The sequence below is a fragment of the Rhea pennata genome, chromosome 16, assembly GCF_028389875.1.
Source record: "Rhea pennata isolate bPtePen1 chromosome 16, bPtePen1.pri, whole genome shotgun sequence".
Taxonomy (NCBI): Eukaryota; Metazoa; Chordata; class Aves; order Rheiformes; family Rheidae; genus Rhea; species Rhea pennata.
The window spans coordinates 732617-874380 of NC_084678.1; the positions used below are offsets into that span (position 1 = coordinate 732617).

Sequence of the window (141764 nt, forward strand, 5' to 3'; positions counted from 1 at the left end):
CATGAAATCAGCAGGATCTTGCCTTGACTTTGGGGTTCCCAGACTTTTGCCTTGCAGTAGTTAGCTTTGAGAACCGTAAGAGGAGAGACGCAGAGAACACCAAGCAAAAACAGCTGTGAGCAGGTGGTCCAGTCCCCCAGTAGCCCTGGTGGCAAATACCAGGCAGTTACATAGATGGATCTGGATCACCTGCCAAGGAGGGTTCATTGGACCAATATTTTTTCTAACAGATGGCTGCAAGGAGTCCTGAATGCAGGTCACGCTTTATAGGACCGAACAGTGAAATCCTGGCATGCAGCGATCTTGAAAGCAGCTTAGGAGTTAAGGAAAAAGAAACATTGAATACAAGTTCCCAGTGAGGCCACTCCTGAGAGAGTAAAGTCAACCTGCAGATTGCAAGGGTGCCAGAATTGTTTAGATTGCTGAAAGAAAGGAGATGCAACAGCTGTCTATTGATGCATTACTAGGTAAACAATAGAGTAGTGAAAAGAGAGTTCAGCTAAAGGGGGAAAGAAATGGTTTAAGATTTGGAGCCGTCTAAGCTGAAAATTCAGACAAAATCACAAATCAGCAGTGCAGGGACATGCCTTGTAGAGGGAGCAGAGCTGTTATACCCAGGTACTCCTGTATATCTCTTCCCCAGTGATGTGTAACAGGAATAGAGATACGGCTCTCTGCCAATGCCAGACCTCCTAAAATCATTACTAAAGAGGCTGCTTTTCTGTCTGGGCTCCATGTTTCAGAAAGGACACTAAGAAATTGGAGACTATTCAGTGAAGAATGATTTGTGATAGAAGTTACTTTCCAGAGAGAGAATTAAAGCACTTGATTTATTTATTATATCTTAGGCAGTACAAAGGGTGTCATGATCACAAATTACAAATATCTATCCACAGTCAATGTACTTGATCCAGATAAGCTGAGAGCATTGCTGAGGACTGGCAGCATATGGAGGTTGGGAAGTGAAGCTAGACATGGTCATAGCTAGGGATATAATGGGTTCTCCAGATGTTATCCTGACCCAGCCCAGGCTGTGGACTTGCTGCAGATGCACGTGGATAATGTTCTCAAGTCCAGGTCTGGCAAGATCAGTTGTGAGAACAGAAATTATCCAACTGCTCCTTTCAGGTGTTCAGACCCTGTGAGGCTGAAAAGAACTTGTGGAGCTCATTGATACTGCTTATGCTGGACAACCATTGTGCCTTGTTTATTGAGGAGCAAACAGGTATACAACAAATAGCCACAGCTGCACTTATACTCATTCAGGTTAATTCTAAGGACTACTGATCTCTGGCCTAAGGAAGCAAGATGAACACACTGACTGCCCTGGAGAGAAATTTCTCTGCTTGTCAAACATGAAGTCAGGCAGCAAGATAACAGTGAATGTGTGAAAGCACCTTGGGATGTGCACGGGTCACCCCTGAGGGTGGAGAGCATGGGATGAGCTGGCCTACTGCCCTCAGGAGGGGCTGCAGAGATCTGAGCACATGAAACATCCCATTGAACACTGAGGCCACAGTGTATTTTTGCTTCATGATCTTACACTGTCAGGGTGATTGTGCTCCAGCAGTAATAAATTGCAGTGATAAGGAGAGGTAACTACGGTTACAACTATTGTGCTATAATTAGGATGTTTGTTTGAAAATGGTAAAAGAGGCAGTGCTGACTGCAGGAGCAGATTGACTCTTGAAGCCATGCATGACATATGGGAGTAGAAGGACTAGGAGATTGTCCCAAGGATTCATCATCAGGCATAGCAAGATCTTGAGGATTTAGCCAGCTCCCCAAAACATGCCCAAAACCAACAGACCATAGATACTGGAGAGACCCAGCCCTTGTTTCCTGTCCTGTCATTCACTGGTGACTCTGTTTCCCCTTTCCAGCCCTTACTGATAGCTTCAGGAATGGATGCTGCATTTGTTTGTCTCAGCCCAAAGACCCAATGCCAGCCCATGGACTTGCAAGGGCTGTGGAGCTACATGTGACCCAGAATTTGCCAGCCAAGGTTCCTATTCCCATCCACCAGCTCCAGAAAAAGGCAGCAACTTCTGCAACATTTGATCACGAGCTCTGCCAAGCTGCATTGGCAAGAGATGGCTGCCTGTTCCCTTGCTAGCAATGCGCTGAAGGACCAAAGCACAGGAATGGGCTTCCCTTTCCTTGGCTGTGGCAGGCCTGGATGCCACCTGTGGATGGATTGCTGTCAGCTACCTAGCTTCTCTCTGCTGGGACTCATGTCATCTCTGCAGAACACAACCCAGGGTGGCTACAACTCAGTGCAGAGGGAGTGGGGCTGGTTTTCTCTCACCTCTCTCTGATGATGCCCCAATACTACACAGCTCCCTTAGGAGACCTTACCACTGGTTCAAAATAGGGATCATCCATATTGAACCAGTGGCAAGGCCCCTTGGGAACATGCATAGTGCAAGTCCTTCAGCGTGTCTTTGGGTAAGAACCACTAGCTCATGGCAGCACTGAGGCACTGATTCTTTGTTGGCATGGGCAGTTGTTGGGGTGCTTCAGTGTGCCCCATACATGCCCTGTAGGCATTGCTAGCCTGAGGTCTCTCAGCTGTGTAGGTTGTGGTGGTGAGATGTCTGTTCTACACAAAGACTTTGCTATGACCATATCATTCAGACAGGGACTGAAGGATGCCTCCTTGTTGCACAAGGCAGAAGAGCTGTCAGAAGAAGCAGAACAAAGTGGAATTTTTCAGCTAAAATCTTTTTAAAGATGAAAAAACTCACATTTTGATTCTATTTTGATGAGGTCAGAGTATCTGAGAAACTTACGTGGAGCTGCCAAATTGAATAGGTCAAAACTCACTTTTTTTTTTCAATATATTCCTCCAGGATACTTCAGCAGTGTTGCCAGAATTTCCTTCCATGTTAGTCTAATTTTGTGATATTTATAAATTTTCCTCAAAGCTGGAAATGAAAACTCTTGCTTGATCCCCTCCAGATTGCTTTCTGACTTCCAGGTTGCTGGGAAATATGTTATTTTTAATGCTGCTCAGCTCAAAATTATATTTTCACGGTTTCTGGATTCCCCCCACATGGTTCCCCCCACAACCTACCCCACTTCAGGGAGAGCTACTGGAGGTGCCAGACTTCCCTGGGGCCTGATCCCAGGGTAAGGGCATCTTCCCAGCAAACAGCCCAGAAAGACCCTGCAACCGCTGTCATACAGCGCTGTCCTAGTACTTTTCAGCAGATATCAGCATCTATCTGTTTTGATAGTGTATTTTCCCAGGAGAGGGCAGAAGTCATTGGAGATGAATAACTCTTCAAGCCAGGCAGTAGAGAGTGAGGAAGAAGGATCTTTTGGTGACAAGGAATCAACATGTAGTGTCTGTCAGAGATCGCTGGCTCACCACTGTACCCCTTTTCCACAGGGCAAGTCTCAGGATGACACATTGTAGTTAGCAGAAACCACATGCTCCTGCAGGTCCCTTCTCACCTTTCTCCTCTCTTTTCTCCTAGGGAGGCTGTTGAGCTCCCCATCTTCCAGAATTCAACTGTAAGGTAGACTATCTGTCTGTCCTGTCCAGATGACAGGGCCAGTCCTTCTTCTTCCTCTTCTGCTCTGTATTTGCTGTATGTCATGCGCTCTTCTGGTCTGCTCTCCACTCCAGTTCCTCTGTTCCCTGTCCACTCTCCAAAGCATGTGCTCATCAGCTAATTGCCTAAGACACATCCACTGAATCACGAACTCTGCATTATTAAGCAGGAAGAGTCAAGTAACTGGCATGAACTGACTCCTTTGCCTGTCTGGTATCTCTTGGCCCATCTATACTTCATGTTTATAAGGCATCTAAAATAAAAGTCATGCTAATATGTCTCTTCCTCTCAAGAGTGTTGGAAAGATTAATTAGTTAATATTTGTGCAGTGCTTTGAAAATTAAGTGCCAAGCAGGGTGATGGTAGGAGTGGAAATGGATTCTTTCATCTTGTCTCCTTTCTTTTTTTCTCTTGGGCTAATGCTAACAACTAATGTGCTCTTCCACTGCTAAGTTGCATAGTAGGGATAGTGTTGCCTCATGTCGCAAACCATGGTGAGAGTATAGTGTGTGAGCAGAAATCGGCAATGGAGAGTGAACAAAAAAGGTGGAGAGGAGATGGTCAGCTGGAGAGGGCACCAGAGTTCAGCTCCCCTTCATTCCTGCTGCACTCACCACCAGACACAGACACTGAGCAGTGAGCAGAAGGTTTGAGTGCTTATGGCAGAGTGTGAGGTACTTGAAGCAGGGTGATGTGGCACTGGATTCAATCTTCACTTGCTTCACAAGGCCCCATGCCCTTCACATTCATGATGAGAACCTGTACCTTGAAGGGGTATTTCCAAAGATCACTGGCACCCTATTTAGCACTCGAAGACCCAAATGCCAGGCAAAGGAGACACAATGGCACAAGGGTAGGTATACCCTGAGCACACTGCTTCCAAGGTTGTCAGCATCTGTGAACACCTCACTAACTGAAGCTTCATCTCTTTCTGCCCCAGTTTACTGTCTGGACTTGCATTGCAAAGGGCTACAGGCAGGTCCTGGTGGGGTCTGAGTGGCAAGCTGTCTGCCACAGCTCTGGGAGTTGGCAGTGGTTTGGGCTAGCTCAGTGGGCTATGAATTGTGCCCAGAACCTCTCTGGCTCAGGCTGGCAGGCGTACTGCAGTGCTTCTAGCTGATACAGAGCTCAGCTCATTGACTGCTGACAAATTTGCTATCAGCCAGCTCAGTGGAGATATCTACCCTTTGGACACAGAAGAAGTGAACCTGGTCATTGCTGGTCTCACTAGCCAGGCTGGATTTTCCACATCCCAGCCTCCCTGCTTCACAGGTCTCCTGACTTGGCTCCATCCCTCAAGAAGATTTGTTTTCTTCTAAATGTATTCTTTTCATAAAACCCATGTAGCTGTTCTGCATAAGGTAAAAAACAAGAAACTGAGGGATAGGCATAACTGAAGGACGGAGCAAGCCATTTTTTTTCCCCCCTGAAGAGGCAACAGTTGGGCAAGTTTTGGAAACAGCTGCTCAGAGCTAAGTAGTCCTGATGAGAGAACACTTCTGGTTGCTGAAAATTTCTCCTCTGGCTAATGACCCACACTTTTTGCCCAGCCCATAAGGAGAACTTATCTAAGGTATTTCTGCCAAGCAGGTTACATCCTAGGAGCTAGAGATAATGCCCAAAACTCTAGAGAAACACTGATCTCTGGTCACTCCTAAGGGGGTATTTTGGGTCTGATACAGTGTCAAGGAGAGCTGGAGTAAGAATGGAGCTAAATCCATGGAGCTCTGGCATTGTACTGGAACAGATTTTTAATCTAGTCTATTTACAGGAACAACATTATGTTTCTCCACAGGAAAACTTTCCAGTCAGTGGAGGTTTAGCTGTAGCTGGGACATACATTTACTGAGTGGAGTATAGGGCAGGAGAGCACAGAGGTCATACTTGCCTTGTGATTTCTCACCAGAGACTGCAGGGCAGCACTGCAGCTGAATCCCACTGCATCTGAGTGGCTAGGGCAAACTCCCAGTTTTATTCCTTCTCCTACCTCAGCTTCCCCTATGGCCTGAGCTATCCCCAAAAGAGGACCAACACTTGGTTTTCTGAACAGCATATAGGTCCATGTGCAGAGGAGAGGGAGTCTCCTGATACCCTGTGCCCATGCAACTGGCTAGCTATAAGCCCAGTCCTGGTGCTGGTCAGACCAGGTTTGCACTGGGCAGTTGACATCCACCACAAACCTGAACTGCTGTGACAGATCATCCTCCACATGAGTGAAAGGGAGGCCCAAGGTACCTGCAGGCTGCAGCATCAGGACCTCAGCGCCCACATGCTGCAATTCGGCCTTGCTGGCCAATATTCATGAGGCACTGAGGTTTTAGTAGAGTTGAGATTTGGTAGCCAGGACTTGTAAAACCGGTGTGCTCTGGAAGGAAATGGTAATTTTCCATGACAATTTCAGGATGTTTTTACCAAAAACTCTCTTTGGAATAACCAACACTCTTCACTTACCGAAACCTATACTTTCTTAAGGAAAACCAAGCATGATTTTTACTTGGAAATATTGAAATTTTGTGCTGAGTAGTAGTGCAGGAAACTGTTTTGCCCACATAGCCCTGTTTTCTTTTTTATTCTATACCATGCAACAGGAAAACAAACTCAATTTTTTTCACCAAATTTCATTCCATCAGCCCTATCCTTCCTCGAAATTCAGCCAGCTCTGGGGTGGAACATAGCAGCTGTCCTCATTTCGGTGCAATTCAAAGCAAGCTAAAGCAGAACTTTCCTGCCTGAGCTGGAGAAAGTCCAGCGTGTTGGGGAGCAGAACTGAAATTCCAGGTTAGAGACTTTGCAGGAGCCGTGTCCCAGCTCCAGCTCTGTCTGGTTGTACACCAGTAGTGGAAGAGCTTTAGCTTTGTCTGGGCTAGGGAACACATGTTATTGTTAGTGATGTTAATTAAGCGGTAACCAGATTGATGGAGGGTTTTTTTCAGTCTGCTTGCTAGAAACTAGTTATACATGGCTGGGAAATTGAAAATTGACCTCCTGCTAATTTCCTCTCTTCTCCGAAGCAGCGGTTAATTACTGCAGGAGCTGCAGAATAGACTTCTCCATGCACTGTACTGACTCAGGGCCACCTAGTCATACCTGGCAGTAAGCATTTCCTCAGCACAGCTCTGGAGGCTGTTCCTTGTCTCCTTCCAGCCCAGCTCCTGATCTGGGAGTGATCAGCCATATAGCTGACTAGGAGTGGCCTGGAGTGGTCTCCCAATGTCCTTTCCTTGTCTTCTTCTGGCTCTTGAGCATACTCATCCCCAAGCAGAGGGAGACTGCTTACTGGCATAAAGCTCTCACAGGCTGCAAAAGAGGGGGAAATGGTCAGCACAAGGGAAGATAGGGCAGCTCTGGGCTCAGCTTTGCACTTGGACCGTGCAATGCTACATCCCTTGCAGCAGTTTCTGCAGTGGAGAACAGAGGAGCAGGCACTGGGCAGGGCTCAGAAGCCCGAGGGTCTCTCCCTCTCTCTATAACTGACTTTCTCATGCCTCAGTTTCCCTTGAAGCTGAGTGTGATATTTTTTGTGCTACGGGGTTCAATCTCTCATTATAAAAGAGGTCATCAGGACTCATACCAGAACCAGTGGCTCCAGTTGGTACAGATTGCCCTGTTGTTCCAAACCTGTTCAACATGAACTGCTTCTTGACGTGTTTTTCTCCATCTGGCTTTTCATACAATTTTTCTTTCAAGCCATGCTTTGTCCAGCAGGCTGGAGCATGAAGCTACTGGAGTCTTGAGACCTGTTTGCCCATGCAGAGCTAAATGAGTTCTGGGCCATCCTGGGAATCTCCCCTTTCTCCTCTGATGGATGGGCTGACAGTCCCTGGGGTGGGGATCAGCCCCGTGCCCTGCATGCATTTCTGCAAGAAGGCGGACCATGCCAATGGGTCCAGGCATGGGGAGAAGCAGCAGCTGCTTAGAACAGGACCAAAGGGCTTTATAGCATGTCTGGATTACCACTGGGGGCTCTCTGCTCCATCTGCTCCCCGACTCAGCTAGCAACCTTGGCCAGCATCAGAGGGGAGGGGAGGAGGAGGAAGGGAGAGAGGCATAGGAACAAGTGTCACTTTGACTTTTAGGTACTCCTAATCTTTGAGGTTCAGGTGACCTGCAAATAAAACCTGCAGTGCACAGAATCTCCTGGCTCACGCCGAAAACTGGCACAGCAGTCACCCATAATGCTTTTATAATCTGCTTTAATATGACTGTTCCCACAAGAAAGGGAGGAGGAGGCATGATTAATTTTCATTAGTCTTCTAAATAATAAGCTTGTTTCCGCTGGTCTTGCCCTGTAATTAGCGCTGTGGTTCCAGGGCCATGCAGAAGGAAGTGGAGATTTGCTGGTGACTCACCAAAAGCTGGGACAGCTTGGTCATAGCTGGAAAACTATGTCCAGCCCTGTACCCAGCTGGGAAGCTGGGACAGCACTGGAAAGCGGCTTTATCCATCTCTGGAGGGGAGAGGAAGGGAGCAAAGGATAAAAGTCCTCTGAGGGAAGAGGAAAAAGCCAGTGTAGACTATGGTTTGTGCATTGTTATTATTTAAATCAAGAATGAAAGCAGGACTTCTCGTTCAGGGCTGGCAGATTTGCCTCAAAGAGCTGTAGCTGGGTGTTGAATATGGATGTAGTATGATCGAGGGGGGAAGTTCAATGTGATGGAGGTGAGATGGGGAGGGTGAAACTGTATATTCACATTGTATCTGGATCTGAATAACCTACAGGTGTCAGCACCAAGCACACAACTTGTGTCTAAGTCAACAGAGATCCCACTCTTGAACTACAGAATAAACAAATCTCTAAAACTGAAGCCACCACTGTGTCTCCTTGAAAGAGACCACACAATAGAGATGTGTGAGTGAGTATGAGGTTTGGAGGGGCTCAAAACCTCAGATAAACAAGAGGGGAATTTTTGGAGCTTTTTTCCTATTTTGATGTTTGTTAAACAGAAATATCTCAATTTTTAATCTGAGAATGCTAGTTTGATATATTTTAAAGAAAGAGAAATATTTAACAACAAAAAGAGTTAACTTTTAAAGAAATCCAATTGAACAAAAGAAAATATTTTGTTATAGACCAGACAAAATGATGCCATTCATCAGCAAACCCTTTTCTTATGCCAATTCCCCCAAAAAACAAAGATGTAATTTCAGGATAACTTGAAAGAAGTACTGTTTTTTTTTCACAGTTCAGCCAGAAAACAAAAACAATCTATTTATGCATCTCCCTCTGCCCCATTCTCCAGGACCTTTACCACCTGTGGATTGACCTTCCCTGTTCACAGTGGGTGAGGGTCGAGCTGGCTACCTCATCTCCAGCTTTATCATAGTGTTGCTGTGCCATGATCATAGTGCATGATCATGACCAAGCACATCAGGCCCCAGCTTCCAGACTTGTTGTCTGCTAGAGACACTTCTTGTCCTTCAAGGATGTCCCCTAAGGGTTAGGTCATTAAGGGGCTGGTTTCACATGCCTTACTGAAGCCAAGGTAGAAATCATCCACTTCTCTTTCCAGCCAGTCATTCCATTGTAGACGGTTCCCCAGTTGGTTAAGTATGAATTCCCCTTTGTGAATCCATGCTGACTACTCCTGATCACTTTGTCCTTCACATGCTTGGAAATGGCAACCAGGACTGGGGTTGCTCCATCATCTTTCCAGAGATAGAGGCGAGGCTGACTGGCCTGTGGTCCTCCTTCTTGCTCTTTTTGAAGAATGGAGTGACGTTTGCTTTCTTCCAGTCCTCAGGCACCTCTCCTAATCTCCATGTCTTTTCAAAGATGATTGACAGTAGCCTTGCAATGATATTGGCCAGCTCCCTCAGCACTCATGAGTGCATCCCATCAGAGTCCCTGGACTTGGAAATTCACATGGAAAAAGAATAGGGAAAAAGTACATGTCTGACTCCATGAAGAAACAGAGACCCATGGGGCTGAGATCTGGGAACCAGATCATGCCCCGAAGTAGGGAACTCCCCTGCTTTGATTACTCTTCTCACTAGTGCAAGACTTAAAGTGATCAAAGTGGAATTATTTTTTTTCACAAGCAGAATTCACCTGTGGAACTTGCTGCCACAAAATATGACAACCCCAAAGTTGAAGAAGTTTCAAAAGAATAAAAAAAGGCTGAAAGAGATGTGGATAAAGAAATTGTCTCTGCCTACATTAGGGGAAAGCCTGTCTTTGAGACCTATGGATAATGCAATTCCCTGGACATCACTGGCATGGGGGCACCTCCAGGACTGCCCTCATCCCAGAAATGTGCACCTTGAACATCAGCTATCAGGAAGGGTCACATAATCCCTCCTTGGACCTACAAGACTCTCTCCCACTCTGCAGCTCAGGATCATCTGAAAGCCTTATTGTCTACCAAGCACAGCCCAGGAGTGCAATTGTCTCTGGAGCACTGCAAGGCGAGGCAAGAGCCACATCAGAAGGGCAGACTTTCTCCAGTTTCCAGGCTCAAGGAAATGCCTTCAGCAGGAAACAGACTGTCTGTGAATAAACATTGCTTAAGTCAGGGAAATAGTCATCCTAGGTTGAGGTGACTTTCATATTTTGCAGGCACCCCAAAAGCCTGAAAATAGCAAATGGATTTTCTGCCAAGTGCTCATCCCTAGTATGGGTTAAAGTTCCTCTCAGCAGGATTTAGACCATGCTTCATATCTGAGCCTAGTCCTAGCATCACCACAGGAGGAATCTCCTGCTAAAAGACAGCCCTTCTGGGAACAATCTTTTCCCAAACTAGCAAATGTAGCAAAAAAAAACTCCTTGAAAGAGTTGTTCACTAAGGAAAAACAATTGGCACACTAGTTAAAAATGAGTGATTAATGGACTGGAAGGGAATTACTCATCTTGTTAAAAGCAAGCACCTGCAGAGCTCTTCTTGCTTCCAGAGAGGCAATATCCTCTGTAGCCCAACGAGGATACTGCTGCTCAGTAGTGGCAGACACATGGAGCAGTCTTGGTCAACATAGCATGTCTTGTCACCCAGCACAAATGCACATCCACTGTCCCAGTACATCCCAAGGAGCTACAGCAAATTGATCCAAAGCGAAGTAGGGCCAGTCGACGGCTGTCAGTATGACAGCAGGCAACACAACACAGCACAGTCTACACAATGCAAATGCAAAACAGCAAGAGTATTGGGCCAAGCTGACCAAACACAGTGCAATCAATTTCTAGCGATGTGACCTAAGCAGAGCACATGCAGAGTCATCAACAAGATGCCAGGAGGGTATGGAAGGGGGTTATCTGCAAACACACAGGCTCTCTGTCTTTCTGGGCTTGCTGTTCTCTTCTAGCACCAGAGCAGTCTGCTCTCACTGGGTTTTGTCATAGACAGCTTCTCCATGTGCCTCATCTCCTCCATACCTCGTAAAGATGCAGTTGGTGACCATGTCAGAACAGGGCTCAGATGCAAAGTAGAAAGCGTAGAGTTGCCCCCCCAAGCAGGCCCAAGTGCTTTCTTACTTCTTTGGCATCCTTATGGGAAGTGATGTGGATTGTCCCAGATACAATGCCAGGAGTTCTGCCAGCACTTCTAGGCCTGCTGTGGAACTCTCAATAGCACAGTGGAGTCCCAGGGCCAGCAAAGGGAGAGGACAAAGGGCTTCTCAGTGTAAATGGCTGCTTTGAGTCAAGCAAGTTTGGGGCTTTCTAACAGAAGTGGTTGCATGGCAGGCCTGGTTCAGAGTCTGTGTACCAGGAAATGACCTGGGATTTTGAGTAGTCACATCAGGTTGTCACTTACAGTCCAGCTCCAGAGAGAGATGCTGCTCTTTACCTCTCCTTAGCCTGAGCAGATAAGCAATAGCAGAGAGAGAGCAAGGAGCTATAGCAAGGACAGGAGAGCACTCAGGTCTTCTCTGCAGTAGGAGAGTAGAAGGTCTTCCTCCTGCGGGGATCAGGGGAGTGGAGACAGGACTTTGCAGCAGGAAACCCCATCAGACCCCAATCAAGACCAGGCTGCTTGGTTCCCTGTGTAAGGAAAGCAGAGACAACAGACATTGCAAAGCCACAGGCTGGGAGCAGGCTGGGCAGAAGAGGAGATGACTTGAGTCCAGCTCCTCTAGTCTTCTCTTTACTCTGTAGCCATATTTCAGCCCCAGCTGGCTAAACCACCTGTGCATTCAAATCCTGTCTCCTGCTTTCCCTTAACAGTTGAAGCTTAAAGTAGAAGTCATCAGAGACGGTGCAATAGCGAGCATTTGCCTATCCACAGTTGAATGTCAGTTGAGCCATAGGCACATGAGAATCTGCTCTAATTTATCTTTGGATCAATGCCAAGTGTTGTTGAATCACTGTTCCTGTGTTTCTGTCCTTCTCTGCAATTAAGCACAATCTTCTTGGAAAACTTCTTCCAGGTGTACAACCAGCACTGCAACCCATACCCTGCCTAGCCTTGAGCTATAGCCAGCAAGCCTGTGGTGTCCTATGGCTGCTCTGCAGCCCTGAGAGAGTTTCATCTCATCCTCTCACCCCTGTCTCAAGCTTGCTCCTGCTACACTGGTGTAGATCCCTTTCTTAGCCTTGTCCATCAGTGAGATACTGCAGGTAGCTGTTTATTTTCCCTCCATGCCTGATGATACAGCCAGCAGCATTCATACTTTCCTTCTAGGTAAGTTAGGTGGTGGCTGGGAAAGAACATGGAGATTCTTGGAAGTGATGATGTCTAGGTGCTAGAGCATCACTACTAATGTTCTCACATAGAGCCAAACACTCTCTTGTGCCTTGGCTTCCCCTCAGGATTTAGGAGAGGGAAAGAACCTTCAGAAAGGGCAGAAACTATCATGGGAAAGCCTTCACCAAATGAATGAATCACTGGCCTGTCTCTGGACAATGCCAGGTTCCTAAGGGAGAGCCTACAGACTGAGCAAGTGTAGCCTTGTTCTTCTTCTTCTCACCCCTTGAGCCAGGCTGTATCTGTATCCTTGTGGCCCTTAATAGATTACCTCCCATGCTCCTAGCATCTCAGGAAACGGGGGCCACCCCTGGCTCTAGACTTGTCTTACAGAGATTCACAGCTTTTGCAGCAGCTGAAAGGCAGGACATTCCCAAAGTCTAAAGCACCACTGGGATGAGCTGACCTCCCCCATAGACCCCAGGAATGAGGGACTGGAAGAGACTGAGACCAATGAGCAGGGGATGCCAACCCTCTTCAAAACACCATGCTGCAGTAAAAGCACTCCCCACTGCATTTCTTAAAAAAGGCTACAATCTGGCCCTTCTTCTCCATAGGACTGAGCAGTGCAGCAACGACTTGTCGATTTGATGATGTTCTTCATCTATGGTACTTGCAGTGGTATTTCAAAGAAAAAAAAAACCCACCACCAACAGCAAAAACATGCTTTCACAATGTCATAAATCTGGGCTGTCTCATGGAAGATGTACACATGAAAACAGAGGCTCTAAGCTTGTGTAAGTGTCCCATTTGTCATAATGTAGCAGAAGTACTGCTACTTTTGGAAATGTAGCAGCAAGTAGGGAAGAGATCCCTGGATTAATCTATCCTTCAGGTCCCAGAATTATAAACTAAACCACTCAGGAAAAATCTGCCAGAAGACTTGAGCTTTGGTCTATGATGGAGAATGCATTGCCATACCTGATGGAGCAGAGGTCCTTTTTATGGCTGATTCTTCTTGTCTGTTAAAAATAAAACCTTTGCTTTCCTGTAGTCTAGGCTGGTCCATTTTCAGCTTCCTGTCACTAGATACTGTTGCAGTTTTGGTTACAGCACTGAAGAGTCCTCTGTTGTCACTCTTTTAAGGACTTGTGATCTATAGTTAAGTCACTTTTGTTCCTGGTGTCCCTCAGATTGAACCACATTCTTCAGTCATTCTCATGGATCTTCTCTAAACTATCTCCAGTTTCTCAATGTCCTTCCAGATATTGAACTGTCAGAAATAGGCTTGCTCTTCCACTAAGATATCATCAGTGCCACAAGCAGACTCTGCTTCTGTTGCAATGTCCATCACTGATCAAGGCAGCTTATCATTTAGACCATCATTTTGCATAGAAATCTTGGGTCCAGCTGTTAAGCCATCACATCCCTCAAGTCCATCCTGGGCCTTGGGACTATGTACTGGTACATAGCTCTCAGCGCAAATCACTCCAGGCAAGTTCCTCAAAATAAGGCAGCCACTTTTTCATGCACATCACACAGATGCTTTCAGAGTAGGCTGGCAGGCTCACCAAGATGAGCTGGGCAGGTTGTTGAAGGCCTTTTACATTCTCTGTCTTATACTTTCTCTGCTAGGACACAGATCTGCAAGTATTCGTGATCATGTGCTTTAGAGGTGGATGTGACTCAGAAACCAGGCCTCACCCTTTTCAAGTGCCATGACATTCAATGTCCCTGTTTGTGTCCTCATTCCTCACTAAAAGTGTTGATGTTAACATTTACTGATTTTAACACTCCAATTATGCGACTCTCCTAGCCAGATTTCAGGAGTACAACTAGGTTGAATTCCTGTCCATATGTGAGCAGAGTTTATTATCCAGACTCCCTGGTGTCAGTGTGAAGGCAATTAAAGAATTTCTCCTCTTCAAGTCCCTTGCTGTCTGGAACAATCTTATTCTCAATATCTTGATGTCACATTAAATGAAAGCTACTCAATTCTCCCTACTTGCCCTTCTCTTTCACTGTTTCATATCCTTTTGGGTAATGTATCTGTCCTGCACCCTTCTTGCTCCCAACTCCCTAGGAGTGAAGCCTTTCCCTATGAACAGCATCTCCTTCTGGACTGCTGCATCATGTGAGCAGGTTCTACCTGCTCACATCCTCACTGTCAGGGTGACAGGCTCACAGCCACCTGTCAGGCATCAGTGCAGGAGCTTTCTTCCTGCGGAGGAATGAAGAATCCTCAGCATGGCTAGTAGAGTGTCCTGCCGCATCACTGCCCTTCTGCATTCCCTGTCATATCTCAGGAGCTGTTTTGTGCTAGGTGCATTGTTAGTGTGGATGTGCCAGTCATGGAGGGAATCCTTCTGCCCCAATTGCAGTTACCCAGTCTTGCAGACATATAATGTATCTATGCTCCAGAGAAGGAATGTGTCACCTCACTGTTCAGTAGAAACTCTCAGTAAAAGCATCCCTCTTCCTTGATGGGTGTTTCTGTGGGCTTGATTGTGCACATGCATCGAACAGGCCTGCTCAGTTCTCCTTTGTCTCCCAAACCACCACTGGGAACCTCAGAACTCCTGTTTCCATGCTAAGAACCTGGTAATTTCCAGATTCTGTACAGGGGAGTTCTTTCACTTCCTCTTCTCTCTGGTGCTGCCTTCCCACGCTCATCTCTATCCAGGCAGAGCAGACCCTAATCTTCTGTTGTAGGTGTTTATCTAGTAAATTAATGAAACTAAATTAAATGAAAGATCATACCAAAAGGGAGGGTGATATTCTTTCAGTGAAACAGATTTCGGTCACTCAAACACATTCTCTCCTAGATTTTCTCACTCATCTAATCACAAGCTGCAAGACATGTCCATGTGGTGTGGCCAGGATGAGTTGTGTACAATAAAATAAAATAAAATAAAGAAACACTGCTATTGAGACCTCCTGACATTTCTGGAGTTTCTCCTGACTGACCATGACATACTTTTTTGGGATAGGTCTTCTATACCCTTTAGGAGTCAGCTGTTACTGTGAGAGGTCCTTTTGCCTAAGCATCTTGCTTACTTCAGCTTCCATAAATCTTAGGCAAGGTTAGTGAGTGTTGTCTTTTTGTTCTTGTTCAGGGTATCTTCCTGGTGGGAGAGCAGGAAGAGGAATAACAGATGCAATGTTCTGTGACCTTGTTTCCCTGTGACCTTGTTTCCATGTTTGGTCATGACCTGAATACAGCTCTTCTGCTGACAAGTCAGTTGTGCTGGGCCTTAGCAGAGCACAGATCTAGACTCAATGTGAGGAACACATCTCTCACTGATTACCAGGCTGATTGCTCTCTCTCATACCCTTGGTTAACAATATTCACCATTCTTTCAACTCTTGTTCTATTGTTTCCTCTGGTATTTCCACATGCAGACATTTCCATTCATACTTCTTTCAAATTATTCTTAATATAGACTACAAATCTCTCCACTTATGAACAGCTGTGCTCTCCACAGTCTCATTTTTTCCTTTCTTGAATCTCAGGCTGTGATAGCTCTCAAATCAGGCCTCAAGCACCCTTCATACAAAATTTAATTCCTGATCAGAGACATGAAGCACCTCAATCTATTTGTTTTATCCAGAGAAATGGTTATGGGATTAGAGGTACAAGAACACAGAACACACATATATTTGTTTTCGTTATTTCCATTGCTGGAATTATACAGTGAGATGCCTGGTTTATGAAGGAGAGCAGCCCAGAGGTTTATAATGGTTGTATCTGAACTTACAGTCTATAAATCTAAGTATTAGGGAGAACCTGAGTTATGGATGATAGCAGGGAGAAGAGAATACTGCATTTTCAATAGCCCTTGCTGTCAGTGGAAGCTTGGCTGTTCACTCATTTCTGACTGTACATGTGTTGGAGCTGTTATTCTCCTCTCTTCCTACAGTACTGAGCTCCCAGGACCTTCCCTCAAAGAGTCACAGCCTTTTCTCACATATCAGAGGGTCTAGATAAGTTCATTCAGATGCTTCTTTCCATTTCTTTGCAGTACAATTGTATCCAGCATGGGGATAACTGGGAAATACAGATGCACAGGCAGGTCACTTTGCTGGTTCTGTGACACTAGGACTTCATTTCTTCTCAGGCTGAACAAGAAGCAGAGATGAGAAGTTTGCTGAGGCTCTTCTGAAGTTTGGAAGAGAAGCAGAATATCCTTGCAGCAGGAGGTGAAGGAACAGCCAGGAAGGGACTTCCCTTTTTCACACAGACCCAGGCTGAAAAGCTGCTTTTTGAGCCTTTAACATTTCATGGTATTTTCACTAGCTCAGTAGATTGCAACACTCTTTGCACCTTCCAGGAACTACTATGAGTGCTCTCCAAGCTTTGCTGTGCTTGCAATGTGGCCACAATAGTGCGGCCCCAGAATGATTGCCTGGAAGTGAAAGCCAGAGACAATGGCTTTCACAATTCCTTGCATTGTGCTGCCATGTGAGAAGGCTCTGCTTTCTGCTCTTCAGACATAATTGAAACACTCATCCCCAAGACTTCATCTAGCAATCCAAACAGACTATATGGGATCCCTTGTGTAAACAGAAGCGCCATCTTCTGTGACTTAGTTGCAGTCATCTCTGAGGTGGAAATACTACGGGTCATGAAGGCCAGCCATAAGGCCAGATCAGTTCCTCTTGAAGGACCTCTCCAGGTTATGTTTCCAGGCCATCAGAACTATATGAGCTACAGAATGGCAGATTGTGTCCATCCTCTCCTTCCAGAACAAGACTCAGAGGAGCAGCAATTGTGATTCTCTATATTTCCTTGTAAAATCTTGCAAGTGTAGTCATCCCATCAGTTTGTCACTCACAGCAGTTGGAATGATGAGGAAGGCTCTCTGGAGATGGCACTGTTGTCCCAGACCTGTGTCCTGTGGTGTGAAAAAGAAAATTTCCCCATCCTGACCCAGCTGGTTTAAAGCACTAGTCAAAGAGAAAGCTGCCTTGGATCTGGTAAAGTGCCAGCCTCAGACTGCAGAGGAATGAGGTAGGAGACTGTAGAGCAATCAGTCTTGATAGCCTGGGAGGACAGCGCTTTATAACTGGATCCCTTAGAACAGTGTTCCCCAAATGTCACACTGTAGCCCTTAGTCCAAGCAGACTAGTTCCTCTAGTCCAACTTTTTTTAGGGTAACTTGGTACTCTGGAACTGTACATCCAGACTCAGGAGGGCTGAGGGCTGATCTCAGGGCTCTGGATGAGCAGCAGTACTGCACTTATTAGCCCTATCTTGATGTCAGCACTGCGGAGAGGGGGATGAAGAAGTGGCAGCAGACCAGGGCCAAGAACCCCCAGAAAGTGACCAGGTTTCTTGAGTGAGATTTCACTGCAGAACATCTGAGGCTTTGAGTCAGTGAGAATGTCTTGAACAAAGAAAGGGAAGTGAGGTCTGTTCATCACCAGTACAGACTGGAGAGAACAACAGCACAGGAACTTACAGAGATGGACCACCCTGAGATGTCCCCTGGCAGCCTCCTGCAGCACCCACTATCTTCATTGCCTGGAAGTTCAGGGACCCTCAAGCTGCCCCCCTCAACCTAGTATCTATTTGGCTGAGGTTACACTGCCTCTTGTAGCAGTATGTATCCTTCCACACATCCCCTTCAATCCCACTCCCTCCATGCAGCAGCCATGACATCGCCAAGCTGCTCTTGAGAATGGGAGAAAGAGGGGGATGACGGAGGTAGATTGCTGGTAATTAACGTAATGTGATTGTGCTGGTGGTACAATTGCTCATTTGCATAACCATGGGGCATTGATGCTGATATTAATTAAACATAATTATAATACTGCTTTCCTGGTGCAACTATAGCATGCAAAGACAGAAGCAGCATTACAGACAAAAAGGTTCCTTCTTCCAGAGTCTCAGCGGAATCTTTTATTTTGAGAAAGCTGTAAGGTGAGTAGAAGCCTGAGCCCAGGCACTGCTCTTCCTGCCATCAGAGCCACACTGTGTCAAGGGGTCTCATGTTGGGTACCATTCCTAGAGGGCTTGTTGGGATATTCTGAGAGTGCTGGTGACAGATACTGAGGCTGTGGGTGATGGTAGTACTGGGAGCAGATCCTTCCAGTATTAGCAGCTACTGGAGGTGGTGAAGGAAGCTGGACACTGACAATAGATACTTGTGCATCCATGAAGGATGCTGAGAGCATTGCTAGCAGATACCTGATGGCTTTTGTGTTGGACTATAATGTCCGTTTCATCACAGTGCTGGTGGCACCAGTGCCAGGAGGCAACAGTTTTGCTGCTGGATTCTAGTCACACTGATGCTGATGCTGGATGGCTGTAGGAAGTACTAGTCAGGGATACTGGCTGGGCTAATTAATACTGAAAACTGTGCATGTATAGCTTACTGTCTCAATCCTAAACCAAGTCATTAGCAAACAGAAATCACTCGGCATATGGAGACAGCTGTGAAAAGTTTAGGTGGTGTCAGAACAATTACTGCTGGATGACTGTCTTCAGCATTCAGATCTATCATACCTAGTCTTAGCACATTCCCCTAGGCACTGGGAAATGCCTAGTCTTTCCCAGGGCATACACCTTTCCCTTTGTCTTTTCTTCTGCACTATTGAAGTTCAAACACTAAAAAACTAATGGGAAAGGGAAGAGTTTCTTTACTGGCTTTAGGAGTAGTCTTTTATTCTGCCCAGGCTTACCATTCTTCAGTCTATCGGGTTATCCATAGGAGTCTCTGAATGCCTCTTGAACACCAAGTCCTCTTATTTTGCCTGTACAGGATCTACCTGGCTTTCTAGCTAGTTTTTCCCTCCTTTTTAAAGGCTGTAAGGAGGAATGTTGAGCATGTTTGGAAGGAAATGTGGTCACTCTAGTATAACCCAAGCACACATTGCACCTGGGATGTCTGTAAAGGCCTCAAGAATGAGTTATCCTGGGGAGAAAACACCTCTTCCTGGTGGCTGACAAGGTGCATCTATAAGAGAGTAGGATCTCATGTGTACTGAAGTACCCAGCTCTTCTTTTGGGGGACAGAGTTCTTGTCCTCTTACTGCCACTATGACACTGGCTTGGTCTACCTCTCCTTGATCAAAGAGGGAGTCAAACACACTGCTCAGATGCAGCTCTGCTAGAAAATAGGTTGGTGTTTGTATGCTTGTTCCATTCTTTCACCAAGCATCTTGATCTGCATAAACTACACTACTGCATAAACCCCTTTCAGCTATGGGAAGGACTCCTTAAGATCTGGATAGCCTGTCTCACACTCAGCTAGGAAGCCAGAAAAACACCATACAAAGGGCCAAGTTCTCCATGTTGCCATGTTATTGTTACCACTTGCTTCTCAATAGTGGAAGGCTGAATGCCCCAGATTGTCCCAGCCCTGCATCCACATCTTCTTGGTACAGAAGAAAAAACACGTGCACACACAAGCCTACCTTGGAAATTAATTAACATATACCACAAATAATATTTAATCTCACTGATAAGAAATTCCAGGATGCTTTCTTGCTCTGAAGTATAGGCATCAGAGGACATTAAGAAACATTGGTATTTTTCCCATATTTATTTACTTTGCTTTCATACAGAGAGTGATTTTTTTCAGTTGGTTACAGTGTTGCTGGTGGTGAATGACAATGAGGCAAGCACCACAACATTTTCACTGCAACACAGTAGCACCTAGCGATCAGCCAGAAGAGATTTACAGTGTGAGCCACAAAAGCAAAAGTTTAATAAGGAGAATGGGTAGGTGAAAGTAAAATGCAGATTTTACCAGCTGCATAGCTGGAGCACACCAAAGGTAACTGACTGTCAATCTGCCACTCCTGAGAAGTGCTTTATCCCAAGATTGTCCTTCCTGCCTTTCAAAACTCTGTTCTCATAGGGCACAGAGTGAAGTGGTCAACTCAGAAGAAAAGGTACAAAGAGCTACACAACCATTCCTGCCCAGGACAGTAAGCTGCTGGCACAGCTGAGAAACAAAGCTACAACCTCAGGCAGCAAGGGAGGTTCTTTGTGGGATTACTTCATGACACAGAAGCAAGGGAAGGAAAGCCAAAGAACACAAAGGGCTCGCCCCTGTGCCCCTGAGCAGCTAGTCCTGGAATTTTGCATATTCTCCTCCTCACCTAGCTGATACACAGTCCATTCTTTTAATCCACATGCAAGGTAAAGAGACATGGGACCCACTTCCCCCATAAGCATTGCTCCTGCCTGCTTATATAGGATACTTTCTAGCATTTCCCCTGCGTATTAACCTGAGTGTAAATTAGACTTCCATGACTTTTAATCATCAGAATTTTGGCCTAGGATTTTTGGCAGGAAGACGCTACAATCATGTTTTTGATCTGAGAATGTTTTCTCCTTTCTCTTTGCCTGGCAGGTCTTCATGAGGGACAGCTCTGGAGCCCAGAGAGACCCAAGGTGCATGGGATGCTGAATCTGGCTTAGCCCTAAAACCCAGCAAGCTGTCAGAGGTACAGTATGGCCCAGGGCTGAATTGGAGGTTCTTCAGAAACAACTAAAGGCAGAAGGGGTGGGAGAAATAAGCCAGATGTGTGCATGTGGTATGAGGGATGGCAGAGATGGAGGAAGAGGGAGAGAGAGGGAGGCTGGGGAAATGGAAGCTGTATAGGGTATTTCAATGACAATCCTCCTTCCATCTAGTAGTGAATCCTGCAACACGCCTGTCGCGAAAATAAAGTTATGAAATCTAATACCAATTGCTATAGTAACATCACGCCTCCACGCTGACCTAGTTTGAGACAAAGGAAGTGTTCCTGCAATTTTGAGCATGCAGGAGGCTGCAGCTGAGTTTCACTCTCTCCTCTGGGAAGAATGGTAGAGGGACCTGGCAATTTTTCTCCATCTGCTTCCACTTGCCCCAGGACCATCAGGCAACATGAGCTGCTTTATCTCAGGCACTGAGCAAATCCACTGCAAGAGAGAGTCTCAGTCCTGCATCCCAAACACAAACACATTAACCCTTAGCTTGAGTTGAATGTTTGGGCAACAGGAGCATCTGCCTTTGCACTATGCAATATCCTTGCAAAGCTGGAGAGATCTGGTGGCACAACAGCAGTGGCCACTATCATTCAGAGCATCCTGTTTCTGCTGTGTGACAAACATTTAGGGCAAGAAACATGTCCTTGTCCTCTCAGCTATTCCCACCTTCCCCTTACCTGCTCTAGTCCCAGTACCATTGGTCCTGGGACTGCTTCTGCCTTTGGCAGCAGTGAGGGAGGAGGATCTGGCCAGCATTTTGAGGCAGGGTGTATAAGAGGTCACATAAGGCATCCTGTGTTTTTCGTGTCATGAATTTCTCAATGCATGTATGGAAAATCTCAATCCTTGAGAATCACAGTATTATATACAGCGTAGAGGACAGGTTCATGTTAGGTGCTTTTTGTTTTCTGCCTGCTTCATGGAGGGCTTTACCAATGCACTCGGCCCTCCAGGCTTCTTGAACAACACTGACCAAGACAAATTGTTCTTGCTCCCAAACAGTTTTATTAGCTACTCTTTCAGACAATGTGGAACATGTATCATGTTGTCATCAACATGTGGCTGGAGTGCCCTGCAGTAGAGCAGACACTGTAGTTATGGTTCCAAATCCAGTGATTTTCGCTCACTTTCCTGGTCCTTCCACTCCAGCTCATCAGCTCTCCTGCTTTCTTCCTGAAAACTCTTCCTTTCTTATCTCTCTCTCTCTTTTTTTTTTTTTTTTTTTTTTTTCTCATTTGACCTACTTAACGCCTTGCATTTCCTTCCTCAGAGTAGATCCATCTTCTGGAGAACTTTGAGAAACTTCTATTTAGGGACAATCAGATAAGTTGTATAGTTTCTGGGAGTTTGTTCCCTTGGAGTTGGTTATATTACCAGGGACATTTGTATGAAAATAAGTTCTCTCTTTCTCAAGAGTTCATCTGCTTCTCCAGCTTAATCAGTAACTGAAGGCAAAAGTCTTTGTCATATTGCAGCCACTGATTTTCACATAAAATGGTTAAGCTGATCCAAAAAAAAAAACAGAAAAAAAAGAAAAAGAAAAAGAAGAAAAAGGGAAAATAATGAAGTATCTAGATCATATAAGAAAGAATGTGATTCTTTTCCTCCTGATTGGCTCCAGCCCAGACCCTCCTCATCACCACAGGCATCTGGTGGTAGTCCTGGTGGATGTCCTTTTGATTGAAGGACAGGCAGAGACCCTCCATAGGCCTTCACTGAGGCTCACAGGACCACTGTGGCACTTTCTAGCTACCATGAGGGCTCTAGGAGCAGTGTGAAAATTATTTACAAGGCTTAAATCACATATTCAAATATGAAGTGAGATATGAGTAAGTCCTTCCAGCAATGATATAGGACCTGGCCACTTTCAGAAATGAGTGCTCTCTGATTTCTTGAGCTCATACACCAATGTAGCTGTTCTGGAACCTGTTTTATCTAGCATTGTCTGCCTAGAAGTTGAGCATACAGGCAGGCTGGCCTAGCCCTTTGGGACATCTTCAGGCAATGAAGATGGACTGGCCTTCATAAAGCAATTTGCCCATCTCCTAAGAAAGTATCTCAGGTAGATAGGGCAAATCACTCACTAGCAGGTCCTCTATCATTCCTTGCTGTATAGGGAGTGTGGGGGAAATGGCTGGTGCACCTTGGTCCTTCTGATAAGGCTATCACATGTCTCATGGGGAAGCCCAGGTGATGTTAACCCCAAAGGGGTTCCCTTGGGAGAATTTGGCCTAAGTTCTTCTCAGCATTCCAGGACAGGCAGCACTGTCTGTTGCTTGGACCTACAACTCACAGGCACCTGGGAGGAAGCTCCCCAGAAACAATGGAAAAAAAACCCCGGGGAGAAAATGTGCAGCAGAGTAAGGCTAGAGGAAGGCCTGTTTTATACTGAATTGTTCTAAGTAGAAGTCTGCTATTTTTATCTCCTGTGATTATATTCTGAACTCCTTGAATCATCATTAATGTAACACCCTGGAAGCCAGCTACACCCCTCCCAACTGAATGCTACATGAAGCGTTCCTGCTAATTCAGGGAACATTTGAAATCATGCGTGTAGGCAGGTCGGTGTCACATATACCACGGTATATAATTTTTTAAGCTTCTGGCAGCAGGGTATGGAGAGTCATTTTTCTAGTGCTGGTTGCAAATCATTTATTCCTTTTCTAGGTAGTTATTAGCACAGTACTTGCTTTCTATATATAAAAGCCACCCGTGTGTTTGCAGCCAGCTTGGATGGCTAGGCTGAGGTTACGTGGGAGGTTATGGTATGTGGATCCCTGGGAGTGCTGATCAGCAGAGAGCATGACTAGTCGACTCCAAAGGGTGCCTGCAGCCCAGTCAGGATGGGAGTTATTCCATGTGGAAGACTTGTGCCCAGAGCAGATCTGTGCTACAGGCTGCCTCTTCTGATGTTTCTATCTACCTCTTCCCTTGACCAATACCTGAAAGGCCCCCTGGCCCTTCATGGCCAGCCCTGTGGTGGTGATATACATACCTCCCCAACCAGTCCTGTACAGGTGGACCCCGCTTTGGAGGTTATATAAATGTCAGCAGAGAAGCCTAATTACGCAGTCTCTGGCTTCTTGCTAGTACTAGCACAAGGGCAGTGCATTTGTGGCACATTACGTTCTTCAGATGAGACATGACAGAGGTTAAGGTGAGAGAGTTGAGCTCCTACAAGCTACAGTGGTGGGTTCTTCTTTCCATTTAACAAGAATTAAGCCCACCAGGCTAGCATGCCAGATGGGGAACATCTTTAGCCATCCACAGGGAGTAAACTCAGAAGCTGTGAGAAAGCCCTGTTGCCATTTTTCGCTATGACTATAAACTAACCTGAGAGAGCAATGAGAACAGCAGGAAAACTACAGCTAAGCTGTGAGGGGGAGGCAGAAAGGCAGAGAAAAGACAGAAGCAAGGGAGGTGAGGAATAATGCTTTTAGCTGTGGTTCTAGGGAGAAAGAAAAGCTCTGCATGTGCCAGTTTCTGGATCAAGTCATCTCTCAGGGCATCCGAGGCTGTGTTTGCAGTGCAGATTGTTGAGGGAAAGGGTATGGACCTTTGGATAGAAGATGTGTGCCAAGTAACAGGGAAGGAGGCTGGTTGAGCCAGCACCCACTTGCTGGCAGAAAGGAGGTAAAGGACTTTGGGTTGAAACACTGCCACCAGTTGCAGCTTGCAGCTCACTGGTTTCAATAGGAGCTGAAGCACACTCAGCACTGAGTGGCCAGACTTGGGTCTCCACCATGCACACCGCCAGCAACAGCACACAAATACACACACAATCCACAGCCACATAGACAGAGCGTTTGTCTCATCCTGCAGTCCCTACAAGCACATAACTTCCTATCACAGTGCATCCAAACAGATATTACAAAGTCTCATGCTCCAAAGAGCACAAGTAAGACACACCATGTTTTTCTCTTCCTCATACATACACAAGTACATGCTTTGACAGTCCAGCTACACACCTCTCAACTCTGGCTGTCCCCCTCATCCCACATTTGCAGCCATTAACCTCCTTTCCCACACCAGTGCTTACAAACTCAGATGAACATCTGGAGCGCAGCAGATGAATGAAAGACTTTGTGCTCTCGTTGCCCTACTAGGTCTAATTGAAAAGGACTAGACCAGTCTGGGTGACTCCCAGCACCAGATCACCCTGCCAGACATTTTAAAAGTAAATACTGAGTAATTGCAAAGTGAAATTGGACCCTGAAAATGGACTGAAGCAGAAAGAAGCTCTGAGAGGCAAATTTTGCTATGTTCCTTGGGGCTTGAGCCTGTTCTTAATGGGCAAGTAGTAGACTCTGTGGAACAGTGGTCCTCTGGCAGGATAAGTACCTTTTGCTGCCCTCACCACATCAGGGCAACAGAGGAATTATTGTGGGATGTGGAGATGGATCCATGGCCAAAATAGCCTGGGCAGCTGTCTTATTGGGAACAAAGTGCAGAGCCTGGTGGGGGCACCTCCAAAATGTGGAGTTAGTCTCCAGAAGGAGAAAGGAGGAAGGAGATCTTCTGTTCCCCATATGTAGGATAAACAAGACAGGACATTACAACAGCCACCAGAGAAATTAAGGTTGGCTAGTAGGAACTTTAGAGATTTTTCAAGATTGCAAAGAGAGACAAATATCTCCAGGACACAGCTCACTAGAGTTCTGCCATGGCTGACTTTTTGGCAGAATCCTCCTTTGCTCCTAATGCCAGGAGCTACAAACCATTATTTTAAGGACCCGCCTAGCCACAACTCACCATAAAATGCATGGCTGCGTGGCTGGGCAACTGCCCAGATTGACCAACAGAAGTTGAGTGGGGACGTGAGAGTCAGGACAGAATAGATAGCTAGGAAAATACTGCTTGCAGACATCTACACTGTATCACAGCTGGCTTTTCTTCTCTGTCCAGCGCTTTTCATTTATCATCTCCTGCATCGTCCAGAGTACAGGCCAGTCTAATCCCTTTGGTATTAAAAAGAGACCAAGAACAAGTATTTGTTCTCAGTGAAGTAGCTCTTACAACAATGGAGGCTTTTCAGCTCACAGTGAAGATGTGATTCAGTCTTCCTGAAGTGGAGTGAACCATCTCCCTCTAGCTTCAGCAGCCCCCAAACTAGCCCCATCTCCCATTCACAATAGAGGAGTACAGCAGCTGTGGACACTGTAGGAGGGAGACGTTGGCAGCCCTCAGCAGGGGAAGGAGAGGATCCCCTGCTGAGCAGCAAGCTTCTTCAGGCAAGGGCTATCATCTGCTGCATTGTTTGAGTTTTCATATATACTATTCAGTCCTTGGAGCTGCAGATTTTTTTGCAGGATGTCCTGCCTGCAAGTCAGTTCAGTGCTGCCTCTCTAAATCTGAAAACAGGCAGCACCAGCACCTCTGCAGCTGCCCAGTGCTTGCTCACCTGTCAGAGAAGAAGCTGACTCCAGCTGTGGTTCACAATGGTTTGGGAGACACAAAACTGCCAGAAATCAGGGCCAGTCATCTGCTGTACCTCAGAAGCCTCTATCCATTAGTAAAACTGAGAAGAGAAAGGGGGACCTGGAAAAACCACAAGCTAAGGGGAAGGAAGGTCACAGAGCCATGCAGCAAAACCAGACCCTTCCTCTGGACTCAGGGATGCAGCCTCTCCTGAATGGTCTAGCAAGGCCCTATTATTGCAATTCCTCTCAGTGCCCTTCCCCATGGGAAGTAGTGATCAGAGGGTGGAGGGGAGGATTGTGCACCTCCTCTCTGTGCCAATGTGACTGGAAGTGGGGGCAGAGGGGGAACACAGCAAGCTGGGGCACTCAGCAGCTATCCTAGGAGACAGCCCTTGCTCAGGCTGTGAGCCGCAGGGGTCATGGACTTGGGAAATCTAATTTCAAGCTTTTTCATCCTTCCAAACTAAAAAAAAGCAGTGGAGAAGAGGCTTTGGGTTTTTTTTTTTTTCCTCATCTTCTCCAGCCCTACCTCTTGAGGAAGTGACAAGGATTGTAGAAAGGAATTGAAATGTAATGAAAAGTTTAATCTGTCTTAAAGTGAAAACAGCTCACAGAGGATACAGCAAGCTCAGTGCGGTGGATGACTGAGAGCTGGGGGAGCCCAAAGAGGGTTTTGACCTGCACTGAGCCCCATCAACACCCCAGGACCCTGTATCCTGCCTCACCAGCTCTGACTCCGCACATTTCCAGCAGCAATACCAGCAGCAGTAGCATGCTTCATGGTGCAGCTGGTCATCAAACACAGGAATGTCCATGGCAAGCAGAGCAGGCAGGAGGATGAGGGTCTGTTGGCAGCCTTGTGAGAGCCTGGAGGAGGAAAAGAGAGGAATAAATTCTCTGCCGCATAGAAGTAAGCGTCCACTGTTGGGAAGAGCACAACAGCCTGTGAGAGAGAGTGCTCTCTGGCCTCTGCAGCTCCCTAGATTCCCACCCCATTTGCTCGCAGCCCTCTAGCCTATGGCACAAGCTTTACTTTTCTTTCATTCTATCTTGTCCTCACAGCCATTTTCCCAGCCCTTCTACTTCTCCAAGCCATTCCAGCCCCTGGCCCCACTCCTCTTTCATTTCACTTTTCATTTACATTTCATTTCATTTTATTTTTAATCCTAAGGCAGTTTTACTTCATTCCAGAGTCCAGTGCCCAGAAAAGATGAAAGCAGTGATGCTGATGTGCTTTATGGCAAAGCCATCACTGGGCTGAAGTCTCTGAACTGCCTAAGAGATTTCTGCCTCAAATATTGTTTGTCTTTGGTAGGAAAAGACATATTTACTATCAATATCCAGAGACATCCCATTAGAATCAAGTCAAAGCTGCATTGTTTCCTTAGGGACTGTCTTGGTCCCTTAGCATAATGCGATGGGAGAAGCACAGTCATCAGCAGAGCTGAGATGGCTGACAGCAGCCATGCTGGAGCAGAAAGAACTTGCCAGGAGTTCAGAGCCAAGGCACTGAAGGCAAAGAGGAAGGAGACCATTGTGGGCAGAGTTTAGCCTGGGCAGAGCCTGCTAGGATCCAGGGAGGATCTGGGCTCTCCCAACTGCTGGGCTTCCCCTCTGAGTTGGGCAAGGCTGAGCTTATCCATTCATAGCAACCTGCAATTTAAAGGACAAAGTAGGTGAATCAGTTTGGACACCCTGTTCTCCTCTTGTGCCCAGAGATCAAATGCCTTTCTCCTCAGAAGCAACTGCAGGGCTGCCTGACACAAGTGTGACTCTCTCTTCTGGGGACACTTCTCCAGCTACAATGTGCAGGTGCCCCTCTGGTCCAGGTGAGTGCTGCCCCTGTCGAGGACAGGCTGATACTCTTATCTGCAGAAGAGCACAAAGGGAGAGGAAGAGGATAGTATATCCACAAGAATCATAAGCAGTATGCCAAGGCTGACACTGCAAGAAGGGCTACTTTGGTATCAAGGTTCCTCCAGTTCAGCCTTGAGTAACAGCCATGTTATGACCAAAACATGTAGAAACCATCCATGGAAATCCTTCCAGATGGTGGAGAGGCCTGAAGGCCGAGTCATGTCTCCCATACCACCAGGTGCCCAGGTGAGGTGGCTCGGCTCAGGACTGTGATTAAAGGCCTCTGGGCCAGCTGCACAGCCACTCACTTGTCCAGGGGTTCAGGGTGAAAATTTGTTCCACGGCAGCTCTTAGGTCAGCAGCAATTAAAAAGGATTCACTTCATGAAACCATACAGCTTCTCCATATGAGTTTCAGGAGAAGCGGGACAGGAGAAACCCAACCTTCCATATGGCCATGGATCCCTTGAGGGCAAGAGCAGTGCAGCACCACAGGTTTGCATTAGCCAGGGGATGGATGGCCAGGCTTGGAGGGTGTCACAACCCACTCAGGAGTGACACAACAAGGAAGAAAAGATCAACTGAGTAGCCAACAGCTTCTCAATTCACGCTCTGAGTGCTCAGAAACACTTCTCCCTCTCATCATAGGTCCTGGAATATATTCCTTTCGAGTAAAGCATGTCATAAAGCCAGATGCTTGTCAGAGGGGAGACATTTTGCCATCATATTGCATTAACACAGCTCTATGCAACACACAGAGCAGGGCTGCCAGTCACCTTCCGAGATCCAGTAACCACAGAAACATAAAATATAATGTAGAAGACCAGATGCCCAGCTCCTCATTTCCCTTGGCTCAGGCAAGGCCTGCACGCAGTTTTTGACAGCAGGTTTTTCTCCAGCCCCCTGAGCAAATGGGACAGGAGTGGTAATTTGCTGGCAGTATCCCTGCTAGCCTCATTATGCTGGCTGGGGAAGGGACTCTATAAAATAAACATGTGCAGAGGCCAGAAAAGTAGATGCAGCATCCTTATTTAAGCAGCTTGTGGTAGAGCACTGGAGCACACAAGTACTTAAGCTGCAACCAGAAAGAATGAATCCTTCCCCATCTCCTCTCCTTCTGTATCATCTGCTCACTGGTCTTCTCCAGTCGTTGGTTCTCATACCTCTTCTTCTCCCTTCCTGCTGTGTGATCTCTCTCCAATCTCTTAACCTTGGGGATATTTGCTTTTAGAGCTGAGACAGTCCTTGCAGGAGATCCTCTCCCAGTGAGGATTGGGCTCTCAGAGAGCATCAGTGACAGCTTTTTGGCATGCTCTGAGCATCTCTCCTCTTCCTCCAGGTGCGAAGCAGTCTCCTGGGGAGCAGAGTCAGCACTCTTGCAAAGGCTCTGCCACACCATCCCTGAGCAATGCTCTAGAAAACACCAGGATCATGAAGGGCTTAGGAGATAACAGAAGCCGCCACCTCTCTGATAACCTGGACTCCCCTCAGGACTCTCTTTACGCCCCTCAGGACAGGAATCCTTATCTCCTCAGCCCCACTGACTCCTACACCATGGATGCCCGATTCCCAGCCCAGAATACCCTCCACAGCGACTGCCTCCTTCCACTCAACAACCAGATCTCCAACAGCAGCACTTTCCCCCGCATACATTACAACTCCCACTTTGAGGTCCCAGATGAGAACCCTTTTCCAAGCCATGCACAAGCCACTAAGATCAACCGCCTGCCTGCAAATCTCCTTGACCAGTTTGAGAAGCAGCTGCCCATCCACAGAGATGGCTTCAGCACCCTCCAGTTTCAGAGGAGTGATGCAAAGCACCGGAGTGAGAGCCCAGGGCGGATCCGACACCTTGTCCACTCTGTCCAGAAGCTATTTGCCAAATCCCAGTCTCTGGAGGGCCCCACTAAAGGCAACGTGAATGGAAAGAAAGGGGCTGATGACCCCAAGCAGAACCGGAGGAGCAAGAGCAAAGATCGGGCAAAGACCTCTGAGCCCAAGCGCAGAACAAGATCCAATATATCAGGTTGGTGGAGTTCAGATGACAACTTAGACAGTGATACCTGCAGTTACCGCAACCCAATGGGCCTCATGACACTGGGCCGGCAGCCAGATCACAGCCAGCCGAAGTACTTCATGCATGCTTATAACACCATCAGTGAGCACATGCTGAAATCCTCCAAGAGCAATAACGACCTCAAGGTCACCCCTTGCACCAATATCCCCATCAACAATGAGTCCAACTACATTAAAAGGGGTTCCTGGTCTACACTGACACTCAGCCATGCCCGGGAAATGTGCCAGAAGGCCTCAGCCACGATCGACAAAGCCTTGCTGAAATCCAAGTCCTGCCATCAAGACTTGGCCTACCACTACCTGCAGGTGGGTGTAGTGGAGGGGTGGGGGGGGAGGGGGCACGACTTTCTCCATGTGGGGAGAATGTAGGCTGGGAGGAGGTAGGGGATACCCTTCTCATGGGCAGATGATAGGCCTTATGAAACAGCCCATGTGCTCCAGATGTTTCAGCTATTACCTCAAGTTATCCCTGTTCCAATGTGGCACAGCCCAAGCTGCCCCATAGCCCCCAGTGGCACATTACCAGGAAAAAGCTGGGGAGGATGGAGAGAGGTTAAATTCTGCCAAGGCTCCAGCTATGCAGAGGGACAGACTACCACACCTCCTGTGGGGACACTGGCATTAGTGCTGACAGCTCCCTCAGCTGCAGTGCTGCCCCAGGGTCTCCTCTCAGCCCTATGCTTGGCCATGGAAGTGTGAGGAGGAGCCACTGTGCCCATGGCCCTACATTCCCCATAGCATCATGGCCTCGGCATCTTTTGTGACACTCATTCCCTGTGCCCTGAGCACACACTCACCACCCACCCAGATCCTGCAGATGCCAAGGCCAAGGTGAACTCAGTTCTTAGGCAGCTTGACTCCTACCTGTGTGCAGCCATTTCTTCTCTCTGCTTGGGCAGCTACAAATACCAAGGGGCTGTAGCTCTTGTCCCACCCCAACAGGAAGGCTCCCTGGCCTCTGACCAGGCACTGCAGTGATCCCACCATCCAAAGGACACCAATAATAACTGATGCTTAACCCCTTATATCCGTGCATCTCAAGGATGTGTCAGCGTGCCCAGTAAGTCCTGCTCTGCACAGCTTCCCAGGAGTGCTGGTAGGAACAGCAGCTCAGCAGGGCATGGCTCCATTTGCTGGCTCACATCACATTCAGGAAAGCAGCTGTGGGGTGAGGAGAGCAACACCAGCCTCCTAGCTTGCATGGCAGAGGCCTGCATGGCTAATGCTGGGGGCCACAGAATTGAATCCCCTGTTCTGATAGCACCAGGTCACTTTGGAGCCTGGTGGTTTCAGAAAGCATTACTTGAAGAATAGAAATTTGGTTGTGCTCTAGAGAGAGGAATAAAGATAAATAAGCCAGGCCTGGGTGGGGTGAGGTAAGGGAATGAATAATCAGATGGACTATGTATGTAAATCTCAAACGTCTTTTTTAATGGAAAGGGGTCACTGGCTCCCCTGGCTGTGGCCAGCGGGCTTGAAGGCTTTAAAGAGCAATGAATTATTGAAGCACACTCTGCTTCCAATATCTTGTTGGCTCCTTCTGCAAATCAAATTATGGAGGGACTTATTGCATCAGGAAAGTCATCAGAAAAAGGTTCTTGGCCTGGTTTCTTTTTCTTTGCCCTCCTTTCAGTTAAGTGTTAGGAGATTAAAAAACTGGAGACAAACTCTCCACCAGTACCATTCCTGCTCTTTATGTGTTGGCAGACAGCCCAGCAAAGATGGCTCTGAGCACAGTGACCCCCTGCAGCCCCTTGCTCAGTGCTCACACACCTCTCGGGATTTGGCCAGACTCAGGGTTATCAGACTGCCCTGCTCATTTATTCCCAACCCATGTAATGAGCCTCCATTTCTTGACAGCCTGACCGTGGGCTGTGGGCACAGCTGGGTAGCGTGAGCCCGGCCAGCAGCTGGGCAGCCCCACCATTCGGCTGGGAGGAAACGGGTGCCGCCCTGCTGCAGCCGAGCGAGCTCCCGCCGAGGTGGGAACAGCCTCTCAGCCCTGGGCCAACCGACGCAGGCAGCGGCCAGGTAGGGATCTTATTTTGAGAGGAAGCTTTTGCCCAGTTACCTCCCCTCCCTGACCCTCCTGGAACCGTCAAGTGGGTTTGACAACCCTGTGCCACAAAACTCAGAGCAGAAACTGTCCAGGTAGGGATCAGCCCATAGCCTGCTCCCTGCATGGCTTGAGAAAAACCTGGGGGAGGCCAGAGAGTGTGATTAGTGTCTTCGGGATCTGGGCCAGCTCCCATGTCCAGGAGTGCATCACCAGCAAAACCAGACAAGACCAGGACTCTGAGTCCAGAAGATGCGATGTATGTTCCTCACAAAAGCTGATAGATCATATCTGCTCAGGCTGAACATGCCCCGAAATGCCTAGTGTGAACTCCTGAGGACAGAGCACAGGGCTTGGAGCACCTAGGGCCCTCAGGACAGAATGAGGCAGTTACATCCAGATACATCCTCAGCCTGGGAAAGAGCTTAAGCCAGTGATGGAAAAGTCACACAGAGCCTTGAGGGCTGTGCGGGGGAAAAGTCCTTTTGCAAGGCCGTATGTCCCTTGCCACTTGCTCTTCTGTCACCCCTTCTCTAGAGCAGGACAGCCCCCCTCCCAGCACCTGTTTGCACTGCGGCAAGAAACCACATGCCTCTGCGTGGCAGAAAAGCTGGATCCTTGGGAGCACAGAGTGCTCTGCCCTAGTACTACCGGGGACTGCTCCAAGGGAGAAATGCCCAGCTGGGCCCAGAGTTGGAAGAATGCCCACTGGACCTTAGGGTGAGTAGGAGAAGTGGATTGGAGACAGATTCCCCAAGCCTTCAGGCTGGGACAAGCCTATTCACTTCCCCTGCTCTATTTGCAGGCTCTGGCTAGGCTTGGCGCCTGTCAGGGACTGTTGGGAGTCTTTGTGTGTTTCCAGGCCCATTCCCAGACCCAAAGGTTGGAGCTGAGAGTGGGTGATCACCCAGATCTGCTCCAGGTACAGTTCCATCCCGTTTGTGTGCGGGGTTTCTCTGGAGCAGCCCTCAAGGCTATGCCACTGTCCTTAGAGAGAGGGCTGGAGAACAGCCCTCGAGGGATCGAGGCCTTGTTCCTTTTTGTCTCTCCTCTCCTCTGCTTCAGGCGGACCCTAGGTGTGGCTAGCAGTGAAAGGAAAGAAACTGAGAGGGCAGGCCCCCAGTATCCCAAAAGCTCCCTGGAGTGAGAAATGCCCAGAGCAGGACAAGTACCAAGCAAAGGTAAACAGGAGCTGGCAGGGACCAGCAGCATTTCTATGTTCTGCACTGACTTCAGACCCACTTTGTGTGGGTACTGAGATAACATTGAAGGAATGGACAATACTCACAGCTCTGGGTAGCCCCAGAGCTATTATTTATGAATATTGCATAGCAAGAGAGGGAAAACACCATGCTACCAAGACAGTGCTTCAGATGTACATGAAGAGACATGGTGGCGTAGTCTGACTTTGCCCATGCCCAGTGTTATTTCTCTCTCCTAAACACTTCCCAAAAGAAGCAGCAAGGCAGTTAGAATCCCAGCTGCTCTGGGCCATATGGCAGGAAGCTGAGTAGCCACAAAGAGCTCTGCCATTAGTGGGACAGCTGTGAATCCCCAGGTGATAGGGTCACACCATGAGCACCGTTAGCCTGCACCATCACCCAGATTAGCCTTCCAGACCGCCCTTACAGACAGAGGACACTGAAGCCTCCCTAACCTCCCAGTAGCTCCAAACATACATTCATAAGCCAAGGTGGGCAGCCCATTCCATACCAGCCACTTCATAGATCCTGGCTGCTCTCATACCAACCACACAGCTCCCAGGGGCAGGAAAGCTAGCCCAGCTCCTTCCCAGAGAGTCCCTTTCCAAAAGGACAGATGGGGCCAATAGGCATTCTGGGCTTCTGCTTTCTTCTTTGGGGACATGGGTGAGGCCACACATAGCTGTATATGGACACCCTATGAGATCCAGCCCCGAAGAGAGGGGCAGGGTACCCTCATTAAGCTCCTTCTCTTTGCATTGGAACCTGTCTGCATGGCCCATACATCCGTATGCATTGCATCTACTTCTGTGTGTGCCTTGACGCGTGCATTCATGTTTGGGTGCATGTTCATGTGTGTTGGGCCTGGGCTGCATGTTGGAGCTGGCACATGTGTAAATGAAGACTGTTCTGAAAGTCTCTCTTCTCCCCAAACTCCCCTAACAATGGGAACAACACAGCTCTTCCAACCTTGCCCACAACCCAGGAGGTGGATTTTTCCCCTTCACTGCTCTCTCCCTTCTGTTAAGGATCTGTTTGTGTGGGTGATTAGGGAATGCCCCAGGCAAGCTTAGGGTAGGAAGAACCCTCTGCAGGCACTTCTTTTCTTTCTTCTCCACATTTAGCTCATGATACTGAGGGCAAGAGCCAGAAAGCACCACTTCCCTGCAAAGTGCAGTATTACAGGAGGATGCTGCCAGTGAAGCCTAGTTACCAGGGATGGATACATGCTTGGATCCCACATGCCTTCACCAAGAGGCACCAAGTGGACAGAGACTAGGCAGGAAGCAGAGGGGTGGTCTGCACCCTGAAGTCTGGCAGCATCCCTCTGCTGTCCATGTCTAGCAGCCATCTGCAAGAGTTTTGCAGATAAGCCCAGGATCTGCTCAAACCCTTCATGAGAGTTCTATTCCTGGCATTCCTGTTGTTCCCACCCCTTTCACACCAACAAAACCACCAGAGTCAAGCCTAACTTTGGGAAAGCAATAGGAAGTGCAGCAACACTCCTATAGCCCATAAGGAACCTTCTGAGCTTCTCTGTGCAAGGCCGACATGCAACACCTGGCAAACATTTTGTCCTTTCTTTAATACATGGGCTGGGTTCAGTGCCCGGTCTCAGCTGCCATGAAAGGTATTGCCATCAATGTGCTGCCTTGGCCACTGCTGAGGTCTGTCTCTTGATAGCAGGGTGTGCTCTGAGGTCTTCACCTGCACTGCAGAGTTTTAGAGGCTTTGGGATAGATTTCTCAGGTTCTCAGGTGTCTGAAGGTACAAAGAAGTACTCTGCAGGATTCTGAAGAGCACCTGAGGAACCAGCACTGCTTTAGAAGTGCTTGTTTCTTCAGGTGCAGCACTTTTGAAATACTGGTCCTGTGCTCTGGGCCACAGGGAGCAAGAGGTTTGGGAGTCTGTGTGGGCTCTGTTTGCCAACTGGCAGCTCTACTCAGGATGCTGCTCCAAACTGGGGCACTGGATTTAACGAGTTTTTGGCCAGGGATCTTTTTTGCCCTTGATGCTGTTAAACTGGAATGTGGAACACCTTGAGGGTAACTTTGATTCTGGCACTAGCGTCGCTGCCCTTCTACAGTGCAAAGTGGAGGAGAGGTGAGAGAAAGGGGAAGTAAGGCAGTTCAAGTAGGATCAGAGGGCTGTCACAGTGTGACAGGAAACCTAGTGGAGGCTGTTCCTAGGAGAGAGCTTTGCACTGAGTCTGTATGGGATAGACAATGCCATGGGATGCTTGGTTCACACTGTTGTAGACAAGCTGCACTAGCAGAGATATACTGAAACCATCAGCTTTGGTGATGCTTTGCCCTGTGTCAAGAGCGCCCAAGGCCAGGGGGCAGATGCACAAGCTTAGATTTTGCTGAACTGATCGAGCCCCAGACCCTACCCTCAAGCAGTAGAATTAGAGTAGCCACAAAAGCCCAAGGTTTTTATGCCACATCTGTCTTCAGGCTCTCTAGGGGAATGGCAAATGCTGGGAGAGGTGATTTCAGCACTCCACTGCCCCATGAAATACAACATCTGCCCCTGAAGAGCAGATGGCTGTGTCCCTTTTATCCTTGTTTGGCATACCTGGCTGCTAGAAAGCTGATGGAAATGTCATTCTAACCTCATCAGCCAGGGGCTATGGACTCCAGCTCTGTTGCCTCCTCACCCTAGCCCGTTGCTGGCCCAGGAGCCTTGCTGGTGGGAGGCTGGTACTCATTCTGAGGAGAAGACAAGCAGCAAAGTCTCAAGTCAGACCTGACTCCAAGATAGCCAGTATAAAAACTGTTTCCAGAGGCTCCTGTCTTCTTATTTAGGAAAGGCCAGAACCAGCCACCCCAGGGACCCCTGGGTGATGGAAAGCGCTCTCCTGTGGCAAGGAATGCCCCAGAAAGTGGGCTCGGTTGGAGCCAGCATGGTCTCTTCTGTGTGGGTAGCTGGGCTGGGACACAGAAAGGGCTCACACAAACAAGAGAAAGGGCTCTCTACTCTTGCTTTACAGGAGCCCGCAAGATTATAACCAGTAGATCAAGAAATGAGCAGTGTTCCTATCTTGCAAGCACCCAGCCCCTTGGCAAACATGAAGCTGCAAGAGGTAGAAGGGGAAGAAGCTGGGAAAACCTGCAGTGGCAGGGCAAAGGAGGCCTGGCAAGGTTTGTGTCTCACATTCAGGACTCACTCCACACCAGCAACATGATGCCTCTGTCTCTCTGCTCTTTGCCCTCAGTATACTGCTCGTGGCCGAAGGATACGTGTCATGGTGGGAGCCCCATCACCAAAGCGATCTCACCAGGTTATGCAGTTCTGCTAAGCATAGCACTGGGGTCATGTTCTTCTGAAGAGACACAGCAAGCAGTAGTCTAGGGGAACATGGGGGAACACCTGGCTCTCCTGGGCAACAGAAAGCCCTCATAGTGAGCTAAACTGTTGTGCACGGATTGAGCATGCTTCTGGCACTCCCTAGCACCCTCCCTTCTCAGGGCAATGAGAAGCCACTACTTGCAGAGCCACAGGTCTGGGAAGATGCTGCACCCCTGCAGCAGTAGCATATTGGACCTTCTCCCACAAAATAGGCCTGCTGTAGACAAGGAGGAGGGGTAGGAAGTAAGCTATGCTTAATTGCTCTGGCTAATAACAGTTAGCTGCAACATGGCTCTTTGCATTCCCAAAGCACTGTATAAACACTGGCTGATTAATCCCATAGCTCCCCAGGGAACTGGGTAAATCCAACAGCTCCATCCAACAGAGTAGATATGGACACTCTTGACAGCATGAGCCGCTTTCAGCACAAGGCTTTTCACTATTCATAGTGATCCCCAGCCAGCCTGCTTCCCACAGCAGAGCTGAGGGCTTTGCAACTATCTTGGTCTGTGCACATTTGTAAGGTAGAGAAGAGATCAAAACTCAGTATCTGCAGCTTTCTATCATTATCTATTGGGTAGTGTGGTACCTGCAGTCAGTGCAGCAGCTGACAAGTGTTTTTCCAGACTGCTGTACATACCAGTAGCCACAGCAGCCCCTGTTTCATAGACTACTCTTGCCCATACAGAGACAGGACAGACAGAAGACAGCAGGGTCCAGGCTGGGAAGGGAGGCCCAGACACATGCAGTGGCTGTGCCAGGGCTGTGCAGCAGCTGGTGACCTGTTTGCCTGCCCTTGTCTCACAAAATGAGAGCATGCTGTTGCACATCTTGGATGTCAAAAGCAGCAGGACAAACCTTTGAGCAGGAAACCTCTTAGGAAACATTAAAAGGGATTGCTTTTGTCCTGACAAGTATCTCTCTGTTTCTCCTTCTTCACATTTCTTCATCTCAAGAGTTGGTTAAACACCAGCTACAAACTGAGTTAGCCACACAACCAGGACTTCCTCCTGGCCCATTTAGGTTACCTCATCTCTCTCCTGACCTATCCCATACCACACGTGGCTCTGGTGGTGATCAGTCCTGTGCAGATGTCTGGTTCTGCTTCTGGCCGACTGCCTTGGCTGTGCCCTTCTGTCAGCTATATAAACCCTTCACAGGTGGGGACAGACTGTAGAATGGTATTAGTCACTTGAATTGCTCTGTGCTTCACATCTCTAGTGGAAAATATCAGCTTGCCCATCTCTAGTAAGGGAACAGAGACCATTTCTGCTTTAAATTAATGGCAGGGCCACTGTATAAGTGAAATTAGCAATGCTATTCTTGTGTGAGATACTATTCAACTCTGTATAGAGATACCAGTGCAAGGTCTATGTACCCCAGCTGCTCCAGAGGGACTTGGTTGAAAGTGACTCTTGGCACCTCTAAGTCATTTTTTTAAGTCTAACTAGAGGACCTAGTTAGACTTAAAAAAATGACTTAGAGGTGCCAAGAGTCACTTTCAACTAAGACACCTTACAAAGAGATGGACCTAGTGGAGAGCTGGGTTCTGGCTAGCCATTCACAGGTCCTAGTCTATGACAGTTCTTGTCGGCCTTGGCCTGAATATCGTGTGCACTTCACATTAGTTGAGTATGGGATTTGCATTAAACAAGAGTGTGCCACTCTTGTCCCAATGCCCAGCACAAAACTAGTGAGGTTCTTCCCTTCTCACTATGTCTGGTATTGTTTGTCTTAAATCAACTATGTAAGCATGATCCATTTAAAGGTGGTCTGTAGTTGTGGTTGGATTAATGGTTATGAGTAGATGTGCTAAAATTGAGGCAAGCAAACATAAGGTTTCCTGGCATGAGCTGGCAAAGGAGGGTCAGAAAGGAATTGCTTTGCCCATTCCCATTACATACCAGCTGAGGATCAGCCTTATCACCAAACCCCCATGGTTCCCCTGATCTCAGAGGCGCCATTGCTCATACCTGCTCATGCTCCCCTTGCTCTTGCAGGTGCCTCAGGGGGAGTGGAACAACACGCTGTCTCGGGACAAAGACAGCGAGATCCCGTGCCGGCGCATGCGGAGCGGGAGTTACATCAAAGCCATGGGGGATGACGATAGTGAAGACTCAGAAACCAGCCCCAAACCATCCCCGAAAACTGCAGCTCGGAGGCAGAGTTACCTCAAGGCCACCCAACAGTCCCTGAGTGAGCAGAGCACCACCCAAAGGTAATGCTGGAGCTCCTCCGGGAGCTCTGCACAGGCTCCCCAGGGGTGGCCCCAGAAACAGTATATGGGGTTTGGCCAGAAGCACCCACACAGGACCCAGCCTGTGGATCAGAGCTCCTGCGCACCAGATAGGCTATGGGGCAGGACAGAAGATGATGTGGTGGAGGAATAGAGAGAGCACTCTGACGCTGGTGATTCCAAAATGGCCCTGGTGGTAAGGAGCCTGTTTCAGATTCCTTTCCCTTCAGTAATGGGGAGTAAAGCTGCAGGGCATTTCTTTGGTGATACTGTGTGGATTTTCTCTAGATAAGGATCTGCTCCTCCTAGGGAACAGAGACCTCAGCCCAGTAATGCTATTTAGACATGGAAGATGCTCAGCCAGCATAGCCAAATGCACTTGGTGCACAGACCACAGGCAGCTGGGACTTTGTGGTATGCTTTGCTCTTCTAGGGCCCCAAGAACTCTGGAACCAGTCAGGAAGTGCCTGATGGGGAAATAAGGCTAAATAGTGTCCTACAATCAGGAAAGACAATGTAAAATGCCCAGGACCAGGTGTTCCAGGAGGAAGACCCAAGCTAGTTTGGTGTAGATAGCAGAGTAAAGGGCATACAACAAGTTTGTGTGCAGGGCAAGTGGCTGAGTTCTCACAGCACAAGGTCAATATGAACTGCATGAATGGAGGTAATTCTATGCAATGTATATAGTAGGTGAACACACAACGTAGTCACCTCATCTCCTCACTGCCTCCCAGCTGCCCTGCTTCCTGGCAGAAGGTAGCAGGGGTCTATAATAGGCTATGACTGAAATAGGAATTGCTGAGGCTCAAGTGAGGGTGTGAAGGATAGCAGGAGGCAGGAGCAGCTGCAGGAAGTGAACTGCTCACAGTTCAGCAAATATATCCAGAAAGAAGTAAGGAAACAATAGGCAACATGGAGACCCCTCATGGTGGCATCAGATTGCAGATGAGATGTCTCTTTCTGATCAGAAACAAAATTAACCACAGGGAGCCCTGGAAGTGCCTGCTCTGAGTCCATCCCTATTTCTTGCCTTCACATACACTTGAGGGGGAGAAGAGTTGAGTCCAGGAGTCCCTGGTGTAAAATACTGTGAGCTTAGAGATGCCCGGGTTGGGAGAGTCAGAACATTCCTATGCTGAGCTAGTTGTCTATTCTGGTCATTTCCATCAGGATGTAGAATTTCTCCTACCTCTGGCCTGCTGTGGCATCCAGCTGGAGTTTACAGATATGCCGCTTTGAGGAAAGGGTTGGAGCAGTGTGGTTGAGTAGAGAGGACAAAGCCAGCTGGGCCCACGGATGCAGTTATGTGGGGAGAGCAATGATTCAGGGAAGCACTGAGGGCTGGCAACACTCATGTCTGAGAGTGTTTGGACCTTAGCAAGAGAAGATTTGCTGGAAGGAATGATCTTGTCCCAAGAAAGAGAGAGTTCTGCCAGCTCCTGGCACTGTAATTCTGTGAGTGAAGCCAAATGTCCTGGCTTATTTGTCCCCTGGGAATCAGCCCCAGACTGGTGAGGTCTTGCGCTGGGCATGTGCTGAGTGTTTTGAGTGTTGTGCCTTGCACAGGACTGATCCCAGTCAGTCCCATGCCAGAGCGTGTGCACGGCTGCCATCTGCTGACCACCCCCTCAGTTTTCTCACTCCCTCACATCCTTCTTTGGATACTGTGGCTGGTTTGGTTGCTGTGAGGCCTGATTGGGGTCCCCCATCAGGCACTCATACTGATGGCACAGGCAGCTGGAGACAGACTGGCCAGGAAGCATTGGCAGCACTATCTACAGCCCTTGCCCCAGCACAACTGCAGTGCCAGTGCTCACCAGAGCTCTGCACAAGGCCTAACTCATGAGACTGATTCTCTTCAGCAAGAGCTGCTGGCCCCATCTCCCAGTCTCTGTCAGCCAGGAGTCACCAGATCTGTAATTCAAGACGGGAGGGACTTCAAAGAAAAAGAGAGCTGCAGTCTTGGCTAGGACTGAAGCATAGAGGAGTGAGATAGGATTTCAGGTCACTGCAGGGTCCTAGCCTGGTGAGAGGATCTCTGCCCTTTGAAACAAATCTGTAACCTGTTTTATGACTCCATTTCCCCACAGCCAGGCTGTGAGGCTAAAACAGGGGATGAAGTTCAGCAAGCAAGTATATGAAAGCTACCAGGGACACTGCCTGCCCCCAGAACATGCCTGATTTGCACCACAGGTTCTCAGCAAGCTCACAGATGAGACCCTCTCAAGCTAAGGGAAATGACACACTAAAAGAATAGTCCAGGGCCTGGGGCATGAAGTGGCCCTTGATGAGTGGTCAAGTTTAGTACCAGGTTCCTTGGGGGCCAGGTGTCTCCTCCATCACCAGGCATGGAAGAAGCTCCTGCTCACTCTTGTTCACGCCCCAGAAGACCCAGGAAGTGCCACAGGATTTCCATGGGGTCTGCCCCACTGCACAGGGCTCCTGTCTTTCCCCAGACACATCCTGGACTTAACCCTTCCAGGGTAAGCTGGCTCACCATCCCTCAGAGTCCCAGTCCTGCTGTCTCTCCTACAGGCCATGGTGCTCCCAGCCCTCTGAAGATCTGCAGCTGTTGCTGTAAATAGTAGTGCTTTGGCTGTGCAGAGAGCAGCTGAGGGGGGCACGGCCCCACTCTTGGAGAACTGCTGCCATACTACCATACCACCCTGTGTGGCCAGTACCAATGACTAGATGGGCTGAGGGTGATTGCAGTAGCAAGAGAATCCCCCAGCACATAGGCCAGCCCATGCTGATGAAGGACAGGCCTTCTGCACTCCGTGGCACTTCTGGATGAGGGGGAACTGTTCACCCCAACAGTACTCTGTTAGGATCACAAGCAATTCAAAAGGGAGTTCCCCAGGAGCTAACCTAGGCTGGCATGGCTAAACGTGTCATCTACCATGCATGCAGCATGCCCTGCCACATGCCCAGGATAACAGGCTGTGCCTGCAGAGCCCATACCTTTCAGCATGTTCATAAAGGACAGCACAGGTCTAATGTGCAGGGTATGCACTCAAAGTGGCAGGTTTTAACATATCCAGCTTATCTGTGACAAAGGCTCCTTCAGCCACACACAGGATGTCATGGTGGTGTAGAAGAATGAGAGTCCCGTCCATCCCACATACCTCCCGTCCTTGCCGCATCACTCCCATCCTTCCTGCATCCCACCTCACCCCTGGGTGCCTGGCTCTCGGCAGAGGCTGTAGGTGGGCTGGGCTGAATATGAGGCTCTGCTGTTCTCTTCTCTGCTATAGAGGAACCCTAGCACAGTGGTTCCCCCAGAGCCTGCAGAGAAAGCTGTTCAGAATATACCGAACTCCTCTGCTCATGCAATGCTGCTATTCAGTTTGTTTTGACCTTCTTCCAGATAATCTTTGGGTTTTTTCTATTAAAAAATAAATAAATAAGAAGAAATCCTGCAGATTTTTCCAGCTTAAACATCCACAAAAAAATAATTGAAAAGCCTTTTGTCACCCCATGCCCCACACCCTTCCAGCCAGTCTGAGCAGGGAAGAGCTGGCTTGTTTAACACCCAACATCAGTCTCTGCTGGAAGTTAGTCTGTAACCAGGGCATGACTATGTGGGTTGGCACATGTCCTGTGTGCTCCCTGGGATTAGGCTAGACTAACCTGACACCTGTAGTGCATTCCTTGCAGGGGGCTGCAAGTTCCTGTCCTCTCTCCTCCTCTTGTTCTCCACAAAGCCTCCACCCATGTGCCAGACTAAAGAGTTCAAACCAGGGCTGGCAAGGCAGGAAAGTGCTTCCCTCTATTCTAGGAGCTGCCACCAGGGCCAAGCCATGGACTCAGTGCCCAACATTGGCTTTAGGCTGCCATGCACACCAATGCCTGGCAGATGTCTGTGCACCTGCCCCCTCACACCCTTCTCTCTCTCCTAACAGGAGCCTGGACCGCCTGGACTCTGTTGAGATCCTCCTACCTCCAAAGTTCCCAGCCTGGGAGGAAGAATATAACCAGATCTCTGACAGTGTCAATGAGTCCAGTTGCATCAGCCAGGTGAGATGCTGGAGAGCTGTACCCAGCTGCACACACACACACGATCCCAAAAGATGAAGGAGGCTGGCTAAGGGGAAAGAGGAACATCTCTCTTTCCCCTGCAGAATAAGGCTCAGACTGAACTCCAGTAATGGGCAACCTAGTCTCTGGCAGCTTTACCAAAGCCTCGGGGCCAGCTCCTTAATTCTGATTCATATTAGTATGATATTCATGATATTCATATTCATGATTCCCTCTTGCTGCAGCTTTCCCCTCCCCTCAGCTCCACTGGTGCAGCTGAAGTCAAACTAGCCATGGTTACAGGTATTGCAGCCCAGAGCTCTGCACAGACCTTCACAATGATGGGTAAAGCTCAGGGCTGCTCTGTGCACAAGCACAGGCACCATCCAGGAGCCTGCACACAGCCTTAGTGAGAGCTACCTGCAAGGCAGCTTCCTCCCACTGCAAGCTCCTTGCACATGCTAGGTGGGCACAGAGCAGGGACTGGCCCTGCTGACTTCATTCATCCAAAAGACAGTGTGTAGCCTGGGGCCAGCTGCCAGAAGCTCTACATAGCTAGAACTAGGGAAAGTAATCCCACTATTGCTTTACTCTGAAAATCTCATCCTTTGTGAAGTGGATTGGGCCTAGGAATGAGATGTCTGTAACTCATGAGATTGTTCTGGCAGTTAAATGGGAATGTCTTCAGTGGATATTCCTACTCCCCATGCATTAGTGAAGGTAAAACACTTAATTTAGATGGTCTCTAGGCAAAGCCAAAGATCCTAGTGGAGGCACTGTTGGTGGATGGCAGATTCCTCGCCACAAGCTGGGTTTTTGTGCTCTGACCCTGGTCTCTAGGAGGTCGTCAGTTCAAACAGGATATAACTCCCTGTCCTATCCTAAGCCTCACCTTGGGATTAAACTGTAGTGGTTAAGGGCTGGGTGGCTATAAACCAGCTGCTTTTCAGGCTCCATAATAACTTGTGCCAGGATATGGCTTTTGCATAGGTCCCATATGCTTAATCTCAGCTGTGGGACAGGGACTCTTCCTTTCAGTACATAGTTGAAAGTGTCCTGGGGCAGCAATGACTCCACAAACCTTGCCCAGCTGTTTCACTATCACTCTGGGCCTCTCTCATGTCAAGTTTCTGTTCACATGAGTATACATGGCAATGTGTGTGCACACGTGCCCCACTGAGCTGCTCCAGAATCTGTCATCCCCACACACTGCCAGCATCCAATGATCAAGGAAGGCAGCACAACACAATGGTTAAAGAAGTGGGCCGGATATCATGAACCAGACCATGGAGAAGCTGTGAGATTTGTGCCCTGTCACCCCCATACAGATCCATGGGGCTCAGAGTACACATTAATCTCAGCCTGGCCTCTCCAGCTCCACAGGTTGGTTTCTCTTGCTATTACTCCCAGTAGTGTGCTTGGAGCCGCTTGTGGAGAGCTTTGGGGAAGGGCACAGAGTATTGCTCACGGGGTGTACTTGTTCCTTGTGATCAGTCTCGTTCTTTGTACATCAGCAACAATGTGCTGGGTGTTTCATTGCACAGAGAAAGAGGTCAGACCATTGTACTCTTGTGCTTTGTATGTGAACCTGTGTCTGAAGCCAAGCCATCTTTAAGGAGGTGTGAGACAACATGCCCACTTAATTTTTGCTCTCCTCCAGCCAAAAGTTACCATCTAGCAGCTGATTCCAACACACCCATAAAAACACCAGGATGTTCTTGGAGATGAAGGGTCTGAGCTGATGTGCTAGGAGCTGCGTAGACAAATACTCCTTTCCAGACATGGAGCCTTAGCCCTGTGATGCAGGTGGTATCCTAGCTGCCCACAGTACTAGGATCAAGTGTGGGCTCATGTCATCATTTACACTTTGCCTGCCTTTCTACAGACCAAAGAGTCCAGTTGTAGCTGGACTGAGATTTAGAGGTCCCCTGCCCCTCCCCCAGATATTGTACCTCTGTTGATTCAGGATGGACCTAGTACATCTACTTTGTATGCTTACCCTGGCCTGATCTTTTGGAAGCTCTGCTGTTTCATACTATGAGTACCAGAGGCAGTTCCTCCTCTGCCCTCGCTTTTGTGTGACCTTCAACACCTTCTCTGTTTGTACAGCAAGACAGACCCTAGAGTCCTCCCAAAGAGGAGTATCGCCAGCTCTGCAAGAAAAGTTCACTCCACTTGGTTTTATGCCAGCCGAGCTCCACCTTGCAAATCTCCGGAAACCTGGAGTTCTTCTGATGTGCATGTCAGTATCGACCTTTCACAGCAAGGGAACCAGTGGTTTGACAGAGCCAACATTGTACATCCACACTTTGAGCTGCCCTTCTCTGTGGAGGGTCACGACCTAGGTCCCAGACCCAAGCCCCTTCATCTGGTGTACTTTTTGAACCTGGATTCTTCCCAAGATGGGTTATCTTGGGCAGTTCACATAGTGAAGACCTAATAGCGTGGACGTGATCTGCAGAACTTGGATGGAAGGAACTGCCTGGGGAGGAAGAAAAAGGATTTCTCCCCACAGGCAGCACAGTGTCTGTCAAGCATCTGTTGTTATGCCAAGTGTGTGCTGTGACTGCGCTATGGAGAGAAGGGAGTATCATTTCTAAGTGCCTTCTTCCTGGACTGGTGAAAGGGGAAATTGCAGTGAGCTGCCCAGCCAAACACCAAGAAGGCTTAGATGAAGGCCAAGCAAATTTCCCCTGCCGTGGAACACTCCAGCTGCCCATCCACTCAGGCTCTTCAAGTGTCAGATAAAGGCTGTGGGGGGCCATCACTTTCTCCTGGACATTCCACTGAACTCCTCCTGTAGCACAGAAAGGAGGGAGCTGAGGTGCTGGCCAGATCCATACTGGGAGCTTAGCTGAGGTGCTGACTGGGAGTCACACCAGCCCTTGTCCCACAGTCACAGACACCCTGCATGTGCTGACGGGTTTTGTAGCATTGTGTTCCCACTGTCAGAGTCCAAGTGTGCCCTGTGTATCTATATATTTATATATGGTGCATACAACAGGCTGAATGCATCGATACCTTCTCTCCAGTTTGGAGACATTCCATGGAGTTTTGCCATGCCATGTCTGTGCCACTGTCTGAGGAGCCTGAGTGGTGCCAGGCCACACCAGCATTTTGCTTGGTGTCTTACAAGTTCTGAAGTTTGTGCTGAACTGTCAGCAGTTGTGGTCCCAGAGAAAAGGCTATCTGCTCCCGTCGTCCTCAGTCCCTGTGCAGTGGCTGTGTGTGTGAGGGTCTCCCCCATTCTTAGCTTTTAACCTTCTCCAACTCTTTCTTCCAGATCTTTGGATCCCCCTCACTTATCCCTCAGATATTTACCCATGGAGATCAGGTACCGTCCCATTGGTGTTTCCCTCTTCCTTCCTCACAGAGTTTTCTTGAGTCACTCCTGGAATGCTGCCTGGAGTGCACAGGCAGGTTGTGGGGTCAGCCTTCACCCAGGAGCCAGCAGGAAGAGCAGAAGGAAGATCTTCTCAATCCAAAGCACTCTAGGGCAGCTGGAGAGCTTGGTTTTCCCTAGTCCTGGTGGGAGGGGTATTAGGGAGCATCACTTTTGTATGGAAACTAATGAGCTTTTTGAGCCAAACCTTGTGGAAACTGGAGAAAGGCTCCAGACACCAACACCAGCCATACTGTTCTTGAGGCCTAAGAAAGGGCCAGGAGAGACAGGAGCGGGCAACAGGTCCAATCTCAGCATCTCTCAGCATCTGTATTTCAAAACACATTGTTTTAGGCTGGCTGTGGTGTAATCCAGGTGAGCCTCTCCTGAGTTAAAGTTTCATCAGCTGCTGCTGACTGAGAACAGGGCAGGGCAGCGGGGGCATGGTGTGGGAGGGAGAAGCTGAGGTAGTAGCAAAAGCAGGGTACAGAGCTGCTTCTGCTCGGGGCACACCACGCCTTGGCCCAGCACTCAGCCATCTCCTGATCCCTCACCTTCAACAAGGCTGGGGTTGAATTCCTGACAGCAACACCACAGCACAGGTCCAGGCAATCTTGGGCTACTAATATCACCCCACCTAGTCCAAACTTTCCTATCTTCTCTTTCTGCACTGCACATTGACATAAGGCTGTGCAATCTCCCCCAGGGGAGGAAAACACCTGAGCTGATGGGGTCCTGTTGATGGGTTTTGGATTCTCCTGGCCATGCTAACAGGCACTAGGAGGCTTTTCAGAGGCTGAACAGGGATTTTAGCCTCACATGCTCTCAGCCTTTCCATCAAAGCCTGGGAAGTGTTTCGTAGGCACTGTGGTGGTAAGTCTCTCCTGCTCCACAAGCAAGGACTTTCTTGCCTTGGAGGAGGCCCTCATCCCCACTTTCTCATGGCAGAGAACTCAGGAGTCCTGCTCTGCAGTGAGCACTGACCACTAAACCTCACAGTCTTGCCTACAAATAATTGAAACCCACTTAAAAATAGCAGCAGCCCTGGAGGACAGAGATCTCCAGGAAGAGAGAGACTAATTTGCGAGGGGAAAGAGAAGGGGAAGAGGCTTGGCTCTGAGCAGGGGGTGACTGGCTCTGCCCCTCTTCCTGTGCAGGCAGGAGAGCCAGAGCTGGGGGAGCAGTACGAGGCAGTCTGCGACTCTACCTACAGCGAGGCCGAATCAGCTGCCGTGGAGGTGCTGGACCTGCCACTGCCCAGCTACTTCCGTTCCCGGAGCCACAGCTACCTCCGTGCCATCCAGGCGGGCTGCTCCCAGGAAGAGGATACAGGCTCTGTCCGCTCAATCTCCCCGCCACCGGCAGGCAGCCTCAGCGGCAGCAGGACCCTGCCCAGCAACAGCAGTGAGTGCCAGCGGTGGGCCGTGAGGGGAGGCAGAGGGGAAGTGAGCAAATCAGAAACCAAGGGGTACAGGGCTGGTGGAACATGGGCGAGGTCACCACTGAATTGCCTGGAAGGTGTTGAGTGTGCAAGGTGCTGCCCTCAGATATCTGCACGAGGTATCTCCAGCCACAGCTGTCCAGGAATTTTGTGGCCATCTAGGGAGAACCTGTGTCTCTGAGCTTGTTCTGTGCTGGTGAGGAAGTACAGCAGCCAGTGTATGTGGGCCAGGATGGATGGTTCTGTGTCTCTGGATGCAGGGGCTGAAATGGCAAAGGGGTTCTTACCTGCACAGTTAATACAGTGTGTGGAAGTCCAGGAGAGCTGTCTCTTGGCTCAGCCAAACCAAAAAACAGATCTGAGTACTGCAGCTGGGAGCATCTCAGGGGACATCCACCTTGCCCTGTTGCGGGTTCTAGGAGGATGGGCAGCAGCCTTTGTCTGCTGGGCTGGGAGTCCTGTGGGGCTGAGGATGCAGAGGGAATCTTGTACAGAAAAGCAGCCTTTCTTCTGCAAGCCTTGGTGCAGGGGCCAAGCAGCTGCTGAGACAGCTATTGAGAGCCTTCTTCTTCCTCTTGTTCTTCCTTCTCTCAGCAAAGCATCTAGGTGTTGTTCCTCCAATCTGGGCTACAGATGACAGGTTTAACCTCTCTCCAAAATCGTTGGGAAGAAAAATGTGTATCAGGGACTTTGCATCATTTTCCTGGGATCTGAGCATATCCTGATCTCTGCAGACCCTTCAGCCAAGAGGATATAAGGCCCCTGTCCCTCAGTGATGGAAGAGTCACAAGGCTTTGGGGTTCACCATGAACTTTATTGCAGGCTCCTCCAAAAGACAGAACTCCTGGAAGTAGATTGGGGGGGAGAGACTCATGGTGTGAGTTTGTCCCCTCTAGACTCTCAGGGATTGGAATTTCCTCCAGCAGTGTTACAGATAGGTCTGACCCTGCTGGACCCAGCAATCTGAGCAGCGTTTGGTGAGGCTTCCTCCTAGCTAAGGATGAGAGGAGCAGGCAGAACTCAGAGAAGAACTGGATCTGAGTAGGGGCTCACCAAGAGGACTCCTGTGCAGGCCCAGGCATTAACTAAGCTCCATGAGAGGCAATGCAGTGTCATGTGGCAGGCTCACAGTTCTCTGACTGCAGTCCCTTCCCTCTCCAGCTGCCAGGGCTGAAAAGGTAAGGGGCAGACAGTGTCACTGGCTGCACCCAGCCCTTGGGCTGCCACTTCGATTACAGCTGCCTGGAGATTAGCCTTCTTTCAAAATCCTCTGACAATGCGACATTAGGAGTTCATCCTTTGGCTGCACTTCCCCCAGTTCCTTTCTGTCTTGGAGACAAGCTGAACTGCAGTAGCCACACAGATGTCTAATGAATCTCATAGTATTTGCCCTTCTCCCTTCAGGTGTACTCAGATTAGAGGTCCTGATCCAAACATCTCTGATATGCACTAAAAACAAATCTTGCTCTAAATTTGATGGCACTAGTGAGCCTTTCTGAGCCTCAGAGCCCAGCACCCTGCAGCTTCAGCTCACTGTTTTTCCTGAGCAATTAATAATGTTATACTCAGCTCCAGACACCCTGCCTATCTCTGCTGACACTGGCTGTGGGCATTACTCACTCCACACAGGCCTTTCTCTTTTGATTAGTAATTACTGTACTGGACAAAAGCCTGGCCTCTCCCTCAGATATGAGTCAGGAGTGACTCTATCCTCTGGAGAATGGGAGAGGCTGAAGGCAGCCTCATTCAGCTGATGTTTCTAATCAGCTGAATCGTCACTACCACAAGGCAGTTCCCAGCCTTGCAGGACAGCAGTCTCTTTGCCAAATGGTTCACAGGAGCAAGAGCTCCTGCTTACCGAGCCCTTTCTTCTCCAAAGGCCCTGTAAAGAAGGGAGCCACTTTCTCTGCCACCTCTGGGATGAGCCAGGGCTGTTAACGCTCCCCAGCAGAACTACTGGGGAGCAGAACTACTGTACCCATCAGCAATGCTCCCTGAGGAGGCTCCCAAGACACTGGATGTATTCAACGCCTTGGTGGGAAGCAAGGAAAGTGAGTGCTCTGTCTCCAGCTGGAATTTTGCCAGGACACCAGGATTACCAGTCTGAGACAGCTAGCAATGACAAGGGCTGCTTAGATCTTGCATGGGGCAGCAGGAAAGCCAGTGAGGGAAGAGATGAAAGCACTGCTTTTCCATCTCATCCAAAAATCAGCTAGTGTTGGCTCCCCAGCCCTGAGGGCAGCATAGCTTTGGCCTGGAGGCCATGTGTAGTGCAGCCAGGCTCCGCTTGTGTTTATTGAAGCGCTGTGGTTCGTCAGCCAGCGAGTAAGCCCAGAGTTCACTGAGCATTCCTCAGAGTAGGTGAATTAGAACAGCAATCTACAGCAGTGGCTTAAATACTCTCCAGTGGTCTGTGCCTCCCTTGGAAAGTGTGTGTGAGGGCTGCAGATGACAGGATCATTGCTCAGGAAATGCTTCCTCTGGTAATAAGTCCCAAAGCCCTGAGCAGAGGTGACAGGTTCTGCTGTGCAAAACTCTGGTGTCAGGAGCAGCCCTGTTCTCACTGCAGCATTTCAGCCGGCATGCAAAGCCCTCACAGAGTATACAGAGAATTGGGAGCAGGCTCTGGAGAACAGCTTTCCAAGGAAGTTTGCATGGAGATGGCTGTGCCAACAGCATCCTCCCCAGAAGAGAAAGCCTTCACCTTTCCACATGATGCTGGAAGCAGATCATTTGCTTCAAGTCACTAAATTTGCATCACTTTTGCATTGCTTTCTTCAAAGCATCCCACATCTCTTTCAGCTCCTCTGCCAGGTGGAGGGTAGTGTGTCGAAAGGAGGCTGTTTAAATTCCAAGACTGGTTTGGGAATGCAGCTTGGAAAAGGTAATTTTCTGCTGCTCACAGACCTGACTGTGAGTGGACATCGTGCCTGGCACATACTCGAGTGGGCAAGAGGAGCAGGAGTCTGGGCTCTTGCCGGGATTGTACAGTTTTGCTAATGAAGCAGGGACAAACAGTAAGTCCTATCACCCACAGTGACACTGGGGTCATGTCCAGCAGGACAGGTTGCTCTTGGCACCAACAGGACACTAGCACCAATCTGCAGAGCAATGGGAGAATTTCAGAATGATCTTGTATCCTGCTGGGTGAAGCTGCCAGCACAGGCACTCCCCAGCTCTGGAGTGTGCTTTTGGTGGAAGCCAGGTTGGAGCACTGTGTCAGCAGCACACAGAGAGCGGGAATGGGGAGTGCCATCATGTCTTTTATGAGTTGCCCTGTTCCAGGTCTTCCTGCCCACAGAGACATGCTCATGCCCCGAACCTACCCCTGCCCCCAGCCCTTGTTCTGTAGGCCAGCACACTGCTCATGGAGCAAGTGTTAATGGCCTGTGCTCCAGGGTTAGCACTGTGGAAGATCACATGATGAGGCAGAGCTCTGGAAGAGACCCTCTGGGAGGGAAGGGCTGCTTGCCCAGTCCAGGTCCCTCATTTATAACAGCCTCTCTGCCCACAAACTCACTACCCACAAAACCAGCTTGCTCCCACCCCTGCAAGCAGAGCTTCTCATCAACAGGGCAGCCAACGGTGAGCTCAGTACTGCTGCATATCCAGGCTAACATCACGAAACAATAGAAGGCATAGCATAGCACCAGGCTTTCAAGATCACTGGTTGCCACCCTGAAATCACCCTGCCACCATCTGTCCAATGCAACCCTGCACAGACTTGCTGATTTCAAGCATCTTCCATCCCTTTGCATTGGCTGCTGGGACTTCAGTAGGGAACAGATTTGATGGGGGGAGGAGGAGGGGGAATGGAGAAGAGAGGACATCTGTGTTTGTGTGTGCCTGATGGGGAAGGCAGGAGGCATATCTGGACAGCAGTCACACCTTTAATCAGCCACCTGGTCTCAGTTCCTCTTGCAAATACACGTGTGCATTGCGGAAGCTTTAATTGGTTGGTTTTGTAATATAATGTAGCAGGAGCCTCCTAAAGCTCAGACTGGTGCTTCCGAGCTCAACTGCATCAGTGCAGACAAATAAAGAGAACTGAGTATACCAAATCAGGTAGGCATCATCTGCAGGCTGAATTGTCGCTCCTGACCTCTGCTACATGCTAGTTTATGGGGACAGATGACTGAGGATCCTCACTCCATTCCCTTCTCACAGACACCTTCCCGCACCTGCATCCATGCACCAGACTGGGAGAACTGTTCACATCACGTGCCCAGTCACTGAGAGGAGGACTGCATTTCCTGTCTGTATGGAAGTATCCTGAAGAGGCATCCACAGCAGTAATGATGTGTCTGACACAGATTTCTCATCTTTGAGGAGAACAACAGGCGGTTTCAAATCACCAAGCTAGGCAGTGTCCTAGGGATTCAGTCACCAGCTGAGGACACACAGCAAGCCCCCTTTCATGGAGTGCTGCAAGTTTTGGGGTCCATGCATGGCAGGGAGAGGCTTGACAGCCGCCACACCTCTGATCAGCCACATGGCTCTAGGTCCTCCCACAAATTTGTGTGTCACTTGCGCATTGCAAGGCAATTAGCTCCCATTTGACAGTCAGCAAGACAGATGATGAACTGCCCTTGATCAGTGTTAAACAAAGCTTTGTGCCTTACAAAGCAGGAGACGTGAAAGTCCCAGGAAACCTATTCATCTAATTGTCAGGCGTTCTGCTGACAGCCACTCTGAATCCTTTGCATTAACAAAGGGCTTCATAGCCCCAGTTCCTTATTATTAGAAGCATCACTGGGAATTGCTTGCTTAATAGACTGCCAAATGACATGGAGCCATGCTCAAAGAGCTCTGAATACTTTATGTCCAGGGACATAAAAAAGGAAAGGAGAGAGGTGAGTAAAGCATGGCCAAATAAAGTGACATTCCCCAGAGGGGAGATCCCAGCCCAGCCTCTGATCAACACTCCAGTGACAGCAGGAAAAACTCATACCAAGCCAGTTCCTACTCAAGCTCTTCCCATTCCTCCAGATGCCTTCTGGTAACATCACCTTTGCTCAGATGGGAGCAGCTTGTCCTGGGATTCAGTAATCTGTTCCCAGAAAGCCCAGGTGCCCACAGGACAGGGATTTTGTGTCTACATCTCTTTCTAAGAGGCCAGGCAATCCAGCTCTTGTTCCTCTTTCAGGACTGGGCTCTGCCTCTGTTGACCTGCCTTTCAAATAGGCTAGTCTGCCTGAACGATGTTGCTGAGAGTGAGCTCTGTAAAGCAGTGACCTTCCAATTCTCCCTTGTTGCTGACCCCAGTGATAGCAGCTCTGGCAGAAAAGTAGCTGGAGGCCCTGAATCTAATCTGGCAAGGGAACTGCAGCACCCAGAGCAGAAACAGTTCCAGAAAGACCACTCCTTCAGGCAAGCCTCACCTTGACCCCAAGAGCCAGGCAGGAGGCTCATGCCATATAGCCACTCACATTCCCATAAGCAGCTTCCAGGGCTGCACATACCTTCTGCCCATCTATGTGCCAGAGCTTTGCCAAACCAAGGCTGGTTTTCCAGGGCACCACACATATGCATCCAGGGATGCATATTCCCCAAAGGCATCAGAAAACAGCCTGGTCTTCTGCCTTCAGCCTGCCTTTTTTCTTCTTTACATCATCTTTTTTTTATTCATCACTCCGAATTAGAGGGATGGTTCCCAGGTTCACTGCTGCTGTGGTGGTAACCCTGACCTGGAATGGGAAAAGGTGGATCCTAGTCTGGTTTCCTGGCACTGATGGCCCCATACAGTACCCTGCAGGGAGGGTCACAGCTGGGTATAATGGGGAAAAGACAAAGTATCTGCACACGTCTGTGCAGCATTACGACACAAAGCAACCCTGTGCAGAGAGTGGGTCCAGCTGATGAAATTCTCAAAGGCTCGCTCACCTATGGAGGGACTTGCCACAGCTTCTGACAAAGTTACTTAGCTATGGCTTGTGACGGAAGGGCACTTATGCCCTTTCTGCTCTCCTGTGGATCATAATTACCTGGTGCCTGTGCCTGAAGGCAAAGTCTGCTCCCTTCCTCTCTCAGCTGGCCAGTCAGGGTGGCCTCAGGCCTACCTAGGTCTGGATCACAGTATTCTCTATTTTGCAAATCTAGTGCGAACACTAAGCCAAAAAAAAGAAAAAAGAAAGAAAGAAGGAAAGAAGGAAAGAAAGAAAGAAAGAAAGAAAGAAAGAAAGAAAAAACACAGAACAGACCAGGACACATTGTTCAGCCAGTGTGTGAAAGGCTGCGGCTGAGGAGTAAAGCACCACAGAGGCCCCCTTACTAATCATATCAACCAGACCTGACCCCATATGGCCTCTGAAGGGAGCGACTATTACCGTTCCCTTCAGATTTTCTCCTTCTTTTTGACCTAGATTTCAGGTTCTAGAAATAGCTTTCTCTGACATACCAGCAGGAAAGCGATTAGGGAGTGTGTACGTATGTGTGTGTGTGCCCGTGTGTGTGCCCGGGAGGGCAGATATTTATGTTCCATGACCTATCCATGTGTCCACAGGACACAAAGAAGTCTATGACTACTGTTTCTCTATATAATTCTATGTACATTTCTCATCTCTAATCCTTTCTTTGCTTTTATGGAAACTCTACCACCAAGCTCTGGGCTCCAGGCAGTGCTTCCTTTTCCTCAGGAGGTCTGCAACACTGTTTTGTGGCTAAAACCCTGCTCTCAAATTCCACCAACAAAAAAATCCATGTCCCCTGCATCAGCAAAGCTGAGCTTAGTGCTCCTTGCTGTAAGGTTTCAGCTCTGCTATGGGTAGGACCCAGTGCAACAACCTTGCTTTTTAGTGCTTGCTGTATGTACGTCTTTCTCACACTTCAGAAACATGCTGCAATAGGATCAGACCCAACAGAAATGTGACACCGGCTCGGAGTCCCCTGTAAGAGGCAAGCTTCAGCCAACACGTAATGCTACATGCAAACATAAGCAGATGTAGGGAAGGCGGAAGTGGCTGCCCATAGACATAATCTTAATACTGGGAAGTGAGCATGGCTCCAAGATCCAGGACAACAGTCTGTGTTCTCCCAGCAGGGGCCATCTACAAAGAAGTAGAAAGAAAAGCAGCTGCCAGCATTATCCTTTGATAATGTGGTTAGAAAGCCAAGCCCTTCTTGTTGCTTGCTTTTAACTGCAAAGCTGACCCCAAAGAGAGTCAGTAGTACTGTCTTTGTTTGAGAGAAGGAGAAACCAAAGCACCAAGAGGTGCCTCAGCTCACTCAAAATCACCTGGGAGAGGAGTAGCACAAATCCAAGTGTCTGTTCCACCCATGAGGCTACACTCAACACTTGTTGGAGAGCAACACGCCGGGTACAACGGACATGCAGGCTCTCTTAAATTGAGGGAGCCCTATAATGTCACAGTATGCTAGCACCTTCATCCTTCCATGCAAACTGAATGAGCGTGGAGCTGGCTTAATGCCAGGCAATCACAGATGTCTTCTTTGTATCCCTCCTCCTGTTAGTCATGCTTAGCACCTCTCTGCATATCCATCCATGGGCCAGCCAACACAGAGTATGTGCCCTTGTTCAGACAGCCCAGCAGCTACACCCAGACAACACTCTTGGCTCAGAGTCACACATATGTGCTAGGACAATGGGACTAGATGAATTTTAGCAAGCACATGCATTCAGAGCTCAGCGTTTGCCCATTTCCAGACAATGCAGGCAAATGAGGATTTCTTTGTGTTTGTCTCTCTTGTTCTCTTCTCCACTCTGCTGCTGGGTTGCTTTCTCTCTCCTGCCTTCATACTTTTCCACTGCTTTTTCCATCTGGTAAGCCACCACGTGAGTATCCCTGAGGATTCAGGAAGATATCAGCTTAGATTTTTACAACGTCACTTAGATCCTGTGTAGACGACAAACTCTCAGCCAAGTCTCCGCTCCCAGGCCTGTGTCTGTCTTCCAGACAGGAAGCAGCTGAATTGTCTGTTTTCTTATTTTCTTTGGTAGGCAGCAGAGCAGAGAGGCCCAGACCTGCAGGTCCCATGTTTCTAAGGCTCAAGGCTATGTCTGACTATCATATAAGGTCTTCCTTGAGCCTGCTTTACCATTCTATTTTTTGCGTACAGAACCAGCACACCCATACTGATTCCATCACTGAAAGCTGAGACTGAAGCTCAGCCCTACCTGCCGTGAAGAGACAGTCTTTGAGCTGAGCACAGTATCTCACCAAGGCACTTCCTCTGATTGCTCCTTGCTGCAAAAGCCAGACCACCTCTTCTGCACAGAGTACAGTGAACTTAATGAGTCATAAATAAATCAGAGCATCCAAGGATTGATCATGACAGCACGTTCGGATAGTATATATGCTTCCTGTGTGAGCTACGTGGGGAACAGAACTACCTGCAAAGCCACAAATTCTGCCACAGTCCAAACTCTTTGGAAAAAAAATCTTTAGGCTGCGTCCGTGCTGCACTGCTTGTTGGCAGGAACCCAGTGCCACTATCTCACTTCAGACCATAGTACGGATGTGGTCATTGCCTTGCAGGACTTCTCCTCCCCCCCCCCCCCTCCACACACACACTTGCAATCTGAGCAACCCTCAGACAGCTCTGAATTTCTCAAGTGTAGGAAGCAAAGGGATAAGGCCTGGCCTAGTTGGGAGCAGATCATAGTGAGGAGCAAGCCACTGCTCTAGCAACCAGCAAGTCCATTCCCAGGGATGGACAGTTCAGCTCTGCTCCAGGGTGCCAAGCTTGTCTTGGCTTTGATCAAGTAGGCTCTTCCTGCAGCCTGGAAGTGAGTTTTATCAGTTTCTCTCCCCTCCACACATCCAGCCTAACTTGTTCCTGTCTCAAGGCTGCAGCTCAGAGAATCTAGTAGGAGATACAAAACTTGGCCACAGAGGACAGTGACAGCACCAAGTCAAATGAGACTCAATTCTTTCTCCCCTTGCCCCTATCACTGTGGAGTCCCACTGGCAAATCTGTGACCACGTGGAAACATCTCCCTCACGGTGTTCTTTTCCATTCATTTGTCTCTGCATTTGGAGAGGGAATTTCCTTCCAGCTAACACTGTTCTTTCACTGGAATAATCCTGCAGCAAGGGCATCTCAGTAACACTTCTCTCCCACTAGTTCTGTGTAGTTAAGCCCAGCAGCCTGGCCCACAGGCAAGTGGTCTTGGGCCTGGAGTGCTGAATATGGCCTTAAGGAGAGAGTCACAGAGGGAAGACCAGACTAAAGACACCTTATAAACCCAGGACATTGCCAGCAAAGAATCTAGTCACTCCCTGCAAGGGCCTTGCTGGAACTCTGTACTGAAAAGTGAGTGGTCCCCTCAGAGCCCATCTTCTGTGCTAAGCTGTGACCTCTCACCAGAAACCTGAGGGGCTATGAACCACTTGAGCATGGGGGCTGAGAGGAGATCCCTCAAGCAAAAACCCTTTTGTACATGCGTGAGAGATTCTCCAGCAGAGAAAGAGTCATGCTGGGAAAATTATCACCATGGCACCCCACTCATTGTCAGTCGCTGGAGCTGTCAGTCCGGTGTGACAGAGCCCTGCCAGCACCTCCTCTGACAACGAGACAAAGCGGCACAGCTCTGATGGGAGAGGCACCGTTTTTATTTAGCAGAGTTTTAATGGTTTTCTGGAGTATTTCACCACCCTGCAACTCTGATCCCCAGTGGGGATGGAGACCCCCGAGCAGAACCAGAAAAGCAGCTCTGCTGCACTGGCTTCTCCACATTGTACAAACCTCCAGCAAGATCCAGGCTCTCTGTTGCTCTCTGGTTCAGTTAGTGCTCTGCTGCGTGGACAGTAGTTGTCCCTCTGTCTTTCCTCTGGTGGGTTTTCTCCTCTGCCTTTCTGCCTGCACTGCAAGTGTGCTCACAGCTGCATCTGCCAGCACAACTGGGCTGTAGAACAAGGCGAGGAGAACAAGGCGCTGCACAGACACAGAAGCGCAAGGTGAAGGTTTAAGGGGACTTCGTGGTGGCCTACTGTTCTGCAAAGCAGCAGCTGCCAATGCAGGAAAAGCCAGCTGCTTTTATCGCTGTGCTTGGCTTCCTCGTTTCCAGCAGACCATGCGTAGGAAGCACAAATCCCCATTAACACTATGCACAACAGATGGGCTTGCTTGCACTGGGGGGTTAAAGGGCTCTTTGACACACGCCTAGCCATCCTGTTCCAGGCAAACAAATGGCACAAGGATGTGACCGGAGCCAGCTGGAGGAAAGGGGCAGTAAAGCACTCGGAGCAAACAAAGTGTGAGGAAGGGCTGGCTCGGGCCCGGCAATCACGGGCCCTACCAGGATGAACCTCCTCGCAAGTGCACTCCTGAGTGCCCGGCAGCCGCTGTGCTCAGGGCTCGGGCTCAGGCTCACGGCTCACGCTCGCGGCTTGGGCCCACAGCTCGCGCTCGGGGCTCAGGGCCCACAGCTCGCGCTCGGGCTCGCGGCCCGCGGCTCGCACTCAGGCTCGGGCTCGCGGCCCGCGGCTCCGGCTCGCCGCTCGAGTTCGCCGCCCGCGGCTCGGGCTCGGGGCTCCGCCGGCGCCGCGGCCGGGCGGCGGCGCCGCGCGCCTGCGCGGGGCGGTGGCGGTGACGCGCGGGGCGGGCGCGGCCGGGTTTAAGGCGCGGCCCCGCCCGGCAGCGCGCAGCCGGAGCGGCGGGGCCGGGCGGCGGCGGTGGTGAGTCGGGCCGGGCGGTGTCCGTGCGTCTCGTCCCTTGTTTCTTCCAGCCCAGCCTTCGCCGCGGCGGCAGGAGCAGCGAGCGCGGCCCGAGCCCGCGGCCCGCCCGGCCTCTCGCTGCCCGCCTCCTGCGGTGCGGAGCGGCGCCCCCGCCGGAGGGTGTTCCCGGCCGCGTCGCCTCGCCTCGCCTCGCCTCGGCGGAGCGGCCCTCGCCGCCCCCTCCTCGGGCGAGGCAGAGCCGCCCCCCGCCTCGCGCTTCCCCGTCTCTCCGGTCCCCTCCGCCCCTTCTTTGTGTCTCTCATGGCTTTGTGTCTGGAGCTCCTCAAGCAATGTGAGTGCTCGGGGCGCGGCGGGCGGGGGGCCGGGCCGCGCCGCGCCGCCTGCATGGCTCCGCGGCATCCCGGCGGGGAGCGCGGCGCCGCCGCCGGCCGCTTCCCCGCCTGCCTGCTGCCGCTTGCCGTTCCCGCTCCCCGGCGCGCTGCCGCCGCCGCCTCCGCTCAGCCCGGGCCGCCAGCGCGGCGGCGGGCGCGCCCCGGGCCGCCGCCCGGCCGGCTCGCAGGTGGCTGCCGCCCTCCTCGGCTCCCCCCCCCTCGGCGCTGAGGCTCGGTGGGTCCGAAGCAGAGGGGCCTCTTCCGCGAGTTGAATTCCTCGTGGACCCCGGGTTGTTGCCTGGGAAGGTAGAGCCCGCTTATGCCTTCCCTATTTGCTGCTTTGAGGGCCAAGGATTTCTTTTGTGGCTAGAGTCAGGGTCCTTGCTGGGAAATCTTGGCCCCCTAGCTGTGGTGTGACTGCCACTAGTCAGCTCTGTGCTGGAAAGCCAGGTTGCTGCTGAAGATAAGTATTGTGGTATCCTAAAATTTTGGGAAGGTCTCCTTTGCTCCTGGAGCAGAAGAAATTGTTGTAACCTTGTTCTTGCTAACTGCTCTGTATTTAGCAAGAGTGCTGAGCATCAGTAGTAGGAATAGAGAAGTAGTAAAGCTTGGGTGAAGTTATGCCAGCACTGTGCTCTGATTTTCCTCTCTCTCTCCTAAGCCAGGCAGGGTTATGGCAGGTCAGGATCTGAGCGTCCCAGGTCGATGGTTAAGGCCCTTAAAGAGTCCCTGGATGCTGTGGATAATGATAGTGTGTTTCATTAGGTCATGTTCTTCCCTAAGCCACATTTTTTTAAGATGCTGTTAGGATTCTCCCTCTGCTTGAGAAGAAAAGGGGGTTGGGTATTGTCTGGATGAGGAATAGATGCTGAAGCTTTGAGTGCCTGTGGTCATTAAAGGCTGACACTCAGCACGGCATGAAGCTGGTGAGTTCTGGCCAGAGCAGGTTCTGAGAAGTTTTTCTTATTAGCCTGGAAGCAAAATAGATCGTAGCTGAGCCTATGTGGGGTTGAATGCGCCTACACTATTTAAGGGGCTTTGCATTTATGGCAAATGCCTCTGGAATTAACAACAGGTATATCTCAGGTATCAGTGTGTATTGTTTGGGGTGTGGAGGAGTTGCTGCTGTTTTAGCAGTAAGTAAATATAACCCTTAATTCTTGTTAAAGAGGAGAGGACTTCTAGGATGCTGTTGGCTGGAGTAATACTACTTAGTCTGCAGAGGTGCAGACCATTAAGTAATTTACCCAAGGTTGTGCAGAAGTGTGTAGTTGAGAGAGGAATGGAATTAGGATCTCTTGACTCCTGGGTTATAACTTGCCACAAAATTAAAACAAACAAACAAAAAAAAACCAAACAAAAAGAAAAAAAACATGTGACATTAGATCTTAAATATATTCCGGTCATGTGGGATGATAACAAGCCAGATTACAAGTTTCTGTAAGTTGGCAGACTTGACTCCAAAGGGTCTGCATTACTTAGCTGGTACTTGCCCTTTAAGCCACAATTTGGTGCTACAAAGTTATAGCCTTTTGGATGCGTGTGGGGAAACTTCGTGTATCTAGTGATCAAATCTGCCCTGCTTGTCTTTCAGATTAAGATAACTTGTGCACTTATTCTGCAACTGTAGCTAAGTATTCAGAAAAAGATTCTCTGCAGAATTTGTGATTGACAGATGTTGCTGTGACAGAAAACCTAGAAGCTCATCCTTTTTGATTAAGAGGCATGTGCTTAACTGCTCTATGTCTTGCTTCTATAGTTTATTATTCTTGTTCTTCTTCTACTAGTGGCTGTGTAAGATTTTTGTGTGTATAGCTGAGATGCATGTCAGAACACTACTGGATTTCTAACTTGGTCCTTAGAGTTAGTAATGGGATATGACTACCATTCAGCTTGCCAGCTTTGAAAGGGAACACAAAGGCTCTGTGAAGCCCATCTCGGATCCTTGTCCATAAAGGTGACAACACAATGTCCAGAAGACTGATTTCCATTATATGTGGATTGACCTTCTGGAGAACACTGGAAATATATTAAGAGTTGGAAAGCCACTTAGCTCTTTGAGGCCAACAGGTACCTTTATGGAACTTGACAGGTTGTGACTGGTGTCTCGATCCTCTTGCTGAAGGGGAAAACTTTCAGCCGCTGGGGAGAACAGCTGAAACGGAGCTGGGTGAGTCAGTGCTTGGATACCGAATTACCTAATCTGGTGCATATAGTTTAGATTTGTGGATACTTCTGACTACTTAGCTCAAGGTTATTCATCTGCTGTTCTAACCTAATGTGTAATGCATGGGAGACATGCTGTTCTGTGAGCTCATTCTTAGCTGTTCATGATGCCAGAGCAATATAATTTAAAAAGCTTTTAATGGATAACTAATAACTGCCAGGCATTTACAAATAAGTGTATGTCAGTTTGTCTCCTGCATAGATTTCTTTCTGGTTGTTTCAGTTCAGCTTTAAATAGTTTGGCATGAACTATTCATTGGTCCCTGTAAAAAAATCTCTGACTTTAATTTTACTATGATATACATGCCTGTCTGCAGAAATAAGGCTGCAAAGTCATTCTGCAACAGGCTTGCTTTCATCTATTCGTTTGATACTTCCCTGTACAACCTGCACAACAACCTCCTATATTTTTTAATAGGTTGAAGAGGCATAATTGGATTCAGTGTAGTGCAAGTTACAGCAGCATATGTGAGCTGGACAGATTAAGGTTGCGCAGACGGATGGCCTTGTTCAAGAAAAAGCCACTTTAATTTCTGCAGTGAAAAGTTGTCGGTTTTCCTATTGGAGCAGATTTTGAGTAGGGAGGCACACTAAGTATAATTGCAGTTTGCTTTAAAAGCAGATTAGAGTTCAGGCTGTCAGATAAAGTTCTGTAAAGACTGTATTCAGGGCATGGGGATGAGAATGACAAATTCCAGGTCCTTCCAGAAAAGCTTACTAAAGAATGCATTTATCCTTGCAGTTTCTCCCAGTCTCCAACTTGTGACCTACATGCTAGCCTGCTGCTGGAAAAGAGGCAGAAGTGGGGGGAAACAGTGACAGCAAGGGTGTTTGACACAAACAGCCCTTAAGAAATAGAAGTTAAACTATTGGTAGCTAGTTAATGAGGAGATCATGGATTCTATTCATTTCTATTTGGCTTGCAAAACTAATGAATTATTGGCATTTTGCAAGTGAGTACATTAAGTCAGCCTGCAGTCCTCTGGAAAAGCAGTAGGAGAGAGGAATAATGGTCCCAGGGTCCCATCCTGACTTGGGACTTAAGCCCTGTGGTTCCCATTTTTGGTTTGCCAGGGTATGGCTTGTAAGCCTGAACTGCATTGCTTTAAAAGCATTTTGAATCTCCACTGACAACTACAAGAGTTAAATGCTGAAATACATCTGCACATATGCATCTCCATGAGTTTAGTTTTTTTTAATTATGTAAAATGAGGGTAATGGGCAACAGAAGGTAGGGCAATGCTAGCATTCACATACAGTAGTAGATGTCACTTCCTCTAGGATATCTTGTCATACTTGCCTCCAGCCATCCTTGATGATACTGAAGCAGAAAGGTGGCAGAGAGGCAGGGAAATCCTTCTCTGGGCACATGATTATAGTGACCTGGAACCCCCAAACAGGGACACTGTAGATTCACCCATTATCAAAGAGTTGTGTATATAACAGTAAGGTAATAGAGGAAGGAAGTATAAAGCTCGAAGGCAGCAGTGCTATGTTGCTGCAGGCTGAGATGCTGGGGTATATTGAAGTCTGACATCTGAGGAAGTTTCCTGTTGGACAGGGCCAAGAGAAGAAGGTGTACTTGATCAAGAGTGCTATCTTTCAGAGTCTGGGAGAAGAAACTGGTGTTCCCCTAGAGGCATGTGATGGACTTCTGTAGAGGACAGGACTGTTGGTCACTGTGTGCTGCCAGCCCTGTTTGTGCAGCTCTTGAATAATACAGAGGAAGACAGCAGAATTCTGATTCTATCTTGCTTCCCCTGGGATATCAGATTGTAGGCTTGGTCTTGCACAGGGAGATTGCCACTAAAGGAGTAGTGGGGCTGTTGCATGTGCTGGGATGCAGGAAGGATGTCTCATACCTATATGAGCTGAAGTACTACAGCTTGCCCACTGCTGTTTCTTCTTAGCAGACAGTGCACACAGGAACTTGATTATCCTCATTATCATACTGGGTCTTCCTGGGGTTAAGCTTGTCAGCTCTTCTCATAACCCAAGACTGATGGGGGGAAAAAGTCTTTGTACAATGGAATAATCTGAAACAGGCTATAGTTAGTTGCATCAGACAGCAGTGCTTAAAGGACAAGCAGTGTAAGGGTATATAAATTTAAAAAGTTTCCACTGGTATTTACATCAAGGACATGATGATCAGTGTTGTGCATCTTATTTAGTGCTTCTCATTTAAAAAGTCCAGATTTCACTGCTGTGCTCTTTTTCCTTTAACCCTAGTTTAGAGATCAAAGCTTAAGCTACTATGTTGTCTCTAGTTTGAAGTTGGCAAAAAAGTTGAGTCGTGACTGTTTCAAAGGTAAATTCTTAATTGTGGTGTGACTGTCAGCTAGGCTGACAAGGTGATACTTGATTAAAGTGACAGATATTTAACAGTTGATAAAAGGGAATTTATAATGCAAAGTGTCATGAGATTACTCAAATTTCTAAAACAATTATTTAGGTTGCTTTACATATTCTGGGAGTGGTTGAGGACCTAATTGTGAACATAGCCCCAGCAGGGTATTTGCTGCTCACAAGAGTTATCTCCAAGCCTACAATTTCCTACTTGGGGTGGGAATATCTAAAGCTGCATTAAACTGAAACTTAAAATTGAGAAATTATAGCCTTTTAAGTATTCTATATAAGTATTTTACATAAGGCTGGTGTTTGAAGCTGAAGAAGGTGTTCCAGTGAGCAGGCAAGTGCAGAATTGTCCCGGGGGGGGGGTTATAACTCCTCTAAAAGCACTTGCTACAAGCCACTGACTGTTGGGTTGCAGGCTAGGCAGAGTGCTGGTGTTGTGGAGAATAGTGTGTGTCAGAACAGCTCATGAGTCAGCACACTATTGTGTAGTTGGTATTTCTTGCCTTCTGTAAGGCCGCTTCAATAGCTGTCTTGTTATGAAGCCTTCTCTTCCTTGTTTGAACCCGAGGCTTTCCTCAGTTGCTCAGCTTGGCCCAGACATGGGCTTCTGAGCTGTAATAACACTTCTGTCCAGGAACTGTTCCAGGTTTTGATGCTCTTTCTTTACTCAAAGACTGCCATTACTTTCTTGTCTGACCTGCATTCTAGCAATGATGCTGGGCTGAGAATGTTGACCTCTCACCGCTCTGAGCAAAGGAAGCTCCTTTGCAACGCTGGGCTGGTACAATGCCAAGCCCCTTGCAGCTTAACATGGGACTCTTCCAGAGTCAAACTGGATTGGGGGAAATAGGTACAAATGGAGCTGGAGAACTTCCTCTTCTCTCCCCCCCCCCATGCATAAACCCTTGTGCCTCTGTATTTCTTGCTACAAACACTGTCAGCTGCCTCTTTTTTCCTATTGAGCTCTTTTCCTGGATAAAGTGTATACTTTGGATCAAAGGTGTTGAACTTTAGTGGCCCTAAAGCTTGCAGCACTCCAAGAGCAAGCCCTTGAGCAGGGAAACCCTTGATACCAGATAGTAGAGATCTTCTCAAGAGCAGCCTATTGTATTGGCCACAGCACTCTTGCTTTTGGGCTTTGCTTTGAACTTGGCAGTAGCTTCTACTGTCTGCATCTCACCGTCACCCTGCAATCTTCCAGGGTGTTCTGGAGGCTGCCACTAATAGTAGTATTATGCCACACATTAGCTTTTATCGCTGCTCTGTTAACATGCTTACCAGAGATGAGTGCTGCAAAGTGCTCCAGGTTGCAAAGGAGGCTGCCAAAGCAGACTTCTACAGTCTTGCTTTCTCCACAGAAGTCATTCTTGCTCATTGAGTTAAATACTTGATCAGGCAAATTTGGGGGAAATTATAGCTTTTGGGGGGAGTGGAAGAAAAAAAGTGTGGATATATCTGTCTTCTGTCCTCTGCCTATGAACTGCTGTTGTGAATGCTATGCCCTGTAAATTGTGCAAAAGAAAAAGGATTCTGATGCAGTTGTGCGCATCAACAGAAATGCTAACAGAAATGCTTGTTGATTGAGAACAGGTCTGCGTTTAAGCCAACCTACAGGGTCTCTATGCAACCATTAGACAAAAGGATCCTCTATTTCAGTGCATTAGCTATCCTGGCTGTTGATCTGCTTGATGCTTTAATTCATTTTCTGGTTGCTTTAAGGATTTGATGTGAACAAATGATTATAATTGAAGAAATATGCAAATGCTATAAATATAAGCAGAAGGAAGCCAATCCCTTGTGAACTACGAACCTCTCGTTTGCTCAAGAGCAGGTGGAGTAGGAGAGACCACAGGATAGCAACTGCAGTAAAAAGGAACGGTTTAGGCTCCCAAGGAATAAGGCAGTTGAAGGTTGGGGTATAGCCAGAAGTTTCTTGCATGATGTGCCACAAAGTGGATTTCTCCTAGCACTGAATAGCACAAGTATGAAAGGACAGATTGTTCCTGCTTCTGCAAAAATCTTGGGGCTGACTCGCTAGCAATGCCCTTACTGATGATAACGTGCCTTCACCATAACTGCCTCTTCTGTGGGTTTCTACCTTAACCGAAATCACGGTATCGTGGTGCTGGGCTGAATTACTTCCAGGTGCAGCGGCAGCATTTCTTTGGTGCCTGGCGGTACCATCTCGGCACCCCGCGCTGCTGGCGTAGAGATGGGACACGAGCGATGCCACGGCAGGGCCTCCGGTGCCCTTGTTGCCCCTGCTGCCGGGGGGAGGCCCTGGCGACCGCCGCTGCAGGCGGAGGCCCAGCGCCTCCGCGCACAGCCCGGCCCTGCTTTGCGGCCGCCTCCCTCAGGCGGCCCTTTTGCAGCAGGCCGTAAAGTGAGGTAGGTGCCCAGCGGGCCGGCGGCGGCATATGCCCAGCAGGCCAGGCGGTGCAGCGTGCTGGCAGCCCCGGGCACCTAGGCCTGCCCCAGGTTGCCTGCAGCATCCCGGGGGGACGGTGCCCCAGCTGGCTGCCTGCCTGGCTCTGAAGGCCAACAGGCTCCATGAGCTCCAAACGTGCCTATATATGTATTTTTTTTTTCCTTCTTCAGTTCTTTGCAAAATTGCTCTCTGTGTTCGCATGATCTCTAAATTCCCACAAGTTACGTAGTTTTATTTTGGAAAGAGGGAGGTGGCTCCAGACAAAGCTAGTGGCAAGGGGTGGGGAGGGCCTGGCACTGGGGTCTCGGTTCAGATCATACCTGTGGCGGAAGGAAGCAGCTTTCGGGTGGGCCTGGCCCTTGAGCCTTGACATGTGCTTCCCCACCCCCACCCCCCCGCTCTCTCTCCTCTCTCCTTTGGTGGTTTCAACACTGTTTAGGCTTGGAAAACCACTCAGCCACCCAGGTTTCAGTGAGGTATGTTGCTACCATGCCGGGTGCATACAGCTTCCTCCCCTGTGGGCCCATGCAGGCAGGTGCCTAAGCTGCAAAGATGGAGGGCTGCTGAACATGCAAAGACTCAGAAAATTCTTCCAACCTATCTTCTGCAGTTTGGATGAAATTAATAGAAAGTTTTAAAAAGCCCAGATGAAAGTCGGGGGGGGGGGGGGGGGAGGCAGAGGGTTGTCTCTTTAAAGGTCTGCTTGGTCCTGCCCAGCCACAGACTGGCATCCATCATGTTGAAGTCTCCAAGCAAAGCATTATGCTCATTAGTTATCCTGTATGGCATGACTCCAGTGAAGTCAAAGTTACTGTGTACTTGTTGTGGTCTAGCTAAGCAGAACTCGGACTAATGAGGCCCTGTTCATGATTCAAAGGACAGAATTGGGCCAACTGTTTTAAACAATGTTGTGACAGCAGTAAACTTTGAAGTACACTCTGCTTTCTTCTGGTGCTGCCATTTGTGTGCTTCCTTTTGATACTTTCAAAGGCCGTGAATAATCTAGGGTGTTGGGGGAGGCAGATCTATAAATAATTTTGGAGGCTGATTACTTCTAACTTATTTTTGCTTCTCTTAAGGTTTTTTCCCTTCTCTAGATAGCGTCTCTTTTTCCCCTAGCGCAAGATTTTGTTCATGCTTAATCATGTTTTCTTCTGCATTCTGGTTCTTGGTCTGTTAGAAAACTTGCTTTGATTATGGGCAATGGCATTTGTTCTTGCAGCAGATGGGTATTATTGCAGTTCTAAATGAACTAGTTTGTCTACCAGTTGTGCTGAAACCATGTTGAATGGATTAAAACCTCTTCAAAAGGTTAAATGATAGCATGCAAAGAGCTGAGACTCAGAAATACTGCTGTGCAAATGCAAGCATGTAAGTATGTTTCTCAACTGTTCAGACTAGCAGTATTTGCAGGTGGCAGTGGCTTGAGGAAGTTCTTTTGTCCCATGATGCTTTAGAAGTGTCATAGGATGGTTTGTCTTTAATTGCTGGGTTAATACTAACAGTAGCTCAGGTCACTGTGATTGCTGTAACTCAAGACCCGCTGTTGTATGCAGAAATAATTTTACCTGGCTGATGTATGAGCTATTTAAGTGGTGCCTACCAAGACTCTCACTTTGTATTTATGGTGAGAACTGCTTCTGCTTTTCTTGTTAGTGGTACCTGTATATTGTGTCTTATGCAAACTCTTAGAGGGTGATACTTTTCAGCATTTCTTTTTTAGGCTGGGCCAGTTTGAGGCTTAGCTAACTATACCTCATATCACAGAACAGCTGCTAACCTTATTACTGCTCTGCCTCAACATACTGTAAGCTTGCCAGTACTGCTGACCTGTGTACTGTTTCTCCTGCCTGGGAATGATGTGCTGCTTTTCCCCTCAAACTGCAGGAGAATAGCAGAGCAAGTCTGCTTACTGCAGCTCTGTAAAGCAGTGTTACCCCAACAGCTTAACTACAGTTCACAAGTGTATTCAGCATCACTGTGCTTGAGCTGCTGTGTTCAGTGCAGCTGTCCTCACTCCAGGTAGCCTGACTTCATACTGTGGTTACACCTTCAAGTTTACTCTCAGAAAGTGTACCCTTAGCTTATTCATGGCTTGCTGCAGCATTTGAGCTTGCTCAAGAAGGAAGAAGTACAATAAAACATCCCTGAATGCAGCTAGTACTCAGCTGCTTCCTTGAATCTATAGACAAAGTAGAAGTGCTTAAGGCGTAAAGCCTGACTGTGGTACCCAACTGTTCTGCCATGGAGACTTCCTATTAGCTTTGCCTTGCTTTGGGCCACTCTGGAGCAACACAACTGTTGCGTTATCTCTTGGACTGAAGCATGTTTTTCTAGGTTAAGGTACATTGCAGGATGGAGAGCGGAGATTAGTCAGCAAAGATGCAGCCAGTGAATCAGATTTGGCTTAAGTTGCTGTGGTGCTTTTGGGGGCATGTTAACTGATGTCAGCAGAGATTGATCCTTTATGTCCTGTGCTTGTTTGGAGGATGAAAACAATGTGATGTAGCTACCTAGAGGCTCTGGATCTTGTTCATATTATCTGTTTTTAAATCTTGAGCATGTGTGTGCACACTTGAAGGTGGCATCTCAGTTGACAGCAGTCATTATATGATTTGACTGCCTTGTATTGATTTCATCTGTATGCTTCCCCATTTTTCCTTCCCTATGGTTTTTACTGTGGCGTGTTAAAAGTCGCTTGGGAAGTTTTGCTTGAGGGTGATGAGCTAAGAAGCCTGCTAAGCATGTGTGTGTTGGAGGGCGGGGGGGGGCTGCGGGGATGGCTGTGGCTATGATGGAAAAGAGAACTTGGCATGAGGGAGGAGAACAAATAAGATCTGATCCAGGCTGCATCCAGCGTTCTTTGGAGCTGGGGCAGAAGCTAACGATGTAATGAAATTTCCATTTTAGAAGGGCTTAAAAAAAAAAAAAAACACTTAGCCACGGTTTGGGGATTTTAGACTCACTGGGAAAACTGAATGCAGGACTTTTATAGCTGGAACAGTGCACTTTCTAAGAGCTTCTCTTATTTCTGTCAATTACTCCAGTTTCAACTGCAGAGTGTTCATGTTCTAATTGGCCTCCTCCTGTTACAATTCAATTGTGTTGCTCTGTCACCATGGAGAAAATTCTGATGTCATGAGCTATGGCATCATTAAAGAGTGGATGGGAGGAAGTTGTTAATATTCCACCTCACCTCAGCAATCGACTACTGGGAAGAGAATGCCAAGCAGCTCTGTAGGCTTTGGGAAGACACAAAGCTCTTAAATGTACCTGAGCCACAGCTGCTTCAGGAGTGGGGAGGAGGAAGGGTGTATTATAACCACTTTCTAGAAGCTACATTTATTGCCAGGTCTATATTGAGCTCATTTTATTTTTTTATTTAAAAGTTAAGCTATCACAGTGCTGCCTCACTTGAACCGTGCTAACAAACATTTGTGACACCAAGAACCTAAGTACCTGCTAGGCTGCACTCAAGTCACAACATAAACTGGGTGACAGGTCCAAGGTGAACTTGTCCAGTTATCTCTGGCATCAGTCAAGAAAAGCTGATCTATCACTAGAGTGACAGTGAGTAATTTTAGGGGGGCTCTTGCTAACTTTTCAATGCTTAAGAGTGCTTGTTCTGTTGTGGTAGTACTTTAACTGCATAATGGAGTAGCTGGGCTTTTCCAAAATGCTGGGAACTCTTATTTTCCTAAATGCTGCAGCTTGCTGTTTCTGAGACAATATACAATGATGTGTCCTGGCTTCTGCAATGTCTCTTCCATGCCTTTGTCCTCAGTGTTATCTGTTTTTCCTGTAAGGTTCTTGACTGGTGGAAAGCATAGCACAGTGTACCAGGTGCTGTGTGTGCTGAGCCATAACAACCTACTCAGATATTAACTAATCTACTGTGTTAAAAACAGCCAGAGTCCTGCTTTGTATTAGGTGTTTGGTTTGGCAAAGAGGTGGCTAATGCTTTTCCGTTTTCTGAAGGAGCTTTGACAGACCTATCACAGAACCATGCTGGCTGTAATTGCATGGTGTGTAACTTTTTTTTATTGGCCCCTGATATTAGGGAAAGAGGAATGCCAATTTGCCCTGTATTTAGGATGGAATCTGAAGCTCAGAGGTGAGATGGGAGCTCTCCCATACTGCTGTTTACTGGCCCTGCTATTTAGCAGAGGCCCCATGTGCTGCACCTGCACTATTTGGCTTGGACTGCTCTGGGTTGTAGTCTATTGGGGCTGCCATTTGCTTGGTAAGCACAAGAGTGCATTTCTTCCCTGTGCTTCACTTGTTTTAAGCACGTTTGTAGTCAAAGGGGATAAAATTTCATGTAATATGGAAGCTGAAAGAAGATGACTTTTCCAGTGCGAGATTAAATTTGTAGCTGTATTCTTGAAAGGATCAAAAATATTTTCCCCCAGTTTGGTTGGCAGACTGTTTTTTCTAATTTACTTCCTGAATTGCTGTCTTTTACTTAAAGGGTTATAAGGAAACAGACATGGTAAAGAACACTTTTTAATGCTATGAGCTAGCATTTTTGCCTTACATCGTTAAGTGTACTATTTTTCTCAGGGAAAACCAGGACTTGTGACTGAAGGAACAATTGTATTCGAATCTGATAATTTGTAGTGCTGTTGATCTTAAGGTAGCTAGCTATCTGGCCCAAGATAAAATAACCTGCTCAAATGTTTCAGTTTTGGTAAAAGCAGAGGAGGATGGGAAGTGGTTTTTAGTTCCCTCCTGTCTTTGGTCACATTTGTCCTATTGAAGCTACCCAAAATGATGTTTGACTCTTAAGACTTCTAGATAAATTGTTGTTTTGCAGGAGAAAATGAAGGTGAGAGGTCTAAGATTGTCAGAATGGCAGTCTGGAAACAAATATTATTCAGGAAAAGTTAACAACTCATCTGTAATTATGCATGATTGCAAGTTTATATTCTTCAAGCATGTCTTCAGTTTTCTGTATGTGCAAAATACTGCCTCATCTCTGGGAAGGGTAAGATGCTGTTTCCCTTATGTACAGCAAAATAGCAAATTCCAGAGTATTTGGAGGCTTCCATTAAAGGTTATGAATAGATTGCTTACTAGAAGGAAACTAGTCCTTCTGTCTCTACTCATGGGCTTATCTAAATAGGAATTTGTTGGAGATAATTCCCTATTACAGGAGAGAGTTGCTGTGAAATGGCTGTTCCCACAGAATAAGAGTGTCTGTGTGTGGTGTTCCTTATTCACCTAACTTGTTTATGTGCCCGTGGAGTTAAATGGGGATAATTCTGTGGCTGAATCCTTGATCTGGTATTCTAAGTTGCTTTGTTCTTATGCCAATGATGATTTTTGGCAAACGTGAATGCCAAGTATATAGCAGACTATCTGATGGTCAGACTGTCTCCACCAGCTGATTCTGAATAATCCATTAGACCTAAGGTTGTCAGAAGATGTTGTACAGGCTGCTTCTGTGTTTCTATTTCAAAAAGATGAAGCATCTTGACCAAATTCAGTTCTCTGGAGGAGCCTGGAAGCTCTTTTCTCCTCTCCCCATCAAATCCAACAGGTAATTCCTGCTAGTGAGGAATGGATTCTTCCAACCCTGGCATGGGCTGAATAGGAGCAACCCTTATGAGTGACAGTTCAGTGATTTGTATCTGATGCTGCTGTGACTTGCTTTCTGCTGTGTTCTTCCCTGGCTGCTGTTACTCAGACAAAAGGAGATTAAGTCAGCATTGTGCTGCATTGGGGAGCAACAGATTAGCAGGAGAGGTAGTCACCTCTTCCTGTATTGCGGCTATGTGAATTCCAGTGCTACAGATTTCCTTACTCATGGCTTGCTGCATCTTATCTGTTCCCACTTGAAGGGCTATGCCAGCCACCTTGGCCTTTGTGACAGCTTTAACTTTGCAGATGATTGGTAGTGTGATGTCCTCTTTCTCCACCACAAACCATTTTCCTCAGTGCTTGCAGGATTCTTGAATGAATGCAGTCCCTCAAACTGTTTTGGTTGGCATTTATAAGAAGTGATATTATGCAGAAAGAAGAACTGAAAAGGTAGCCAAGGTGGGCTGAGCATTTGAGGAGAGGAATAGAAACCGCAAGAAAATTCAAATCAATGTGTTCTTCAACAGAGTCCTCTGAGATCTAGACATAAGAACACATCTGTCAAGTTCAAAAAGATATATTTGGCTAAAGATGTTCACCTACAGAAATATGAGCAGTGTCCAAGCTTAAAAGTCAAGTGTTTACTGACAACTTACCCAGAGTGACCCTGCAAAATATCTGAGGTATTAAGGAAAATGGCATTCCCACCTGAGAGACAGCATAATAAAAAATTGCTACCAGTTTGGCTACGCGCCTTTCCAGTACTGAAGTTCAGGCATTCTTTCATCAATAGTTCTTTAAGAGTTGTTGACACCAAGTATGTGTTCAGTTCTCAAGTCAACATTGTGTGCTGCAAGCCATGGCCTGCAGATGAAAATCAAGTTGTCTCGTGATCTCTGATAAAGCCTGAAACAAGAGCTGTCTGATCCTGTAGCAGGAATGGTCATGTATACTCATTTAAAGGTAAGAAGAGCTCCTGCAAACAGTGCCTGGAGTTGGAGGATAACAAGTTACAGATTTGTGTTCAAAGTAAACTATTGTATAGAAGTGTAGATGACTTGTGAAACCATCAGGTGCTTTTAAGCAGATAACTGAGTGAAGTCACAAAAGAACATCTGGAAGCCTCTGAATGTTTCTTCATGATGCAGTAGATGAACTTTTTGTAAATGTCTCTACACTTCCTAGTAACTGTCAGTGTCTGGCAGGACATAATGGAGTCCTGTTTTTGTTTCTTCTTCTCCATATTTGTTCTGTGATAAGCCTTTTTGTCCATTCTCTTCCTTTCAAAATGGAAGCTACTTAGTGAATCAGGTTTGCACTTGCCTTGGTTCTTTCCAGTTGTATTGAACACCACTTCCTAATAGTGTCATATGGAAGAGGAGGACCAAGTGTATAAGGGTGGCACTTAACTGCTTTCAGTCTTTTGGATCTTGAAGTGGTGACACTTCAAGGAGGTGAATCACTTCTATCTCAATGGTATTTATATTTTTTAGTGCAATAAGCTGGTCTATGTGCAGCATTGGGAAAACTTAGATTCAGAGAGTGTCTATACTGTAATCTTTCAGAATCTATCTAATTTTTCTAGTGTTGTTAAACACTCCCAGAAAATCAGGATGCCTGTTTGCACACCTGAACTGGTACATAGCAGCCTGTGAGGCATCAAGGTGTGGCAACCTGGACCACTGGTCTTAGTCATTGCAAATGACTAAGTTCACAGGTGCTGTGACTGCTTCAAGTACTGTGATTCTAGCTGTGCATGTGCTTTTTAGGCTGTCATTGCTTAACTGTTACCTATTTCCTTATTGCAGTCATATTTCTTGCCTTGAGAGGCAGCAAGTACTTATTGCTTGTTTTGTTAGGCTGTACAGTATCTTTTGTGGAGTTCATTAGCAGTAAGTGGAACAGGAGGGGAATGGGGACAGCTAGACCTTCACAGTGTAGGAGAAGTTATGCTTGGTTAAAAAGAAAGCAAATGAAATGTTTTGCTGTAGAAGTTGAGACTTCTGTTTTGCTCCTAGATTAGGTTTGTCATCTTTTCTTTGGCACTTCCAAGAGCTGACAGGTTAACCTCCCTATCTGCTGAGGACCTGAATATTCAAAGTAAGTGGAGCACAGTAGAATGGAGCCTGGTTGTCATAGGTCATAAGTCAGGCTTGAAGCTAGCTTGAAAACTGCAGATGCCGTTATTACTCCATCTCATTACTCTGTGCCAGTGCTCTCACAAAGCTAATAGAAACTAATGAGTGTTCTGATACTAATGCATGGTAGATATGCACTGTATCTGTGAAATATAAAGGAAATGTCAACTAATTTAAATTCTAATCCTTTGAAGCTTCTTGCATCTAACATGCAAGAGCCAAATTTCAAGGCAAACTTGCTCATTTTGGCAGGGGTTGCTGTGTTAAACTATAAAGCAGTTCTCTGGTTAGTCAAATATCTGAAGGTGTTCTCTCATAGCCTGCTGGACTTGGGAACTGCAAGGTCATTTGTGTAGCCTACCTCATCTCTAAACACTACAGTCCTCCTGTCTTTTCTGTGTGTTCAGAGAAGATTGTTACAAGTAATAGGAGGGGTGCTTACTCTTATGAATTTGGCTGGGCAGGCAAAGGACAGAACATTCTATAATGTAGCTTAATGAAGCAAGTAGTGATCTGGAAGAATGAACCTTCCAATGACTGCAGATTCATATTGTGTTGAAGTAATCCCTAAATCATGTTCTCCCATCATAGTAACTGCAGAGGCAAAGAGATCAGATGGAAGTCTGTAGACAAGAACTTCAAGGGTTTTTTAGCTTAGTTGACAGTGGTGCTTGACAATGAAGTCCTAGCAAATGTCTTCCTGAAACTGTGTACATACATCTATGAAACTTGGGCATGGTGCTGCTTTTGTTTAGGTGCAGAATTTACTGATTAAGGCTCCCTACAGACTTGTAAAGACTTCTCTCTCCATTCAAAACACCTGAAATGATTGTTTCTAGATACTTCTTCCAGCATTGCCATAGCATATGAACTCTCCACCCCAATTCTGAACAGGGAGCACCTTTAAAACTATCATCCAAACTGAACAGTTCTGGGGGAGAGATTGAGTTGTCCTAGAGATGTATATGTCTTGTAGGACAGCAGTTTTGAGGTATGCATGCTGTATCTCTGTTAGTCCTGGCTGTCAGGAGAAATGGTACTTAATTTAACAGAATACTGAGATTTCTGACCTAGAGAAAGCACAGATCATGTGAATCTTCCCCTGTCTTCTGCTTCTGAAGTTGAATGTTAATAGACTTCAAATTCTACAGCTGTTGCCCTTCCATGTGGACTGCCAGCTTCTCTATGCTTTGCACTGCTCTATCTTTTCTTGTTGACATGTAGTCAAGTTTAACAGCTGAAGTTGTGGGCTGTTCAGCACCAAGCATGATGGGCAATAAAGGTGAAGAGTTCTAAGGAGAAAGTGGAAGGAAAGGATCAGAATGGCTTTTACTACCTGGCCTTCTATAACCCTGTTTGTAATTTTTCCAGTTCTGGCTGCTCTCTTTAGGCCTGCTGTGTTTTAACAATCCTATTGCAATAGAGACCATAACTACAATTTGGCTGAGTTAATATTCTCTATTTTATTGCCTATCTAGTACAGTGTCTGTATAAAGCTCTTCCTTTGATCTCCCAGGTGGGGACTGTGGTCCTCCATTCATGGATCTTGTATTTATCAATGCTTGCTGTGTTAACCTGTGCAAAACACTTAATGTTGCTCAATTCTTATTTTCCTGCCTTGCTTTCTTGGGGCTTGAATGAGTTGTACACAGCTTTTTAAGGCTTTTTAAGTAATGACTTCTGTGTATGAAGCCTGTTATGGTAGGCAAATCATATTGAAATCAGTAGACTGTCTTGGAATAAATTCCCTTGAAGTGGGAGCTTGCTTAAGTGTGTAAGGTGATTCCTTTCTGTTGTTGTGTCCTTACTATGGGGAGCAGCTGGGAAAAGTGGCCCAGGTTGTACCAGACTCTAAAGCAGTTGAGTCAGATGTCTTGTCAATTAATGTAATTAAGTTAGCTGTAGAAACATTTCCTCTAAACAGTCTTATGGTTGGAACCTACAGCACTGGTACTCTAGTAGGAGGGAACAGTCCTGTGGTACCCAAGAGAAATGGAAGAATTTGTGAAGTGACAAGTGTCTTACAGCATAAGCTGCTGGTGTTGCAGACTGATGGAAATTTACTGGTGAAGATGATGCAAGCAGATGAAAGCTTGTAGTTAAATAACCCTAGGAGTACTCTGCTGCTCCCTGTCACAGCCTCTTGTGTTAATGTTCCCATGGTTAGATCATAGGCTATGCATCTGTTTACAAAACAGTCTCCAAACTAAGTTGTTACTGCTTTGTTTCTGCAGCTGTACTGCGTGTCTTGGTTACAGCTAGAAAAATAGCAGAAACAAATCTTTTGTTGAAAGACAGTGAGACTTTTTCCTGTCAGTGCTTTAATGTTAAATTGGTTTTGTAACCTCAGAACTTTAGCTTGTTAATACGAAGTTTCTTCTGTCATTTCATGGTCATCTTGTGTATCCCAGAAGTCTGAACCAGTAATGGAACTATTGTCTTGCATCACTGTCTAAAGATTGGATTCATTCTTGGTCTGACTAGTGATATGAAAATGTGCTGATCTGATCCCTCTGGAAGTGGGCATTTAGGGAATGGTCACTTGTGTAAGAAAGGCTGCCTTAGCTGCTCTGTTTACCTTCCTGAAAATAAGCCAGAGGGATAATCCTTTTGGAGACAACGCTGAAGGAAGGCAGGATGCAAACTGGAACATGCTGTGTCTCCTTATGATATATCCTGATGGAAAGCTGGAGATAAGCATGAACAGGAGAGCTTTCAATGTTTCACCAGTTGCCTGTGTGATCAAAAGGCAATAGAAATTAATCCCTCAAAAATACAGACATTTATTTGAGGCTTCCTACCTCTTTGCTTGCCATAGGACTATTCATTTATCTTCAAAAGTATGTTTGGTTTGTTTTGGCTTCTGAAAGACCGTGAGTGAGTAAAGGATTCCCCCCCACACACACATGCTACAGTACAGTGACAGAGCTGAAAGCATGCAGTGGTGTGTTTTTGTTTTTGGGGTTTTTTTTCAGATTGAAGAAAAAATTAGGTTCTGCAGTATGTACTCCAGGTCTCCATTCACCTGTGCTGCGATGGGAGTGTTATTCAGCATTTCCATTTTTCAGCTTCTTGACAGCACTTATTTTTCATTATCATTCACTTATGGACAATAAGGTCATGTTGCCTGACAAATGCGAGCTGTGTGGAGGAGACTCCTGGTAGTCATCCCTTTCTCACTGACTTTTAGATAAACCTTGGTTGAGACTTCAGAACAGCTGAGGGATGGAGTTGTGCTGTCTTCAGTTGCTTACTATGAAGTATCTTTAATCAGTATCTAGTAAATCTATCTTAACTTTTACGGTATAGCATAGATCTAAGACTTGACTGGTACATTTTTGTCCAAGTATGGTTCTGGTACATAAACAACTTAAAGCATTTTAAAGAAAACATTTACAGGAAAGATAGGATTGGTTTGTCTCTAGCTTGATACTGCAGATATCAGGAATGAATTTGAGCAAATCAGCTGCACTGTTCCCCTTATTGATGTCACAAATACTATACTAACTAGGACAGTAAATCACTGCAGCATTTATGTTTGGGAAGCCTGTGCTTGGATACTCTTTTGTGTCCCATAGCTTATTGTGCCTCCCTGCTTAAAGCACTGCTCTAGATTTGTGGCTATATGATTAAGGTTTGATTCTTTGTGTCGTGTTTCTGTTTTGCAAGGACACTTAAGGTAAAAGCGCTTGCTTGAATAACCTCAGAATAGCTGATAGGATGCAAATTGGTATTGGAACTTACTTCATAGTAGCTAGTATAGCTATAGCCTGAGTGATCCCTTTGATATAAACAAGGCAAAGCCTGAGTTAGTTGCTGCAGTGGGAAGTACTGCAACAAAATATTGACCTTTTCTTTGGGATAGTAAACTGCTGTTACTCTGAATTTTATCCTAAAATCAGTCTTGCTGTTGGACAATTGTCATAAGGAGTGGCTGCTTGAAGGTAGTGATTCTCTCCAAGCCAGCAACTGTTCCCTGGCCAAGTATAGAGAAATGGCCAAGCGGAGAAAACTCCAGCCTTGGACAATCTTCAAAGTGTCTGGTTTGGCTGAGATTTTTCAGAGAAATTCAGAGGTGGGTGTTTTCCAAAGTGCAAAGTGCTGGCCAAAACATGTTGTTCTTGGTGTCTGTGTGGGAGCAAGGTTAGGCTATCACCAAACTCTTCTGCGAGTTCAGCTCGTAACACTCAGGAGCTATTTAGAAAATCCTAGTTGGTCTCCCCTACCCAGTTTGGGGAGGGGGAGAGGACCACTGGGAAGAGACAGGTAGTAATGTGGTGAGCAACGGTCTCAACATCAGGTTGCTGAAACTTCTAATCGTGTTCTCCAAAGAACTGTTAACATAGCTATTCAGTAGGACCACAGCTCTGAAGATCACTAGTGAAAAGCCCCTTCCCTTCTAGAACTTCAGGCTCATGACTGATCTGAGCAGCTGGGTCATTCTCACTGAAGCTTTTACATTGGTTTTGATATGACTTGTGTCAAACTAAGTCTGGCAGATCTTCATTTTGCTGTGGAACCACTTTTGTCAGTTCTAAAGCAAGTCTAAACATAGTAACAAAAGGCTTCTGTTCTTGACTGGAGCAGGGGCTTTGCAATAAAAAAACTACTGATCTGTGGTGCCTGTTATGAAAGCAGATGTCTGAGACAGCCCTGTGAAACTGTTGTGCATGCTAGAAAGAAAAGCTGAAGATGAATAGGAGAAGGCACCATTATGGGTAAGTCCGTCTGGAGGCCCTTCTTTGCTTCTAACAAAAAATAGCCATGGGAAGCCTGCTGATGACATGTGTTTACAACCCTTTGGATTAAAGAGTAGCTTGGGAGGAAGGGGATCTTTTAGCAGCCTTTCAAAGGCTTGTCCAGCCCTGGGAGATTAAGTTAACAGTTTTCTTCCAGATCAGAGCTGTGCTTGAGTTGGGAGTAGCTTATTCTGAGTATGCCTTTGGTATACTGTCTTTTGCTGGAATAACTTCAAAACAGTGTGATTCCAGATCATTCACACTACTTTTCTCAAGTCATGATAAGTCAATTATTGTTAACTCCTTCCCACTTAATCAGACTAATTTCCTCTACTTAGTGCTAAGGAACAGATCAGGAAAAGCAGAAATGAGAGCCTTGGAAATTCTGATCCGCCTGCTTGTTGGTATTTAGTGTTTACAGATCAAGCCCTGGGAGCTAGTTTGTAGCATATCATAGAATCAATAAGGTTGGAAGGGACCTCTGGAGATCATCTAGTCCAACCTCCCTGCTCAGCAGGGTCACCTAGAGCATGTTAGACAGGGTTGCATCCAGGTGGGCCTTGAGTATCTCCAGAGAAGGAGACTCCACAACCTCTCTGGGCAACCTGTTCCAGTGTTCCATCACTCAGTGAAGAAATACCCCCTCATGTTCAGGCAGAACTTCCTGTGGTTCAGTTTGTGCCCATTGCCTCTTGGCCTGTCACATGAGACAACTGAAAAGTTTGTCTCTGTCCCACTGACACCCTCCCTTCAGATACTTACACACATTGATAAGATTCCCCCCTCAGTCTTCTCTTCCCCAGGCTTAACAGGCCCAGATCTCGCAGCCTTTCCTCATTGGGCAGGGGCTCCAGCCCTCCGATCATCTTTGTAGCCCTATGCTGGACTCTCTCCAGTAGCTCCATGTCTCTCTTGGACTGGGAAGCCCAGAACTGGCACAATACTTGAGACGAGGCCTCACCAGGGTTGAGTAGAGGGGCAGGATCACCTCCCTTGACCTGCTGGCAACACTCTTTCTAGTGCACCCCAGGATACCATTGGCTTTCTTGGCCACAAGGGCACATTGCTGGCTCCTGCAGGACAACCTTGAGATTCCTGTGATTTTGATTTAGTTGCTCTTTGTTTTAGAGTTGGATCTATGCAACTGGTAAGTTCAAAGGAGTTGGACAGCAGTGATTTGGCAACTGGAATAAATACAAGCAAGATGGGAAATGAAGCCCAGAAAGTTTCCAGCACGTAGCTTTCAAGGCAGGAAAATAGAGCAGTCTGTTCTGCAGAAATGAGCAGGTTGCTGCAAGCAGCATGTGATGCTCTAGTGAGTTCTAATATTTCTGCTGGAGGTTGGGCTTTATTGTTAATACTCCTTGGAAGGCCAGGGAATCAACAGGGAACCAACTTCAAGACTGCAAAAAAAAAAAAAAAAAAAAAAAAAGGCAGGTCCTGCAAATGCAATGCCAGACAGAAAATTGCATGAGAAGCAGCTTAACGAGAAAGCTGCTTCCAGTTTTGTTGCCTAGTAACTATTATCTGTTAATTTGATGTGGTAGGACTCATTATTAGTCTCTCCCTGGTGTCCCTCTTCTGTTTACTAGTCCTAGTTCTTCAAAGTACCTTTACAGCAGGTTCTGCAAGCTGGAGGACCAGGTTAACGTGGGTGTGAGTAAACAGGTACTGCATGTGCGAATCCAGATCTTCCTCAGCTTCCCTTATTTGAGACAGGAAAGTGGGGTTCTGTGTCCCCAGCTTCAGAAGTTAAAGGAGCTCTTCAAATTGTGAACTACCTGGCATTTTAGAATATTTAATAAAAACACTGAGCTGTACAGATGAAGACTCATCTGTCTTGAAGCTATTTAGGTCACAGATACTAGAGCCTCAGATGTGTTTGGAGACTCAATTCATGCCTAGGGTTTGTTATCTTTCACTTGTGAGCTTGGGCTTGTACAGGCTGTTTGTCAGATTGACTCCTTAATTCCCAAAGAGGCAGTATTCCAGAAAGTGCTTAGTGTACTCTGGATGCTCCCCCCCCCTTTGGGAGGGTGGAAGAAAAGATCACTGTTTTGGAAGTGTTTGTGGTATTTGAAATTCTTTAGAAGTCAATGTTGGGGACTCAACCTCTGGGAGAACAGCATAAAGCTACCAGAACATATGCTACAGTTTCTCTAGGCATCTACCTCCTTTGTGCCTAACAAAGGAAGGAAGGGATATTACAAACAAAGTCAGCTTGCTGTGTATGTAAGGTTAGTTCATACAACAGCATTCAGAAATTAAAGCAGTGGTAACAACTATGCTTTCAAAAGCTTTTTTAATGCCTTGCTCAAAGGGGTTAGATAGGGATATTTGCCTAATTGCCTGTCCTGACTATAAGGAGTTGCATTGCTGCCTCAGATTATATGAGAGGTTTGCAGCACTGCCTGCTCTGTTTGAAAGAGCTAAGCACTGTCAAATTTAATGCTAATGAAGAGAGGGAGCAACTTGAGAATAGAACCAGCCTGAGCCTTTTTTGTTTGCTCATGAGACTTAATCTTTTAACTAATGCCATGTTAGATTGCAAACTAGAATATGGAATAGGTTTCTTTAACATGCAAAATTGTACTATGCCTCAGCAAACAGAAGTTTCCCAGCAATTTTGACTTCGATTCTTCAGTATTAACATAATGATGCCATATCTTGGTTTGTACGTATTTAAGGGAGGAAATAGCTTCAATTGAAGCTACATAGTAAAACCTCTTGATAGTGGCTTTGAGGATGTAAATCTTGGGTGTTGGCTGCCTAACAGCAAATGTCCAGTGGAAAAAGACCGTCTTGACAGATGCTTAGTTTTCATAGGGTGGCAAAGTGCAGGGAGGAGAGAAGTATGTTCAGCTTGATGCCTTTCCCCTTGCTTGCACGGAGACTCCGTAGCATTGTCTCATCTGCTGACACCAGTCTTTTTTGTGGCCCTGTGGGTGCAGGGTGTGGTTTGTTTTTTAGCTTACAAAGAATTTTTAGTTGTCTGGGTGTGGGGAGGTTTTTTTCATAACATTCTGGCAAAAGTGCCGCTGCTGCTGCTCCTGCTGGCATAACTGAATGTTTCCTCTCATTCAGAACAGCTGGAGTCCTGTCCTCTGAACAAGTGAGAATTCCAGATACCAGCAATTCCCTGTTTGGGATACAATAACAGAATGGTGCAATGAAAATCCTGGGGGTGAATAAAATGAGAGAAAATTAATTCTTTTCTGCCTTGTTTTTCTGAAGCGATGATGACTAAAGCTAGCTCTTCTATCCAAGGTAGGCTGGAGAACTGTTAGCTGTTTCTGTTCCTTGGATTGAAGTAATTCCCCAGAAATCCCATTTTGACTAAGGAGAATGTTAACAAGAACTCTGCTGTTGCTGACACAAGTGCAGTTCTGTTCCTGTTAGCATGGAGTCTGTTGACAGACTGCTGGCTGCCATCAGTATTTTCAGCACCCTCTTGGCTAGCTCTTTTATGAATATTGTTTCAAATGGTATACTTAAAATAAGGGTAACCCAGCTGCACTGCTTCCAAGACTTCCTCTGTTGGTGGAACCAAGCCAATATTGCCTCAGCATCTGTGCAGTTTTGCAAAATCTCCCCACTGTTCCACAGGCTCCACAGACAAACTAGTGTCAACCTGCTTGGTTATCCAAAAGCTTTAGGTGTGATTCCTCTTTCCTGGGGAAGGCCCTGGGAAAAAGAGTAAGGTAGGCTATTGATGGGCTTAGATTACAATCAGCGAGTTGGAAAGCACTGCAGAATAACTGTGCTAATGGTAACATGTTGAATAAACAAACTCTACTTTCTTAGAGGGCACGGAGTTAGGTTCTTGTATGTATTTTGTGCTCAAGATGCAGCTTGTTGCCTGTACCTTGAAAGCTTTTTTTTTTTTTTTTGATTTTTGTTTGTTTTTTTCTTTTTTTCGGGGGGGGGTCCTTCAGAGGTTAGCAAATCCTAAAATAATAAGTTTGATCTGTCAAGCACTGACATAGGCAAAAACAGCCTTGGCTTACCAAGTAGTCCTGCACTGTTTTTTTAGCCGTGTGCTTTTTCTGACTGTGTGGGATGTTCCAAGGAGTTGAGATTATCTAGATTTCCATAGTGAAATGGAAGCTGGCTAAAGCTATCTGCATATGTAGTCATGAAAATTAGTATGGTGCTGTGGAAAGGGAAGTGACAGTAAGTGGAAAGAATATATCATATGATACATAATTAGCTTATGGAGCTTACTTCTGCAGGATATTCTTGAAACTGATAACTTGGAGAAAAATAAAACTTGTTTAAGAAATCTAGTTTAATTAGGCACTTGGAAGATTAATGCTAATACCCTCAATGTGCTTAGTCTTTGCTGATACTAGTGGATGAACTGAGGATTCTCATTCATTCTTTGTTTTAGAATTGTGTCTGTGGAGGAAATTTCTGCTTTTGGTCTGTGCAACCAAGAGGATGCATATACTTGGAAGGCATGGCAGAGGGAAAAGGTTACCTTCCTTTAAACTACCTAGCTCTGAAGAGTGTAGCTTGACACTCTGTGTAACAGCTGATGCTGGGGAAGCAGCAGTGAGTTCTGGCCAGCAGCAGGTAATCTGAGAGAACTTGGTTAACTGCTGGTGGCAAAGGGAGAAGGGAGGCAACCTGCAACTTAGTGGCACAGGCTATTTTGCATCTGATTCATAATTGGTAAGCAGACTAATCAGTATGCTGTAAGGCACCTGTACTTCAAGCCAGTGCTCCCTTTGCTGCCTCTCTGTGTTAGCAGTGGTCTCAGAGGTCCTGCACAGTCCTTGCCCCTTCACAAGGTCTTTCTAGTATTGAGACTTGGGGCTTCTGATCCAAAATTGGCTCAGATAAGAAGCTTCAGCATGCTGTCCGAGGTAAGACTCGCTAGCCTCTTGGTGAAGAAATATGTTCTGTGGTGGTTTAGAAATAAGTATTTAAAAGTTAGGAGGAATGGGACCTGTAGTAAGTATTATTCCTGGAAATATTCTGTGGAATGTCAATCTCTGGATATACATCTTCAGTCACTTTCCTCTCTCTCTCCTGTTATGCTAGGAGCTCAGTCTTTCTAATCTCTGGGGTTAACACTACCAACACTCACACACTACCTTGAGCATACACTTCTCATTGTGTCAGTACCTTTTGCAGTGTAACTCATTTCACTGTTTGAGGAGCTTTTGGCTGACAATGGTGGTCACTAAGCTGTGGTCCCCAGGACCTAGCAAAGTGATCCATGTATCTCCTGGAGCTCTGTGAGCTGGCAGATTGCTGAGCTGCTCTGCAGCCTCTGGCTGGCTGTGTCTGAGGGGGAGGCAGCAACCCTGCAACTAGCAGTGCTCCTTGGTGGGCTCTGCAAGGCAGCATGTGCTCCCATCTATCACTCAAGTGTCACCTTCTCAGCTGAGAATGTGAGATCTGGTACAGGCTGCAGTAAAGGCTGTGTGGCCTGTCCTGTCTGGCAACTGTCTGGTGGGCAGGCATATCTCTTCTGCAGAAATCTTTGTCTCTATAGCACAAATGGCTCAGAGATCAGCTCATTACTGATGACTCTCTAGAGAGGATGAGCTGCAGTTAGCTGCAGGGCTTTCCTGCCTCCTCCAGGGGCAGGAGGAGCAGCACCGTGGGTTCCCTGTGAATATTGCTTATGCAAAGAAATGCTTCAGACTCCTCCTCAACCAGCCCCTTTCTTCAGGAGCCTTGCTGCCAAGACAGCGAAAGGATTCACTTCCTCCCCCTGTGCCTGCAATGACTCATGCCTGGGTCAGAGCCAGTGTGTTGCTGATCTGAATGGAAGGATCCCATTAGGGTGTATGCAAGAGGCAAGGAGGGGGGCCTATAGGAGCTGTCTGTGCAGCTGTGTAGTAAACAGGCTGCTGGTCTCCTGAATGATGCAGTGAGTCTTGTCATGTCAATGGTGCTGCTTTTAAAGGACTACTGTCAGCCTAGTGTGCAAAGGGTTCTCATCACCATCGATGCCTCTGCTTGTGTTGGCTCTGCTGCCAGTTCTGCATTCCCCTGGACAAAAGTAAATGGGGGAGAATGGCATATCTGAATGTGGCTTTTGCATGAAGCAGAATTTCTGTTGCTGCAAATCCCCCCCCCCCACACACACACACACATTTTGTCAGCCCCTCAACTCCTGTAGGACTAGGATTACACTGTCACTTTGACAGTTGCTCCTGTGTCTCCTCTGTTTTAGGGGTCTTGCATAGCAGGGGATTTGACTCTGAAGCAGTTGTGCTGTGGTCATTGGGGAGGAGACAGTCTATTTTTAAGACTGCTTGTGTACCTTTGTGGAGGAGGCTCTGTAGCCCTAGTTGTGCTGACTTAGCCATGTTGACAGAGCCCACTGATGTCAAAGTGATATACAGTGCCAAAAAGAATCAATTTGTGTTTCCATCACAACCTAACCTGGCAGGTGAAGGCATTTGGTAATCTGTGGGCATCTGCCCAAGAGTGTGCTGCACAGGTTGGTGACTCCTGCTGTGTTGGTTAAACTGCAATGTGGCCCTGACCTAAGATCCTGATCTTGGTAGATACTGCAGAAGTGTAAATAATGAGCAGACAGCTCTAGGAGCTTGTGTTCCCTGTAGGTGGGTTTCTTCACATCTCTTGGCTTATTAAGCTTTAACCTTCTTTGGGATGTTCGGGGGATAATCGCTGCCTGATGCCTTGTGTGAATCAATGGCACACCGAAACATGGTTGCTTATCCCATTCACTCTTCTTATGAAGAACATGTGTGTGCTAATAGTAAATGGACAATGAGCTAACACCTGAGGTGCAAGGGGCCCTGTCCCTTTGGGAACAGACACCCAAACTCTGTCAAAGTTGGATACTGCTTTTCCTTCTAGAATCTCACGCATGACAATTTCTTTTTTCTTTTCTTGCCAGTGATTTCCAGAGGAAGGATTGTAGGTGTTTCATGTCTTGGTAAAATCTTGGCACTTGTTAACAGCTTGAGAGGGAAAAAATGCTCACATACGCTAAGGCCCAGTGCTGGTTGAATTGGAGACCTGCCCAAATCCCAAAACAAAGATCTGCATCCAGCAAGCTGTCCATCTGTGGAGGAGGGTGGAGTTGTGTATCATGGCTGTGACTTGCCTTAAGCCAGTACTGAAAACTAATTTGGCAAGGGTGTGGAGAAATTACAATGTCACTTCTGATACAAATAACACCCCCTATAATAGTTACTGGAGATGGGTTTAGGAGTGTCTGGTTGGCAGTCTATGTAGCAGAGTACTCACTAATACATGCTGAAAGATGACCAAATCAGTCAGAATTGCAACAGTGTAAGATACTTTTTTTTTTTTTTTTTTTAATCATGGCTTTCTTGGGTGATATAATCTGATGCTTCGTGCCTCTTGAATTTGTGACTTTGCAAGTTGCTTCTTATTCCCCTTTGGGGGGGAGGGAGAAAGAGGGGAGAGGGAAGGTCCCCCACCCCCTGGGATAAGAGAAGCGCTTATTGTTTCTATTTTGATTTTAGCAATATTCAAGCAGAGAAGTTGCAACTCAGGAAACTCTAGAACTCTGTTGAAAAGGCCCCTTGCATAAAGCAAATACAACCCTCTTAGCCTTGCGTTCACTGCTTAAACATTTCTCCCACCCCCAAAAGGGCTGGGTGTCTAATCAGAAATGGCAAGTGAAAATACTGCACAGAATGATGTTATTCCCACCATTTCCTCCTGCCTCCCCTCCTTCTGTTGATGTACCTACGTAGTTCCCAACCCATCCAGCAAAGCTGGTCTCTGCTGTTAACCAATGCTGCCATTCACCCTAAAGGCATTTTGGTCATGGGTGAGTAGAGAATACAGATTGTTCTGTAAAGTGTTTTGTAGTGCATTTCTGGATGAAAGCTGTATCACTAGTCTAAAAATAAACTACTGGTATTCAGGGAAAGCCTTTTTGCTTCTGTATTTGTAGTTGGAAGAAAACTCATCTTGATTGTGGTGTTCAGAAGATGCTCCTTTGAGTTTGAGGTTATTTTTATGCAGATATGTCCAGTTCTTAAGTTCTTGGATATCACTGAAACAAGTAGTGCTTGGCACTGGTCAAGGAAATGCAGGAGAGTCCTTTGTTTGTTAACAACCAGTACAAATAAATAGACCAGAAATATTATCCAGTTAGTGTAACCTTAAAAGATCTGTGGGAGTGCTGTGAGCAAGGTAGGAACTGAACCTGAACAAAGAGGAGCAGGCAAGATGGATCTATAACACACCTCTGCGTTTTTTCAATGAGCACTTGCAAGTGGTTTCCAACCAGTAAGCCAAGATCTAGTTGCGTGTTAGAGCTGTTGTGTTTAATGCTGTAGACCTCTAGAATATGGAAGCTCTTGCTACTTATGATGATGAGGAGGAGGCAACTGAGGCTTTGCTATCTTGACTTCTCTGGCTGTCTTTTCCTATGTGGGTTGTGAGGATGTAGGTGTTTCTCTTGCCTTAAAGTATAGAGATGATTTCTTTCCCCTTTCTGCAGAGAAAGGCAAGATACCTGAAATACAGTCTAGATACAGGCCCTAGCAACAGGGAGATGGAATATGGGTCCAGCTGGTAGGCAGATACGACATGTGGGTGCTCCTGGAGGAGACTAGTGTGCCTATGTAGGAAGACTGTTGCTTTTATTAAAGGGCACCTGCACTTCTAATGTATGCTTATTTCAAAGGTGGGTTAATGCTGTTTATTTAAAGTGGAAATAGCTACTTGCTATAGCTGTTTGGGCCAGGAAAACTGACTTAAGCACAGCTCTAAGCAAAGGCCTTGTTTGTCTTCCAAAGCTGCTGTTAATAAAGGCTCCTGCTTGGTGTCTTTTCAGTGAATCACCTTCAGCTTGTGTCAGCAGAGAGGTGGGGTGGGAGAGACAAGACCATTTTCCCCCTTCATCTCTCCTTGATCTTGGCTGTAGACTCATCTCCTTTCCTTGTTGGTTCTGGTTATGCTCCCATACTGATTACTGGTGTGTTGTTTTTGAGGCTGGGCTTCTGAAGCCATAATGTCCCATTCCCTGTATAGAGGGATGAGGGGCAGAAAGCACCAGCCTAGGACCTCATTTTTATCTCTCCTTGGGACAACTGTGTCTCAGCTGGTTGCATAGGTGGCAGAAGAAGCAACCTGCACCACTGGTCAGACAGTCACGAGGCAGTGACTTCCTTGTCATGGCTGTTACTCCAACTGTCTTACTCCTTGGTCATAGCAGCCTGCTTGCACACAATGTGAGGGAAATTTAAGTTTAAATTTCTCTAGTGAGGTCTTTGAAAACTGTACTAGGTTATCTGGATTAAGCAAGGACTATAGTGTGAGTCTGGGCAGAAGTGATGGTGCTTTCTCCCAGGCTTCAACTGTGCACATAATCTTTACTACCAATTAGCCTCCCAGAGAGCTTGAGAGAAGAGTATCTGGAGTGTACTTTGTAATTTGACTTGAAAGCACAGTCAGATTTTTGTGTTGTCTGTATGCAATTAGAAGGAAACAACAGTTACAGTAAGCAAAAGTTGAGGGCTGTTGGAAGCTGGTTAGATGCTATAGATGCTGCTCTTGAGTGTCAGTGAAGGGCTTTCAGAACTCTGTAGGTCACTGCAGATGTGTTCCATTTCCATGGAAGCAGCGTAGTTTCATTGACTGAAATGTGGCTAAGCTTCTCACCAGTGACACAGCTCATAGATGTATCCATTAATGGGGATTTAGGCTATATTTCAACAGAGTGTAGGTAGACTGCAAGCAAGCTCCAGAATCTCTCTCTGATTCTCCTGCCAGCTTATTGACCATGAGCAACTTACTTCCCTGTCAGGCTTCTATTTTCTTCTGCATAGTGTGGAGAAGAGGTGGGCTTTTTTCCTTGCTCTCCAAAGATGAGTACTGCTAAGGCTTACAAATGGAAACCACTGAGGGAGTAGCTATTTATAGCACTTCAGTACACTATCTTTAATGAACTCGGTCACTTAGTTTTGCTTTCCAGGAGTGTGATTTTGCTTAACTACTGTAAGACATCTTTACATTTTTCTCCTGCCCTCTAAAGATAGTAATTCCTTCAGAGCATGAGATGGTGTGAGCATGGTTTTTCTGAGTGTCTCCTAATTGAGCTAAATCCCCTTGCCTTCCCCTGTCCAAGAATTGCTAAGGTAGCTTGTTCTAGACTTCTCTGGAGCAATTAAGTTCCTATTTGGTTTGGCACAAATGCTTTTGAGCTTGCACCTAAACCTGAAGTTTTTGCAGTTTTTAACCAAAAACTTGCTTCTGGCTGTCTCTAGCTGTGGTTTTGTACTTCCTGCCCTCCACTGACAAGTTTTTCTGTGCTAGGAAAATGTTTGGGGTGTTAAGTGTATGCATTGTGATATTGAACCCTTTTTGCAGCTGAGAGGGTACCAGAAGTTCAAATTTACCTGTAGTAGCATTGCCCCTTACGTTCGTTAGGCAAAGATCACCCTTGCATCTAGATGGAAATATTTTCTTGGTCAGTAATAAAATGTGTATAAAACTTTTTATGCCTTTAACTGATGCAGGAAACTTGGACTTCCCAACTGCAAAATACTGAAACAGCTTTTATACAGGCCAAATGCAGATTTAAGTATGTCCAAGTGCTGTTAGTTTCCATGGCCATAAGGGCTAGAAACACTCATTTAAAATATTAAAAAATAAGGTCTGAGGATGTTGGTGTGAATCACACAAAAAAAACACGCTCTCCAGTGGCTGCTGGGAGTCATTTTTACTGGGACTCTCCATAAGTAAAACATGCAGTAATTCATTGTAGTCTCAACCTTGAAGTGTTCTGTATATTCATGGAAAAATCAGAAATCAAATATGGCTATTCCATTTTCCTTTCCTATTTGACAACTACCTCTAAACATAGTTCCTTTTAGTCTGAGACCTTGTTGGAAACAAGTCCAAAGACTATGCCAAAGTCTCAGATGGGATAATGCAACTGGTGGCTATTCTAGCTTGCTCAAAGATCATTGGAGTATTTCATTTAAGAGACAAATGAGCTTGTCTTGTAGTAGGAAGGACTGCTCCAGAATATATTGTTTTATTCACAAGGGAATGTGATTATTCTGACAGATCTTCTTATGGAGAAGGCTGGATAGAGCCTTGATAAATCAGACTTCTCTCAAACATATTATCTTTATAAATGGTAATGATTTGGGGCTTTTGAGAGTTTTAAAAATGAGGATGACTTGAACAGATCCTTGAAGTCACTAGGAGTGATTAAAATTATCAGCAGGCTGTATTGAATCAGCAGTAACAACAAAATAACTGCGCATTTTATGCCAGATGCACACTTGACATCAATTCCAATATTTAAATCTGAAACCAAATACCTTTGCTGTGATACCAGGTACTGAGTAGGTGAGCACAGCCCTGGTGGTGATTAACCAGGGGACTCTTAAGGCAATACTGTATCTAATTTTCATTTATGACTCCTACACTTCAGTCTTCCAAGAAGCAATTCCCTGGTTCTCAAGAAGGGAGAGAGGCAGAGAATATGCCCAACAGGCTTGGGAGTCAGGAGGTCTCTCCAGCCTAAGACTCTAGGATGGGGAAGGAGGAAAACAAAACAAAACAAAAAAAAAGCTCTTCAGCCAGAGGCCAAGTCAGTGAATATTGCCCAAGTGCCAAAAAGCAGTAGGTAGTCATCTGGAAGATGCTGTTTTGAAATGTTTGCTTTCTAAAAATATGCGAGGAAAGCTGTAAAGTCAATCAAAAAAAAATCAATCATCCACAGTACAATTGTGAATTCTAAGAGCTTGCTTAAATAAGCCTTGACTGCACAGTCACCATAGGTCCTTTGAACAGGAGGAGCCTGCTGCAGAACTGTAATCTAAAGCAATGCTTCCATAGTCTCATCAGCACCTTCTTGGAGCATTGCTTGATGTTCACAAGCAAATTCAGCCAATGGTACTGCATCCTAGGGCAAAACAGCAGAATGAAATGCCCCACTGGTAGGCCATGAGGGGCACTGCCTCCTTGGTTGTTTCAGTAGCACATCACACCTGTGAATGGTCTCTTCCCACAGACGCAATAAAAAGCTCTGAATTTAGTTCAGATTTCTGCATTGAGGGAGAAGGGCAGAACATGTTCTAGATGAGTTTACTCTGACTTGGGCTTTCTAAGCACATTTTAGCTCCAGTGTGGTTTCTGGGTCTGCCACACAATCAAAGTCTCTGCTTTATGGTCACAGAAGGCTTGAGAGGGATTCATAGAATCAGTAAGGTTGGAAGGGACCTTTGGAGATCGTCTAGTCCAACCTCCCTGCTCAGCAGGGTCACCTAGAGCATGTTAGACAGGGTTGCATTCAGGTGGGCCTTGAGTATCTCCAGAGAAGGAGACTCCACAACCTCTCTGGGCAACCTGTTCCAGTGCTCCGTCACTCTCACAGTGAAGAAATTCCCCCTCATGTTCAGGCAGAACTTCCTGTGGTTCAGTTTGTGCCCATTGCCTCTTGGCTTGTCACATGGGACAACTGAAAAGAGTTTGTCCCCATCTCCTTGACACCCTCCCTTCAGGTACTTATACACATTGATGAGATCCCCCCTCAGTCTTCTCTTCCCCAGGCTAAACAGGCCCAGCTCTTGTGGCTGTTCCTCATCGGGCAGGGGCTCCAGCCCTCTGATCATCTTTGTAGCCCTATGCTGGACTCTCTCCAGTAGCTCCATGTCTCTCTTGGACTGGGGAGCCCAGAACTGGACACAGTACTCGAGACGAGGCCTCACCAGGGCTGAGTAGAGGGGCAGGATCACCTCCCTTGACCTGCTGGCAACACTCTTCCTAATGCACCCCAGGATACCATTGGCCTTCTTGGCCACAAGGGCACATTGCTGGCTCATGGCCAACTTGTCATCCACCAGCACTCCCAAGTCCTTCTCAGCAGAGCTGCTCTCCAGAAGGTCAGCCCCCAGCCTGCACTAGTGCATGGAGTCATTCCTCCCTAAGTGCAGGACTCTGCACTTGCCCTTGTTGAACCCCATGAGGTTCCTCTCTGCCCAGCTCACCAGCCTGTCCGGATCTCTCTGAATGGCAGCACAGCCCTCAGGTGTGTCAGCCACTGCTCCCAGCTTGGTATCATACGCAAACTTGCTGGGGAGGCGCTCTGTCCCTTTGTCCAGGTCATTGATGAAGTTGAACAGGATGGGACCCAGTACTGAGCCCTGGGGGACACCACTAACCACAGGCCTCCAACTGGACTCCACACCACTGATGATGACCCTCAGCGCTCTGCCTTTCAGCCAGTTCTCAAACCACCTCATTGTCCACTCATCTAACCCATAATTCCTGAACTTGTCTAGGAGGATGTTAGGGGAGACAGAGTGCTAAAAGCCTTGCTGAAGTCAAGGTACACAACATCCACTGCTCTCCCCTCATCTCCCCAGCCAGTCATGCCATCGTAGAAGGCTATCAGATTGGTTAAGCAGGATTTCCCCTTGGGGAATCCATGCTGACTACTCCTGATCACCTTCTTTTCCTCCATATGCCTAGAGGTGACATCCAGGATGAGCTGTTCCATCACCTTTCCAGGGATGGAGGTGAGGCTGACTGGCCTCTAGTTGCCTGGGTCCTCCTCCTTGCCCTTCTTGAAGACTGGAGTGACATTGACTTTCTTCCAGTTCTCAGGCAGTTTTCCACACGTTTTCAGAGATGGAGAGCGGCCTTGCGACAACATCTGCCAGCTCCCTCAGTACTCGTGGGTGCATCCCATCAGGGTCCATGGATCTGTGGATGTCAAGCTTGCCCAGATCTCTAATCGTATCCTCCTTGACCAAAGGAAGATCTTCCTTTCCACAGACTTTCTCCCTTACGCCCAGGCTCTGGGATTCTTGAGGGCTGCCCTTAGCAGTGAAGACTGAAGCAAAGAAGGCATTCAGTAACTCTGCCTTCTCTATAGCCTTCGTCACCAGGGCCCTTACCCCACTCAGTAGTGGGCCCACATTTTTCCTAGTCCTCCTCTTGCTATTGATGTATTTGAAGAATCCCTTCTTGTTGTCCTTGACATCTCTTGTCAGACTCAATTCCAGCTGGGCCTTAGCCTTCCTTTTTGCATCTCTACATACTCTGACTGCATTCCTATAATTTTCCCAGGTAGCATGTCCCCTCTTCCCCACGTTCTGTGTACTTTCTTCTTCTGTCTGAATTTGGCCAAGAGCTCCTTGCTCACCCATGCAGGTCTCCTGCCTCCTTTGCTAGACTTCTTATAGGGATGCACCACTCTTGAGCTTGGTGGAAGTGATGTTTAAATAATTTAATTGCACTAGTCTCCTAAGCATCCTTGGTTGTTCAAGGCTCCTGATCTTTATGGCTTTCTCAGATGTATTAGTTGTTGAAGCCATAGGCTTGTTTTTATAGCTCGCATAATCCCCCATGCTTATGTAAATGGGGATGTCTTGCTGCCGGTACTATGGGATTCCGTTTTAGCAAAATCCACGATGCCTTTCAGCTGAGTGGGGTATAATGAAGAGATCAGAGGGGAAGCTGCCACTTCCCCCTTATGAGGCACCACAAACCCTGTTCTTACTGCCTGTTGAGAGGTGGAAAGCTAAATTTGGAGTTTAGCTTTGTGACCTCAAACATCACTCTCACAGAATCGCAGAATGATTGAGGTTGAAAGGGACTTCCGGAGATCATCTAGTCCAACTCTCCTGCTCAAGCAGGGTCACCTAGAGCACGTTAGACAGGAAAATTCATCTTCCCCCCAGGAAATTCTGATGCCTTTTCCTGTCTGTGCTGAAATGGTGGCTGATTAGGCAGAACTCTACTGTCCTCATCTTGTTTTGCCTAGATGCAGTGTTCGATATTGAGAGAGCAATTGATTTACTTTGCTAATTACAGTACAGCACTATGGGTATAAACAGCAGCTGGGAAACCTGAGCTGTGCTGCTTGTAAACATGCCAGCAGAAGCGAAACACAAACTCCTGTTCGTGCTGCTGCAAGCTGAACATTGTCATAGAGGATCATTGTTGGAGTGGCAAGGGATGTCACAGCAGTTCCTGGCACATCTGGCACTCCAGGGCTGTGCACTGCTACATGGGAAAGACCAGACAGGCCATACGAGAGGGTGAAAAAAAGGTATTTAACCGGAGGCCATGTGGATGGGCTTTCTCTACCTACCCATTTGGGTGGCTTGTGCTTGTCTTTGATAAGAGCCACCATAACTTCCTGGTGTAGTGATGCTTCGCAGGATGAACTTCCTGCTTTCTGGTAGTGTGGCCATAGCTTATGAAGGGGTACTTCTGCTGCTACTCTGCTCGAGTTGCTCCTGTGCACATCTCTTGGTACAAGCTGTACAAGCAAGGTTTCAGGCTTGGCCCAGGAACTACCATGGCAGTTCAAGTTGCTGCTCTTTGTTGCACAGCACTGGCAGAATGATTGTGTGGGCACTTCTCATTCTTGTCTGTTGAGTGCTCAATGGCTTCCTTCTCTCTTGCTGTCATAGCTAGCTGGACTTTGACCTCCTGAAGCTCCAACAAGTGTCCAGTAGCTCCACTGCCACATAGTGGGCAGCCATGAGTGCTGAGAAGCAAAACACTTGGATTGCTAACACTCTTAGCATGCACTCTAGGTATTTTCTGGACAAGTAGGTGTCTATGGCAGTTGGGTTATTTCAGCACACACCAAGAGAGCTTGTTTAGCAGTAGAGCCTTTGATGGGAAGGGAGAAGGGCTCTGTTAAGGGACAAAATTGTTTTAATTGTATTTGCATGAGGAATGCTTTACCAGTATAGCAAGCTATGTTCTGTGACTGGGTAGGCAGCACAGTCAAAACATCTGTAACAGGTAAAGCTTTACTCTGGCCACACATGTGCTACACTTAGGGAAGCTTTTGGGGATGTCCATCAGGGAACCTGGGGAAAGAGAGGAGGCAGTTGCACAGGAACTGTATTGCTTTAGCCTTATGCTGTGCTGGCAGTTTGTGCAGATGCATGATGAACCAGCTGCTGTAAAGCAACTTTGGATAAAGGTCAACTCTGGTGCAGTTCAGCATGTGGTTGTGCAAGTGCTTTTGTCAAAGAACAGTCAGGGACCATGTAATCTGTTACCACTGCCAGAAGAAGCACTCTGGTGAGTGATCTTAAATTGCTTAGAGGAGTAAGACAATTCTGAGCTGGTGCAGCTCCAGTGCCTGCAGGAAAGGCTGCTGCTGGCCTGAATGCACAAGGTTCCACTTTGCGAAGAAAAGGGAGTAATTTGGGACTAACTAGTAGGAAGTAAAATGCTGGTGCCTTTTTAGTCATCCATTAGTGATGAGCTTCCAATACCGGTCCTATACTGCACATGATTGAATAACATATTGGCTAAATAGCTGTGTTTGGGCATATAAATGTGACAACCTGGAGCACTTCACAGAATGGATAAGGTTGGAAGGGACCTGTGGAGATCATCAAGTCCAACCTCCCTGCTCAAGCAGGGCCACCTAGCACATGTTAGACAGGATCACATCTAGGTGGGTTTTGAATATCTCCAGAGAAGGAGACTCCACAACCTCTGGGCAGCCTGTTCCAGTGCTATGTCTCTCTCACAGTTAAGAAGTTCTTCCTTATATCGAGGCACAATTTCCTGTGGTTCAGTTTGTGCCTATTGCCTCCTGTCCTGTCACATGGGACAACTGAAGAGTTTGTCCCCATCCCCCCTGACACCCTCCCTTCAGGTACTTATACACATTGATATGATCCCATCTCAGTCTTCTCCAGGCTAAACAGACCTGGGCAAAGTAGGCCCAGTCCATGCTGACTCCTCCTGATCACCTTCTTTTCCTCCATATGCTTGGAGATGACATCCAGAATGAGCTATTCTATCTCCTTTCCAGGGATGGAGATAAGGCTGGCTGGCCTCTGGTTGCCTGGGTCCTCCTTCTTGTCCTTTTTGAAGACAGGAGTAACATTTGACTTTTCTTGGTCACTTTCATCTGACTTTTTAGGAAGTTATGATGGAAGGCTTTTACATTGCATAATATGTTCCTGTCCTGGCTGGGCATCCAGCAAGTGTGGGCTCAGAATGACCTAAGCGGTTTATCAGCTTTTGGCAGCACCATGAATAGCATCAGGAACAGATCAAACTGAAAAATAACCCTGTCTTCAATGTCCTGATTATTTTTCAGATAGGTGGTTTCTCACCGCAAGTCTACCTTACGGTCATGCAGAGCGTTCAGCAGCAGGTGGTGTAAGGGCTGGGATGAGTAGGCAGGGACTGGGCTTGCTCCTGTGGCCATCATGACACTGCTTGGTTTGTGCTGGGCTTAGTGTATCATAGGGCAGGAGGTAACTGGTGTTGCTCTTCTGCCTTGTTGGTTATGGATACAAATTCTGTGAGAGCTTTTTGACTTCTGTCAAAAAATTGGCATAGACTTAGCAATTCTTAGCAAGAAGCCTGGTGCTTCTCCTGTATTGGGGTAATTGATCTTTATATCTAAAAAGAAAAGGTTCAGTCAAGGTCTAATTCCAGCAAAAGTGTGCTGATATGTGTACTGCTCATGCCTTAACATCTGTGACATTAGAGTTGGGACTTGTAGCTTTAACCAGGTAGGAGAAAAAAATCTCTTCCTAGTGAGGGTGGCCAAACACTGGGATATGGGTCCAGAGAGGTGGTGGGATCTCCATGCTCAAATCTTCAGAACTCTACTGGACAAAGCCCTGAGCAACTTCATCTAAGTTGCTTTGTGCTGAGGGTAAGATGAGGTGACATCCATAGGTCCCTTCCAACCTCTAATGTTCTAGGATTTTGCGCTTCTATTCTAGCAAGTCCTGGAAGGCACAAGTGTGTGTCTCATGAGGTCTGTTCAAAGATCACAGTTTTGGCATGATATGGTCTGTTCAGGCAACATTTTTGGTAGACTGGGATATTTGAGGTGTTTCTGGTAACTATGCTTGTGATAAGACTGGAATGCTGTTTCCTAGCTTGTGTTGCAGTTTGATTTGGAACGTTTGGGACTGAGATCCTAGAGATGATGATCATGGTCCTTTTCAGACCCACTGCATCCCACAAGCTCACCTGCCTGACTAATCCTGTCTTCTGAGCAGAGATGCATGCAGAGGGAAGTGCTAAATACAGTATGTTTCCTGCTTTTTGAGTCAAAACTGAACAACTGCCATTCAGGCAAAAGAAATTGCTGTTGCCTTGTGAAGGTGCATAGGCACTCGACAAAACAGTTGGCGGTGCTTCTTGGCATCTCTGGGCATATGAATGGAAATGTGGCAGATAAATTCTTAAAGTACTTCAGACATACATTCCCAGCATCAGGATCTAACAGATTTTATGGCTTCTTTCCATTTTTGTAGGAAAAAGTACCAGCCTGGTCCAGACACTGAAACTTGTCAACCAATGGGAACAAAGAGCTGAGACACTCGGCTGTTCTAGGACACTAAAATATAGGGTTTAAACAGAGTTCCCCCCACGTGGAGGCTTGTACCTGCCAAACCTTGTAGCATTCTTGGGAGGCTTCTCTGTATTTCCTCTCCATTTCCAACCTTTCATACATCATAGCATTTCTTTTGACTTCTGTTGCAAGCTAGCTGTGGCTCTGCCTTCTGCTTCCCCTTATGCTTTGGTTTGGGTTATCCAGTGTGAGCTGCTGGCTGTAGACTGTGTTTCTGTATTTCTGCCCCAAGCTTCTGCTTGGGGGGTGTCTTTTGAATGTTGTAACTGACCTGCTTTTTCGTTCTCTTTTACTGTATCTCTGTCACTCTCTCCAATCTGTCTCTTGCATCCTCTGTTCTTCCTACCTCCATTACTGCAGGTTCATCATGCCTAGTGGCATATAAAAAGACTCCACCTCCTGTCCCACCTCGGACCACATCAAAGCCGTTCATCTCTGTCACTGTACAGAGCAGCACTGAATCGGCGCAAGACACCTACCTGGATAGCCAGGACCACAAGAGTGAGGTGACCAGCCAGTCAGGACTGAGCAATTCTTCAGACAGCTTGGACAGTACCAAGACACCCAGCGTGACGAGAGGCAGTGTTGTGACTCCAGCTAGAGAGACTCCAGATTTACCCCAGAAAAATGCAACATTGAAGAGTGACAAAGGAACTCTGACTAGTGAAGAGCCTAAAGTGGAGAACATTCCTAAAAGAAAGCTGTCATCTATAGGAATACAAGTATGGAATTGTTTGTTCTCTTTTATGTTCTAAGGAACATCCTTAACTCATCCGTTTAGTATGTGTGTTGTGTGCAGCCAAATGTGCATCTGAACCCACTCAAAATGCCAAAAGAAATTAAATAGCTTTTAAAACCAGCTTACCATCTATCTAGAGGTGAAACACAGCAAAGTGTTCTTACAACAGACAGGAAAGGAGTAAGTTACTTTATGGTGAAGTACTTCATAACACAATTGGAAACCTGTTAACTGGGTGAGCCTCTTTAAAAAGGCTTTTTGCTGCAGATACGCATGTGCTGATACTGTGATCTTTACTATGTATTCAAGTCAGCCTGCTCCTTGTCCATCATGGTTCTAGGGGCAGCTTTCTCCTGAGGCAGACCCTTCTATCTAAGATCTAGGTATATTTAGGACTTACATAGTGTGAAATGGCTTACAAAGCTGTAGGCAGGAAGGAGCACTACCTCAGCATCCACCATTCCCCTGTGTTGACTCTCTGTGCCAGCAGGTTGCTGCTTCTCTTGACAGAAGTTTTTTAACTCTGCAAATCAATGCAAAAGAGGTGTTGATTATGCACTCAAAGGAGAGGCAGTTGGGGAGTAGAGTAAATCCGTGCTTTAGTTGGCAAAATTTTTAAGTCATCTGCAATTATCTCTTCTTGTGTGGACAGATTTCTCTGATATAGATGGCTAACTACTGTAAGCATCAGTTCTGTCCCAAAGTACTTATTGAATGCTGCAGGTTATAACCTGCAAATAGGAACTTAAGCACTTTGGCAAGCCTGAATGCAGAATCTGTGCTTTGTGGCCATCATGTGTGTGCACTGTCACAGACACCCTTTCAGCTGTTGTCTCCGTTCTCATAACGTTCACCCTCAGGCTTGTACACTTGCTACAGCTGGTTTAAAATCTTTTGCGCTGAAGCTGAGGTCAGTCTGTAGTCTCCCATCTTGTCTGTAGTTGAGTGTAGTGAGTGTTGTCTGCTGGGAGCTCTGCCAACACTCATTCTCTCCTTAATGATGATAAAGCTCCGTATCAAGTTCTCCTTGGCTTTGCAGCAAGGCTGGATGGCCAGCTAGGTACATATTACAGTGAAGACTTTTCAGCACAACTTGTGGAAGGGCAGATGAGAACTCTTTATTACAGAGGCTGACTAACTTGGCCTCTTCTTCCCCTTCTCCCCTCACTCCCTGCCCCAGACTGTTCCTAAGCCATCTGCCTCACTGCCTGGATTTCCTTCCTAAAACCTCCTAACCCTCTTATCCAGGGCTATGGAGGGTGTCAATCCTTGAGAGAAAGGAGACCGGACTTTGTTGTCTATCTTAATCAGATTGCTGCCCTCTCTTGAAGCTGTTGGCCTTTGCCTGTGCTGTATGCCGCACACACACAGCTGCTGCCTCAGGAATACACAGCCCTTCCCAGCATGTTGCTGCCATGCAAACAGTGGCAGATGGCAGAGCTTGATAGTCTTCTAGCAGATGCCTGGCAGAAGCCAGGCCAAATATAGTTCTAGTACACATGTGGAGACTGACTTGAGCAGTAGCTTTGTGCCTCACCTAAAACAGCCCTTGAGTTGGCATGTAGTGTCAGCATGCTGTGTGTTTGTGCAGTGCTGCTCCTGGTCGACTAATGTGAATTCCAGCAGCAAGTTCTTGTGTCTGTTTTTGTCTGTATTTCTTTTGTTTAATAAGGTTGACTGCCTTCAGCCAGTGGTAAAAGAGGAGCCTCCTCCGCCAGTCACCAAATTCCAGTCCATCGGGGTACAGGTAGAGGACGAGTGGCGGTAAGTGAAAGACGCAGGCTTTTGTAATTCTTACTCCTTTCTTTTGAACCGTACTTCCCATGCTTAGACCTTCTTCTCCCCATCTTTGTTTCAATGCGAATGGTGTTGAATGGGGGGGGGGGTCTATTGAGTGCTCCTCCTCCACAGCATATACGCACTGCAAAAAGTACTTGTTCTGTAAACAGCCAAATCAATGGGAGTTCGAAGTCTTAAAAAAAAAAAAAAGTCCAAGATTTAATTACAGATGTGCGTCAGTCCTCTTGTCTAAATGGCCTATTGCAGTAAGCAGGCAACCTTATAATTATGTCTGTCTGAATGTGTGGTGTGCGTATTTGTGTGTGAGGAGGGGGAGGTTGTGGGGATGAGGCTCAGCTGCAGACATCATAAACAAATGCATTTTATTGTAACATGTGAAGCCAGCCAGCCAGATTGAGTTTTGCCATCTAATGTTTGCTCTTGATCTCTCTAGAAGCAGCCACTCTCGCAGCATGTCCTCCAAACAGGACACAGACTCTGACACACAAGAACCTAATAACTCTAGCTGTAAATCATCTGAGAGAAGCCTTGCTGAGTGCCCGCAGCACAATAACTCTGTTAGTGTTGATGCCAGTACCAGGCAACCAGCCAAGCCCTCACAGATTAAGAGAAACCTCTCCTATGGAGATAACAATGACCCAGCCCTGGAGCCTTCCTCTCTCCCTCCTCCTGACCCTTGGCTTGAGACTTCCTCCACCTCACCATCAGAACCCACACAACCAGGAGCCTGCCGGCGGGATGGGTACTGGTTTCTGAAGCTGCTGCAGGCAGAAACTGAGCGGTTAGAAGGGTGGTGCCGTCAGATGGACCAGGAGACCAAAGAGAACAATCTCTCTGAAGAAGGTGGGTGTTGCCAACTTCTAGACACCAGGCTGGAGCAGCCTAGCAGCTCTCCTTTAAGAAGGAGTTGAAGCTGAACATTAGGATCCACTTTCTGCTGTTAAACTGCTGGTAGCCTGCAGAGTAGGGTAGAACAGAGGTGTGTATGTAGCAAGGAACAGTTTGTCTTTGAAAAGGACAGGAAAGAGGAAAAGATATAGAGCATGTCCCCAACTTTGTCTTGCAGATGGGGTAGGAAATAATACTAATATGCAGCAGGGAAGACTTTAGGGGATGATGGCAGCTTCTAACCAGGAAAGACGTCTAAATGGTTGAATTGGTTGCTTTTAGGGAGGCAATGGGATCTTTCTTCCTGCCTATCCTGTTATGCTCAAGCTGGTTTATGAAAGTCTATTTGGCAGTGAGGCAGATGGAACTATAGCTTCTGAACCTGTTTGATCTGTTGAATCTGTGAACCTGTCCTCACAGCAAAGAGGCTCCTTCATATAGGCAACCTTCACTTAGTTCATGCTAAATATGCCAAAAATACATGCGTGATGAACACAAGGCCATCTAATTGCATAGGGTTCACTTGGGATGGCTTGTTCTTTTACTTTCAAATTTGAGTAAACAAAACTCTGCTTCTTGTGGTGAAGAAAGTGCATAAAGTGCACACAGTGGAAATAGGTACCTGGTTGCAGAGGACATGATCTTTATTTTGGACCTGTTTGATTTTTTTTTTTTTTTTTTTTTAACAAAGTGAAATGATGGTGAGAGTCGTTTGTAGCTAACTGTTGTTTCTGGGAGGTTGGGGGCAGCTAATCTCAAACCCTATTGCACTAAGATGCTGTACTGGCTGCAGAGTTGGATAGGCAATGCCAAGGCTCTGCCTGGTTCAGAGCATGGGATTTATCAGGTTGTCCTTGCTCCGCCTGTGGCGAGTGTGCTATTTTGCAGCCTTGCATGCTGGGACTAGTGTGGCATTATCTGTGGCATTAAGAGCAATCTCCTAGTAAGTTATGTAATGAGAATTTAGAGGGTATGGAGAGAGCCTGGCTTACACTTGCCAAATTACATGCAGACCTTCAGACATTAAAAATTGATTTGGTAGATGCAGCGGCAGACCAGAGAGGGAGAGGGGCATCAGTTCATCTCTGTTCATGGAGCATTTGCATGCATTGTGGGTCTCCCAGTGCCCTGCTGGAAGGGAGTCTCATACATCATTGTTTTCCGTTAATGAGCAGGGGAATGTAGCCATATCCAGAGGCTCCTTGGAGACCCCACTGAGTACAGCATTAAGTCCTAGATTTTAAACTGTCATGATTAAAAGCCATAGTCTGTTCATACTTGAAATCCTTCTGGTAAACAAAGGTTAGATCTTCTGCCTTTACCACCTTTACCTCATATGTGGAAGAGCAGGTTATGATCTGTGAGCATGTGCCTGTAGGTTAGGTTACTGAAGCTGGGCTGGTGGCTTCTCTGATACTACCTTAAATGACCTTCAGCCTTTCTTCAGGCTGCAGTGTAGTGATCTCAGTGCAGTTTGTCTCCTTTTGGGATGTCCTAGGAGCAATAGTAGAGGGCAGAGAAAGCCACTGACTGTAGTTTGAATAAAGCTTCTTTTTCTGGCAGTAGTTAGTTCTATAGAGATCTGTGAAACTTCTTTCCTAATAAACAGAGGAAGGTGTTTAAAAACACCTCCAAGAATTACTCAACCTAGCACTTACTCTGCCAACTTTCTTCCAAACAGAAAATGTTATCTGCCACCCAAAATGTCCTTGGCCATCCTAGTGATTGGTGGCAGAAGAACAAGGAGAAATCATTATACTGAGACAAGGGAGTAGCTCATTGTTTATCATAGTAGGCTGTCATCGGTGTGAGTGTCCTAAAATGAAGAGTAAAAAGGACAGTTTTATTCACAGAACAAATGTAATTCCAGTAAACAAGTGGTAGGAGGCATTTCGCTGTGTTTAACAATCTGTTTAACAAAGACTTTTTTTCCTCCTATAGTCTTAGGAAAAGTCCTCAGTGCAGTGGGCAGTGCGCAGTTACTAATGTCGCAGAAGTTCCAGCAATTCCATGGACTCTGTGAACAAAACTTGGTGAGTCCAGCTCTTTCTCCTGATTTGGGGAAGGGGGCAGATGTTGTCTGAAGATTACTGCAGGGAGATGGGTGGATATTAACAGGCTAGTGTCAGTGCAACAGTGCCGTACAGCAAATCCAAAGCTGCTGTGTCCCACAACCTGACAATCACACAGTGATGGATGAAAGCTGTTTTTAAAAACAGCAGCTGGGCAGCGGGAGGCCAACATCTTCAGTGTCTATTCTGAATGTGCAATTTTTAGACTGTCATTTGCTCAAGGATGAGTGTTCACAATTCATTTTGATGCTGATGTGAGCACAAGGGAATTTCCCTTGAACTGTTGATCAGGGCATGCTAAATATGTTTTCTGAGACACTTAGAGTCTGAATCCTCACCTAGCCTTACTGCTATGTGTCCTGGAAACGACCTCTTTATTCTTGCTTATAAAGAGCTTTTTGAGCTGAATCACAAAGCCTGCAGTTCCTCTCTAAATATGCTTGGTTTGCATGTGGGTTATGTAGATAGCTTAATCATCTGCACAGGACTGTCCCTAGATGGTTGTGAAGTACTACTTGAATTTGATTTCTTCAAATGTAATGCAAGGGTTTGCCCTTGCTGAGAACAAAGTGGGCTAGCTTAGAGATAGGTGGGCGTCTGTGTGGAGTTTTGCAGGGGTAGGGGGGAGAACAGGAGGCAGGTTCAAGTTTTACCATGTTCTGGATTTTTGCTAACTTCATCAGAGGTGCAGTTTGCTTCAAAGAAACTTAGAGAAACTCGGGAAGTAGAGGAGGAAGTGAAGTGTTGAACATCTGCTTGCTGATCTCTGGCTGATCACCACTGAGAGATTAGCAGCAATGAAAGTAGCAGCCAGGCTTTCAACAAAGCTCTGTGTTGAGGTCTTCCTTTGGCAGTTTGTGTGTCAATCTGATCCCTTGTTTCCCTGAGAATCCAGGGCTATGATGGCAGTTCAGATGCCTCGGAATTGGGGAAATTCTCTTTTTATTTGACAGAAATTTCCTTTAGTGCTTAATTTTTCAACCTAACTTGAAAACTACTGATGTACTTCCAGATTGTTTTGCTGGGGAATGTAGCAAAATGACTTTGCATGTGACAAGCTGTATTTCTGCACAGTGATGCATTCAGGTTCTCCAGGTGTTATGGCTGTGATGCACGTTGTGTGCTGTCCAGCTCCTTATTCTGTTATTACTCTGCCTGAAATCATGTGTTCTAGCTCTGAAGCATGTTCTGGGGACCTTCACTTGGATGCCACTGTGGGATTAGTACTAGCCAGGGAAACCTTTGGAAGAAGGGAGCTATTGCTTTCTGCTATCAAGGTGCCTTTTCAGGATTCTTCTTTGGACTTGTGTAAGAAAAACACCATCCAGATCTGTAGACCAAAGTGTTGTCTATAGATAATGGCCTTTTCTCTGTGCATTTAAGGCTAGTGTCTTCTATGGGGTTTGAAGTTTCAGTTGTCAGGAGGGTGGAATTACAAAAGGTGGATTTGTAAGCTGCCCAGACTACTTCAGTTGGCAGGGGCAGGGTGGATATGTTCTCTAATAAATTGTTTTATTCTTTTCCATGTAGAACCCTAATGCCAATCCCAGACCCACAGCCCAGGACCTAGCTGGGTTTTGGGATCTCCTGCAGTTGTCCATCGAAGACATCAGCATGAAATTTGATGAGCTGTACCACCTGAAGGCTAACAGCTGGCAGTTGGCAGAGACACCGGAGAGAAAGGTGAGTGTGGCGCAGCTTAGTGGCCAAAACACCTCACAGATGTTTGGGGTATCAGAGATTCTTCTGCTATTTCTATCTGCAAATGGAAAAATCTATAAAATCTCTACTATCTCCCACTTGTGTCATGTAAATCCCCGTAATGTATCTGCCCTTCATGATGCTTTTAAGAGTTGGTCAAGTAAGTGATTGCAGTGTCCATCAGCCATCCTCCCTGTTTGCAGGCACAATTTGCAATGCATTAAGAACATTCCTCTTAAGTAAAAATGTTACGATGGAGAGAAGAGTGGAGAGATGAGTAGTATACCTTTGGAGCATTAATACAGAGGCTTCTGTTTTTAAGCACTGCATAAATAGGTTGCAGCTATTCTGTTCCAAGTAGTGTAAAAAGCATCTATGGAACCTTTTGAAAAATGCAGTGTGGGCTGCGTTCATGGGCCAGGTTTAATGACTAGACTTTTGGGAGGAAAGTACCATGACTATGAGCATATATTAAAACTTTGCAATTCCAGCATGAAGCCCAGCCTTAGTGCTGGGTGCTAAACTCTGATCCACAGCTGGGCCACTGAAGTAGGCTGTAAACCCCAGTCCACTTAACAGAAGGCCTTAGTGCCACTAAAATGCACAGTGATCCACTTCTAGAAATTAGGGAACTGATTACATGATGAGTGCCTTGCTGAAGAACTGCTCCTGCTTCTTTCACCTGTCGCTCATAGTGCTGTTGGTTAGTGTCACAGGCTAGGAGAGTCCCCATCATAACAGAGACCTTCTGTATGTGCATTTTTATTTTATGTTCGGGTTTTTCTTTACTGTCTCCCTAAAGGAAGAGAAGAAACCACCCCCTCCAGTGCCAAAGAAGCCAGCCAAGTCCAAAACCCAACTTAACCGGGACAAAACCTCTGATTCAGACAAGCAACGCCAGGAAGCTCGCAAGCGTCTCATGGCAGCCAAGCGGGCTGCCTCTGTCCGGCAGAACTCGGCCACGGAGAGCGCAGACAGCATCGAGATCTACGTCCCCGAGGCACAGACCCGCCTTTGAGCAGAGGGGCAGAGGAAGGAACCACATGGTTTTTAATAAGTCATTAAAAAGGAAAAAAAAAGGTTCTCTCTAAACTAGTGTGATTTATTCAGTCTAGAGACAATGAGCCATCCTTGAAAAGGGCTCCTGAGTTGGCTTTTTTCTCTCAGCTTTAAGTAATGAAGATTTTAAAAAAACACACAAAACAAAAAAACAAAAAACAAAAAAAAGAAAAGAAAAAATTCCCCTCTTGTTTTCTCTCACTGGCTGTGGTGTTGCTGAATGGACTGAACAGACTCTTGGAAACTCCAGCCCCTCAACTTGGAACTTCAGTCTTTTTACTCGTTCTATCTAATGAGAATTATTAGCTTGTTTACAAGAAGAGGACAACAAAACATGAAGCCTTGAGCACTTGCCATGCTGTGTTCTTCCTCCTCCTCACCTCTCTTCTTCCTCATCATCTTTTAATTTTTCCTCCTTCTGCTCCCTTTCTTCTCACCTTTTGCATGGCTTCGTTTACTGTGTTAGAAATAACCTCTCTTCTACAGAGCTCCCGAAGAGAACACCTATTCAGTGTGTACTACTGTTGCACTCTGCTAGCAAGCAGCCTTTCTTGGGGTTTTCATTTTGTTTTGGGTTTTTTTTCTTTTTGATGGGGATAATGGGTGGGAAGAGGATGGGAGGGCAGGGATATGGTGGTGGGTTTGTGTTCCTCTATTTTATTGAAGTGAGAGGATGACAGGATCTATAGAATGTAATGTAGAGGTGTTGAAATGCAGCCCAGAAACAAATATGTGCAATAAGCTGGCATTGGGAGGAAAGGGATAGCGTTTGGTCAACTGATCCCAAGAGAAAAATATGTACCCTACTCCTGGCACAGGAGGGGAGCTGGAAGGACCACAGAGAAAATACGGGCGTGAGCGCACACTTTGCTTTCATTTTTTTTTCCCCTTCCTTTAATTACTTTCCTTGAATTGCTTGAGAAAGAAGCTGCTACACTGGGGGATCTGTTATGAAGTGGGCTGGGGTAGGGAATGTGATGGTGTTACAGGGTGGGAGGACTGGGTTTTGTACAAAGAGGAAGGTGAGGGTAGCTGACGGTAGGCTGCCTGCCTGTATGTATGTGTACATATGCACATATACACTTAGTACCTGTACATTTAATTCATACACACATATACATGCCCATACACACAGTGCAGATGGTGTATTAAAAGCACCTTAGGTGAGAATGGGCGTATGTATAGCATATATTTTTACATGTACTATATCTAGATGTGTGTAGAAGTGTGTGTAAAAATATATACCCTGTGTGTAATCAGATGACTATTTTTTCCTTATCTCCCTGCTCTTTGGGTAGAGGAAGGGTTGCTAAGTATTTTTTAGCCCATTTTCCCCTTTATAGGCCTCCTTTCCACTCTGGTTTTTGAAGCCAGAACTGCCACTGAATTCTTTGCCACCCCCTCAAAATAAGCATTTGGCCCCATGCTGAGTGACCTCACTGGCAATTTTGAGTTGGTTAGGGTTTTTTGTTTTTTGGGGTTTTTTTTGTTGTTGTTGTTCATTTGCTTGAACAAGTTGGGGGATCTTGTGCTGCCCTCCTGGAGGTGGGGGAGGAATCCCAAAGAAGATTCAACCAGGGTGTTGATGATCCAGAAGGCAAAAAATAAATAAATAAAAGTAAAACTCTGAATGATGCCTGAGTGAACATTGTATATTGTCTGTGCGTATGTGCTATTAGATTTCTGCCACCTACCCTAAATCTCGTAACACAGAATTAGATCCCATCAAAGCTTGGCCATAAATAATGTGACTCAATGTGACTCAATATTGGTCCTAATCTTTGGGGTTAGAGATACTGACTTGCTGGGTTGCACTGTATGACTTTTTTTTTTTTTTTTTTTTTTTTTTTTTTTTTTTTTTCCCTTCTCCTTTCAAAAGTAACCAGACTGCCAGGTGACTGGCCCAGAAAATTGCTTTTCATGGGCTGGTAGTCTGTGGACAGTAGCCCATCATCTGAATTGTTAAATGATCTGCTCTGATCCCAGGGCAAAGATCACTTTTCCTGCTGTTTATCATCCTAGGCAAGTTGCACTAAGAGCTCGGGGTGTGTTTTCTGGGATGCAGCCAGCAGGGGTGAAGCAGGATGTTGATGATGACTGTGCTGCATAGCTAATCTCTTGAGCAAGCCTGGGTATCTGGAAGCAAGTGTGTGTGTCTGCCTGACTTCCATTCTGTTTCCTTGCTACCTTGGAGGACCAGAACCTACAGCAGCAAGGACATCTGGCTGACTTACCATTAAAAAAAATAAATAAATAAACAAATGCAGTCTCAATTCATAGCTGTCTGCAGTTTTTCCTCCATCAGTATGCTTGTTCATTTTTTAATGGACAAACTGAAAACTGATCCTTAAAGGGATGTCTGCAGTCAATGGTTGCAGATTGCAGCGAGGTTGCTGGTGTTCTGGAGGGACGTGATGTGTGCACCAACTACGTGGCTGTTGTAGGTTGGCAGCGCTGTTTCGTAGGTGAGCCAGTTCACCTGCTGCTCTGGCACTCTTTGGTGCCCTGGAAGCCTGTTGGCATTCAGAGCTAGGGCTGTGTGTGCAGCTCTTGCTTGCTTAAGGGTTAAAGCAACTGCTGCCCCTAGTTCCAGGCTGGTGGTGTGCTGTCAGCTTTGGGTGATGCTTCAGCTTACAGAGAGGCGCCCATTTCCTTCCCCTGCTCTCAAGTCTTGGCAGTAGGCAGGGAGGAAATGTCTCTAGATGGCTGAAGGAGAGGATATGAACTTCATACTTCAAGCTTTGTGCTCATCTCAAGCCTGGGGTCCAGCTAGCCTTGAGGATGTTGTGGACACCAGAATTATCACCCTGTTAGTGCAGCAGTGGGTTGTGTGGGGAAGAAATGAGATCATATGTTCCTCATCTGATTCAACTTGCTGACCCATTTGGTTTTTCATTGGTTGAAAGAGGTGTCTTAAGAATATTGCTGTGATTAAAAGGACTGAAGAACATTAAATCTGTCATGGCTTTGACAGCAATCTTCAGTCTAAAAGCCTGTGCCTTGAAGCTACTTAATAGAGGTTTATCCCCAATTAAGACAATTTGGAATTTTTAATCTCAAACTCTTGAGCTTTTTCTGATGGTGCAATTACACTGTTGAACCTCGCATTCCTGGCTAAACAAACTCGGCATCTGAGGAGTCCTTTTCTCACATGCCATCCTCCCAGCACTCTAGAAATGCCAATTTAATTCCTCAGAAAGCCTTGGGGAAATGAAGCCTTCCATTTAGGCTGATGTCTTTTTGCTAATGGAAATAGCACTCAAAGGAAAAAGTGGGACCTTTCCAGCATCTGTCTTCCTCTTTGGGTATGTACCGGGAGCTGCTCAGGAGCTCCACAGTGGGGACTTTGTTGTGGCAAGCTCTGGAAGATGCTGATTTTTCAAGGTCAGAACCAAGTTCCTATGCTTTTAAGAGGTGGGATTTGCACTCGGTTAGAGGTGGGTATGGTGGAAGCCGTGGTCAGGAGCCTTTGCTGGAAGGAAGCACAACTTGGGATAAGTTGTCCCTGATGTTGCGCTCCAGCTCGGCTGGCATCGAGTGGCAGCAGCCAGCGCAGTTGAGGACTGAGCCTGCACCTCAGTTCCCTGACTTGGGTGCTGGGAAAGAGCCAGGGAGATGCACCTGACTGTTTGGGCATAGAGACCCCTTGTGCTACATCTTGTTTTGACACTGGTTTTGTTTCCCGACCTGGTGTTAATCTCCCCACCTATTGCTTTCAAATAAGAACTGCTCTCTTGTCGGCTGTGCTTCAGTATGACTTGCCTAGAAACAACTGTCCGCTCCATGATGTAGGTTTGCCCTCGAAGTGGCACGTTCTGCTGGACTGTCTGTGAGAGTCCCTCGACAGCATCTCAGCACCCTTTGCACCATCTGAGCAGCACTGAAAACTGGGAGTGGTGTGTGAAACCAAGCTTGTGCCAAGCAGACATCTCTACAACAGGCGCCCCAAAAAATGGTGGGGAAAATTCTCCCTGGGTTCTTCAGTTCAGCAGGTAAGAGGAGCACAGCAGGAAATCAGAGGATGAGAAAGAGAATTGCTCATACTACCACTGGCAGGCAGGTCCTCAGAGGGAGCCCAGGACCCTTTTGACCCAGCACTTTATCTTCCTCTTTTGCAGAGTGGCTCAGCCTTGGGGCATAGTTTGTTGGAGTGCCTGCGTGACATCATGTGCTGACCGCTCCAGACAGTAGTGGGGGATGCATCTGGCTGTAAGGGTCTCCCTAAGCCTTATACCCCCACTCCACGTGTGCGTTTTCATGGAAGCGCTTACTCTGTCACGCTGCCATGAAACATATGAAAGCTCTACATTAACAAGGCTTTTCTAAACTAGAAGCAAACGTGAGCGTGATAGACAACCAGATCTGCCCTCACAAGAATGGGGATAGCAGGAATGGGACTTCGCCACTTCCCAGGACCTGGCAGTACTGCGTAGACCAGTGCAAGGAAGGATCTCTTGCGCTGAGGCGCACGAGTCCCAGCTGCTGCCAAGCAGAAGAGGGAGCAAGTGATGGTCAGTGCCGTGACTCTTGGCCTTGGTGTTCATGGCTTATCACAGGGCAGGTATTGTGTTTCTGATCTCGCTGCAGATACACCATCACTGCTTCAAAGGTACTGTGCCTATGATGTGCTCAGTTTGCCAGCTGCCTGAATTCCTCAGAGGCCATGCCAGAGGCTAGGGGAGAGGAGAAGTTCCTGCATTTGGGTCTAATCAGTTCTGATGAGGCAGGATGACAAAAAGGCACCTGCTGCCCCACCAGCCATCTCGGGGAATGGCCAGGAACTGTTTTCCCATTGCCCCTTCTTGGAGCATGTGGCCCTTTGCTTACAAAGCAAGGAGGGCACAAGGTGGGGAGCCCCAGGGGATGGCCAGGAGAGGGCAGAAGTGGCTCTGCAGCTTAGCGCTTCTGAGATGGTCCTTAAGGCTGCTGGAGCTTCTTCACATGTGCTAACTCTCGTTTGGTCTGCAGAACCCGCAGCCTATCCTGGGGCTGGCAGGTCTGGGCATATGCGGGGAGAGCTCAGGGCCAGAGGAGAGCCACGGGAAGAGCACCAAGCCCTGCGCTTGCTGGCTGATCCATGCATCCTCAAGTGGCAGAAGCTGTGGGCCAGGGCTCAGCTCTGTGGGGACCACAGTACAAGGTGGTGGTAAGGCAGAAAATGTTAACAACGGATGAACTGTGGCCAGGTATGCTGGCTGCTGGCCCTCTGCCCAGCCCAGCACTGCAGCAGGTGCAGAAGCCTAGGGCCAAGCCTTGCCATGATGCCAACACTACCTCCGCAACAACTTTTTTGTGCTGCAATGGGCGCAACCACCCAGAGCAGCAAGGCTGGCCATGGCTGCAGGCCAGCTGCTCAAGGCATGGGCCCCCCCACCCCTGGCTCTCTCCCTTTGGGGTGGCACAGCCTAGCAGGTACCATGTCCCCACCACGCTATTGAGGCAGGCCAGTGCCCTCGTGCAGCCCCTGCACCCATTCAGGCTGTAGGGATGCTGCAGCCCCATTGCATGCTCCAGCCTGGGGCAAGACTACGCCTAGGGCACCGGATCTGCTGCAGTAACCGCTGCCCATTCCCAAGGCTCAGGACTTGATGAGAACTAGGGTCTGCTGCAGCCTGCTCTGCCCTGGGCTCAAGCTGGCACAGCAGGTCACCTCACTCACTCACATGAGGCTTTTCCTGGCCCTGGAGCCTCCAAGTGCAGCAGAGCCACCAGGAGCTTTTAAATTCTTGACTGAGGGACAGGCAGTGATGCTAATGCACTCCCCAGTGCCAGCAAGGAGGGGGGGAAAGATGCATTGCTCCCGCACCGCTGACAAGATACACCTCCCCCTCCAAAAAAAAAAAAAAAAAAAAAAAAAAAAAAAAAAAAAAAAAACTGAAAACCTTTTATTTGCCAACAGAACAAACAAGTTATTTACAGTAGTTTTTTTTTTTGTTTTTGTTTTTTTGTTTTTGTTTTTTTTGCGCTCTGCAAACCTCAATTCAGTTAAAGTCCCCCAGCCCACCTCCTCCCAGCCCATGCTCTGGGGCAGCCTGGCCAGGCCCAGTGTGGGCACAGCCATATCACGCTGCTCTGCTCCGCTGGGGGAAGAGGGGGCAGAAAAGGGGAGGGGGAAAAATAAGGGGGGGGGAAGGAGGGAAAAGCTTTTCCCCCCGCTTGCAGGTGAGACAGCACTTAAGAATGGAGGAGAGGAAAGAGCAATATAAGAGTGACAAGGAGGCCCCTAAACATTTGGCCCCAGAATGAAGGCAGAGGCGCAAAGGCTGCAGTCCTGCCCCGACGGGAGCCAAGGCTGTGCCACAGGCATCAGCCCCGGGGCAGTTCTGCCCCGCCACATCCTTCCCAGCCAGGTGCTCTGCGGGCACTCAGCCAATGCCACGCACCCCCATCAGACCTTCCTGCAGCCCATGCCAGCGCTTGGGAATTCTCTCTAGTCACCCTTCATGTCTCTTCTGCTGTCAGCTTTCCCCAAAACAAGGCGGGGGGGAGACCCCCTCCAAAACCAGTGCTTTCCCCTGCGGCCCATCCTGGCAGCACTGGCTCCAGCGCCCGTGCTCAAGGTCCTGAGGACATTAATATCTCTATTCATGCAACTTAATAATCAGGCTAATAACCTAGGATTAGTGTTTCTCAGGATAGATACTATAGGTGCGTACGTATCGCTATTTAACTTACATTTTACAGTGAAACAGCACTAGCTTAGCCCCAGGACTTCCGCAGCACCTGGAGCCCTGGCAACGGCGAGTGATCCCCTGGGGCGCGGGCACCTGTCCCTAGGGCGAGGGGATGCCCAGTCCAGCTCCCAGCAGACACTAGCTCATCATTAGAGGTCCCCAGTGCAACCGGGCACAACAGCACGCAGCCCTCGAGAGGGAAAAGGGAAGTGATGGAAGGGATGCGAACCACCCCGCGTTTCGTGGGCGGCTCATCAGCACTGGCTAAAGACACCTCTGCTTTCCTGGGACTGCCATCCTGGGGCTGCATGCCTTGCACTTGCAAAAGAACACACAGACTGCTTGCACGCCAAATGTGCATCCTTCCAAACATGAAAAAACTAAAATAAAAACAAGCTGGATACAAGATTTCACAGTCTCAGATTCGCATCCACCACTCCCTGCTGGCAGCTGCCCGTGGTCAGAGTTTCCAGGCTCTGGGCGCGCGCTGTTCCCGGCTACAACGTGCACATCTTCAGCAGGAACTCAAGAGAAACACAGGGAAGCTGCAGAAATGCTTGTAGAGGGAAAAAAAATGTACAATAAAATCACAATTAAAGGGAAAAATGTTTCAAAACAAACTTGCTGAACAGCACCATGGAGATTTCTGCTGGCAGCATCTGCAATACCCTAAGACAGAAGAGGAGGGTCTCACTTCTTTTCGGTGCAAGAATATGCCACAGACTTCAGGTTTCCAGTTCATTTGAGCTTTATCCTTCCCCAAGCAATGCAGGGCACCCGGCCAGCACAAGATACCAGAGAGGGGAACAAGGTAGAAAGAAGAAGAAGAAAGAAAGGAAGCAAGGAAGGAAGCAAGGAAGCAAGGAAGGAAAAAAATAAAAATAAAAAAGGAGATCAGAGAGCTTTGGGAGAAAAAAACCTTTCCATCCATAATCCTTAAAAAAAGAAAAAAAAACATGAACTAAGAGAAGAAAAACAAAGTTTCTCTCTGTCACACCCTGAAGAAACAGTTTTGGCTGGACCCTTGTTTACAGAGAAGCAAAGAAGAAAGTCAGGTTTTCCAGAGGGGCGCCACAGCCTGACACGGTCATGGACAGCTGTGGTAAGAGGAGGTCAGTTATCTGCAAAGGTCCTTCCACAACGGCCAGACTGCTGTGGCTGCATCCCTCCGGCACCTCCCAAGGCACCGTCCTCGCTGGGGCTGGCGTGGAAAGGGGCTCCGAGGGAAGCCAGCTATCTCCAGAGCACGTGGACAACCAAAGGATGACATGATGGGACAATCCTCCCTCTCCTCCGCCCCCCCCACCCCAAGCCAACAAAGATGCCGGAGTCCCTCGGGCTTGCAGAAGTCCACTTTTGAGATGAGCTGGTTGGGGAGGCGCAGGCAGACCCTGGCCTGGCTGGAGGAAAGGGACCTGCAGCTGGGAGGAGTCAGGAGGCCCCAAGGAAGGGCACCCTAGCGGGAACTGGCCTGGGAGGTTTATTTGGAGACGGAGACTCCTGGGGGCTCAGTCTGGGGCAAAAGGGGCAGCTGCCCGCTCTGCCTCTGCGATTCCAGCTCAGCTGCTTTCTGCAGCGCCACTTCCACCAGGAGCTGGAAGCTGCTGAAGTCATCACCGAAGAGCTCAGGGGGCGTCGGAGGCGGCGTGTTGAAGAGTCCGCTTGTGGGGCTGGCTGCGTCGGCCCGGGCCAGCAAGGCCATGGTGCTGCCGGTGGCACCCAGCTGCGATTTGGGGTGAGGGTCTGACTCCACGCGCTGCGAGCTGGGCTGCTTCTCCCTGTCGGGGCTGCAGGTGCTCACCACCGTGAGGTTGCTGCCCAGCGCCTGGGCAGGGTGGCACAGTACCTGCGGGCACACGGACATCGAGAGCATCTTGGAGGCCCCCGCGGCCGCAGCCGTCACAGGAGGGACCACCACCACACCAGAGCCCGCGGCAGCCCCTCGCGGCACGGCCACGTCACCAGCTTTGCTCCCTCGGCGAGAGATGGTGAACTGATTGGGGTCCTTCCCATCCTTGCGCAGCATGTCGGGGAGCAGCCGTCTCCTGGCATTGATGAACCAGTTGCAGATCTGGGAGGGAGAGAGAGGAGCGCAGGGCGGTCAGGCCGGAAGCCGCTGCCACAGGACATGCCACAGAGCCGGGACAGTGGGCGGCAGCCTCACAGGACCGGGTGAGCACAGGGCTCCTTCCTCGCGGTACCTCCTTGCCCTTGGAGCTCCAGCGAGGCAGGGCTGCTCTCGGCTGGAACTACTCGAGCTGCTCACGGAAACCACAAAGCCAGCTGCTTCCTGCCTGGCACCACCTCCTCTCGGGCAGACTGGGCTTCCCTTTCCTCAAGGCATGTCTCGTTGCTGGCACGCAGACCCAAAGGGTGCCATGCTCCTGCCAAAGCCCTGCCACTGTGCAGCCTCCCTGTGGCAGGAGCCTGTAGCTCTCCTCCGGGTAGAACGGCTGCCCAGCAGACCATGCTCATCTAGAGCCCAGCTCAGCTTAGGGGCCAAGTCAAAACTAGGCTACACAAAGCCAGCAGGGACACAGCAGCTCTTGGACAGAGGTTGTCCATGCCCCAGGGGAAGATGGGCACTGCAACCTAACCAGCATGGCCCCAAAGTCCTGGGGACACTGACTGTACCCTGCAGCTTGCAGCCAAAGCAGGGCAGAACTCACAGCATCCTCCCAGGACTCCCAACACCAACACGTGGTATTTGCACAGAACCAGCTCAGACATCGATGGACTCCAAAAGCCCTCAGGTCCAAACTACAGGGAGCTTTCCACCTTTTGGTTAACCAGGTCCTCACTCTGAGAATGTCGGTGAACGCTGCACGCTCATGACGTATGTCAGCAGAGCCCCACCCGCACATGCCGGTGCCAAAACACAGCCACGGGGAGAACTGACGCTGCAAAGAGTCTGTTAGGCAGCCACTCAGATGGGAAACCCTACATCCCAAACTGTCAACTCGCAGAGCTGCAGCCCTTCATACCCTAATTGGGTGGCAGGGATCACAAGTGTATGTTAACACATTTCCAGGCCTCCTACCAGCTAGTAAAGTTATACTGAACTTTTTAAAGGGACTTCCAAACATCTGTACTCCAAAGACGCAGCGCTCTGTGGCTACATCTCTGGAAGCCTTTCTGAAATGCAGCTGGCATGCGTTCAGTTTCTGCCATGTATTGTTTCAGAGACCTTATATAAAAAAAGTTACATTAAAATAACTGTCTTCCTCCTAGAAAACAATTAGAAGAATAAATCAGGCAAAAAAAAATAGATGACTGATCTTTCCCAAATCTCTGTAAAATCCAAAAAACCCCAAAGCTGCGTAAAATATTTCCCGTGGGGAGAGAGAACTTACTACAACTTCGATCACAGCAAGATCTCAGTTGTCTTTTTTTGTCTTTCAGACAGTATTTGGCATTTAACACCCTCAAATATGTCAGTCTCACCTCCTTTTCCCTTCCAAACATGCTCTTTTACAAGCCTTAGCTGAGCACCCTTGATGCAATCTCGCAATCCCCTGGCCAACCAGATGACTGGACTCTCTGAACAAAAAGCCCAACCAACTCTTCGAGGCTTCAAGGGCACCTTCCAAAACTCCTGCCGCAGTCTCCCATCCATGCTTGTTCTTTCCAGCATCTAACTTCATTCAGAGAACGTGACCAAAGAGATGGATACGAGCAAGCACCTGGGTGAAACCCAGGGCATCATATGGTATCGCTCACACCAGCATGCTGGGATCTGCCTCAGCAGCTCTCAAGCAGGCTTATTTTTTTAACGCAGCTCTGCCCCACCACTAGCACATGGTGAGCCATCGCTTTAGACTGCCTCTGACCCCACCAACATCATGACAGCAGCACATCCTGCAGGACCCACAGTGATCCCAGGGAGGTAAAGGCCTGGGCCCCACTGCATAGCCCCCTAGCTCACAAGCACAAGAGCATATGCAGAGAAACCTCCTGGCTACAGGAGCCTGATGGGCCACAAAGCTTTTGTCCAGGCAGCCTTCCCGGGAGCAGGCACAGCATTCTTATCTCCAAACTTTTTGCAATTGAGATACGTGGCTCCCCGGTTTCCCTGGAGACCCACGGCTGCCGCGCTTGTACTCCCTGGCTCCAGTTCCAAATGACAGCTGGACTGAGGAGGGGGGATACATAAATAAGTGGAAGCTGTAGGCCCCTGCTTGGTCTGCGGCTGCAATATAACATTGCTCTTGAGAGGCTCCTGCCAAGCCTAGGCAACTGGCAGGGGGAAGATCAGCAGCAGAGCGGTACTGCCGGATCAAACATTCCTCACGAGCTGCCCTCAGTCCAGAGAAAGGTGAAAACCCTATAGTCACTCCACCAGGCACTTCAGTTCCCATCCCAGCCCTCCTCTCCCCAGTCAGAGGTCTCCCAGCTGTCTCCTGTTTGTAGCAGTTGGGCTGCACACCTAAGATGGCCCAGTTAACACACAATGGATGGCCACCTACAACTGGGAAGCAAGAGAAAGCTGCCCTGCTCCTCCTCCTGTCTTTGCAGGGACCAGCACCAAGGGATGCAAAAGCACATCTGCAGTGGCACCACCTATGAGACAGCTGCTGGAGCTGGAGAGAAGGAACTTTGCTGTAGAAGTCCCACACCTCCACCCCAAGAGGTTTCTCCTCCTAAATTAGAGGGCAGAAGAGCAGCCCTTGCCCCCATGCCGAATTATACCACCCCCTACAGCTGGATTTTCCACTCCTGCCTTGGATCAGCAGGCAGGAGCAGACATGAGGCCCAGCTTCTGAACAGTCCATGCCTGGAGCTCCACACAACATGCTTCCATGCCACAGTCTGGCACTTGTCCTTCAACCAGGAGAAGACACACAGGCCTGTCCTCCCCCAGAAAGGGGCAAGAGGATCGGGGGAGAACACCCTGGCTGAGCTGTGCCTAGCAGGCAGCACTTTTCCAAGGGCCAGCACTACTCCAAAGTCTCTGTGCTACTGTGGATGTCAACTTAGACTTACAAAGAAAACCAGTGACAGCCCCTCATTGGTACTGGGAAGTGTCACCGGGCTGGGATTCCCTCTGCCAGAGAGGACATCAGTGCAACCTCTTCACATGGCAGCTGTGCAAGGTAAATAGCTCCCTCAGAATAAGAAATTCCATATATATCTCCTGCCTCTCTAACCAAGAGATCAGCACCCTCTCATTGCTCCCTACACTGCAATGGGACAGTGTCTCTCCACTGGCAAAGACTGCCATGTTTCAGCCCAGACGTGGCTGCTTTTTGACAGCAGGAATGCCAACAGTGTGTGTTGGCTGCAAGGATAACCCCCACACAGCCAGCAGCTGGTGCAGAGCAAGGCCACCAAATCTTAACACAAGCCCAGGCACCCACTGACACCTTGCTCCTCTGTGATTTGGTCTCCAAGAGCTCAGGGCAAGGAGAGCCAAGCACCTGCCAGGTCTCACTGCAGCACATCACTGCCATGAACGCTTGTGCATGATTACAGCCCACTTGCAGCACCAGTGGAGGTGCCCTGCCCAGCAAGGTAAATCCCAACGTGACTGAGAATCCCAGCACTCCAGACACCTGCTGCAGCATCCAAGGACTTTCCTCGCTGCACGGGGCCACGGTCCAGGACAATTCGGCTTTGCAGGGCCCCAAGCCCAGCGCAGCTCCCACTCAGCCGATCCAGCTCAAGCCACCCCAGGACCACCAACCTTCCCCCAGAGCAGTGCCCCAGTGGCTGGCTGGAGATGAATCTGTCACACGGCTAGCATTCAAATAAATAAGATTTTTTTTAAAAAAAAAAAAAGATTGCCTTGCTGGTCAGGGACAGGGAAACCAGACAGAACGTCACAGCCCCCGCACTAGTGACTGGACCACGGCTAGGACTACTGGCCAGGGCTGCACTGAGCTGCAAGGAAAGGAGAAGCATGGTGCAAAGGAAGTCCTGAAGAGAGGAGCTCAGCCACAAATCCACTGGCTGTTGCCTGCTCCCTCCTACACAAAAGTCATTTCCTACAGTACACTGCTCCAGGAACCAGAGGAAAGAGCAAAAGCCCGACTGCTCTCCCTTCCCAGTAGGCTGCAAGAGGAGCCACGTGGCCCTGGGCATGCAGGACCCCCTGCCTGGCAGTTGTCAGCCACTGTGTGGCTTGAAGGGACATGCAGCTGCAGGTGAGCCATCCCCAGTCCCGCCCTCCACACCGCATCCAAGTCCTTCTCACCACCCTGACACAGCAGGGCAGGTGGCATCACAGCCACAGCCTGGTCAAGGTTCAGAGAAAAAGCACTGTCGGCCTCCACCATTACCCAGGGCTCTTCAGCCAGGCTGGGCACTTTGCATGAGCACCTTGCACGGGCACCCAGCACCATGATGAGACCATCAGTGCTAACAGCCAGCCCTCCTACTTGGGAGCCCTTCAGCTGAGTTGCATTCCCCTTAATGCAACCAATTTAACCAGAGACAGGTGGGCAAGCTGCTGCTTAGTGCTGCTAGTGATTCACCTGAGGTCAAAGCCCATCTCACCCCCAGCCCTGGACAGCCTGCTTTCTCCTGGAGCTGGTTTCTCCTGTCCAGAGTTTCTCAAAGGCTCTGATCTGGCAAGTGGAGAGGGGGCTGCTCTGGCCCCTTTGCTGGAGGGTGCCTGGGGAAACAGGATAAAACAGCGCTGGCTAGAAAACCCCCATGAAAGCCCCCACCCACAGCAAGTTTTATCAACAGATACGGTATTGCTTAGCTTGTCCCTGTCTGAGTCCCTCCATCTTCCATCCAGCCAAAAAGCTCTGCTCCATCTCCACCATAAGACAGGTCCCTAGTATACATACTTCTTCCAAAAAGGGACTGCCTGCATAAAGATATTTTTGCTTCCATGTCACTCCCTGCCTCCCTTCTGCCAAACAGGTCACAAGGGCAAGGAGAAGACACAGTTTGAGCCTCCAAAGCCATTTGGGATCTTCAGAGGTGTTTTCTGAGACCAGCCTGTCCCAAGTGCTGTCACAGAGTGCCTAGCAGAGTGTCCCCACCCTAACCCCACGCAACACGTGTTGCAGCCGGGCTGCAGGGACCAGTTCTTACCTGCAGCACAGAGAGGCTGGTCTGTCCAGAGAGGCTGAGCTTCTCCTGTTCGGAGGGGTAGGCATTGAAGCGGTGCTCATACAGCCAGTCTCGAAGGATCTTCACAGACTCCTTGGGCAGATTTCCCCTTCTTTTCCTTTTGTTTGCCTGAGACAGGTCCAGAGATGTGGCGCCGTCATCCTCCCCGAGGTCACTATCCGACATGGCGAAGCTGCCCACAGATCTTCCCTGGTCAAAGCCTAGTAAGGTGGAAACCAAACAGCACCACATCACGTGGTGTCCCAGCTACAGAGTGGAGAAAGTGGGGTGAGGCACACAGCAATACGGTCCCCCTCACCACCTCAAATGCAAGGGGGCCAGGTGACCCCCCTCCTAAGCAGGCTGAGGGTAGGAATAACCCGATGTCTGCAGAGGCCAGCTCCCCCCTCCCAGGAGACGAGAAGCTACAGGCACTTGTAGAGACAACAATCCACCCCGCACCACTTTAGTTCGCCTGAACAGAGGCCCTGGAGGTCTGCAGAGATCTGCAGGGACCTCACGGGCTTAAGTGAAGTGCACGCAAGTTGAGTTCAACAGGAGCTACTCGCAGCAGGCAAAAAAATAAAAAAATAAAAATAAAAATAAAATCAAGCATTTGAGTGGAAAAAATCTCTGCAGGAGAAAAAGGCCCAAGCTGGAAAGTCATAGCCATTGAGGAGAGAAAAATACGTGCAAAACTGTGTTCTCAGTTACTGTTCAGCAGTATGCAGGCTCTCTGCTGCCCATGTGAGGGAGCAGATGATGGGGACCGGCAGAGGCAACTTCTTACAGCTGCTGTCACTTGAAAGACAGCTCCGGAGCCCTGCCAAAAAGGGGGGGGGGGACCTGCGGGGCCCTGCCTCAGCGCGGGGACCCTGGCAGAGCGGTTCCCCGCGGGCAGAGCAGCCTCTCCAGCTCCCCTCCACCCGGCAACAGGTAGCGCCCCGCTCGGTGAGCTCGGCAGGCCGCCCCCTGCCCCTCCGCAGACACAAAGCGGAGGCAAAACCGCCACCTCGGGAAAACGGCGATCCCTGCTCGGGGGAAGGGGAGGGGAGAAAAGCGAAGAAGAACAAGGGGAAAAAAAAGTCTCCTCCGAAAAAAAACCAAAAGAAATAAATAAAAAAAATTAAAAAACAGCCCCCCCCCCCGCAAAGAAACACAAAAAGAAAAAAAACGCGAAAAATAAATTAGAAAAAAACTAAAGGAAAAAAAAACACACTGAAGAAACCAACGCGGGACTTGCGAAAACTTTCCCCACCGCCCGAGCCGGGGGGCGGCTCTCGGCCCGCACAAAGGGAGCGGGCGGCCGCGCTCCGCCGCCGCGCCGGGGCCGCGCTCCGCCGCGCAGCGCCCAGCGGCGGCCGCGCTCCGCCACGGGCCCGGCGCCGCCGCGCACACGGCGCGCCCGGGACTCCATGTTTCTGCCCGCTCCGGCTGCGCTCTTACCCGCGGGCCGCCGCCGCCGCCGCTTCGGCCCTTGCATGGGCCGCGCCGCCGCCGCTCCGGGGGGGGGGCGCGCCGGGGCCTCGGCCGCAGCGGCGGGGCCGAGCGGCGAGCGGCCGAGGCGCGGCGAAAAGTTTGCGGCGGTGACAGATGCCGAGACAGAGTTCCCTTTGTTCCCAGGGAGGCAGGAACTCGGCCGGGCCCCCCGCCCCCGGCCCGCCCGCCCGCCCCCCGCCTGTCACCGCGGCCCCCCGGCCGCCGCGGGCGCGCCCCGGCGCCCCTTTGCCCGCAGCGCCCCGCTCCTTTGTGCGGCCTGGGGCCGCCGAGCCCCCCCACATCCCCCCGCCCCCCCGGCCCGTACCTGCCCGCCGGCCTGACGTCAGCCCCGGCAGGCCCGCCACCCGGAGCCCCTCGGCCCGCCGCGGCCCTGGGCACGCGTGGGCACCCAGCGCCGCCGCACCTGCCCTGCCCCACGCCCTGGCCAGAGCCGGGCCAAAACCCGTGAGTGAAGCTAAAAGAGCCTGCGGGTGTCTCCGGGCGGGAAGGAGGCGCTTCTTGTGGGAGCAGGGCTGCACTCGCACCCAGGCCCGCTGACAAAAGATTGCCCTCGGGTAGGGAGAACAGCAGGCGGGTGCTTAGCTTCCTGGCTTTTTAGCTGGCCCGATGCGAACACAGAAACTCTGGGCAGATCGCCGCGTCCCATGGATGTGGGGGGCGCCTCAGAGCAAGGGACAGTGATCGGGGACCACCACCCACTCCACACTGTGACCTCCCTGTCGCTCAGAGGCCAGCACACCTCCTCCAGTCCCCCAGCCCCACGCCCACCAGTCATCACGACGACAGCCCATCCTTGCGGCGGCGTGGCGGCCTGATGCACAGCCATCAGGGCCTGGGCTATCCCCAGGGCCCCGCAGGCTGCACCAAGCCCTTGGAGGCCAGCCACTGGTTTCCCTGGGCCTCCCAAGGCCCAAGAGGACCCAAGAGGACCTCTTGAATTTTGGAGACCAAATCGTTCTGTTTACACCTGGTGTAAGGCTCCAGCTCACACTAAAGATAATCAGAGCAAGCATGTGAGAGGCAGCCAGGATGGGGACATGTTGATGGGGACATCTCACATCCCGTTTCGACAGAACAGCGCTGCAGTAAGAAAGCCGCAGGTGGGAAACCAGGGAGAGAAGAGCCGCTCCGAGCTGCCTTGATGCATCCAGCTTGCCAAGCGCACACAGGGCAGCTTTGGGGCAGCCAAGCTGGACAGGGGAGAGTTTGGAAATGGTGCTGGGACAGCCAGCGGGAAGCTGGGTGTGCACAGCCAGCTTGGGGAGTGCATAAGCAGGGCTGTGGGCTGGGATCTCAGGCCATGAAGGGGCCTTGAAGCTCAACCTGGACAGTGAATTCTGCCCTGTCGTAGACTCTAGCCAAAGTCCACCAGGGCAAAATGCCAGCTGTGGCTGGGGGTGCAGGAGGGAAGCAGTATTTCCAGAGCCTGACCTAGCAGGCAGATGTGAAGTATGTAGCCTCCTAGCTTCCCTGAGCTAACTCCTCTGGCCCGTGTGGATGAAGCAGTAAGAAACACAGGCTGACACTCTCCGCACGCCCAGTGGAGGAAAAGCCTCTGGCCGAAGGCAGCGCTGTGCGGTGAAGTGGCAGCCAGCTGGCTGCTCGAGCACGGAGCTCGCGTGCCGTCCCGGAGGAGCTGCAGCAGAGTAATCCCCTCTCCCCAGGGGAGCCGTGGATGTCCACAGCTCATCTCTGCCAAACTAAGCATGACCTTGCAGGGTGGGCGTATATGTGAACTGCCAAGGGAACTGCGTGCATATGGGGTAAAGCAGGGCAGAGAGTAACCAAATCTCACCGAGTCTCTTTTCGCCCAGAGCTTGCCCACACTGGGTATCTGATCATACGCTGGCACCAAAGTTGGTCTTTGGGGCAGCGCTCCCCTTTCCCAGGCCTGTCTGCGGTCTTTGGGCTGTGCTGCAGTTCCCCTCCCTCCCTTGCCTATGAGCAGACAGATAGCCTCTGTAGCAGCCTATGTTCCTATCACTCCCAAGTTCTTCCCTTAGCTCCCAGAGAGAAAAAGGTATGTATCGACTGGGATATTGGGGGATATTTTATGGCAGTTTTGTTTTTACTACCAAAATAGATCTGTAGCAGGAGAGACTGCGACACTCTGCAGGCACCATGAAAGCCCAGGAGGCCTTGCAGCCCCATGTTGAGCTACCTGTCCGCTGCGAACCTGCTCATTCACCCTGCGCTCTGAGCCCAGCAGCACCGGTGGCACTTCCCAGCCTGAGCTGAGCTGACCCTCTCCTTCCCCAGCCTAGAGCCTGGGGGGGGTGAAGGGGGGCGGGGGGATCAGGCTCCATAGGGACACTGGAGCTTTGGAGGAGGAGGAGGAGGAGGAGGTTTTCAAGTGACCTTGGTTGATTCAAGACCATTCACCCCCCATGAAGGGCAATTCTGGGCAGCTGGGAGAGATGACTTGGCTTTCAATGGGAACAGGCTCCAGGCTCTTAGCCTGGAATTGTCCACCCCAAATGTGTGAATTGAGCTGATTATGCTGATTGGGAGGCCAGGGTATGGGAGAGGTGCTTGAGGTCTCAGGTCTGAAAGGGAAACAAGCTGGAGAGAGAAGGAGCCCATCTCCAGAGAAAGCAGAGCCTAACTGCTGCCTCTAGTTACCAGAAGAGTTAAGAGGGGAAACCTGAAGGTCTTAAGACATGTTTGACATGTCTGCAAAGCCAGGCTTGGGCTCCAAACCTCTGTATAAGTTTAATTTGCAACATTTCCAAGGGGCAGGTGCTGGCAGCAGAGCTGTAGATCTGAATGAAGCAGATTTCATGGCATAGTAAGGGCTAAATAGCAAAATAAGGATAACATTTTAAAGCATTTGCTTAGTTGCTGATAAATCTTCAATGTCCTGAGTGAGATTGTTACCAAAAACCACAAGACCATACTTCCAAGCTGCTGTTGCTGAGTGAACGCAAATGCAGTGTGAACTGGTGAACCAAGAGTGAGGTGTGGAGCCAGCGCTTTGGGTGCAAATACTCTCTGCTGCAAGCTCACCCTGGAGCACATCCCATCTTCTGATAGATCCCCAGCAAGTCCTCCCACACTGGGATCACTGCTGCCTGAGAAGCAAGGCAATTACCACCCCCCACCCCCCCGCCTCCAGCGCAGGGGTAGAGTGTTTATCCAGCCTGCTCTGCTCCCTGCTCCGAGTGCCCCTATACAGGCAGAACAGCCCTATTTCTGGCACAAGTGCTCCTTGCTAGAGTGTCCTAAGGCTGTGTGTCAGCTTTTGTGCCCTGTGCAAGACTGTCTTTCAAAACAGCCTGCTTTCTGCTCAGACACCATGCAAAAGGGCTGGTGAGTCTCTTGCCTAATTGAGACAACCAGGGAATGGTACCTGAGCTCAAAGCATGGCAGCTGCTGCCCAGAGTGGTTTTTTGAGGGCTATGAGCCCTCCCGTGCTCTTCTGGGTCCTAGGTGCAGATAAGGCAGTGAAGAAGCGGCACTGGAAAAATCCAGCTGGGTGCCTGACTGCAGCATTTGGCAAATCTAACCAGGACCAGGAGCTGGGGAGCTCTCACGTGTCCCAGCTGACAGTGGGAGCAGGAGCCTTGTGGGGCAAGGGGCCAGGCTGAAAGGAGCTGAGTATCAGGCAGGAGCTGCAGAGAAGCCTCACACCTCCCTGGCTGGCTCTCCCGAGAGTTTTTCCAGGCAGAGTGGCCCAGCTAAGCACTGCCACCTCCCTGCAGCCTGCACTGCAAAGTCTGGCTGGGCCCATTGACATGATAATGCTGTTAAACTTCAGCAATTGGAAAAACAATCAGCCAACAAGACCCCAAAGCTGGGGTGCTGGAAACACTAGGCACCTCCCAAAGGAGCAGAGACCAAGAGCTGAGATGGTCTGTGACACTGACCCACTCTGCAACCTTGGCCCATGCAGGACTCCTCAGTCCTTGTGCCCACGCGCTGCTGTTTAATCTGTGTGTTTTGCAAGGAGAAGGATTCTGATTAGCTGTACTGGAAGTTGATTAAAGCCTTCCACTTGGGTCCTGGCTCTGGCTTTTCCAGCTGTGGGAGATGCTGACCCCTGCTCCAGCTTTTCCAGCTGAGAGGGATCACAGTCCTTTTTTGGGTGCTGGCTATCAAACGTATTCAGTGCTCGGTGCCACAGGACCTCCTCCCCCACACACACAGGCTGGGATTCCCCCATTAGGACTGTTCATTAGCCGCATTAACAGGGCATTTTTACTGGTTACCAATCTGCCTTTGCTCTGCATGGGTGCTTGCCAAAGCTGCTGGAGACATGTTGGTATTAATTATGAGGAAATGATAATGTTCCCAGGGCTGGCCCAGTCTTCGCAGCAGCTGGGTTAGTTATTTTCCTGCTGATGGATTTAGTGGGAGCCTCAGGCTAGTGTTCTCCTGCACTCAGCTCCACTAGAGCTTTAAAGGCAGATTTAAAAGCAATCAGTCCCTGCTATGACTGGAGCTTGTTGGTTGCTTTGGAGTGCCTGTAAAGGTCTGTGCATGCCAGCTGAGTAATGATTAGGATCAAGCAGTGTGGTGAAAACACCCTGTCTCTGTTTCTGCTGCAGCCCTCCAGAGCGCAGTGCTCAGCCTGACGTCAGCCTTGGCATGTGCTCCAGGAGCACTTCCACCACCTCCAGAGGAGCCTTGCTACTCTGCCCAGCTCCATCACGGGGAGCCCCAGGGCTGAGCGTCACAACTCTGATGATCCTGTAACCCTTGCATCATTGGAAACATTCTGGCCTCCCACTGCCTGTCTTCAGATACCCCTGTTCTGGCCTTTTCCTGCTTCCTGCTTTCTTTCTCCATTCCTGCCACTACAAAATGTACTTCTAGCTGGGCTCCCTTGCTCACAGCCAGCTCTCTTGTAGATGCTGGGCCACAGAGATGAATATAGTTCTGCAGTCAGTGTTCGATGTCTACATGCTCTGAGTCTGTGGCAACTGGCCATGAAACACACCCTTTTCCAAGCTTTGAATTCACCAGCCTGAAAGGAGAGAAGGTTGGAGGGGGGAGCTCTGATGTGGGGCCACCAGCAGTACTCTGCACATGGATGCTAGTGGGAGAGGAGTCATGGTGCTCTGGGCCCTGGAAGCATCAGGACTTAGCTCACAGCTCTCTGTAACAATACTCTTCGGTCAGGGTTTGGAAGAAGCCTTAGAGCTGAATAAACAGTTCTCCTTCAAGCTAAAGGAGGGAACAATTCCTGTAGGGAGAACTGAGACAATAGCAGCTGGCACCCAAAGCGCAGGCTATTTCTGGGTCCTGAGCTGGGCTGTATGTAAAAGCAGGAGTTACTGGCAGCGTGCATTTGTGTGTGCAGGGAAAGGGAGGAAGCACGTCGAGAAGGAATAAATAGGCAGAGAAATCCTGGCACTGTGACGCTAAGGAAGACCCTGGAGAGAAAGCACTTTTGGGTGCTGTGTTGGCTTGGAGACACTTGGAGCTGTGAATGGAGGAACAGAACCAAACAGCTGGAGGGCTGTGATTTAGAAGGAAGGTCTAAAAGCCAGTTACCCTTAAACACAAATGGAGAAATGCCTCCTCTAAACTGAAACAAACTGCAAGACCCTGATCACTGGCTAGCCTCCTGAGCCAAAACCGCGGTAAATCTGCTGGCGTCAGAAAGCAAAAGCGGGGTTAGTGGACATGAATCAAGTCACAGAAGTGCTGATGGACCTAAATATATATATATATATATATATATATACATATATATATATATATATATACACACATGTATGTGTATATATATATGTATGTATATGTATATTAGAATCACTTTTTTTTAAAAGGAGGAGGCTGATGATTCTGTAAGCAGTCAAGCGACATCACCTGGAAGATCTCTGGGAGAAGCAAGACATAATGTGCGGACTCCAAAGGGCTCAGAGAGACTGAGGAACCCAGCCTTGAGACTCCCAGTTAGGTGCCTTGTGGCAAGAAGAAGGCTGCTTGGACCTGGAGGAGAGCGGGGAGCCCCTGCCACAGCAGAGATCTGTGCAGACCTGGGCACACAGCTCTGCAAGGAGAAGACCTTTAGGGATGGCATAGGACTGACAGAAGAGGAAAAATCAGCTAATCAAGTTCTTCTGCACTGGACAAATATAAGAGAAAAAACAGACTCTGGCCCATTATATAAATGCTTCAGCATTAATCAGGAGAAAAGGGGCTTTGCTAAAGGGCTGGAAATGAAGAAGAGAAGAGAAGATTGAGCCATCCGCATGGCTTTGTGCGATAGTTTTTGGTATATAACAGGAAAAAAAATGACTACCCCTGTTTACAGAGGACTTCAGAAGACAAGAAGCAGCCCTCTGAAGTTCCTTGTTCCCATGCAGGGGGGACACAGCCATGGAGCAAGTTAAGGCTCGCTTTTCCACACCAGGTTGTACAGTGGATACCAGCTAGCAGAGGTGGTCCTTTCCCACTGGTCTTTGATGACAGCCAGTCTTTTGGTGTCTGAATGGACACAGCAATGACAGGAACATGGTGTGGGTCTGCAGAGAGAGGATGAAGCTGCAGAAGCCCAGCTCCACATCCAGCTCTCAGCATCCCGTGGTCTCTTCTCCTGACCAGGCATCTGTCAGAGGGGTAGTAACCCAGTTTTACATTAAAGTTTGGTATTTCAGGGATATGGGGAGTGTTTAAATTAGGGCTGGGTGCAGATGACAGCTTGTCCTCTGAGCTGTGGAGGATGCTGAGCTGCACCCTCAACAGCCCCTGCCAGCTGTTCTCGGTTTGCAAGGCTCCCATGAGCTGCCTAGCATGGCACAATGCTGCCACCACAGCAGCAGGCACCCTAGCAGCCCTGGCTCCCCACTGGACGGGCACCAGCAAAGGACAGCCCCCAGCCTTCCCACTGCCACTTCAGTTCCTGGGGTGCATTGCAGGATGAGGGTGATAATATGAGCAGATGAAGCAATTTCTTAATCTGTTCTCCAGTTCCTGTCATGCTCAAACAGAGAACATACCAGACATGAACCTGGTAAGAACGGATCCTATGCTTCATCTCAGCCAAAGGGCTAGGCGACCCCTTAGTCCGAGCCACTCACAAAATCACAGAATGGTTGAAGTTGAAGGGACAGCCTGTACTGGTGCATGGCGTTATTGCTCCCTAGGTGCAGAACCCTGCACTTGCCCTTGTTCAGAGGTTCCTCTGCACCAGCCTGTCCAGGTCTCTCTGAAAGACAGCACAGCCTTCTAGTGTACCAGCCACTCCTACCTCTGTTCTTGCATTTAATTCAGACCTCAAGGTCAGTTTGCCTTAAACCTTGTCTTCTCTTCATCTCCTGTTGCCTCGTCCTGGTTTAATGCATTGAGATGGGGGAAACTGAGCTGGCTTGGGGCACAGGGCACCCTGTCAGGAGCCAGGAGGCAAAGGTCTGGCACTAGTAGCACAAAGTAGTGTTTGCAAAGAGCCATAAAAGCAGGTTGTTTCACTTCCAGGAATGTGTGACCTTCTTACCCTTTTGCTCTCTTTTCATTTTGGATTGCAAGCTCTTTAGTGAGGAGAATTTTTCAAAGACCGTTCACCTGAAATGAAACTTGTTAATTTTTTCCTTGTTCATAAAATCATATAATAATGATATTTAAAAAAAAATCTAAGGAGGAGAGGATGACAAAGAAACTTCAGAAATTTTTAGCCTTCTCTAAAACATTTTTAGTTTTATGTTTTAATAGGTTTTGAAAGGAAAAAATCCAAATGTTATGTTCAAGTTAAATGTTTTGAGTTTCTCCTTCGGGGCCTTTTCCCCTTTCTCCTACATCTGTTCTTTTCATACATGTCCTAACGAAATTTTTCAATAAATAGGTTTTTACCTAGAAAAAAACAATGGCCATCTCTGCTCTTGGGATTCTTCTGTTAGACCATGATCCTCTGTAGCTCCAAACAAGGTGAACAGGAGCCTAGGATTGGCTCATACATTTTATTACCAGCTTAAATCAGCTGTTTCCCAGCTGGTTGTAATTTAGGGACTGCTCACGATTTTTCTGAATCACCTCAGTGTGTGAACACAGTGGTTTTCACAAGCTGCTCAGCAACATTAGAGTATTTTTAATATTTGTAGAATAAACAGGTGATTTTCCTCCATTTCTTACCTCTCTCTGCTGGTTTGGTCCATCTGTGTGGTTTTAAAATCAATTGTTTGCAGAGACTCTTCTGATGCTTTATGGACCTGTGATGGCCAGAGAGAAGAGCCTGAGAACTGGTAGGTCACCCAGCCCAGCCCTCTAAGGGAAAACTGGCCGTCCAGAGGCTGTTACCAATAAAGCTCCAAGTGCTTGTGATGGTTGCCAGGGCCCCTTTTCTCTGAGAACTTGTGAGCTGGCATGGGAGCAGTGTCTGCCTCCATTTCACAGGTACAAGAGGAAGAAGGGATAGGGAAAGGGAGCCCGGACTGGCTAAAGCCCTGAGCAACCTGGTCTGGCTCACAGCCAGCCCCACTTTACACAGGAGGTTGATCTGGAGCCCTGCCGAGGTCCCTTCCACCCTCTGTTGTCCTATGGTCCTGTACCCAGCAAGGAGGCGCAGCCACATTCCATGACCATTGTACGGAGCAGCTTTCTGTCCCAGAGCTGACCTGCAGAGTGAAGGCTGAATTTGGGCTGTCTGAAAATGCACCAGTTTAAATGTTGCCCTCCACCATCATGGGGAAAAACTTGCCCAGCAAGAGATCAAGACCTACACAATGGCACCAGGAGCATGTGACCTCATCCCTGCTCGGGACGTCCGGGAGTCTCCACCAGTGGGGCAAATCTGGGTCAGTCAAGCTTATTCTATATCACTGTGCTTGACGAGCAAGGCCCCTTCACGTGCATGCGCTTAGGTCCATTTTCACCTTGTTTAAATCAACTGACTTTAGCAAACTGAGCTGTGCTTACTGGAAAGTGGAGGTCCAAAGTGGCTTAAGTGTGAGTCCATGGAGGAGGAGAAGGGTACACTGATGAGGCTGAAATTTCTGTAAACTTGGTGTTTTGGAGTGTGGGCAAGGTGCAGCTGAAGTGGTCCATGGCCTTCCTTTTCCAGGAGAAAGGCAGAGATGAAGCAGTCCTGGTTTAGCAGAGCAGCAGAGTGCCATGCTGAGGTGGATGAGCACCTCTCCCAGTGTCCTGCCTCCCACTATGGTTAGAAGCAGGTGCCTAAAGAGAGAGCAAGAGTGAATGATCCTCCTACCCGCCAAATTTCCCGAGCCAGACATGGCTCCTGCGTGTTCAGTGACAAGCTCAGTAGCTTTCCCTTCTGCAAACTTATTCAGTCTCCCTGGAGGTCCTGTAGATTTTTAGCCTCCATGCTATTTCTGATAGCAAATACCAGTCTCATCACACATGGGTGAAGAACTGCTTATTTGTTTGGTACTTGGCATCTCCATGTGATGGCCTGCAGTGCTTTTCCTGGAAGAGGCAGGAAGCAGCACAGTCCCCATGCTGCCTGCAGCTCTGCAGAACCCTGCCATCCTCATCACTCATCTCCATTCCAGGCTGAAGAGTTCAGCCTGTTCAGTATTTCCTTGGATGAAGGCTCTTCCTTACTGCCAGTCCTCCTTGTTGCCCTTTGCTGAACACTTCCAATTCAGCTGTATCTTTTTTTGAGCTGGGAAGGGACTAGAACTGGAGCTCATATACAAGGTGTGGGTGATCCAGGGACTCAGGCAATGACAGAGCAGTGATTTCTATTTTAGTATCCTCTCCTTTCCTAGCGATACCTAGCATGTGGTTTTCTTTCTTTTTTTTTTCTGTCTTTCTTTCTTGACAGCTACTGACCTCTGATTTTTCCATGGGGCCATCTCTTGAGTCTCACTCCTCAGCGGTGATGGACTTGGACCCTGTTGTTCTGTCTGTGAAGTCAGGGCTGATTTTCCCCATATGCTTCACTTTACATCAGTCCACCTAAGACCACCTGCATTTCAGCCTTTCTCACTCAGTCTCTTAAAGTCCCTCTGAATTCCTTCAAGGTGGCCCTATCTGTGTTACCAAATAACTTTACATGGACTGTCACCTTGGCCTTCACAGCTCTCCCTCTTCTCACAGATTATTTGACTAGTAATCTCCTGTAACCTCTTCTCACTGCTGGAATGACCATGTATTGTTGACTTCCGTTGCCTGCTATAACTACTTATCTCTGAAACAACCTTCCCTTTTATGCAGTGACTCCTTAGGATCCCTTAAAATCTTTAGTGAGGGATCTTTTCAGAAGCCTTTTCGAAATCCAGTAAGATGGTGTCTCCTGGCTCATCTTGTTCCACCTTCTTAGTGACCTTTGAAGAGCTCCAGCAGGCTGTGGAGCTTCCCTTTGCAAAAGCCATATTTGCTCTTCTCATATTTACCCAAGTGTCCACGAAGAAAATTTCTCCTACTTTGCTAGCATCAAGGTCGAAAGATATCCTCCCCTCAGAAGCCTTCCCCCACATGCCAGGGTAGGCTTGGGCATGAGGTTATGCCATGTTTAACAGTTTGGTATTGGCACAGTGTTATGTTCCCAACAAACAGCCTGGTTCCCTGAGTCTGAAGAAGTCCAAAGCCATACTCTGCACATGCCCCTGTATGCTGGTGGATTGTAACCCATCTGGTGCAACTCACCATTGCAACTGTAGTGTATATTGCATCTGTGCCTATGAATAGGGTAACTGAGGAACAGGGACTTCTATAGTTGCTTGAAGACAACACTTCTAAATGCCTGACATGTGCGCCTCTAACAAATGTCTTCTTTGGGGCCCAGCTGTACCAGAAGAATGCCTGTTGATTGCTGCTGGAGATGGCCAGCCAACAAATCCATCAAACTCCTGACATTCATGATTTACTTGGGAGAACTTGGGCAATGCTGACACATGCTGATCTGTTGGGAGGTCAGTAAGGCTAAGTATTTCTCCCTGAGACAGCTGTATCCAGAAGATAGCTTGCCCACAGCACGGCAGAGACCTTGGAAAAGTTGGAGGCTCTTTTCCACACCACTTGGTTCATCTCTAGGATCAGACCTGCGCCTGGATGGAGTCGTCTGTCCCAGTGATGTCTGAGAGACGTTCACTTTGGTGTGCATTCCAGTGAAGAAGTTGTTTTACAAAGTATCCTGCCCTTCAACAGCCTTCAGACCTGGGAATTTTCTATGAAAGCCAAAGAACTACATGTTTTTTTCATGGTAGGTAGGTGGAATTAGGGAATGAGCAAGGCTTCCTGCTTTGACTTGCAAGCACTGAGCTAGGCTTGTTTGGGACTACTACCTGTTGCTGCTGAGCTCTAGGCAAGGCACTGGGATTAGACTGGAGATCTGGGGAACACGTCCTAACAGCTTTCCCCGGACCCCACATTTATCCTTTCACTTCTCTGTGTCTCTGAAAATTGAGTTCATGTCCTTATGTCAGTGGTGTCTGAAAAATAGAATCTCTGAGAATCAAGATAAGCTTTTAAACCACGGGCTGATATTTCCCAGGTGGGAGCATGCTTCAACAGGGACTGACAGATTCCTGATGCACAGCCTAGGGAGATAGACACTGGGAAGTGAGACCTCTTCCATTTCCAGTAACGTGTGCTCAGAAGAGCTCCCTTGGACCCAGTCTGAGTCTTCCCAGTAAGCTGAGAGGATTTCAGGTACAAAGTGTGCCATAGGGAGTCAACTTGACAGTTCCTGCAGTTTTGTGATCACATTTTCCCACATCTTAAATAAAGGCAGTACTCTCTATGGGGAAAATTTATCCTTTGAGAGAATGGAAATTGGCTAACTTAAGCATGAACCCCCCCCCACACACACAAACACTCCCTCTGCACTCATATCAGGATGGTGTTAATTAATCAAACCAAGGAGACAAACAACACAATGAAGCTGACAGCAGAGGAGGGGCTAGCAGTGCAGGGAACACACTGCCCAAATAGCTTGGCAGCCCAGGAGATCTGCAGGGACAGATACAGCATGACTTTTAATGGGAGTATTGGCAGTGACTATGAGAATATGTGACATGCTGGTGGGCATTTACGGGGAGGAGAGGCACAACCATCACCTGGAACCTCCTTGCATACATCCACAGTATTTCTATCATTATAGAAGTGTCAGGTCAGGTTAGCCAAAGGGGATGGACCAGGGACACGCTGTAAAGACCTATAGGTACAAAATACCATTTGTCCATTGAAGGATAACAACCCCAGGGATGAGTTACTGGGGGCTGTACCTCCCTCTTGTCCACTCAGTGTTGTGCCAAGCCTGGAGAAGTGGAGATGAGTGGCAAGGGATGATGTGTGATGCAAGACCCAGGCTCCACCAGGGCTGTGGTCCTCCTGCAACCACCTCTTGCTGCACAGGAGGCAAAATAGCTCATTGAGCACTTACAAGCTACGAAGTGGCCTCTCATGGAAGGGCAGCTGTGCTGCAAAAGCCTATCTGCTGTGCTGACCAACAAGGTTAACCTGTTCCAGGTGGTGCTAAATGAACTTTGCCTCCTCCATGTTTGCATTGCCCCATCTCCCCATTTCTGCTATGCCACGCCTTGCCTCTTTCTCACAGCACTGCAAGTTCAGGACCACACAAGAAGAGTGTCTGAACTTCTAGGACCCCAAACCTGGTGATTCTGGGAGTCTCAGCCCAGCTCCCTGGGCTCCCCCAGAGCTCAGGGGACCCAAGTACCACCATTTGACATGTACGAGCTGCTTCTAATCACAAGAGGTAAGAATCTGGGCCAGCTACTTCATAGGTACCTAGTTTCCAGGCTTTTCTCACGACATCTCCATCACATCACTGTCTGCAGGGCCCGTGTTGACCTAATGCCAAGTCTTTAGCAACTCTGAAACCAAGAGCGAGGGATGTCAGCTGACACCTTGTCAAATGACTTTCTTGTATTTCAAAGTATCTCTCTGCATGTTCCAAAGTGGGGGATGGCAGAGCAAGCCTTCTTCCATCAGCAGTCTGAGAATGATGTCTAAGCTGCGAGAGACATTATATAGGCAGAGGGCCTTGGTGGAGACTGGGAGGGATTTGGCTTCAAAACAGGCTGCCCTGATGGGAAGAGCTGGCATTCACCCTGCCAGAAGAGATCCTACCTTGTAAAGGCAGGCAGTCAGGGAGAACTCGTGTAGGAGGAGATGGAGGATATCATGACACTCAGAGAGAGCAGGGCTTCAAGCCCCCAACCCACCGGCACACATCAGCAGTGCAGCACAGCACCATGGCAGCGCTGAAATGAGGGAGCCATACACAACATGCCTTTGTATTACATCCATCAGACTTTGTATGTGGCTTCAGCTTTCTGAATCCCTTAAATCACAGGCTCTCAAGCCATAAAACAACCATAGAAGAGGAAACAAAGTGTTCTTTTTTCCCTTTCATAAAGGAAGAGAGTGGGAGGAAAGGCAAGAGCCTTTCTATGTTGTGTCCTTCAAGACTGGGATTGCACTGGTTTAAGCCAGCCAAAATCCCAACAAGCTAGCACTCACCTGGGATGCTCCTTCCCATACCAGCTCTATGCCTGGGAAACAGACCTCCCACTTACTCAGCTGGAACAGACCTCCCACTTACTCAGCTGGAACAGTGACTACTAGACTACAAAGTTGCTTCCAGGGAGCAAATGGCTGCTTGGTAGGGTCCAAACCTGAGTGGAAGTCCTGGGGCTGAGAAGCACAAGGAAAGCAAGACAATCCAGCACACTTCCCCTGGCATTGCCACCTGTGCCTCATGATGGGCCTGTGATGTGTGCTGCTGGATCCCATCCACTTTGAGGCCAAGGGACATGGTAGCTGAAGCATGGGAGGGAGATACTGTCACAGGAAACAGTGAGACAGCAGTGGATCAGGGCAGACAGAAAGGAAAAATCCTTCCATCCTTCTCCTGTCCACACACCCCCACCCACAGACCTGGCACAGTAGCCAGCATGGCAGGGTAGGCTGTGGATGCCAAGGAGTCAGCACACTGGGCTCACCTCTGCTGAAAGATGCCATCCAAATGCAAAGTAGGGCTGTGCAGCAGAGCTGGGGGCTGTGAAAAAGGGGGGTTTCTAGCAGGTTGTGAAGAGCACCTGTGGCAAGGTCCTTCAGGTAAGGACCACCTGGGACACAGCACAAGGGTGAAGCTGTGATGTTGAGGCGCTCCCCTGCAAGCCTGTACGTGGGACAGGCACATGGCCAGGTTTCAGGACAGTAGGGCAGATGAGTGCACAGCACTCCATTGCCTCAGAAATCAAATTACCCATGTGGTATCTTCAAGCAATATTTGTTAAAGGAGACGGTAGACGATGACCTGATTGTTCTTCCTGGACAGAGGCCAGAAGGAAAGGCAAACCTTCTCTCCTCTGTCAGACAGACACATCAGGAAGAGAATGTGTCTTTTACAATGTCTGGATATGGAGAAGACAGCCCTGGAAAGGCCTTGGCATGGGCACCAAGACACTGCACAGAGTCTTTGGGGCTAGGAGGTGGGAGAGAGATGGGAGAGGAGGTCTAGGACTGATGGATGGGCACACAGGGGGATAGTGATGGAAGCACTCTAGAAAGGCTGCAGGGTCACGTGCCAACATAAGTGTAACCCAGAGAAGGAAGATATTTCTGATGGAGTGAAACTGCTGTGGGCCTAAACAGCAAGGGGAATGGAGGGACTCCATGGGGGCAGGAAGTGTGTGCAGGAGGAGGCAGAGGCAGTGTAGCAGCTCTAGGTGCTAATCATCTTTGTCCTTGGCCCCATGCTTCAAGATGCGGGTGAACTCCACGTAGTTGAAGTTGCCCTTCTTGTCAATGGGAGCCTCCCGGTACATCTCATCCACCTCCTCATCTGTGAACCTGTCTCCCATGGTGGTCAGCAGCTCACGCAGATGGTCCTCATGAATGAAGCCTGTGGGGATGGAGGAGGAGGTGGAGTGTATGCAGGGCATGGGAGAGCAGTGGCTAAGCAGGACATGGTGTGAGGGCTGGGCAGAGGGCTGAGCAGCAGGGCCTCCTTATCCCTCCTACATGCTCCTTGCACCCCCACCCTGTTATTCCACTACCCCAAACCTTGTGCATACTCCCCATGCACAGGGCCTTCATCACACAGACGTGTGACATGAGGAGGGAACAGAGAGAGCCAGCAGCCTGCTCAGAAGCTGCTGTGCTTGTGGGCTCCTCCCAAGTGTTTGCCTGGTGGCGCACACTGGCCAAACCCCCAGCCTTTGTCCTGGCTGGCTCAGCCACCCCTCTATGTGCAAGAGAGTCCCCAAGTAGGCACCGCTACCCATCACGGAGTTGGGATGGCATTGCCCATACCTGTCGCATCCTCATCAAAGCAGGCAAAGGCGTTGCGGATGACATCTTCTGGGTCAGTACCATTCAGCTTCTCCCCAAACATGGTGAGGAACATGGTGAAGTTAATGGGTCCCGGCGCCTCACTCATCATGCCCTCCAGGTACTCGTCAGTGGGGTTCTTCCCTGCCGGACACAACCAGCAGGTGTAGGTACTTTGCCCTTACTCCCTTCCTTGGGAGCACCCATCCTACTTGCCAGGTGCCAAGACCCATTGGGACAGCAGCCAGCCTCACGCCTCTGCTTTCAGGAAGAAATTCAGCAATGGGAGACCACCATGGACCCTTCCATTCTGAGGCATAACCTGCCTGAACTGTATCTAAACTTGACCACATCCACCTCTGCGTGCACTCAGGATACACCTGATGGTCCCCAAATGTTTCCTCCTCTATCCATTCCATTCTAGTTTGGGCTGAGAGAGAATAAGCAAGTGATCCTCCCCCCTCAATTACCTGCAGTTCTGTTTTCAACATTGCACAGTGCAGCAGGCTCCCTTTCCCAGGAAAACAACACGGCCAAAGTTTCCAAACCACTTAGGCCCAGCTCCCCAAAAGATAAATCCCACCAAATTTTGCAGCCTTGTTTTTAGTGCCTTCCTGTCCCCTGTTAGGTGGGAATTAAGAGTAGTACCTGCCAATAGTACTCTTATGGGGAATTTTAAAATATTTAAAATATTTTTAAAATATTTAAAATATTAAGAATATTAAAATGATTTTAAAATTTTATGGGGAAATAGGGAATTTTAAAATAATTGTGTGGGGTTCACTCACCCCAGAAACAAGGAAATGGAGTTTCTCCAGGGGCCAGCCCTACCACCTCTCCCTGTGGCCTGTCCTGTGGCTGCCCTGGCCCCTCACTACATTATTCTGTGCTGGAGGCGAACAGGAACCAGATGGTTTCCTAGCACTGGCAGGCCCAACCTTGAGGGAGATGCAGGAATTCATCTGGTGCTTACCAAGGACTAAAAATGTGTAGTTTTTTTTCACATTTCCTTGATAGCTGACACCTAGCATTCACCCAAAGAGAGAGACAGCACTGTCCCAATATGAATCTCATGTTGCTCATATCCCAAACTGCTCCTACCATGAATGCAATAGGGACAGTTTAACCTCCTCCGCCGAGCACAGCCTTGACATACACGTCTCCTTCAATGCCCAGCCCCTCTCTTCTCTGAGAGCTTTAGTTTATGGGGAGGAGATTCCCTCCTGGGTGGAGAGGGCCTTCAGAACAGGTTTGGTTGCCAGGTCAATAATTGACAGACCTCCCAAAGAGCCACAGCGGTTGCACGGGGAACAGGAGAGGGAAAAGTGAGCCATGGCCTGCAGCTAAGAAGAAAGGGCTCTGGGTGGGGAGGGAGGTGCAAGATATGCAAGTCTCAACAGGCCAAGGTATCAGGCTTTTCACCTATCCACAGAGAGCCTTTGTGCTGGGCGACCTATTGAATAAGATTGGGCAGACCTAGCCAAGAATGCCATTTGGAAACCTGTGCTTTCCCAAAGCTTTTGCCTGGATCCTTGGGCTCTGTCTGTGTCCAGAGTTATCCCAATTCTGATGGGGATCCATCTGGCAACACTGGTCTGCTGCAGCTCCCTGTCTGCACTGATGCAAACCTTATGCCTGGCCAGTTGGACCCCATGCCCTCCTCAAAGTGCCGTTATAGATAGAGATGAAAAGATTTGGGACAGCAGAGCTAGGCAGACCAATAAGACCCCTGCTGGGCAGATATTCTGTTGCAGACAGGACATTGCCATGCAGACTGTCTCTGGCAGAATGGCTTGATAAAGGCTGATACAGGCTGCAGGGGCTGACGAGGATGCTGATCCCTGCCACCCTCCTGCCACTCTGCCAGGGCATCTGCTGCTGGGAGCTGATGTGGGCAGCATCCCCTCCACTTAGCCAACAAACCAGGCTGCTGTCCTTAGACGTTCCCACAAACATGCTTTCAAAGGTCTACCAGAGCCAGCAGAGATGGTTCCAGTGTCTTCACAGCCTGCATCAAATTGGCCCAAAGCAGAAGGTCTTTGCATCAATACAATCCTACTAGAATGAGTTTTCAATGCAGACATGCTGCAGGAGGGTGACAGTAACTCCCTGTCATGCAAGGTACTAGTGCACCCAGGCAGCTCTCTCTCCATGCAGAAGAGGCGTAAGGACAGAGCTCTTTCATGCACAGGGATTGACTGTTTCACAAAGGGCCAGGAGAAAGATTTCCTCACCTAGGGAAGCTAGCATGTCATGCAGATCCTCTTTGTCAATGAATCCATCACGGTTCTGGTCAATCATGTTGAAGGCTTCCTTGAACTCCTGGATCTGTGACTGGTCGAACATAGCAAAGACATTGGAGGTGGCGCGCTGAGGGCGCTTCTTGGTGGTCTTAGCTTTGGCACGCTTGCTCGACATCTTGGAAGCTGGTTCAGTACCTGTGAGCAGGACATAGAAAGCAGCCAGGAGGGTTAGAAGGGAAGGAAGGCAGAGCCAGGGGGACTGAAGCAGGGCACCAGGTGGACGAGGGCAGAGCAAGGAGTCAAGACTGCCGGATCCCCTTTCTGGATGTGCAAACAGCCGCCTACCAGTCCCATGCCTCAACTTCCCTGGCTGACAAATACTTTGGCATTAGTAAGATAATTTGGTCATAATGTAAGACAGGGGATAGGCTAGAACACAAGGCTAAGGCTAGTACGTCACATACTCCTTGGATATGCACACAAGACTTCTGAAAAGACATCACTGCTCCCACAGGCTTTGTTTCCCTTGAAGAGAATTCAAAGGAATCTGAAGACCCAGCTCCAGTCCTCACAGCCTCCTGCTCTTTATGGCTATGCAGGGGCACCTTGAGACACCTGATACTTAGCTCCCACAGAGGAGCATGCAGGTCTCACACGCACAGTGTCCCAGCAACAGCAAGAGCCCTCATGGCAGACAGCTCAAAGGCTGGTCCTGTTTGCTCTGAGCATGGTTAGTGAAAGTGCTTTCTTGACGGGTATGTCTTGCTGGTGCCCTGCAGATGCAGGACCCTACCTAGTGCCAGGACTTGCACTGCTGTTTCCCTCACTGACTTGTAGCATCAGGTACTACTGCAGCAAAAGCTGGGGCCAGGGGAGTGAGGAGAGCACCCTGTCTGCACCCTCAAACCTGCTTTGCAGGCCTTTCCCTTTGTACCCCATGAATAGGGAGAGACACCAAGCACAGCACCCCATGGCTCCCCCACCAGGATCAGTCTTCTGGGCGGGATGAGATGCCATCTTGGTATTTGGGGCATAAGAATTTACTCCCGCCTTGCATGTGCAAGGGGCCAGATTCGGCATCTGCTGACACAACACGGACTTTGGGCAACTCGCCTGCGTTCAGAACGCCCTAAGCCTTTCCTAGAAGAGCATCTCCGGGTCCTGCATCACGGCATGCATCCCTCCATCTTGCTGCACACAAGCAGCCCCTGGGGCTCTCCCTGCAGAGGCCCACGGTCCACCAGCAGCTCTGGCCTGCCTGCCACCATTATCTGCTTTCCTCACCCTGCTGGCACACACAAAGGGAGGCTCACCAGCGGCTGCTTCTCAGCGCCCAGCACCCAGCAGGAAGAGGGTTATCTGCTCTGGGCACATTCCTCACATACCACTGCCTTCCCTTCCCCCTCTTTGTTTAGGCAGCCGGAGCCTCTCCAGCTCTCCATCCCTCCCACCACGGCCCGCTTCTCTGGGTCCCTGCCCAGCAAGTCAGGCCAAAGGCCGCCCATCCAGGAAGCCAGCGTGCACCCTACCAGGGCCAGAGCTCTCCCCCTGCCATGGTCTTACGCTGGCAGTTGGCTTTAGCCCTGCAATCAGTGCATGGAGGAGTTGGCTTTGGCCCTGCAATCAGTGCACTCCACACACTGGGAGATGCACGGGACAGGCTTTCAGAGGCCCGGGGTGGGGGGTGGGGGTGGAGGGAAAAGGGAGGGCAGGCAACTTTTGGAAAACCTCAAAGCCAAGCCGCTCTTTGCGCTGGGGCCAGGTCACTGGGCAGCGCTTTTATACCGATTCCACGGCTTTGGGGGTTGCTTTAGAGCAGCAGCTCCCAAAGGCCTGATCCACACAGCTTTTAGGAAGAAAGAGGCTGCTCAGCACTGGTCGGTGGAGGAGAGCTGCTGAGCAAAGTAGGGAACACCGGGTGCAGAGAACTGATGCTCTTTTTGCAGGTAACTAAACTCACAGGAGGTGACAGCCTGGAAAGGCAAAGAAGGAGTTAGTAGTGAGCTCCTCTGCCCTTGTGGATCTGAGAGGTCTGGAGCACCAGCAGGTGGCCAGCCTTGGTCGTCATACTGCAGCACTCTGCAGGAGCTGGGTGACGGGCCATGGGGTACTGCAAAACACAGCTTCAAGGCCCAGGGCGATTCAGGGCATTACCACACTGCGGCGGGCTGGCCGCAGCACAGATACCAACCCCTGCCACTGCCCAAGGTGCAGGTGTGCAAGGACACCTGTAAGGAACCAGGAGGGAATCTGCTAAGGAGAAAGGTAGCTTGGGGTCCTCATGTGCCCTGCTACGAGTCCTCTGCCTGCTTAGCGACTTTCAGCAGTGCCAGGGACACGTACTGCAAGCGTACGGCTGAGCCCCAACTGCTCCTGAGGACAGCACATGATGGACTCTCAACCTGCGCAGTATGTGCCCCACCGGGAACAGCACCATGCCACTAAGAGCAGCCAAGAAGGGCATGTGGGCAAGGCATAAACCCATCAGTCACCACAGCCCCAGGGTGAGAGACCTTTGACTCCTGCGGGGTTTCTCCCATCTTGCCGTGCCCCAAAGCAGGGACATGCTGTGTCTAAGCACCTAGCAAGGACAAGGACCAAGGATCTCCATGCTCCAAGGCACCAGGGCAGAGGAGGGCTTCTCGGGGTGCCACTCGGACCCACTTCCTGCACATGCACCTGGCAACTAAAGCAAGAGTAGCCATGCACAGCCCAGCAACGCAGGGCAGAAACCCATTTTTCAAAGCAGGTTTCCTCTTTGCGAAGAGGAGGAAGCAAGGCGCAGCTGTGGCAAGGGAAAGACGTCTTCCTCCCCACTGCAGCACGCTCAGGCCCATGCAGTTATCACAGCCCAGCCGGGGGGTTGCAGCTAAGCATGGCCAATGGACGTGAGAAGTATTTAAAACAGTCTATACCAAAGGTGCTGGGGGTCCAAACTTTATTTTTAGGTGGTGCTATGCACCCATGGCTACCACTGAGGTCACCTGGGAAGAAGGTGCTCAACACCCTTCTAGTCAAGCCTCTGGAGATAAGCTGACAACTTTAATTCAACAAGGCACCAGTAAAGACAGGCTTGGCAAAGGGGTGTTTCTCAGCTCTCCCCTAGGACCATGTCTGCTGCCAGCTCCCCATGGCCCAGAGAGAAAGTCTGAGGTTAGGTAAGGCCAAGATAGAGATGCTGTTCAGAGCCCTCATGTTTCAAATGCCCTCATTTCTCCCCGATGTGCACCCCTGTGCCTCAGTTTCCCCATCTAGGGCAGGGAGTATGGGCCTTCTGCATGGGACAGCAGGCTTCCCTGAGGGAAGCTATGTTAAATTAATGGACTCTGAATGTTCTTTCTTGGGTGGAAGAGCAGGATATGATCATACCCTGTATCTGGCTGCCCTGGCCACCTGGCAGCGCATGCTGCTCCAGAAAATGCTTTCCAGCTGCACCCTTAATGCTGACATACCACGGGGACTACAGGGTCTTTGGGAACATCCCATCCAGCTGGGACGCCGGTGCTGGCAAGGCCATGTTCAGCCTAGGGCAGAGCAAGCAATCAGCACTCCTCTCACTGCCCGCCTGCAGCACCCTTCTTGTGCACCCACCCAGCTCCTGCCTTCCCCAGTCCATAGCCTCTTTCTTTTCTTGTCCTTGCCTCATTCTATCTTTTCTCCAGCTCCCTTTCTTTCTTCACCTCCTGCCTCCTATTACTCTTTCAATGAGGCTGCAAAGGTGGGAACTGAGTGGCCACCCGCATGCTTCCCGACTCTGCCACGGTTCCCAGGCTCCCCTAGCTGGGCTGTGCTGGAAGGACAACCCAAGGAGGCTGGACAAGGCCTGTGGAAAGTACAAAATCCCTAGCTATTGTGTCAGCAGGGCTTTCAGGTACCTCTCTTCCCCCACAGTGCCCAGCTGTAGCTCAGAGATTCAGATTTGGCTGTAGGATGTGCCACAGCCTGCTAGCAGCCCCTACCCCAATGTTTGTTCCCACCCTGACTGGCATGAGCAGTGCTGCTTAACTCCACTGCAGCCCACACAGGGAGAACCTGGAAGTACTCAGTTGAGCCAAAGCTGTGCCCTTTGTCTGCAGCGGATGAGCTCAGGGTTCCACGGGAGACAGCTCCTCTTCGCTCCCCAAGACCCCCAGCAGCTGCAGGCATTGGCATGAAGCCCACGCTACTCTCAGCCCACCCGCCCCAGCATCATCTCCTCTTCTTGCAGCTCCCTGAGACCCCTTGGCTGGGACCCATCAGGTGTCATCCATGGTACATGGAACAGTGCCCACAAGGAAAGAGGTGCATGAGGACCAGCCAGCTGAG

General features: G+C 48.4%; 3 protein-coding genes across 9 annotated transcripts in view; 1 reads left to right on the forward strand and 2 right to left on the reverse strand.

Moving 5' to 3' along the window:
• Positions 1 to 29338: 29338 nt before the first annotated feature.
• Positions 29339 to 106594, forward strand: DLGAP4 (DLG associated protein 4). Of its 5 annotated transcripts, none has more exons than XM_062589091.1 (12): positions 29339 to 30318; positions 31055 to 31108; positions 38622 to 38839; positions 42760 to 42874; positions 46158 to 46208; positions 47414 to 47660; positions 96878 to 97239; positions 98929 to 99020; positions 99490 to 99899; positions 101886 to 101977; positions 103547 to 103699; positions 104520 to 106594. In XM_062589091.1, exons 1-12 carry the CDS (start codon positions 29368 to 29370, stop codon positions 104733 to 104735), a joined length of 2961 nt encoding a protein of 986 aa, XP_062445075.1. In that variant the 5' UTR covers positions 29339 to 29367; the 3' UTR covers positions 104736 to 106594. The 5 variants fall into 5 exon arrangements, with proteins under 5 accessions (XP_062445075.1, XP_062445073.1, XP_062445076.1 ...); XM_062589089.1 differs by lacking the exon at positions 31055 to 31108 and adding an exon at positions 31873 to 32043 and having other exon boundaries at positions 47414 to 47657; XM_062589092.1 differs by lacking the exon at positions 31055 to 31108 and having other exon boundaries at positions 47414 to 47651.
• A 4085-nt stretch (positions 106595 to 110679) lies between these two features.
• TGIF2 (TGFB induced factor homeobox 2) lies at positions 110680 to 119989 on the reverse strand. Of its 2 annotated transcripts, XM_062589198.1 has the most exons (3): positions 119959 to 119989; positions 118495 to 118733; positions 110680 to 113521 (listed from the first exon to the last, which is right to left on the reverse strand). In XM_062589198.1, the coding sequence occupies exons 2-3, from the start codon at positions 118696 to 118698 to the stop codon at positions 112931 to 112933; spliced, it is 795 nt and encodes a 264-aa protein (XP_062445182.1). In that variant the 5' UTR covers positions 118699 to 118733; positions 119959 to 119989; the 3' UTR covers positions 110680 to 112930. The 2 variants fall into 2 exon arrangements, with proteins under 2 accessions (XP_062445182.1, XP_062445181.1); XM_062589197.1 differs by lacking the exon at positions 119959 to 119989 and having other exon boundaries at positions 118495 to 118914.
• A 13183-nt stretch (positions 119990 to 133172) lies between these two features.
• The window catches only part of MYL9 (myosin light chain 9), a 14230-nt gene continuing 5638 nt past the window's right edge, over positions 133173 to 141764 (reverse strand). For both annotated transcript variants that reach the window (XM_062589423.1, XM_062589422.1), the window contains 3 exons: positions 137451 to 137654; positions 135199 to 135360; positions 133173 to 134788 (listed from right to left, as the gene is read on the reverse strand). In XM_062589423.1, the coding sequence (XP_062445407.1) occupies positions 134616 to 134788; positions 135199 to 135360; positions 137451 to 137634 (519 nt within the window). In that variant the 5' untranslated portion in view covers positions 137635 to 137654 and the 3' untranslated portion in view covers positions 133173 to 134615. The remainder of the gene's footprint in view (positions 134789 to 135198; positions 135361 to 137450; positions 137655 to 141764) is intronic.

What these genes read in the sequence shown, in the direction of transcription:
- DLGAP4 (XM_062589089.1), top strand. Translation starts at nt 29,368, where the DNA reads ATGAAGGGCTTAGGAGATAACAGAAGCCGCCACCTCTCTGATAACCTG. An exon ending in CAGGACCCTGCCCAGCAACA is followed by an intron (nt 47,658 to 96,877) that starts GCAGTGAGTGCC and finishes CCATTACTGCAG; the next exon opens with GTTCATCATGCCTAGTGGCA. An exon ending in TGTCATCTATAGGAATACAA is followed by an intron (nt 97,240 to 98,928) that starts GTATGGAATTGT and finishes TTGTTTAATAAG; the next exon opens with GTTGACTGCCTTCAGCCAGT.
- TGIF2 (XM_062589197.1), bottom strand. Translation starts at nt 118,764, where the DNA reads ATGTGGTGCTGTTTGGTTTCCACCTTACTAGGCTTTGACCAGGGAAGA. An exon ending in CCAGCCTCTCTGTGCTGCAG is followed by an intron (nt 113,522 to 118,494) that starts GTAAGAACTGGT and finishes TCTCCCTCCCAG; the next exon opens with ATCTGCAACTGGTTCATCAA.